General features: G+C 33.1%; 24 protein-coding genes and 4 long non-coding RNA genes across 38 annotated transcripts in view; 16 read left to right on the top strand and 12 right to left on the bottom strand.

Annotated features, from left to right (window-relative positions):
- The window catches only part of LOC107366851 (uncharacterized), a 928-nt gene extending 338 nt beyond the window's left edge, over positions 1-590 (bottom strand). Inside the window, exons 1-2 of one of the 2 annotated variants that reach the window (XR_001569770.3) lie at positions 323-590; positions 1-206 (exon numbers count right to left, since the gene is read on the bottom strand). The exon at positions 1-206 is cut by the window's left edge and continues 338 nt beyond it. This is a non-coding gene — a long non-coding RNA (uncharacterized LOC107366851). The remainder of the gene's footprint in view (positions 207-322) is intronic. The other variant, XR_016199131.1, reaches the window with a different exon arrangement.
- A 384-nt stretch (positions 591-974) lies between these two features.
- Positions 975-2,395, top strand: Miox (Myo-inositol oxygenase). Its single transcript, XM_015934493.3, has 2 exons — positions 975-1,301; positions 1,415-2,395. The coding sequence occupies exons 1-2, from the start codon at positions 1,188-1,190 to the stop codon at positions 2,177-2,179; spliced, it is 879 nt and encodes a 292-aa protein (XP_015789979.2). The 5' UTR covers positions 975-1,187; the 3' UTR covers positions 2,180-2,395.
- Positions 2,396-2,478: 83 nt separating this feature from the next.
- LOC107366631 (transcription factor HLF) lies at positions 2,479-4,452 on the bottom strand. Its single transcript, XM_015934252.3, has 3 exons — positions 3,836-4,452; positions 3,374-3,501; positions 2,479-3,145 (listed from the first exon to the last, which is right to left on the bottom strand). The coding sequence occupies exons 1-3, from the start codon at positions 3,863-3,865 to the stop codon at positions 2,809-2,811; spliced, it is 495 nt and encodes a 164-aa protein (XP_015789738.1). The 5' UTR covers positions 3,866-4,452; the 3' UTR covers positions 2,479-2,808.
- A 2,221-nt stretch (positions 4,453-6,673) lies between these two features.
- Positions 6,674-10,894, top strand: LOC107366650 (uncharacterized). The gene is made up of 5 exons (XM_015934271.3): positions 6,674-6,753; positions 6,933-7,094; positions 9,497-9,739; positions 9,811-9,892; positions 10,010-10,894. Exons 1-5 carry the CDS (start codon positions 6,742-6,744, stop codon positions 10,591-10,593), a joined length of 1,083 nt encoding a protein of 360 aa, XP_015789757.1. The 5' UTR covers positions 6,674-6,741; the 3' UTR covers positions 10,594-10,894.
- Positions 10,895-10,989: 95 nt separating this feature from the next.
- Positions 10,990-12,351, bottom strand: Phb1 (prohibitin 1). The gene is made up of 5 exons (XM_015934276.2): positions 12,188-12,351; positions 11,935-12,096; positions 11,692-11,834; positions 11,495-11,611; positions 10,990-11,431 (listed from the first exon to the last, which is right to left on the bottom strand). The coding sequence occupies exons 1-5, from the start codon at positions 12,270-12,272 to the stop codon at positions 11,123-11,125; spliced, it is 816 nt and encodes a 271-aa protein (XP_015789762.1). The 5' UTR covers positions 12,273-12,351; the 3' UTR covers positions 10,990-11,122.
- Positions 12,352-13,130: 779 nt separating this feature from the next.
- On the top strand, positions 13,131-14,365 carry LOC107366653 (trypsin-1). The gene is made up of 2 exons (XM_015934275.3): positions 13,131-13,474; positions 13,704-14,365. The coding sequence occupies exons 1-2, from the start codon at positions 13,176-13,178 to the stop codon at positions 14,302-14,304; spliced, it is 900 nt and encodes a 299-aa protein (XP_015789761.3). The 5' UTR covers positions 13,131-13,175; the 3' UTR covers positions 14,305-14,365.
- Positions 14,362-15,865, bottom strand: LOC107366649 (U3 small nucleolar ribonucleoprotein MPP10). The gene is made up of 2 exons (XM_015934270.3): positions 15,694-15,865; positions 14,362-15,581 (listed from the first exon to the last, which is right to left on the bottom strand). Exons 1-2 carry the CDS (start codon positions 15,774-15,776, stop codon positions 14,405-14,407), a joined length of 1,260 nt encoding a protein of 419 aa, XP_015789756.1. The 5' UTR covers positions 15,777-15,865; the 3' UTR covers positions 14,362-14,404.
- A 36-nt stretch (positions 15,866-15,901) lies between these two features.
- Positions 15,902-16,894, top strand: LOC149094017 (18S rRNA aminocarboxypropyltransferase). Its single transcript, XM_089268246.1, has one exon. It carries the CDS (start codon positions 16,164-16,166, stop codon positions 16,836-16,838), a length of 675 nt encoding a protein of 224 aa, XP_089124372.1. The 5' UTR covers positions 15,902-16,163; the 3' UTR covers positions 16,839-16,894.
- Positions 16,881-18,400, bottom strand: LOC107366652 (uncharacterized). The gene is made up of 5 exons (XM_015934273.3): positions 17,798-18,400; positions 17,644-17,715; positions 17,461-17,581; positions 17,275-17,401; positions 16,881-17,044 (listed from the first exon to the last, which is right to left on the bottom strand). Exons 1-5 carry the CDS (start codon positions 18,362-18,364, stop codon positions 16,939-16,941), a joined length of 993 nt encoding a protein of 330 aa, XP_015789759.1. The 5' UTR covers positions 18,365-18,400; the 3' UTR covers positions 16,881-16,938.
- Positions 18,401-18,790: 390 nt separating this feature from the next.
- LOC107366651 (FAS-associated factor 2) lies at positions 18,791-20,134 on the top strand. Its single transcript, XM_015934272.3, has 3 exons — positions 18,791-18,896; positions 19,009-19,113; positions 19,180-20,134. Exons 1-3 carry the CDS (start codon positions 18,797-18,799, stop codon positions 20,040-20,042), a joined length of 1,068 nt encoding a protein of 355 aa, XP_015789758.1. The 5' UTR covers positions 18,791-18,796; the 3' UTR covers positions 20,043-20,134.
- A 197-nt stretch (positions 20,135-20,331) lies between these two features.
- Positions 20,332-22,275, bottom strand: LOC107366648 (transcriptional adapter 2-beta). The gene is made up of 3 exons (XM_015934269.2): positions 22,082-22,275; positions 20,992-21,943; positions 20,332-20,902 (listed from the first exon to the last, which is right to left on the bottom strand). The coding sequence occupies exons 1-3, from the start codon at positions 22,096-22,098 to the stop codon at positions 20,390-20,392; spliced, it is 1,482 nt and encodes a 493-aa protein (XP_015789755.1). The 5' UTR covers positions 22,099-22,275; the 3' UTR covers positions 20,332-20,389.
- A 137-nt stretch (positions 22,276-22,412) lies between these two features.
- Positions 22,413-27,249, top strand: LOC107366644 (uncharacterized). The gene is made up of 3 exons (XM_015934264.2): positions 22,413-22,561; positions 22,649-22,953; positions 23,019-27,249. The coding sequence occupies exons 2-3, from the start codon at positions 22,656-22,658 to the stop codon at positions 27,143-27,145; spliced, it is 4,425 nt and encodes a 1,474-aa protein (XP_015789750.1). The 5' UTR covers positions 22,413-22,561; positions 22,649-22,655; the 3' UTR covers positions 27,146-27,249.
- A 5,277-nt stretch (positions 27,250-32,526) lies between these two features.
- LOC107366646 (ecdysone-inducible protein E75) lies at positions 32,527-45,910 on the bottom strand. Of its 2 annotated transcripts, none has more exons than XM_015934266.3 (4): positions 44,242-45,910; positions 37,078-37,313; positions 35,878-36,280; positions 32,527-34,608 (listed from the first exon to the last, which is right to left on the bottom strand). In XM_015934266.3, exons 1-4 carry the CDS (start codon positions 44,255-44,257, stop codon positions 32,981-32,983), a joined length of 2,283 nt encoding a protein of 760 aa, XP_015789752.1. In that variant the 5' UTR covers positions 44,258-45,910; the 3' UTR covers positions 32,527-32,980. The 2 variants fall into 2 exon arrangements, with proteins under 2 accessions (XP_015789752.1, XP_015789753.1); XM_015934267.3 differs by lacking the exon at positions 44,242-45,910 and adding an exon at positions 37,436-37,733.
- A 375-nt stretch (positions 45,911-46,285) lies between these two features.
- On the bottom strand, positions 46,286-49,732 carry LOC107366645 (ecdysone-inducible protein E75). Its single transcript, XM_015934265.3, has 2 exons — positions 48,660-49,732; positions 46,286-48,530 (listed from the first exon to the last, which is right to left on the bottom strand). Exons 1-2 carry the CDS (start codon positions 49,633-49,635, stop codon positions 46,918-46,920), a joined length of 2,589 nt encoding a protein of 862 aa, XP_015789751.1. The 5' UTR covers positions 49,636-49,732; the 3' UTR covers positions 46,286-46,917.
- A 27,013-nt stretch (positions 49,733-76,745) lies between these two features.
- LOC107366844 (hydroxymethylglutaryl-CoA lyase, mitochondrial) lies at positions 76,746-80,384 on the top strand. 5 transcript variants are annotated; one of them, XM_089268305.1, is made up of 7 exons: positions 76,746-76,808; positions 76,878-76,908; positions 77,065-77,415; positions 77,925-78,274; positions 78,390-78,479; positions 79,362-79,618; positions 79,691-80,384. In XM_089268305.1, exons 3-7 carry the CDS (start codon positions 77,410-77,412, stop codon positions 79,936-79,938), a joined length of 951 nt encoding a protein of 316 aa, XP_089124431.1. In that variant the 5' UTR covers positions 76,746-76,808; positions 76,878-76,908; positions 77,065-77,409; the 3' UTR covers positions 79,939-80,384. The 5 variants fall into 5 exon arrangements, with proteins under 5 accessions (XP_089124431.1, XP_089124432.1, XP_015789972.1 ...); XM_089268306.1 differs by having other exon boundaries at positions 76,878-76,923; XM_015934486.3 differs by lacking the exon at positions 76,878-76,908.
- Positions 80,385-88,503: 8,119 nt separating this feature from the next.
- LOC149094016 (uncharacterized) lies at positions 88,504-89,096 on the top strand. The gene is made up of 2 exons (XR_016199130.1): positions 88,504-88,700; positions 88,808-89,096. It is a non-coding gene; the product is annotated as an uncharacterized LOC149094016 (long non-coding RNA).
- Positions 89,097-90,099: 1,003 nt separating this feature from the next.
- On the top strand, positions 90,100-92,666 carry LOC107366880 (uncharacterized). Its single transcript, XR_001569775.3, has 4 exons — positions 90,100-90,352; positions 90,425-90,687; positions 90,755-91,008; positions 91,719-92,666. It is a non-coding gene; the product is annotated as an uncharacterized LOC107366880 (long non-coding RNA).
- Positions 92,667-97,586: 4,920 nt separating this feature from the next.
- Positions 97,587-98,862, top strand: Rpn11 (regulatory particle non-ATPase 11). The gene is made up of 3 exons (XM_015934455.2): positions 97,587-97,741; positions 97,855-98,098; positions 98,158-98,862. The coding sequence occupies exons 1-3, from the start codon at positions 97,694-97,696 to the stop codon at positions 98,799-98,801; spliced, it is 936 nt and encodes a 311-aa protein (XP_015789941.1). The 5' UTR covers positions 97,587-97,693; the 3' UTR covers positions 98,802-98,862.
- A 280-nt stretch (positions 98,863-99,142) lies between these two features.
- Positions 99,143-100,760, bottom strand: Miga (mitoguardin). Its single transcript, XM_015934454.3, has 2 exons — positions 100,327-100,760; positions 99,143-100,262 (listed from the first exon to the last, which is right to left on the bottom strand). Exons 1-2 carry the CDS (start codon positions 100,510-100,512, stop codon positions 99,345-99,347), a joined length of 1,104 nt encoding a protein of 367 aa, XP_015789940.1. The 5' UTR covers positions 100,513-100,760; the 3' UTR covers positions 99,143-99,344.
- A 723-nt stretch (positions 100,761-101,483) lies between these two features.
- On the top strand, positions 101,484-103,174 carry LOC107366870 (putative divalent cation/proton antiporter TMEM165). The gene is made up of 2 exons (XM_015934514.3): positions 101,484-101,683; positions 102,249-103,174. Exon 2 carries the CDS (start codon positions 102,255-102,257, stop codon positions 103,053-103,055), a length of 801 nt encoding a protein of 266 aa, XP_015790000.1. The 5' UTR covers positions 101,484-101,683; positions 102,249-102,254; the 3' UTR covers positions 103,056-103,174.
- Positions 103,175-104,196: 1,022 nt separating this feature from the next.
- Positions 104,197-105,947, top strand: LOC107366805 (syntaxin-12). Its single transcript, XM_015934443.3, has 5 exons — positions 104,197-104,377; positions 104,597-104,666; positions 104,733-104,832; positions 104,903-105,349; positions 105,415-105,947. Exons 1-5 carry the CDS (start codon positions 104,260-104,262, stop codon positions 105,505-105,507), a joined length of 828 nt encoding a protein of 275 aa, XP_015789929.1. The 5' UTR covers positions 104,197-104,259; the 3' UTR covers positions 105,508-105,947.
- A 167-nt stretch (positions 105,948-106,114) lies between these two features.
- LOC107366804 (immunomodulatory peroxidase) lies at positions 106,115-111,039 on the top strand. 3 transcript variants are annotated; one of them, XM_089268243.1, is made up of 18 exons: positions 106,115-106,209; positions 106,295-106,401; positions 106,494-106,578; positions 106,661-107,194; positions 107,597-107,848; positions 107,929-108,069; positions 108,135-108,264; positions 108,327-108,706; positions 108,774-108,959; positions 109,094-109,195; positions 109,254-109,367; positions 109,461-109,658; positions 109,731-109,864; positions 109,927-110,094; positions 110,173-110,375; positions 110,447-110,616; positions 110,680-110,785; positions 110,864-111,039. In XM_089268243.1, the coding sequence occupies exons 1-18, from the start codon at positions 106,158-106,160 to the stop codon at positions 110,940-110,942; spliced, it is 3,141 nt and encodes a 1,046-aa protein (XP_089124369.1). In that variant the 5' UTR covers positions 106,115-106,157; the 3' UTR covers positions 110,943-111,039. The 3 variants fall into 3 exon arrangements, with proteins under 3 accessions (XP_089124369.1, XP_089124368.1, XP_015789927.2); XM_089268242.1 differs by having other exon boundaries at positions 106,295-106,394; positions 106,493-106,578; positions 106,661-107,848; XM_015934441.3 differs by having other exon boundaries at positions 106,661-107,848.
- A 344-nt stretch (positions 111,040-111,383) lies between these two features.
- On the bottom strand, positions 111,384-115,489 carry Ssdp (Sequence-specific single-stranded DNA-binding protein). The gene is made up of 3 exons (XM_015934422.3): positions 114,103-115,489; positions 113,052-113,249; positions 111,384-112,821 (listed from the first exon to the last, which is right to left on the bottom strand). Exons 1-3 carry the CDS (start codon positions 115,261-115,263, stop codon positions 112,708-112,710), a joined length of 1,473 nt encoding a protein of 490 aa, XP_015789908.1. The 5' UTR covers positions 115,264-115,489; the 3' UTR covers positions 111,384-112,707.
- A 655-nt stretch (positions 115,490-116,144) lies between these two features.
- LOC112539340 (uncharacterized) lies at positions 116,145-117,386 on the top strand. Its single transcript, XR_003083127.2, has 2 exons — positions 116,145-116,379; positions 116,503-117,386. It is a non-coding gene; the product is annotated as an uncharacterized LOC112539340 (long non-coding RNA).
- Positions 117,387-118,659: 1,273 nt separating this feature from the next.
- Positions 118,660-122,639, bottom strand: LOC107366717 (beta-arrestin-2). Of its 2 annotated transcripts, none has more exons than XM_015934338.3 (7): positions 122,398-122,639; positions 121,719-121,963; positions 121,070-121,333; positions 120,638-120,795; positions 120,329-120,472; positions 119,971-120,225; positions 118,660-119,566 (listed from the first exon to the last, which is right to left on the bottom strand). In XM_015934338.3, exons 1-7 carry the CDS (start codon positions 122,525-122,527, stop codon positions 119,485-119,487), a joined length of 1,278 nt encoding a protein of 425 aa, XP_015789824.1. In that variant the 5' UTR covers positions 122,528-122,639; the 3' UTR covers positions 118,660-119,484. The 2 variants fall into 2 exon arrangements, with proteins under 2 accessions (XP_015789824.1, XP_015789825.1); XM_015934339.3 differs by having other exon boundaries at positions 120,329-120,404; positions 120,642-120,795.
- Positions 122,640-124,178: 1,539 nt separating this feature from the next.
- Positions 124,179-130,169, bottom strand: Dcr-1 (Endoribonuclease Dcr-1). Its single transcript, XM_015934337.3, has one exon. The coding sequence runs from the start codon at positions 130,089-130,091 to the stop codon at positions 124,386-124,388; it is 5,706 nt and encodes a 1,901-aa protein (XP_015789823.2). The 5' UTR covers positions 130,092-130,169; the 3' UTR covers positions 124,179-124,385.
- A 1,075-nt stretch (positions 130,170-131,244) lies between these two features.
- On the top strand, positions 131,245-132,891 carry Rpn9 (regulatory particle non-ATPase 9). Of its 2 annotated transcripts, none has more exons than XM_015934340.3 (3): positions 131,245-131,358; positions 131,536-131,945; positions 132,040-132,891. In XM_015934340.3, exons 2-3 carry the CDS (start codon positions 131,564-131,566, stop codon positions 132,771-132,773), a joined length of 1,116 nt encoding a protein of 371 aa, XP_015789826.2. In that variant the 5' UTR covers positions 131,245-131,358; positions 131,536-131,563; the 3' UTR covers positions 132,774-132,891. The 2 variants fall into 2 exon arrangements, with proteins under 2 accessions (XP_015789826.2, XP_089124370.1); XM_089268244.1 differs by having other exon boundaries at positions 131,245-131,419.
- Positions 132,892-133,305: 414 nt separating this feature from the next.
- On the top strand, positions 133,306-135,142 carry LOC107366719 (uncharacterized). Its single transcript, XM_015934341.3, has 2 exons — positions 133,306-133,486; positions 133,789-135,142. Exons 1-2 carry the CDS (start codon positions 133,457-133,459, stop codon positions 134,578-134,580), a joined length of 822 nt encoding a protein of 273 aa, XP_015789827.1. The 5' UTR covers positions 133,306-133,456; the 3' UTR covers positions 134,581-135,142.
- The last annotated feature ends 214 nt before the right edge of the window (positions 135,143-135,356 follow it).

The raw sequence follows: 135,356 nt of genomic DNA, 5'->3' as shown, positions 1-135,356 counted from the left end.
AGCAATTTCCTCAAATTGGTGGCAATTTTGATAATATTGAAAATGAATGTGAGAAAAAATATCATCCAACACCACCAATCAACAGCTAATGGCTATTTGTGATTCAGCTAATAAATGTCATTGAGATTGCAACTCTCTTCCTATTCAATAAATCACAAAGCATTAGATTGTAATGGCAACCAAGTGATTAATCTTTTTCCGTTTACCTGCAATTATGAGAGAAAACAATTAAACTTAAAATGTATTATATGATAGACCAATGAATTAATTGCTATTTCAAGTAGTTCAACTACGATCTGCTGATGAAATTGACAATGCTTACAATAAAAATACAAAAAGGTTTTACCAAATAAAACGTGTTGAGTCTTGATTATTGCTTGAAAAATGATCGTTATAATGAAAATGACACAATCGCAAATTCACTTGACAATAAACCAAAATAACCGGAGAGAACCAGCTTCGCTTTTCAAGTATATGAAATCAGGTCTTGTTAATGTCTTGTCTCTTGGAGAAAAAAAACTTTGATCAACTTCGAGATTGTACATTATCTGGTTTAGATCCTGATTACCAAATGAAATCCATGAAGAGAGCTAGCAAAGAGAGGAGAGAGACAGAAAGATAAAGATAGCGATGAGACCAACGGAAAAACGTAAAAAGATGATAATTAAAAATGGAGACGAGAATTAGAAACGATATCATGATAAGTCTAATGATCAAGAGATCTCTTGAGTTAACTTGTGAGCAGCATTGAAAATCAGGAAAATGGATGATTGTTGATGATTAAGAAATCGAGGGAAGGAGGAGGAAGGAGTTGAGGAGGAACCATTTCACCATTATCTATGTAAAAAAACAGTAAACAATGAAGTAAAATTTAGCCCCATTAATTAGGGCTCTTTCCCCCCTCATCTTACCACCACAACAGCCAAAGTTGGTATAAAAGTTTAAGACATTCAATCAGAACTCATCATAAAAGTTTAACAAAATTTGAGCAACAAAAAAAAATCTAAACTGCTTACTGTAAAAACAGCAAAGTCAACTCTGACTAACATAGTCAACAAAGCTTGCAGTGTCAACCAAGCTCTAAACGCTCATTTCAACACTTACTTCTTCTAGTTGCCATCCAAATTTACTGTATTTTTTTGTAGTTTTAATAAGGTCCAATTGTTGATCAAGTTAATTATCCAAGTATGATTGTAACACCGATGTCTTCACAAAAAGCCTCCATCATTGACCCATCCGAGCTGTATCGACCAGAGTCTAACAAAGAAAAAAGTGAATTCAGACAATATACTACTAACCAGGTAAGCTTGAAATTAATTAATCAACTGAAATTATTACAATTAGCAACAAAAGCTACTTACCTTACAATTGACAATCTAATTAAATTGCTTTTTTCATCTTATCGTCTGACTAGGATGACCCAATCCAGAAGAGAGTTCAAGAAACCTATTTAAAAATGCACACTCATCAAACTGTTGATTTTGTGGACCGCAAGATGGCTCAATGGACAAAATTTGACAAGATGGAGTTGACAATTATGGAAGCGTTGGAAAAGTTGAACGATGTTATCGATGAATCCGATCCTGACGTTGATATGCCCAATATTGTTCATGCTTTCCAAACAGCTGAAGAGATCAGGCGAAAACATCCAGACCTTGATTGGTTCCATTTGACTGGATTAATTCACGATCTGGGTAAAGTAATTGCCTTTTACGGTGAACCTCAATGGTCCGTTGTTGGTGATACTTTCCCTGTTGGCTGTGGTTATGCTGATTCAATTGTTTACCGGGAAACAAGTTTCAATATGAACCCTGATTTGTATGATTCAAGGTACAATACCAAATTTGGAATCTATTCACCCAACTGTGGACTTGACAATGTTAAAATGTCTTGGGGACATGATGAGTTTATGTACCAGGTTTTAATTAACCATCCAAACATGAGTTTACCAGAAGAGGCTCTTTACTGTATTAGATATCATTCATTTTATCCATGGCACAGTTCAGGAGATTACATGTTTCTTTGCGATGAAAAGGACAAGAAAATGTTAACATGGATCAGAGAGTTCAACAAGTTTGATTTATACACTAAAAGTGAAAATGTACCTGATATTGATCAACTTCGTCCTTATTATCAATCACTCATTGACAAATACATTCCTGGTAAAGTTAAATTTTAACTTAATTTGGCATTTTCAATGATACTTATCAATTATTGTTTTAACTATAACATTACCTTTACCTTCCTAATTGTTTTAAACACTTGTATCAAATTTGTTTTTCATATTTAACCGTTCATTTATCTTATGAACAATGCTTCAATCATGTAAACATCACATTCATTCATCTATTCACTGTTAATTATTTCAAATTAAAAATTCTAATTATCTCTAAAATCGACTCTTATTTCGACCTTTAGTCTTTTTTTAAATTTAAACATCAATTGAAGCTTTTAACGCAAAAAAAGTCAACAACGATATTAAAGATATAATTTGTGTTTATTGTGATAGTTATTACAATAGTTTGGGTACAAACTATGTTATGAATTATATATAATAGTTACAAGGTATTTAACCGTATTTGATTCAGATACTGTACAACAAATCAAAGACATTAAAGAGTTATCATGAGAGGGTTATCAATAATTAATGACAGACAGTGAGACACACATTTACTGAACCAGATTTTAATCAGATTGTGTGTTGCAATGAAAGGTTTAATCTTTAGCTGTAATCCATTTCCTAGAATAATTTAAAATATAATATAATGTTTAATTCGTGAGATTCGTCAGATATTGCTGAGATTCAAATCAATCTGAGTCCAGCATCTTCTTAAGATTATCATTTTCCTGGCGCAATTTGTCCAAAGTTAGCCTTAAAGATTCATTTTCCTTCTCTAAATAACTGGCTCTCAGAACAATCTGATTCTCCTTTAACCTTCTCGCCTCACGAGATCTTTTGGCAGCCATATTGTTCTTAACCCGACGAGCCCAGTAACGAGCATCTTTCAATGTATCTGGAACATGTTGCTTCCTTGATTTCCTCATGATTGGCTGAGGTCGCAGTTCATCCTCACTGAATCGAGCACTTGATGGATCAAAATTTGCATCACTTCCAGGCCTAGTTGCTAAAGCAATATCTAATGGACTAGAGTCAAGATTGGAAGGAAATAGGAAAGATTAAGATTGATTTATTAGATTGAAACACTTAAAATGGTGAGATCGCAATTAATCAACTAATCAGCAACATTGTATCACAATTCATCGCCCACATCTTGAGTAGATTGGCTCAACTATACAACTGTTTAGCATTAATTTAGATAGATTTGGGTATTTAGCATTTTTTGGGTGAAAATTATTGAAAGCTCGTTCTTACCTGAATTCAACTTCAACTTTTGACTCCTTTTGCATGGTGTCCATGTACTTGGAATCAACTCCATTCTCGATAAGAAATTCATCCAAATTCATTAAATTGTTGTTTATGTTCAAAATTTGATTTTGAATCTGTTGATGACCATTTGTAAGTGTATGTTAAAATTGTAATAATAATGGCAATAGGAATAGTTGAAAGTGAAAGAAAACACAAGAAACAATGATTAATAACAGTTTCATCTTTTGCTTCTCAACAAATCAGTCAAATTTAAATTTAGTCAAACAATTTTAGGCTAATACACAATTAAAAGAAACAACGTTAACAGCAGCATCAATGAAATCAAAAAAGGTACCAAATTGCCTAAAAATTTGAATGGCTTGAAATTCAATTTTGTTGATCCATCAAAACAATATGAAATAGCTTTTTTTTTCAAATACAATTATCAATAAATTTACAAAATCAAACCTCAGTTTCATCCATGTAATAATTTTTCATAACGACAAGTATTATTAAATCTGGTTCACAATTAGATTGTAGGTTAGAGGTTTAAGTTGACCAGTAAAACAGATTGTTCAAGATTGTAACACAGTTCAAGAAATGTAGACATGAAAACAATTTATAAGAGGCTTGTAAAGATGTTTTATGGTCAACCAATTGATAAAAAGATGAGGCTGTTGATGTTGGTGACATTGCTGATGATGATGGTGATGGTCACGATGATAATATAATTCAGTGGACATTAAAATGAGGTTGAAATTTGGAAAACGTGATAAAGGTAAGACCAGTATTAGGTGAGTAATAAAGATCACGTTGGTTAGACTCTAGACCAGAGAGCTTGTTGCCATGGCAAGAGAAGCAACAGTCAACAACAGTAAACCTAATTTCCTATCAAATCTTAATTGTTAATCACTTGTAAATATTAAAATATCACCTAATAATGTTTATAATTGAATGAAATGATTAACCAGAGTTTAGATTGAAAAGGAAACCTGAAAAATATGTCTTCTATTGAAAAACATTTACATAGGAAATTGGGTTCAACCAGTAAACTGTAAGCTTACCAGACCAAAGAGTTTGGGTAAATTAACGTGATTATCAAATAAAATGTGATCCCAATTTAATAGCAAAATCTAATTAACTGTGAATTAAATCCACATTTTTGCCCCTAAATCGTTAAGATACTTTGCATTTAATCACATGTAAAGTGTTTTAATTTTGCATTTTGCTAATTTTTAATCAAATCAACAATTTTTGTTGTTTTTAAATATTGTTCATTTTATTTCTTGAGTCTTCATCTTCAACTCACAGTAAATCAATTGTTGAAACCAATCAATCAAAGGATCAACAATTTAAATCATTGATTTTGAATAAACATTTGAGGCTATTTATTTTTAAGCCTGAATTTGAAAGTGAAATATCAATTGCAGCCAAAAATTGAATGATTTTACAATTGACAGATGATTGATATTCATGATTGAAAATAATGAAATGAGCTATTTTTTATGCTTTGTAAATCAGTCTAACAATTAGTTTTGATGGTTTTAATGGTTCTCAAAGACACAACCTTGATGGACAACAATTAATCTCGAGTTTCATCAAAGCACAATTATTTTAACACTTTTAATTGTGAGATTATCTCTTCAGCTTATTTGTCTAATTTATTAAGAAAATTAGTAAATCAGGATAACAATCAACAGTCAAGGTTTTTCACAATTGAAATAATGAAAGATTCAAATTTTAATTCCAATTGACCAAAAGAACCCAAATGCTCCATTAACCAGGATTTGGTCAATATCAATGGTTTAGTGAAACATTTCAACTTATTCTGATTTCATCTTGTTAATTGTGACTTTCAAGGTTGATAAACTGGACAATCAACTGGGAGAATCGATTGATTAACTTATTGGATCAACTGAGATTATTGATTTAGACACTTTTAAACTTGAATTTCCAGTTTGCAACGATTTAAGCTTATTTATGTGAACATTTATGGGAACATTTATGAGACCATTTAGCTGACCATTGAGACAACACCTTTATTAATTGTGACCATTTAAGATGTTTAGTTAACATTGTAAATGAATTTTCATGCAGTGAGATGATGAAGGAAGAAACCTTGATAAATGAAGGTAGAAATTAATTGTTGACAATTGTTGCCTTTGTATTATTTTTTATCATAATTTTGATCGCTTTTAAAAAAGTCAGGAAATTGTTAGTCGCAACAATTTACCATCATAATGGTTACTATTATTATTAATGTAAATCATTACCAACGTTTTACCAACATTTACAAACATTTCTAGGCCAACTTGACCATGCTTTTAACTCTTTACTTTCAATTATTTTGGGTTTACTTATTGTTATTTTTACTGTTAACTAATTGTTGCAGTTGACAATTTAATGGCCACAAAAAGGTCCATCACTTCATTACTATTAATGATCAAATTCAAGGTGAATTGTGGTTTAAAAAGGAAAGGTCAGTTGTTAAATTAACTATTCAGATAACCTTACAAAGATTTTGCACAAATTATTCCAAGATTCACAAATTAGGAATTGTTTCAACTGCTTCAATACTAACAATCGTTTATGAATGAACAATCAATCAAGTTATCAACGGCTGATCGATGGTTAATCAGTGTAAACAGGTGGAAGAATCGGTCAAGAGTTAAGTTTGAAATGCGTAACGATTACATCAAAATATTGGTTTTTTATTTAAATTATCACATTAAATCTGAAGGTGAAAATTGTTTGATTAAAAATGACTAGAAAATGGATTTTCTTGAAAGCTGAAATTGTTGGTCTTTTAAGGCTAAAGGTCTTGAGGTTGCTTTAAAGTCAATGTTGCTTTGTTTTTGCAGAGTTGTTTGGTTGCTATCTGACCCAGTGAATTTTGTATCTGTTGTTCAGGTGAAAGAGGATAATTTGGATGAAATGTTGGTTCAGGTAAGGGAGCTGAACGGCTGTAAGTAGGAAGGAAAGATGAAAGTATCGATGAACCACACCTTTAGTTGAAAGTGAAGCTGATTATGATGATGATGATGATGGTGAAAATTAGGTTAAGGAAAAGTTACCAAAAACATGTAAGACACAATTAAGATGTTGATGATGATGATGATGTCTGGGCTGGTCAAGACGGAGGAAGATGATAAAGATTGAATGGGAGAGAGTGAAAAAAGGAGAGAGAAGGAAGAGAAGGAGACATTGGAATAGGAAGATTCCGATGTTGGATTGATTGGGATTGTTTCGTGGGTCAAACTATAAAAACTCACCCAACATCAAACAAAACTCTCATTTTATATCTGTTTTTTTTGTGCACATTTACTAAGGTTTTGTATCTTCATCGGCCATTTGGATATCATTAACAAGTCACCATGATACGAATTGTGAGTTTTATTGTCCAATCTAAGTTCATTTGAATTTACCTCTTTGTTTTTTGGCTCGCGTTGCTAACGTTACTGGTTACACTTTTGCAGCTCATTGTTTTAACTTTTATTGTTACAGCTTAATTTGTGTCAATTTATCTTAATTTTATTGCTAATAAACTTTTTCTTTCAATGTTCAGGCTACTTTCGCCGTTATATTTGTCACCGTTACCGGTCAATTTCAAGGCCAAAACTTTCAAGCTGGTCAATCTTTCCAACCCTCAACTACTCCAGCTCCAGTTCACCCTCCAGCCCAAGTACATTATGTAAATATTGGCCAAGATCTCGCTGGTGATTATAAGGTGAGTAACATGAGATTATAAATCATTTAAACTCAATTATTTCTCAATTATTGTGTTTTATCAATGCGAATCGTCAGTTAAACTCATACTTAAATACGGTGGAATTCATGATATTAAGAACGATTTCTTTCATCTCAAATGCTTAAAATTTAAATGTTATATAAAATTCATTTGATGAGTCTCTTCCATACCACAAGTAATTTTTCAATTTTACATCTCAAATTGGTTGAATTTAGCATTCAATATCCAATGTTCAACCAATCATCTTGACAAATCTTTTAGCTTTTACTTCTAATGTTCAGTAATTTTGCTTGTTTCGTTTGTTTATCAGATAAAATGAGTACTTCATTATATGTTAAGAGAGTATTTAGCTGAATTATAAGAATTAGAAGATGATTTGAGTTTGAGATAACATTAATTAAACTTGAATTGTGTCGTGAAAAATTTATTTCAAGGTGAAAAACGTTCACACATTAATTTAGTTAATTAGAAATGGTAGGACAGTAATAAGCATTGAGAGGTCATTAATTAAGACGATAAAAGTTCATATCGCCCGTAATCATTACTGAATGCTTTACAGTATTACTTGAAGTAAACATTACAGCAAAATGATTAGTTTGCTGATAGTTACAATAGTTACAATTTGCTTTCATTCCCGAGAGCGAATCAGTAAAACATTAAATGAATGAGATACCTAGAAGCTCATTTGGAGCTTGTTCCTTACTGCATTCATATCTTCATATTTTCTGTTTCTTATTTGCTCAACAGTCTTATTCTCTCTGAGAGTCTCATGAATTATCTCAGTAAACAGAGTTTTAGGATTTTACAAACAAAGAAGTATTTCACTCAATCGCTCTGATGCTTCAACCATTCACTCTCACTGTCTAAAACAGCTTTACTGTAGCAATTAAACTGAACCCAAAGAAGGTAGGAAATTTGTTTTAGCAGATTTTAATGATTAACTGACAATTAATTGTTTTGATTGGCTCACCCACCGAATCAATTAATTGACCTGGTAACCTTTAATAATTCATTTTCATTTCTCGTGATTAGCCATTGATTTAATTGGAACACACAATCGACTGTTTCACTTTACAAGACAAAAACAAAACGTAAAACAAAAGCCAATACAATAGCATTACAAAGCAACCCAAACATATTAATGAATAACTTAATGTCGATTCAAATTATTAACATGATAATATGATTGAACGTGATTCGTGATATAATGTTAATCACAATCAACATTTACAGAATTTATCAAAATCAAACTTTAATTGACATTATTCTCGATTAGATCTTAGATTTTAAATTTTGTTTTGTTGCTGCCATTCAATTGAATATAACTTGCGGCATTTTGATTAACAGTGATAGACTCACGTTCAATTGAATCTATTGAAAATAAAGGTACAATTAAGTTTAAAGGCGAAACAAAAGACAACAATTTAACATAACAATTTACAAACTAACCTAATATATTGAAAAGTGAAAAGCCTTGACATTGTATTGTAATGTAAAAGGGAAACTTGTATTACCTCTAAATGGTATATTAATATAATTAAGATATCAATTTTGATTCACCTCCGATCATTTGGTTAATTAACTCAAATTATTTGACCTTTCACTGATTGACCAAATCATTGAGGCTGCAAATCGGTGTCTCTATTGCCATGATAAGGTTAATCAAACCAGAAAATCAGGAAGATTGTGAGAAGACAAGATTTCTCAGCTTTTTTGGTCAATCAATTTAAATCTCAATAAAGGTTGATTGAAATAATGTTAATAATAATGATGATTGAAGTAGCCTTAGGTATGTAAAAGTGAAATTGTTGATGATTATCGTTGTTATCCCGGAAACAACATCACTTATTATCATTATTTACTGATTACCATTCCCAATGAATGATGAAGCCAAGCGTAGGCTTCACTGGCCATAATACTGTTAATCATAATAATAATTTTAATAAATATATATTAGCCGAACCTGTAATTTAACATTTTTCACTGTTAAAATTTACAATAATATAATAGTTGATAAAAATCAAAGTTAACCTTTTTCTTTGTCTTATTGTATTCACCTCATTATCAACAACTGATCAACAATTAGCATAAATCATTGATATTGCTGTTGATTAGTTGTTACCAAACTCTATTATGATATTTAACACAATTAACTTGCAATCATCAACTTCTCATTCATATTTTATTATTGTTATATTTGCATTTAACAAAACATTTTCACTTTTATCATCAAGCTTATTATTTCACCAAAATATAATATATTGTATACATCATTATGTGTATTAATAATGGGTAGCACTTATCAGATATAATAATTGAGATTGTTGATTTTGTTTCATTGTTCAATTTGATTTACATTTTTTTTCTTAATTGTATTTTAGTTCGGTTACGATACTGGTAAAGGTCCTCTCGGTCAATCATTCAGAGAGGAATCTCGTTTACCTGATGGAACCGTAAAAGGTGCTTATGGTTACGTTGATGCCTCTGGTCAACAAAGGATCGTACGTTACACCGCCGGTAAAGATGGTTTTAATATAGATGAGGATACTCCAGCTGCCGCTGCTGCTGCTAAAGCCACTCCAGCACCCGTTCAACCTCAACGAGCTCCAGCTCCACAATTCCAGGTAAATTTGAATTGAAAAGTTTAAATTGCTATTTTATTTATTGATTAATTGAATGTCTTATTTCTTAACAGAGTTTCCCACAAGCTCAACCAGTCAGATTCCAACACCCATCAGCCCCAGCTCAAGCTCCAACTGCTGCCCCAGCTTCCCAAGGTGATTATAAATCCAATTGAAGATAACACCGAGTTACTTCATTAGCCTGCATCAATTTCATTGATTGTCTTAATTGAAAATTTTAATCTTTTTTATTTTTATCCTTTTATTTCACAGATTTCAATCCTGCCTTAATCCGTCAACCCGCTCAACTTCAAAATCTTCCTCAAAACAACGCTGCTCTTCAATACAGACAATATCAACAACAAGCTCAAGCTCAAGCCCAAGCCCAGGCTCAAGCTCAAGCTCAAGCACAAGCACAGGCTCAAGCCCAAGCTCAAGCACAAGCTCAACAACAAGCCCAAGCTCAACAACAAGCCCAAGCTCAATTACAAGCACAAGCACAGGCTCAACAACAAGCACAATTACGTCAAGCACAAGCTCCAACTTACCAATCTCGTCCCATTACCCCAGCCCAAGCTCAAATCGCTAACCAATTATCTGCATCTAACCCACTTTCCGCCTTCCCACAACTTCCAGGAGTTCGTCTTATCCAGATAAATCCTCGTCAAAATGCTCAACAATTACCTGCATCAGACTCTGTTGCTTCAAATAGTTTTGGCTCAAACAATTTAGCCGCTACTAGTTTTGGTGCTTCTGGTTCATTGACTTCAACACCAGCACCTGAGGAATACACTGGTCCAGTTGTTATCAACGCTGCTCTCCTCAACTACGATATTGGCAGCTCCAGACGAAACTAATTTAAATCTTTTTTAGAAACTTTCTTTTCCCTCTAATGCTCACCATTAATCTCATGAAAACATTAGTTCATTAGGTATTTTGAATTTTCGATGTTCTTATTTCAAAAACAATAAATAAGGATAATAAATGATAAGAGAGTTTCAAAATCATATTTTGTGACTGTTAATGAAATAAGATAAATATGCCGAAAGTGCCAATATCAATGTTAGCATTTTTGAGCCAACATTGTACTTAAACTGTATTTTTCTGTAACATTATAATAAGATGTGCCGGCATTAAATTTGTCATTTAAATTTCTAATTGATATTTAAGATTAATTTCACCTAAAAACATTTTTTTCATTCATTTACACATTTAAAGTTCAATAAATGCAAAGTTTCAGATAAGTAATAACATATTGATTGTAATTAAAGTTTATTATTTTGAAATATTAATCGATAATAGTAATTGATAATAGCTCATCAAAATTAGCACGAACAAAAAATTACAAAAGGTAGATCTATTACACTATGAAATGCTTCAAGCATATTAAGATGGGATTTGAAGTAGGGCGTTTTGGTTTGGAGGCAGATAAATAACATTTCGAGACCTAGAAAGTACAGCGGCGATTTCTTCAGCAGCTTCTAATCTACGAAGTTCAACTAATGCCTCTCCGGCTTTTCCGAAAGCTGAAGCCAACATAGCAGCAGCTTGAGAGTCTCCTTCTGCTGTAATGATTGCAGCCTTTTTCAACTGCTCGGCTTTCTCGACTAAGAAACGAGCTTTTTCGGCATCTTGCTGAGCTACCTGTTTCATCTCAACAGCAGCAGTGAATTCTCGACCAAAAGTAAGATGTGTCTAGAATGGTAAGTGAAACATTAGCAATTGGACAAAGTTAGTTGCAAGAAATTTATAACTTACCAATGAAATATCATCCAGTAGCAAACCAAATTGCGCAGCTCTTTCTGTAAGATCTTCACTGACTCTTTGTGAAACGATCTCTCTTTGTGTAATTAATTCACCAGCATCGAATTGAGCCTGTGTAACATAATTGAGAAATGAATTAAAATCTATACTTAACTAATCGATTTGCTAATAAAGAGAAAAAATTCACTTACTACAACGGCTTTAAGAACTTCATTTGTAATAGAAGGTAAAACTCTTTCATCGTAGTCAACACCTAGGCTAGAATACATCTTTGGTAAATTTTCAGGAACCGGTCTAAATAATATACGCAGGGTAATGTTAACATTTTGTAAATCTAAATTCAAAAAGACAACAGATTAAAGGTCACATGAAATGAAAATATAACATATAATAATCAAAATTGAAATGTCTCAGTCATAAACTTGAAGATTTACCTTTACTTCCAGTAACAACCGGTACATTCCTGGGTCTTGATCGTACATCAAAAATGATAGGCTTTTGAACCCATGGTATCAAAAAGTGAGTTCCTTCACCAACAACGTTAGGTTTAACTCCTGAAAACCTATCGAAAATTACAGCTCTATGGCCACCATCGACTAAAAAATAAAAGTGAAATAGAAAGTCATTATTGCTATGATTGAGAAGTAACCTTAGATATGCTGATGAAACTAGACATTTTATTCATACCGTTATACAAAGCACTGTTAACAACACCACCAGCGAGGGCAATACCAAGACCGAGACGTCCGATTCCAGCTAATATTTGCGCCATTATAATCAATTAAATTCAGAACCAATTAAATTTAACTCAGAAATAAGAAAAACATGGAACAAAAAACGTGATTTAATTTTAATACTTAATGACAAGAATCACCTTCAGATGGCTCTTAACTAAGGGAAAATATCCTCATTACATGCATTTCAGTAATTTTTCTTAAATTTCCGATGGTTTCTTCTTCTTTCTTTTTCTTGTAACATTTAAATCTCTAAACTAATTTTATTGATTCAAACTTAATTGTCCAGCAAATTAGCATATTTTTTAATCTAGAAATATTTGAACCTCACACTGAAAATGAGAAAAAATTGTGAAATTCGTGAGGACACAAAACGATCTGAATAAAAAACTAACTCGATTGCAGAAGTGATTTTAGATACTCGACGGAGACTGAATATGATTTACAATTATTTGACATACAATTCCAGGTTTCGAAATAGAAAGGTAAATTGTCTGATCAAAAACGCTGCAGCTGTCCAGAATCTAAAATTTACTAATCAAATACAGTAATTGAAAACTGTTGGATACTTCAATCGTCAAGTTTGAAGAATTGGTCTGAACCTTTAATTACATTGCAATATACTGTATAATTATACTTTTGCTATTTACTGTACTATAACTATACTATTATAGTAATACAAATTGTATCATACAAGAACTTCGGGTGCAAATATTGGCTTAATCATTGTAATTTTACTTATGATGAAATTATGAATAGAAAAATGAACAAGTTTCATGGATCTGGATTGTTGGTTTCAGGTTTTAACACTTATAAATGTAGTTAAACGTCATCTGCAACTTGAATTTGATTGTTGAAAAGATATTTATTTTATTGGTTAACCGTTTAGATGAGTTAATTACTTGCTTATTATAAGTTGCTTTGGAGCACTTTTCAGCAAAATGAGTTCATTAATGTCATTTGTTTTGATTATTTTGTCAGCTTTCTTTGGAGAAGACAATATTGACCAAAAGCAACTAACTGAACCACTCCAAAAGTACAATCATTTATGTGGAGTCAGCCTAGAATGGCCAAACGGGAATGATCGTATCGTTGGTGGAAGAATCGCTCTTGATGGTGAATTCCCATGGCAAGTGTCAATTCGTCGTCAATCACCGATTCGAGGAGATTTTGTGCACATTTGTGGTGGATCAATCATTTCAGATCAATGGGTATTAACAGCAGCTCATTGTGTTAAAGGGTAAGAAATTAACCTTGATTTATTCAACAAGTAGATTGCCATTTCAGCATTTAACTATTCATTCATTTATACATAAACTGACGAGTTTATATTATAAGAGATAAATCAATGAATCAAGTGATTAAATGCTTACATCCATTGAAACTTTAGATACTTTAACTTGCTTTTGACTTATTCAGCAGAAATTTATCTTTTATAAATATAATCTTTTTTCCCTCTTCATTAACAGAGTTTACGAATCAAATTTTCTGGTTGTTGCCAATGCAAGCAAATTGTCTGATTCAATCGAACGGAATTTAAGTCACCGGATATCAAAGATCATTGTCCATCCAAATTATGATGAAGAAACAAATGCCAATGACATCAGCTTGATCAAATTGGAAACCAAACTGGACTTAGGAAAGTCTTATGGTCATATGGTACCAGTTTGTTTACCCAAACCATTCAATGGCCAAGGACAGTTTAACAATAAGGATTCAATTAATTTTGTTACCGTTTCTGGTTGGGGATCAACTGATGAAGACGGTTCAAATTCAATAAACCTTTTAGCAACTGAAGTGGCCATGGTTGAAATGGAAAGCTGTAATTCAACTTACAGGGGAAACATTCCTAAAGGTTTCATCTGTGCTGGTTTATTTGAAGGAGGAAAAGATTCATGCCAAGGTGATTCGGGAGGACCTATGATTTATCGTGATTCAAACAACCGTGCCCATCAAATTGGTATTGTTTCTTGGGGCGAAGGATGTGGACGCAAAGGAATACCCGGTGTTTATGTTGATGTCAACTATTATGTGGATTGGATCAACACGGTAGTCAAAAGTAAAGCTTAAACAGTTTTGGCATACGAATAAAAAAAACAAAATTAACAATAAATTGAAAGCATCAAATTAATAGTATAAACGCTATTTTAATTTAAATAGTTTACTGTATTCAAGTTTTCAACTGTGAAGGTTTCATTTGTCTTTGCTTTTGAGTCCTTTCTAATTTTTCAGCTTGCTTAGCTTTTTGCTTAGCTGATTGACTTAACTTTTCAACATTAGAGATTTTCTTGGCATTTTTCCTAGCAGCAATTATTTTTTGTTTCTTCTTTTTCAATCTTCTGTCATGTTTACGATCAGTCGTGTCTCTTTCGGTAGCACCTTTGACCGGTCTTTTAGGCTTTTCAAGAACCTCTTCGGGTGCCAGGAGATTCGCTTCACTAACGGCTACTGGAATAGTGTCTTCTGCTGAAACTGCAGGTAAGTTATTTACAATTTTCACTTCTGGTTCAGGAGGTTTAGGTGTGAAGTGGAAACTGGATAGTGAATCCAATTGTAGGAAGATCGCGCTCATCATTTTACGAATTTCTTTGTGCGTTTCATTTTCTTCTTCGACCTTATCTTGTTGTGTCCTTTGAAGATAATCTTTCTCGTAAACTTCTGCAAGGCCAACTTTACTTTTCTCCTGATCAAGAATCAATCGTCTTTTATATTCAAACGGCTGTTCTGCGGGTTTAATTTTACGTTCCACATCATCCCATATACCATCTTTAATCCTTTGCTTGATTAAATCTTCCAATTTAAGAGCAACCTGTTCGTCAATTATCGGAGCTGGACGAGCTATAAAGTCGTATTGAAGATGATCTTCCAATAAACTGTTTGCAGGCCTCTTGTCAGCAGTAACTTCACCAATTAATTTCCATGGCTTTGACTTTAGATTTTCTTCCTCTAATTTCGTTATTTTTTCATCCATCTGCAGCTGTTCTTGTTCAAAAGTCGATAACATTTTTCCAACAAACTTTTCCCTTGGTCCTAATAATTTTTTAAGTTCTTCCTCTTCATCTTCTCCGGAGCTTGCTGGTTCTAAAATATCGAAGTCATCATCTTGCGGAATATCAATTTTGACAGTTTTGGTCAACTTTTTAGCTAAACTTGATAAATTACTGACATCTTTATCAATAATCTTCATGAAAGTATGATTGTGTTTCTCTAACTGAGCCCAAATTTGTTCCTCATCAAATCCTTCGGTGACTAAATCTTTAATACCAGGAACACCAGAGTTAAGTTTGAACAATTCGAATAGCTTTAACGTAAGATCACGTAAATCATTTTCGATTTTCTTATTCGGCCTGAAATATAAGACAAAAATGAATAAAAAAATGGTCAAGTTAATAAACTAATGGTTACGGACACTATGTAAAAATGAGCACAAAAGGTATAGAGTGAGGAGAAAAATCTTACCTAAGGAAAGATGTCAAATCCGAAACACTTTTATTGAACAATCCAAATATTTGTTGAGAATCAAACTTGATTTGATCAGCCATAGTGAAATTTGATAATAATAGAAATTAAAACACAAAACAATTAAATTTAAACAACACGACAAAAAGTGAATTTCTCATAACCAAAACAAAACAACATGTGCTTAGTCATGTGACTACATTTGCAAGCTGGAGTAACTAGGGTAACGAGAAAATTTCTGAAAATAAGTTAATTCCCATTTGGTTGATTTTATGTTAACAATAATTTAATTTCACATCATTTAACTTTTAATTATATTGTTCAACTTAAATATTAAAGTCTCAACTCAAATTTGAAACATTTTTCATGGCCTAAAAGGGCTAAGTTTTAACTATACTCTTCGTTGGTGAGTCTGTTTACGTTTTTCAGCCTGTTACTATAGTTCAGTTTTTCTGCGAACAATCGTGACAATGAGTGATTCATCGAGCGAATCAGAAGACGAAATTGTTTCTTATAAAATTCATATGTGGGATCTGAACCAATGCGACCCAAAAAGATGTACCGGTCGTAAATTGCAACGACACAATTTGATGAAAACTCTGAGGTTAGGGCAAAAATTTGGTGGCATCATATTGAGCCCTATGGCGACCAAAAGTGTCTCACCCGAGGACAAAGAAATTATTGAGCAACATGGCATTGCAGTTGTTGATTGCTCTTGGGCTAAGCTCGAAGAGACTCCATTTCATCGGATGAAAGGACCAAATATGAGACTGTTGCCCTATCTTGTTGCAGCAAATCCAGTCAATTATGGAAAACCATGCGAACTATCTTGTGTCGAAGCTATAGCAGCCTGTTTTAAGATTGTTGGCCTGGATAAAGCCGCTTCTTATTATTTAGGGAAATTTAAGTGGGGTCATAGTTTTTTAACGTTAAACGACGAGATCTTCGACATGTACAAAGACTGTAAAAATTCGAAAGATGTTGTCGATGCGCAAAAAATTTACCTGTTGAAAATTCGTGAAGAAGCCGAGAAATCTTCTTCATCCTCCTCTTCTTCGGATGAATCAGATTCAGAATCTGAATCGGAAACCAATCCTGAGACTCAGTTGACCGAATCTACTGTCAAACTTGATTTGAATGCGTGAATTCAACACATTTTGCAATTCATAAACAAATAAATGAAAATATTTTCAACTTGAAATCTTTAATCTGCAATTTTATCTAATATATATAATTTGAACCATTTTAGGATGCGAATGGGCTAGCTTTGATGAAATGTCCCCACTTGAAATGGTTCAAACGGTTGCAAATCCATTCTCCATCGACACCTTTTGTGTACTCCCGAATAAATCTGCAATTTGAGTAGAAATTGAATTAGTTAAATTATGCAAGTGCTGTGGCTTTCACTTTTTGCAAATAAGTTTCGTATGATAACATATGCACGCTTGCTTTTTTTAGCATTTTTTAAATTTTGGGGATAATTAACCAAAGAATAAGAGACTAAAAGAGTTATTTCAAATAAGTAGCAATTGCAAAAGATAGTTGCGGACTAGAGATAGAGATAAATCAATATGGCCATACCTGTAATTGCAAAACGTCATGTCTGGGTCTGGCATGAAGAATGAACGTTTTTCTGGGTTGGCCATCTTTTCTTGATGATCCCTGATTACGTGAAAGATTACAGTAAATTCTATGAACTTTCTGTCCGCTGAAACATAAAAAATTTCGTTAATTTAGCACTTTTAAGATCAAGCATAAAAACACTACCTTCTTCTATAGTTTTGATTTCTTTAGCGAGCCAGAAAACGACATCCTGCTCTTCGACTTTCAGGTCAGCCAATTGTGTAGGATTAAATTTAACAAGATTTTCTTTAACAACCTCTAATGCCTGGAGAGCATAGAAAAGGGAAATTGTTAAATGCATTCAACAGAGAACATAGACAAAAATACCTTAGGAGCGATTAACCCTTCAAGCGTATTGGTATCTGCTCGTGACAAGTTATCAGAAATCACAAAAAGAGCCTGAAAAGCAAACGAGAGATAAATTTAAAATAAATATAAAATACTTTTCTTGTTAAAATTCAAGATTATTGTAGACATTAACCTGTTTTGCACCATCCAAAACAACTTGATGTGAAAATGAAGGATCATAAAAAGGCCTTATGACGAAAAGTACAGAAAAAATGTTGCGGAGCGCTAGAAAAGGACCTGGAGTAGTGATTGGGTCCACAAAATCCATCAATAATGGGGGAAGATTTTGAGTCAACTTTTCAAATTCATCACCCAAAGGATTCTCCGAACCGCCATCTCCAGATTTAGATTGTCCAGAGAAATGCAACACATTTGTTTGCCAGGTTTGATTAGCAGGTGAAATACATTTGAGATACAGGGACAACAATTTTATCCTTGTCAGATCAGCATAAAAACGAAAAAATGATTTAGATAACTGATGAAAATGATTGACTAGATTATCGGTCAAACAGAAAGTAACACTTTTGCGAGGCGCTTGATAAGATGATGCGAATCCAAGTCTGGAAGGATCATTTCCATTTTTCAGTGTTGCATTCTTACACAGAAAGGTGTGAGTGAATCTCTGATAGCTAGGTGATAGGGGGTTTTCGATGAATAGGATATTTCGGAACAATTTCGGGTGGAATAATAAAGCTCTCATGATTAAACGTTTCTTGTAAAATGTAAACAACTTAAAACAGTGTTTTGAAAACACTTTTTGGTTAGTTCTCAATATCAATAATAGAGGAAACTACTAGCCAAAAAATTCCTCTTACACAGCAAGCTATTAACAGAAAACTTGAGTTTCTTTTAATCCGTAAAAGCTAAGTCTGGGTCAGTTTGCTAAGCAAACCTTGCTTGCTTTTTAATCTCGAATGATAAGCTTAAGTCCAGAGATTAACTTTCTAAAATGGTCAAAATCTGTTGATTTCGTATTGAAATCGTTAACAATTTTCAAAAACTGTGACATCTGCGCAGCCTTTAGTTATTTCATTAGATGGCGCTCCAAAGTTGTTATTTGAGTCAAATGATTTGACCAAAATTCAATGTAAATGTAAACAATCCAATAAACAAATCATTGATGTTTTAAACCATGGATGGATTGGTTCGACTGATTACATTTCCTTTTCAATTTATTTATGAAACATTACTCAGTGCTCTCCGCTTAGCCTGGAATTTGGTCCGTAGAAGGAGTAAGTATCCCCTACGCCAACTACAATAATCCTTCTATTCTTGTGAATCAATTTTTTGCGTATCCCAATTCTCCTATTTTTGTTCTCATTTTTTTTCTCTTTTTTCTTTCAGTTGATATCGTTGATCCATTAGGCGATACTTTGAAGTTTATATCTGATTTTGAGTCGGTATATGGTACAGAACATCCTGTTTTTTATAGAGGAACTTATGAGCAAGGTAGGCTGTTGAATTGTTGCTAGTTTTTGATTGTGGATAGATTTACTAATTTTTTATTCTTTTCAGCTCTGAGTGATGCGAAGAAGGAATTGAAATTTCTACTGATTTATCTTCATAGCGAACATCACCGAGATACTCACGATTTTTGCACTAACGTTCTATCTCATCAATTGGTAATAAACTATATCAACCGTAATAAACTTCTATTTTGGGGCTGTTCTGTCGATTCAAGAGAAGGATATCGGGTTTCTGTCTTGTTGCGAGCCTCGACTACGCCTTTCCTCGCTCTTTTTGCTTTAAAAGACAATCGAATGAACGTTGTGCGAACTTTTTTTGGACCAACATCAGTTGAAAGACTCTTAAGTAATATTCAGCAAGCAATCGAAGAAAACGAAGGTTCCCTAATTGCTGCTAGATTGGAACGCCAAGAAAGAACCATGAATCAACGTTTGAGAGAAGAACAAGATGTGGCCTATATGGAATCACTTCGTGCTGATCAGGAGAAAGATCGCAAAAAACAAGAAGAAAAAGTTAAAAAAGAGAACGAGGAACGGGAACGTAAGCAGAAAGAGTTGGAAGAAGTCCAACAAAGAGAGCTCTTATTGAACTTAAAAGTTAGCCTAGCTACTGAGATCCCCAATGAACCGCCTGCAGATGACCCCGAATCCATCAGGATTGTTATAAAATTACCAAATGGAACTCGTTTAGAACGGCGATTTAGAAAATCGGACCCCTTAAAATATTTATACTATTTCGTGTTTTGTAATGAACAAAGCCCACTGAAATTTCAAATCACTACGAATTTCCCTAGAAAAGAACTGCCTGGAAGTCACCCCACTCTTGATAATAAAGAAAACTGTTCTTTAACTTTTGATAGCGCAGGACTTGGAAAGTCACAAGTTTTTTTTGTACATGACTTAGAAGCTTAAATTTCCGATATCTTTGTTATTAACAAAATTACCATTTACTCTGGAAATAAATTTTTTGCAAAATTACCAATAAATGCTTATTAACATGTAAAGTCCGTCTAAACAATTTATTATAAAAACCAAGAAGTATATTTTTCAATATAAAAAGCGATTGTAAGATAATAATGAAGAAAAGTTGCAATGATAAGTTTTTGACCTCTTTTACTTAATAATAAATTGTTATAAGTGAGTGTACAAGTCGCTGGCTTGAATCAAACGGATGAACAAAAATGGTTTCAAATTAAAAAAGTTCAAAAAAGATTATATTTTATTTAAAAATACATATTATACTGTTTTGTGGTTGATAATTACGGGCCATATCGTAGCCATCCATTCTTGTAGAAAAAAGAAGTTAATTTTCGTAGAACATTTTCATCAATATTCTCCAATGTTGAACGATATTTACCTTTCTCTCGTTCCCTAAGGTGCTCTTTTATAATAAGGGTTTTGAGATTGATGTATTGATGGGGTGAGAGGCGTAGGACTGTACAAAGTTTTCTTTCTTTTTCTGAAAGTAACTCACAACCTGATCGAAGTGTAATACTTGTTTTTTCTAATAGAGCTTTGTCACTTTCAGGTGATGACGAGTTTAGGGTATTTTTCATCTTTACATGATTATGACGGTGACTTTCTTTTCTTTCTTTTCGACCTGAATGGTCCAAGATGTAAACTTGCAAGCCTTTTGATGTGATTGCTTGTTGCTTTGACATTTTTGGTTCCGATCTTATAATTAAACTTTTCGCTTCGCCTCCGGTAATTTCGTTTAATTTTTGTCCTAGGGATGCTGCCTTGCGAGCGAAGCCAGTATTTTTTCCGGTAACCTGAAAACTAAAGAACATTAAATTTTCTCGATTCATAAAAGTGGGAAAAGAATTGGAAAGAAAAGTGATTCATTTTTTGAATAACTTACCTCGTAATTTTTACTATCTTTTCTTTCTTCTTTGTTCATTTTACTTGAAATAGCTGGCAGTGCTTTTGTGTAGCTGATCCGTCGAGTACGACGAAGGCGATTCAGATCTTTCACCCGTAAGATGAGTTCTCGCTCTTTAATCAGATTTGTAACTAATTCATCTAATTGTTCACGATTTAAAAATTGATAAAATGATTTTAAGCCTTCACGGAGTTTTTTCTCTTTCATGGTAGCTCCTGAAGATTGCACTTTTTTATTGTTCCGGTGCAGTAATGTTTTAGCATTCTGTGGGCTTGAGGGTGGCTCTTCTTTCACTATAGTTTTGACTTCTCGAGGTTTTGCTTCATCGTTGATGGTTTCCCGGCCTAGTTTTTCGTTTTCTTCCTCCAAATGTTTGAAAAAAACATTAACTAATTCATATTGACGAACAATATATTTTCTCCTTAATCTTTCTGCTAAACGACGATTGTAGATGTCAATGTACGCTAGATTCATATCTCTATCCAAATCATCTTCATCTTTGATGTTCATGGTAAGAGCAGCAACCAGCGATTCAACTTCATTATCATATTCTCTTTCGAAGTCATCTCGATTTGCCATATATCCCAGTTGTTGCTGTTGAGCCGGAGTTAAATGATTGATGGGTGGTAAAGATTGGATTAAAATGTTGGACAAAGGTCCCTCAATATTTCCATTGGACGTATGATCTACCACAGTATTCACTTTAGATTTAATAGAGTCCCATGTCAATTTACCAAGATTACCTTTAATGTAACATTCTACGAAGTGTCTCTTAATCTCTTCCGTTGTTTTATCAGGTATATAAAGTGAGATGTCCCCCCAATTTCCAAAGCTGTACAACTCAACAGCTTCCAATAATGCAACCTCTTCACTGGCTTTCCATTCAGGATGAAGTAAAGGAAACGATAAGTTTTCTAGATCACGAGAATCACTGAATGATAAAATAAAATAAAAATTAATATTATCGATAAAAGCAAAAAAACAAGTCAAGAGAAGTAAGATAAAGATGGAAAATGAAGACAATGAGTATTCATTTGGAGAATAGCAAAAACAAAAGAAAACAACTCACCAATAACTTGAATCCATGTTTCACTAAATAATTTAATTGAACAAAATAAATGTACCACCCTAGAATCATTGAAAACTCATACTGACAGTTAAAAATTGAATTATGTTTCATGAAATAAATTAATTTGAATGAATTACAAATAAATACAAATGTGTAAACAGAAAATAATTACAATTTGTCAACTGTGAGTCAGTTAGTTGACACTAGAAGCTTAGCTATAGATGAGATTCAAGGGTAGTACGACGAATCAAGCTATAGATGGCAGCTCTAACAGAATGGATCGTGGCGTCTGATTGGTTGATGCTTGAGAGATAACTCAGGAAATAGTAACTGCTCTTCGTTTAACTTCATGCGGTGCTAGGCTTTTTGAATTTTTATTTTAATATCGGAGTTTTATGATTAAATTTACATTGTAATTTATTAGTATAAAGTCTGTACAGCTCTAAACTACTATTGACTGGAAGTGAAAGTTTAATATTGGTGAGAATTTTGTTTTTCTTGTGATCTGGGATTGCACAGGTTCATTTCGGTTAAATAATTTGAATTTTTATTTCCTTCTTTTACCAGCCAAAGCATGACTTCTGTGGATCCTTTGGTCAGCCTTATTCCTCAGAATGATCTTGACTTGATACCGGTGCACCTTCGAGAAAATCTTGCTGGAATAATTCGCATGAAAGATTATCAGATTCATTCTTCAAATGAGAAATGTGAACAGCTGCAAGCCGACTTGCGGGATAGACAAAGGGAACTCAATGGATATCGAGTTAAACATCAAATGGCCGAAGAATTTTCACTCAAAATGAGGGAACAATTGAGAAATGTCGAGGAGACTTTGCAAAAAGCTCGACGAGACTATTATGACATTGTTATCGGTAAGTTTACTTTTCCTCTCCTGCGTCACCACACATGACTAATATTTATTCTGTTTCTTTTGCAGAGAAAGAAAGTTTACTCCATGAATTAGAAATATCCAAACAGAATACTAGGAGGTTTCTAGATGAGCAGAAGAATAGTGAATTCTTGGTTAAAAGTAAATCTATGGCCATTGTTGCATTACAGAAAGAAGTTGAAGAGCTTGGTAAAAAACTAGAATCTGTTGCAGAAGACAAAAAAGAATCATCTCTACAAGCAGAAAAGGTTGAAATCCAAGAAATGTCGTTGAAACATCAAATGAACAGGATCGCCAATGAAAGAGAATTTTATCAAAAGCAGGTCGATACTTTAAATCAGGAAATTAGCAATCTAACTGTTGAGTTAGCAACTTTCCGTAAAGAAAAAACGATGCAGATTTTAGAAATGCAATCACGAATTGACGAAGACACTGATATGATAAATAAGCTACAAGAAGAACTGAATAGCTTGAAAGAGCTGTCAGATAAAAAAGATGAACACATCGATTCATTGGCGCGTAGAATAAAAGAGATCAACGATGCTAGTGTCCAGTTTGAAATGCAATATCAGACTGAAATTGAAGAAATTAAAAGTTTAGCTCTTCACCATTCCGAAGCTTATGAGAAAGAAAAGAAAACCAATCAACAGTTGTTGGATACGATCGAGGAAATGCAAAAGCTCTTATTAGATGGTCAACAAGCTCAGCAAGACCTAGAGGAAACATTCACCAGAGCTACTATGGATTTCCAAAAAATTGTTAAATCCAAGGATGAAGTGATTAAGAATTTAGATGATGAAATAACCAAGTTAAAAGCACAGGCAGTTGCCAAGATCCAGGAGGATTTGGAAGAAGAGGTCGATCATTATTTCCCGACTGCATCTGCTACTCATAAAGTTTTTAAAAGTAACATGTCGCTATCACAAATTTATAACGAATATATCGTTTTACAAGACAAATTTGAAGAACAACAAATAGAAAACAATCGTCTTAAAGAACAACTTAACCGGTTAGTTGAAGAAGCTGAGCAAAAAACACCATTCATCCACCAAAAAGTTCAAGAAAATAGAAAAAGTTTACAAACCATCAAGGATCTCCAAATTCAATTAACCAAAGAAGCTAACGAAAAGGATGCGCTGATCGAAGAGAAAGAGAATCTCATCCAGATGAATAATTATCTAAATAGAGAGATTGCCAGACTTGAACAAACTTCTCAAGATCTAGCGCTTCAAGTGAGATCTCTTATCAAATCAGTTCATGAAGCCAAAGGTTATGAATTTGTTAACCATGATGATATTCCTGAAAGCGTTACCGAAGACAGTGCTGCAAACCGCATTATCACCAAGTATCTTATTACCTTCGAAGATATTGAGTCTCTTCAAGTCAATAATCAAAGACTCATTTCCTCTGTCCGTGATCTTGCTAATGATAATGAAAAATTAGCTAAACAATTAGAAGAAAAAGAAACCATCTCCCAAAAAGAATTGAATCAAGCATTCGAAGAGATTCAAAAACTCACTGAGGAAAGGCGGAAGCAAGCAGAAATGCTGGAAGAATTGATGCAAGCCAAGAGTGCATTAAAATCAATGGTAAACTCTGATGAATCCAATAGAAGATCTCCTGGTTTCACCTCTAAAGATTCTGCCCGAATGACTATGAATGACACACTTATCGAATTGAAAGACTCGTTAAGAAGAATTCAAGCGGAAGCCGAAGCAAGCAAAGCTGATTATCAGCAAAAGATGAAAGAACTCAATGATGATGTTAATCATTATCGACAAGAATTAGCCCTTATGCAAGCCGAGAAAGCTAAAATAGAAAGTGAAAGTGAATATCTTCAAGAGAAAATGAAACTTCTACAAGCCAACTTCGAACTTATTAAAAAGGAAAACACCAAATTAACAGAAAAGAATGTCAAACTTGCTCGGAAACTGTCGAAAAGTGAAGGTAACCTCAACATGGTCAAAAAAGAAATTTCTGATCTTAAACTGGATCGTGGTAAACTTGAAGCCAACATTCTTACGCTCCAGTCTGAACGGGATCTGTTGAGAAATAACGAAAAGCTTCTTACTCAAGAACGAGATGCATTGAATAAAGACTATCAAGAAAAAAGTAAACTGATCTCGACCTTGCAGAAAATTCAAGACAACTTCCAAAGACTCGAAAGTGAATCATCCAAAGGATTACACCTTCAGCTTGAAAAGCTTGAAAATGAAGCGAGTTTCTTCAAGAATAGACTTTTCGAAGAGGAGCAGAAGAATAAAATTTTAGTCCAATCACATTCTAAACAAATTAGCGATCTTAATCAGAAAATAGATGAAGAGCTGAAGAAAAATGCCGAATTAAGAGATACTATCGTGCTAAATCAAACTCGATTACATGTAGTGGAAAGTGAATTGAAAGTTTTGAAAAACCATGAAGAGCAAGCGAAGGCTAGATCAAAGGAAGAACTCCGAGATAACCCTGAACAAACAAAGAAGATACGAGATATAGAAGAAAAGCTTGCTAATTCAGAGACAAAGATAAAAGAACTTACGGATGAAAATGAACAGCTGAAGAATAAAGTCAACGAGAAAGAAGATAAGGTCAAGAAACTCGCTATGCAAGCCCGCCAAAGGATAGCTGCTTTAACAACACAAAAGAAAACATTAGAAGCTGAAAAGGAAGCACTTTCGAGGAGAATCAGTGAATTGGAAACCCAAGTTGCTCAGTCAGAATCACAGATCGCTCAAAATAAAAAGCGATTAGAAGAAGCAGAAAAATTAGCCAGAAGTGCCAGTAACCAAGCAAAAACCTTCAAAACCGAAAATGATAATCTTTCCAAAACTATTCAAGATCTCAGAGAGAAAAACGACCAATTAGAACAAAATTTAAAAAAGAATAATTTGAGATTCAAGAATCTTACTTCAGGAACTGCTATTAAATTGAATAGACAGTTGAAAGCAGGTGAAGAGATTGCATCTTCGGTTCATCAAGGGCAACAAGGGCTTAATTCCCAGTTGTCATCGACTTATCAACAAAGTACCTCAGTTGTTCCTTCAAGCGTTGGAACTTCATCTTATGTGCCAACTCCTTCATCATCATCATCGTCCTCAACATCATCAAGTTCTGCAGCTCTTATCAGACATCCCGTTTTACCTCAAAAACAAGAGCCTCCAACTCCTAAATCTACACCAAGAGCAAGCATTAGGCCACTGCCAGTTTCCAGGTTGCCTACCATTTCTAGATCGACTTCATCAACGACTGGTCCTGTAGCAGTTGTTGCTGTTCAACCTAACACCGAGGATTCCGCTCAACTTGTACCACAAGCTACAGTTGCTCCAACAGTAGTCGCTCCAACAGCAGCTGCATCATCTACCGAACCAATCATGTCTTCATCAACATCAACTACATTGTCATCAACCACTTTGTCTTCAGCTAACTCTTCAACAATGCCTTCTGGTAACCATCCAATCACCTCTAGTGAAGCAACACCACAAACCCGTCCTACAGAAGTTACTCCATCAACAAGAGACAATCAAAGCTCAGAACTCAGAATAACTTCTAGCAATGCTAATCAAGAACCATCAGTGACGACCAGTGATGAATCGGGTGAAACTTCACGTCAAGGTTTAAAAAGGCAACGAGAATCACCATCAACATCAAGACCGCAATTGCAAGAAGATGATAATCCTAAAAAAGTGCGATTAGATGAAGCTCCTGATCAAGCTCCTGATCAAGAAATCATGTTTGATACTGAACAAGACGTTTCAACTCACGAACATGACGATGAATCAAAGGAAAGTGAAGTAAATGAATCAAGTCCAGATCAACAACCTGCTTCAGGTTCACAAGAGATCCAGAATCACGAACATGATCAGAATCCGATTTCTGGTGATTCCTGTGAAAGCGAAGAAGAAAACGAAGAAGAAGAAGATGATGAGGAAGAATATGGAAAAGAAAACGAGGAAGAAGAAAACGAAGAAGAAGTCGAAGAAGAGACCGAAGAAGTAGCCGAGGAGGAAGAAGCTGAGGAAGAAGCCGAAGAAGAATTGGCTGAAGAAGAAGAGGAAGAAGAAGAAGAAGAGGAGGAAGAAGAAGAGGAAGAAGAGGAGGAAGAAGAAGAAGAAGAGCAAGAGGATGAAGATGTTGAAGAAGATGGCGATGAAGACGATGTTACCATTATTCAACCATAATTAAAGATAACCATAGGAATGTAAATGTTATATCCAAATCACTTGGCTGGAATCAAATTTTGAAGTTACTTGATTGAAATAAAGTTGCTTCATTTTCCATTTCATTGATTGTTTGTTCAAATAATCAATCTATTTTTGTAACCAGTGATCATATTTTTGATCCACTCATAATCGTAACCTTGTCGGTCAGTTTGTTATTATTTATGTGATGTTGATTGATGTTAATCAAGTTTAATTGTTTGAACGGTATCAATGTCTCAAGGACAAAACCATATGATAACAGTATATTTTGCTATTATCAAGGATATAATTACAAAGGTAGTTACACTCAGTGTAATTTGTACAAGCTTAACAAATTTTGGTTACACATAATTACAAGAAAGGTTATCAATTCATCCTTTGAGTTCACTCTTGGCCCACATAAATGCCTAAAACCATTTAAAGTGAAATAAATTCAAATTACTCTCATTTTTCATTGTCAGATTCAAATTTTCAATTTCCAGTACTCAATGAAACTTATCCTTTTATAAACAATTAAGCTGTTAAACGACATCAATCATCAAACAACAATCATATTTACAAAATTAACTGCTTAACTGTAACTGTCTATTTCGCCTTTTAATTGTCAATTTTTCCCTTCTACTTCCCAAATAGTTGATTTTTCAAATTGTGTCACTCAATAGTTTGCGACATTGATTCCTTACCACCAATGTTTACCTTGGTCATTTGATAGTCAGTTTTAGACCCAAAAACAAAATTATAGTATTCAGTTACAATTCAAACTATTGGGATAGAATCAAATTAGTTCAATGTTTTAGATCTCACCTGAATCCAAACAAAAAATTGAGGGTCAATCAATTGTATTAATTGATATTTAGTTTCCACAATTTTTTTGCTCTTTTTGTTACATGTTAACCAAATTAAGGTTAAACCATTTTTAAATCTTAATTGTGATGAAAAGTAATGTTGAAACAATCAAGTGATATAAAAATAGTACAATAAAGATGTAAAAAGCATCTTAATCTGTAAATTGGTCAAGGATAAATTGATGTAAAATATTGAAATAGGATAAGGTTGAAAAATTGTCTTTTGATTGTTTCTATTTTGTTAGCCATTATATTTACAAAGATGGTGATAATTAATATTCAATCATAAAACAATTGCTATTGCTAATTAAGCCTTACAAGTGTTTCTCAATAATTGTTATTGTAACCATTGAAGATGTTGATGAAGCGCGCAATTAACAAGCTTGTTCTCAGCCAATGTGATTAATAATTAGTCCAAGGATGATCATTGTTGATATCAATGGTAATACAACAAGCACAAAAACAGGGTTAAAACAATACAAGCAATCAAATGTCACTATCAAAGAAATAGATTAGTTTAACTAAATAAATTAGTTGATGATTTGTTAACTTGTCAAGATGAGAATCATGAAAAACTTAAATTGTACTCAAAATTGGATTACCAGATGAACAATTTAATGAACAAAAAGACCACCAAAATCAGTGAAATTGAAATTGAACGTGAAAACAAAAGACAAAGGTAAAGTTAATCAAATAAAATTACCTTTTCTTTAAACCATTTTATATATAAATATATATTTTCCCCTCTTTTTGTTTCTTGGCGTAAATGTTTCAATTCAAGGTTTAGCTATTAACAGTTAACAATTGATGGTTAATTATCAATTAATTGCTAGCTCAAGCGAAATATACATAAAACTAAAAACATGTAAAAAACATATGAAAACATACATTAGCTGTGAAGGTAATCAAGATGATGATTAATCTGCCGCTTATTGCCTTCTCATTCTGGTATTGGGTTGATGGGAAGAATCATAATTTAACTGGTTAAATCTAATAGCTATTGGTGGGTAATCAAGTTAACCATGATTAAGCTCAGTAACAGGGAAAGGAAAGGTTAAGATAAAAAAAAGCTAAAATTGTAAAGACAATGTTAACCTTTTGAAATAGCAACATTATTAAACAATTACCTTCATAGTTTTGTTTAAATTAACAGTAAATTAGGTCATTCGCACTCAACTGATCAATGAACAAATTTAATGAACAACAATAAATGCTGAAGATAATCAAATAAAGTGAAAAACCGGAAGATAATTCAAATCACAAGGCAATACATAAACCAATGGTAAAACAAATGTCTTAACCATGTCTTGATCCGACAACCTGTTTAAGGCAAAATACATATTAAAACAATTCAATAATGGATCGGCAAGGAATACAACAATTAGAATTGACATTTGCTTCATTACAATTTGAAGGATAAATGACAATAATTTCTGGTCAAATTGAACAATCTAATGGTTTAACCATGTTTAAATGTTAAATACTGATCTTCAGGTTTGTATGGACTTGAAACAATAAAAAGCCCAATGACTATTTTAGTGATATTTGAATGTATTAATGTAATACAATAATGTTTATTAACCTTGATCTTTAAACTATCCAATTAAATATCAATCAATTGGTAAATATCAAATAAGATTATTGATTTGGCCCAGCAAAGTGTCAACCTTGAGATTGAATTTGAAGAGGTTAATTATGATCGAAATGATTATAATGAAATCAACTTGAAAAGCGGCTGGAAAAAGCCCAGTAAATTGTGATTTTTGGTAGATTAAATTGTCTACAATCTAAAGGGCAATTATGAATATATTTGGTTTTACAGCAAAAAAAAAGTAAGGAAACTTTTGCATATAAAATAAAAGGTAAACCTTGAATTGATAATTGAATTAAGTAAAGCCAAACTAAAGTAAAGCTTGCATTTGATTGCTATTTAACTTGTTCATCATTATTTGATTGTGAATGTTTTGTTTGATTCATTGAAAAGTGTCAAGATCATTTGATTATCATTTTAATACAAGGTTTTAATGGATTTAATGATTTCCGGATTGCTTTTACCTTGATTTTCAAGTGAAACAAACTGAACACAAAAAAAAACGGATAAAATCTATTAAATGTACAATAAAAGTAGTGAAATGAGTTGAACGAGAAGTAGCCTTTTCTTACCCATTTAATATCATTTTATTTGCCATTTTTTTGTTGTTTTTTATTGATTTCAATTAAAGATGAAGATTATGAGATGATGGAAATTGAAAAGTTGAAATAAAAATCTGAAAGATTAATCTAAATGATGGTAGAATGACCAATTTGCTCGTTGATTGAGTCGTTAATGTTTTCACTTTCAATTGATTTGTATGGCGTTAATGTTTCATGTTTGATTAACTGTTTAAAGTTGGAACAATTTGTAAATTAAATTCAAATGTGTTCTTGATCTAGATGGATCAACCTTTCTTAGTTATCCACTTTTTTTGTATCCATCCATCCATGTATCCATTTTATGAACACCATTTACATTATTGAGATTGTAATTATCATCATTGACCTAAAAATTTATTTAGATAAAAAAAGTAAAAGAAAAGGCAAACTGTTGTGTGTTTAGTCCTTTGTAAGTTGATGATGGTGATGATGATTAGATTGGCAATGATTTGTCCTCCATGGGCTCGGGTTGATTAAACCTTGTTAATGTGTTTCAGTGTACAATTTGCTTCTTTGGTTAGTCTCATTCAATAGCATTCAAAAAAGAGTTTAGAAAAGAACCAAATTTTAAGTTCAATTGGCGTTGAAAGGGAATTGGAAATTAGTCTCAACAGGATTGAACTTAAAGGCAGATATTTGAATAGATACCAGGAGACAACCCAAATTTGAAATTCAATTGCAACCAGAAAGTGAAGAGACAATATCAGTGGCTTTTTATTGGGAAATAAAGAGTAATCTAAATGGCGAAACTGAGACTTGTTTCTCTCTTCTGGTTTCAACATATTACTGGTTGTTTCAGATGTTTATCATGGTAAATCACGTGATATTATCTGAGACATGATTTAGTTGTTAATTATGTTCAAGTAAAAACAAGAAACTGGCAATGAACTGTAATCTTGGTTGGAAGAAAGTTCATTGACTTGAATCCCTTTCTAATTTAGATGTTTCTCTTGCTTTCATTTCTCATCACATCTAAACACAATTATAACCAATTGGAAGAGGATTGTAAAAGTAAAATTGGAACATTGATTGTCCTAGATCAACAGATTGTACCATTAAAATTTAAGCCAGCAATAGGAAGACAGACAGACAGAGAGAGAAAGAGATGGCGAGAGATAGAGCAAGATACTCTGACAAATGTTCATCTTGATGATGAGAAGCATTTTTGTTTACATTGAATGACAATAATCAGGTAAGATATCATTTTGTTTTTTGTATCAAATTTGTTGAAGGCAAAAAACGAGGATTTACATGACCTCAAATGAATTTCAGCTTCCGCATTTAATTTGTAAGAGGAGAGAAAGATGAAGTTGATTCACATTAAATGAGATTTAGGACGAGTGAGAGTGATGATGATGATGAAGGAGGGACTGATGATCATGTATTTACATGTGATTTTGTTTCCTAGATTTCCAATTTAATTAGACCAAGGAATGAAAGTTCAATTCTCAATCAGCTCAATCATTTGTTTCCTTGATTCTCTACTTTTTATGTTTCTCTCTCTTCTCTCTCATTAAGAGCACTTTTCATAATCATCATTACAAATGATCAACAATCAACACCAACAATTATTAACATGTTTTCAGTTCATCATCAACAACAACACCAGAAACATCAAGATTATCATCATTGAATAGATTAATCATTGAGAGTGAAATTGTGTTACAGGGTCAGTGAATAAAAAAAAAGTTAAGGTAAAATAAGTGTCAATCTTAATCCTTCAACAGTTGTGGTGTTATCCTGATTACAGCTGTGAGCTTTTGTCCACAATCAATCAACATTTCACCTTTTCTTAACTTTTTTCATGTTCTTCTCCTTAACAATTGTAATTGGTAACACGTTTAGTAAATACTTGGATAATTAGATTAATTTAGGGCAACAATTAACAGAGTTTAATTTTGGTTTTCTAGTTTCTATTGCTTTTTTCTGGTTGGGTTTAACTGATATCTCTCTGGTTTGCAAATTCAGGCTCAACAGACATAATAAGAGTCATTAAAAGTTTAATTATTAATAGTTTGCCTGATTATGTGTGTTGGTTAATTATTGGTATATTGCTGTTGTTTGTGTTTATTTTTACTCAACGCAATTGGATTCATTGACCCACAATCTGGTACCAAAATGATTGATAATTAACGCTGATAAACGCAAGATGATACTTTGTTTACATTTGGATTATTTTCAATTATGGGAATGGCACCATTCAAGATTTGCTTCCATGTGTGTCTGTAATCATTATTTATTTACAGCAAATTGATTGTTGACAATCTTTAAATCAACAGCAATTTAAAGAGTGAGAGGGAATAAACAAAATTACGAGCTCAATTTCACGAGGAAATAAATATTATTACCGCAAAAAAAATTGGTTCAACATATACACAGAGTTATTTAACAAAAAGAAAACCTTTCAGAGGTAGAATATGAGATAGATATGGAGAAAGATGATGTTGGCAAGGTGAAAGGTTATGGGATAAGAGTAAAGATCTTTACAACAAATTAATTTGTTTTGATTTCAATTTGATTGATTAAAGATCCTTTACAAGTTTATTTTTTTTCTTTCTTTTTGTGGTGGTTCCAGGGTTTTAATTGTGTATGTGTGTGTGTGCATGATGAGTGAGCATAGTGTGTTGATTTGTGATCATTTTTTCAGTAAATATCTTTGTATCATGACAATAATGATGATGATGATGAACACGATGATAAGAAATGTTGACAATTTCTTCTCTAAATCAGCCATCCATTCAAATCATGATATTGACCATTTTTACATTTGTATTAATTACAAATAAAGAAGATCCCGTTTACGACTTAAATCCAATGGAGGTGGCATCGATGTGAAATTATTATGGGGTGGCGATGAAGAGGATGATGATGATGACGATGACAGGGATGAAGACAACGACGATGTTGATGAGCTTAAATTGTGATGTCTACCGTGTTGCTGTAAATAATGATGACTTAAATCACCAACATATCGAGGTGCTTGCTCCAAGACTTTAACCAATGTTGAATGTGTTGATGCCAATGAATCGCAATTACTTGTTGGTGAAGTAAGACAAGATGAAGAAGCTGACGATAAAGATGATGATGTTGATGTCGGTGATACTAGACTATTACATAAACTATTACTAGAACTATTAACATTACCATTATTATTATTGTTATTATTGTTAATATTATTACTATTTAAAGGTGATGGAGCAAGGGAATTAATACAGATTGATGTACTGCTTGAAGGTGGTTCACAATCTCGAGATGCTTTTGTCGCTCTAAACTTTTTATGGTGTCGATATGCTTCATCCATAAGCATATTTGTATTAATTAATGGTGGAGCCTGCAATGCACGTTTTAACATTGGCATATCATCAATTGATTCTTGTTTTTCTGAAACAGACTCAGAATCTGATACAATATCTTTAACCTTGTCATCGCAAGCAGATCGGGGACTAGAACAGACGGATGTCGTTGGTGTACTTCCATTACATTGTTCTTTACCACTTTCAATACCAGAATCAGTTGGTGAATCGACTCGACGAATCTTTGAATATAATTCATTATTATTATTGTTGTTGTTATTTCCATTATTACCATTTGAATAATCCTTTGTTTTTGAAATATAATAATTGTCCTGCAAATGGTAATTTTGGTGCGAATGATGAGAATCATCATAACGATTATGTGGATATTCGTGATTTTTATTGTTAGTGTTATTGTTTCGAGATGTTGAACTGTTCGCGGTTTGAAGTAATCTTTGACTTAGAATGAAATTATTTTGATGATGGTGATAATCAGTATTTAACTTATTTAATCCATTGGCACTTGATACTGATCTGGTATTTATCAAATTATCATTGGTAGATGAAACATTTTGAACTCCGTTGACTGATGATAAACTTTCTTCTTCAGTGTGCCTAAATGAACGAGCATAAGGTGTATTATTCGATGATAGAGTTGAGGAAGAAAGCGAAGAGGAAATCGAAGATGGAGGTCCAGAAGAATCGTTATCATTAATTGTAAAGTTCTGCCATTTAACTGGACAAACTGATGGATATGAACATGAAATGTTTATCATGTTACCTTCAGGTGAATTACTATTCCTATCGGAACATATTGAGCTGCTATTAGAGTTGCCATTCAATGGAGATCCAACAATAGATGATGCGGTTGATGATGGAGTCGATGAGTTACCATTAGCACAGCTTTGTCCATTTTTAGGACCCATTTTAAAGGCTAACAATTTCTCTGAATGAAGAGTGTTGAGAGTTCGCAAGTCAGAAATTTTGCTAATAAGAAAGTTAAATAATCCTGGGTTATTGGAATGATTTGAAGCAACGAGTTTATCCAGAAGTTTCACCAAGTTACTATTAATCCTGCTTATCAGGTCAATGTTCAGAAGACCAGGTCGATCTGTTTTGAGAAATGAAAATGATGAAGATGAATTAATTTAAATTGTACTTGGTTATTTGTAGTTGAGATTGAATACAAAGTTGAAAAAAGCGAAAGTAACTTTATACAAGAAAAAAAATCACAAGAGATCAAAATGAATGGATTTGTTGTTAGTTAAGGTTGGTAAATGAATTGTAAATGATTGTAAGCATTTAAATTTAAGATGGCAAACTGTAGAGGAGATGATGATTGTGATGATGATGATGATGTTCAAAGAAAATTGGGAAAGAAGAGAAAAGGAGAGAGAAATTAAAATGAAATGAAAATGAAGATAAACAATCCTCAAACTTAATTCACAATTTGAACTAACATGTAAAGGAAGCAGAATGAGGTGAGGGAGAAAGGGAGTGGGAAGAAGGAAGATAGAATGGAGAGAAAGAGAAAAGGAGAGAAAGAAGAAAAAGTAAGTGAGAGTGAGCATCGAAGAGCATATGGAAAGTATCCAAGGTAATAGAGTGAGGTTGAGGGAGTGAAAGAGAGAGAGAGGAAGAGAGGATGAAGGAGAAGTAGAAACTCGAGGTTACTTGAAAGAGGGAGATGAAAGAGACGGAGAAAGAAAGGGCAAGAGAAAGGAAGGAAGGAAAAGAAAGAAGGCCATGGCAATAGGAGAAAGTAAATGAAGATAATTATGAGAGTTATGGACATTGATGATGATGAGAAGACTATTGAACAAGGCTTTATAATCATCATCATCATCATCATCTTCAATCTTTCTTTATCTTTCACTTTTGCCTCGTAAGTTTTCCTCTGTTTCAATCAAACTTGGCCAACATTCAAATCATGTTAACAATTATCAACATTTGATTAACAATTTAGCTATAATAATAAAATTCAATTGTAATATTTAACCAATAAATGGATATTAAATGGTGTTGTTATCAACAATCAAGGTTGCATAAATTTTAGTTTTCTTGTCTTAGGTCTTGAGTTGGATACTCAAATGAAACGGAAAGGGAAATGAAACAAATCAAGTGAGTTCAAGGTATGTTTACTGTCTAAAGGACGGCTAATCGAGAAGCAAGACTAAGGTTAATAATTGAACAGTTTCCCTTAATCGAAATCAATAAGAGATGAAATGGTTAACAAAACTTGAGTGTCGACACTTGGGATTCGAAAACAGATTCTTCAATATATTATTCAGATTTCCATTGATTCAGTGATATGTTTGGATAGACTAATTGAAACCATCGGATAAAACAGGATTTAAAGCAGATGTTGATAGTTCCTTACCTGGCGAGATAATAACAAGCGCACAGAAAAGACCAATTTCATGATCAGTTAAATTGAGAGCATTGAACACCTCAGCAAAACCAAACATTGAATCTAATAAGAAACGAGCGCTTGATTGTGAATGAAGTGACTCTCTTTTAAGGACCATTCCGTTAAGACAGATCATTGAGTTGCTTGTTTTGTCAAACATACAAGCCAAACGAACTAGTAGAACCTCAAAAACACCAGCCTTTAATAGTGTTACTTGATCGTCTTGTGATAAGACAGCAAAACCGGGAATTCGTTTGGCAAATTCAACAACACCACGAATAGCGGGAGAAAAACGTTCGCTGAAATTTTCCAAAATACCTTCACCAGGACCATTTTCAATACCGTTGGGTGGAAGAGGATTCAATGGGCAAGCCTAGGAGAGAAAAGAAAGTTTCTAGTTAAATATTGAACATTTACTTTTCTGAGGGTAATATTATTGCATAGAGATGCTGTTTCACTCATTACATCTGTAAAATGTTTACTTTCTACAGCCATGGCTGTTGCTTAAGCAAGAGAAAGAGGTCAAAACCTTGTCCTATTTTTTTGACCATGGTGAGGTTAAGAGCCTTGCAAGCCTTAAGACTGTTGCAAGGAAAGGAAGAGAAAAAAAACTTTCACATTCAACATTAACAAAAATGTTTGTTGGTTATTCTTCAAGTTTCTTACTACAAAGTGTACAAGTTTTAGCTAAAGTATAACAAAACAAATCTCAAAATCTTGGACATTTTTTAGGCCAAAAGGGACAAAAAGAAAGTTTGGACTTCGCATTTCTTTAACTCTGATAAGAGGAAAGAAACAGGTCAGTTAAATGGGAAAAAAATTTCTTTTTCCTTTTCGAGGTCATTCTTTTCATATAACTTTCAAGTAAACCCGTGGCATTGGCATAAACACGCATAATGGCCATAATAATAATGATGATGAAAGTAATAACACAAAGCAACTGAAAAAATTAGGCCACTAGACAGTGACAGAGACGATAACAAACGGCCAAGAAAAAAAAACGATTATCATATTAGGAAATTGAGTCTCTATTTTGTACATTTTGCTCTCAGTTTTTTTTCCTTTCCTTGGCTTTTATATGATATAAAAAAGAGCACTTTAGATTTGGGAAAGTTGAGGTCAGTCAGAGTGAAACGCATATATACAATATTGGTCTGACCATTTGCTTACCATTAATGTTGAACATCGAGCGTAAATTGGATTAAGTCGAGCTTTCTCAATTAAAGGAGCAACTTTTTCCTTTGTATAATCACAGGTTTCCATATGAGCTTTGATTATGTTGAATAGAAAGTATTTCTCATCATCTAATTGTTCAATTAAGTGTCTGGTATCCGATGGATTGTGAATCGGAGGCTTCGGCATTGTCAGAGGTTTAGCTTTATCACGTTTAGGTACAAATGGATTGGCTTAAGTGTTGTCATCAACAAGAGAATGGATTAAAGATGAAAGAAGCATGGAAGATAAACATAAACGCAATTATAAGATTTGATGAATTAACAAAGAAATTCCAAGTCAAAATGAACATTACCAATTGTCAGAAGATACAATAAAATTCTATTAACGAATTCTATTAAAGAATCTTGAAATTATAAAGTAAAAAAAGGGTTAAACAGGGCAAAAACAAGACTCTAAAGATGTTATATTTTGAGCTAGATATATTTTTGTAATATCTTTTGTAATATCTTTAGGATGGTGAGAGAGAGGAGAGTTATGATGATGGGATGAAGAAAAGATGATGAGAGGCGTCATTACGTAACAGAAGTTTTCAAGGTTATATAAAAAAATCAAAGAGTTAAAATGCGACAACAGAAAAGCAGAGGGAAAATAACAGAAGAAAAAGACAGAGCCGGGTAAAGACAGAGAAAGACACAGATTTGGTAAGCAGGAGAGCGCGAGATTTGATTTTTGTTTAGCCAAATAAATAATGAAAATGGTTTAATTTGTAAATTTATTCACTTCTAAAAATGGATCTAGAATGACCATAAAAAGGTCAAATATTGTTAGCTAACAATTTGATGGACTAACCCAATAATGTCACATTTAATGCGACGTAAGACTTGAACCGATAACATTATACCCACGCAGAGTTACTCATTAGATGAGATGGAAGATAGCGATTAAATAACACAGATAGTATCTCATGCTCATCATCATTGCAACCACTTTAACGAGTAAATGGACCAAATTGTAAAACCTGAAGGAAACATTTTAACAGGCAAAGTCTTTGGGTCATTGAGGTTAACTCTATGTGAATTGAGCAAAACACACATTAATTATTTTGACTGAAAACAGAGAGAGAGGAAGAGATGGAGAGAGTTAGTTTGTGAGAAAGGAAGAGTGAGCCTGAGAGTGAAAGGAGGAGGAAGATAATGATGATGATGAGAATGTGAAAGGCCATGAAGGCGAAAAACGAGAAGAAAAGTGACCTTGATGTTATTCATTACAACGGTCAAAATGTACAAGGATATTGTGCTTTGGAGGTTGTTTGCTGTTAACAAAGAGAGAAAGTAAAAAAGGTCAAAATAAAGTCAAATTTACTAGGTAAGGTTCAAATTTGATGGTTGAAAAGTTTACACCAAGGTCAGTGAGGGCTAAATGAGGTTATATCTGTGGGTAAATCAACAAAATTAAGGTCACAAGGCAACAATCCAAGGTAACGAAAGCAACAAAGTAAACCAAAAAGATAGCAAAGTCAACCATATAAACTACGCTCATAAAGCCTGAAAAAACTAACCGATTTACTTGAAACTAAACTCTGTACTAATCATCAATTAAACCCAAAACAACAATTAATTGTTGATAAAATAAACTGGATAATAGAATCAAATTAAAATTGTTTATAAAACCCAACAATTAATACAATGTAAATCAAGTTAAACCCATTTTTTGGGTTCCAAAATTGGGCTCATTTTGGTTTGTTTAATAATGAAAATGATAATGAAAATAATGGTGATTGAGATCAAGGGAAAGACCATTGATAAACATGGTCAAGAAACACACATGGACAATTGTAATTATAATTGAATGATTACAATTCCTGATGAGATTAACAATGAAAAAACCTTCTTCTCATTGCACTTTAGCTGTATGTTTTGGTTATGTTTAATACACAATCAACACTCATTCATACCAGTTATTAATGAACCTTTTTTGTTCATTATCATATTTATTATTAGCATTATCATTATTGAATGAAACGTCAAAGACCTTATTTTAATTTATTTTTCATTAATATTATAAGCCGCAAATCAGCGTTCAGCTTTACACCTAAAACTTCAGGATCAAGGTTTGTTTAAGGAAACGTTGAGCGAATCAACAAAAAGCAGCAAAAAAAAAACAAGAAGTGATAATAAAACGATTGAAAACTCTGTTGATAGTGAGATGAAAGAGAGTGAGAAGATGAAGAAAGGTCATCATGATAAGAAGAAAGGGAAAGAAAAAGAAAAAAGAAAGACTTTTTTTTATTTCCGCCATTTCCCAATTCAATTTCAAGTTCAACTCAAACTTCATACATTCAAGGTTAACACCACTTTTCAGGTAAGTTACAGGTAAAAAACAGATATTCAAGAATCGATAAAATTGCAAATAGCATTTAATAGACTAACAGCCAGAATCATGAGGAATCTTCAGTGGAACAAAAAGAAACCTTCAGAATTTTTCCAATCTTTCCGTTCAAGCTTCAACTTTTCCTTTCTTCATCACAAGATGAGCTCAATAAACTAGTCTAATCTGGATTAAAATTATCACAGTAAATCCATGAATGATTCATGAATGATTCATAAACATATTCGTAAACAGATTCATGAGCAGACAGGAATTCAGCAAGTTTAAGATAAATTGTTTCCTTACTTTGTAAACACATTTTGAAAGTTAATTTTGAAAACAAATTTGTTCATTTTACTCTGAAAGGGCGCATCATTGGCCATGAACCGCACAATGAACAGTTCAAGGTAGAGATAAATTTAAATGATGAAGGTCAATTGTAATGATGATCAAGATGAAACAGAAGAAGGTGAAAATGAATATTTCCTTTCATTTTTACTTTCTTTTTTTGCCTTCTTCTTTCATCTCTTTCCTCACAATTTCAAGGTAAACTTGTGACAACTCTATCCATGTCATTCAATCATTTCAACGTTAAAACCTTGAGTCAACTCTCGTCACTTCATGAGGCCCATGGTAAGTCCAACGAGAGACTAATTCTGGGAAAATTTGTGATATTCAAGGTATGAAAAGACATCCATATAAATGAACAAAAAATATATACATTTCAACATTGGAATAAACTTGGAAAAGTTTACCATGTAAATGTAGTTAATTTGAAGGTTTTTGTCTTTCCTTTTTGTCGTTTTCAAGCAGCAAGACTAAAAAAAGCAAATTGTGATAAAATAATGTTCATGACAATTGAAAGTCCAAATGAAATTTCAATCGATTATATTGATTGTCTCATGAGAACACACAATAATCATAATTTAAAGCTATAAATATTTCAATCAACAATTACAAATGAAATAAATATCGATGAAACAAAGGAAAAAAAGTTGAACAGCAAAAAAAATGATCCATTAAATGGTTGGTTTATTGATTTTAATAGTCAGAAAAGGGTTGACATTTTGTGTGATTCCCTGTAAAATGAATTAACCATGAGCATGATCAGAATGAAAGAACGAAAAGAAAGAGAAGATTCAATCTATTTATTGTATAGCAATTGAGGTAATTATCCAATTGAACTTGACCTTGCACACAATTTTTCCCTTTCTTTTTCTCTTAGTCTATTCTTTGACTCACTTTTTTCATGATGATTCTGAGAAAGCGCTCATCAGCTAACCTTGACCTTTCTGGTTACAATTTGCACAAACTCAGTCAATACAAGGTAAAATGTAAACCAAGAGACAATCAGAATCTCTTTATATATTTCAAGGGCAACAGTTATCATCTCTTCATCATCATCATCTCTATCCTTTATCAGTGTAAAAGCTTCGATACACAAAATGTCAGATTGACGAGATTGTTGTTACTACTGTTTAAAATAACCCATTGATTGATGTTGGAGGAAAATGAATTTCTTGTTAATGTTCAACTTAACTGATAACTTATTGTTATTACATGCTAATTGCTTACCAATTAATAAATTTGATTAATCAAAATAAACATTATTTGGTTAGCAACAAATCAAACCAATTGAAACAAATGAACAAACAGTGAAATTTTTTTCACTCCTTTGCATAATCAATGAAAAATGATTAACCCGCAAAATAACATCATCAGCTAATCATACATCATCTGAGTGATACAATCAATTATGGTAATTGCTAATTATACAATTGATCTTTAATCAACAATTGAGAAAATTTTCAACTTTTAAAATTAGACTCAAATTACAAAACTTAACCCAAAACTGGCCAATGTTTCAGGTTAATAGAACTCAATTTTTCCGATGAAATGAAACTCAATCATGAGAACCATTAACATGGTTTAAAGTACCATTTAAGGGGGATTAACGTTGAATAAGTTATCAAATGCTATTGATTAACTAAATCACTTTGTGTTCAAATAATGGAACATGAAAATTGAAAGGAATCGCATTTCAAAATCAAACGCTAATCACGGGTTTAATGAGTGCTTTTGTACTAATAGTTAACAACGAAAAATGCCATTTTCCCTCCTTCTTCATCATCATCATCATCATCTTCATTACCATCTTTAGTATCATAATCATCATTATCTTCACATAAAAATTTTCCCCCTTTTTTCTGTTCATCTTTTTTCTCCAAGTCTAACTTCTCATCATGAAAATGCGGAAGTAAAAACCCAGTGAAATCGACCAAACTCCACCTAATCTCTTCTTTTTTTTTCATTTTCATCCCAATCATCAGAATGTTCATTATCATCTTCTTCATCGTCCTTATCATCATGGTTACAAAGGTTTAATTGCAAAATTGATTTTTTGTTGTTTCTTCACAACTTATCTTGATCATCATAACCATTGATGAAGACACAATTATCCTTTACACTTAATCATGATGTTGAAAGATGATAACATGATGATCAATTTAACATGGTAACTGATTTGGCACTGAACTTGACTTTTCCTCGATTCAATTTCGATTTTCTATTTTCTGCTTCTGATTCAATTTTCTTTGTTATTTTTCATAATTACCTTTTCATAAAACAAATCAAAGTGTTGTTTGTTTCCAGAATACAATGAAAATGCTGACGATGAGCAGCTTGAAACTGATGATGAAGATCATCTTGAAACAATATGACAAGGACAATTTCCTCATCGTCGCCAGAATTTCGAGTGTTGGAAAAGTCAATTTTTAAAAGTTTTGCTTTTCGGTTACCTTCAATTGAAAATATCAAATCAGATTCAATGATTATATCACAGAGGAGGATATATTAGATTTCATGGTTAACTCAAATCAACATCTAAACACGAGTTTAACCTAATATTGCTGATCATGTTGTTAATAGCTAATTTATTAACAACTAATTAACCTTGATGAGGCAAAAATAATATGCTAACTTTAAAGCATTATTGGTTTCAATAAGCACAATATCAGTTTACAATCAAATAATAACAAAGGAAACTTATCCAATCATTCATTATTATCAATGATCATCGCAATCATTAAACACATGAAAAAGTATCCTTAGCAACTGCAACAATCAATCGAGTCTTAAATTAGCTGAAAAGGGCAACAATTAACTAATTTGTCAACAACAAATGTATCAATTTTTTACCCTTCATTTAAATGTAAACTTGTTATTAAAAAATTCTGGTTAATTTGGTTGAAATGATTTGAATCAAACCTTCAACCAACCAATCATTAAATGTGTGTTGAATAAATCAGCAAATGTGTGTGTTCAATTGAATCTGTGTGCGTTTCGAAAAAGAAAACAAATGAAAAAGAAAAGTCTGAAAGTTCTGAAAAAAAAGAGACTCAGATTCATGAGTTTGTTTAGTAAAGAAGCAGAAATCATTATCGATTACCTTGAGACAATCTGAAAATTCAAGGCCAATGGCGCAAAATTCATTCCTCTTTCTTCATCATTTATCTTCTCTGTCGCCAATTCTATTTTCTCTTTCTCTCTTTTCTTTCTCTTTACTCATGAAATTTAACTCTTCTCATCTTTATCATCATGATGCTGTTAAAGCTAATTAACATCACATTGCAACTACTCTTTTAGGCCTGATTCTGACCTTGATTGAACATTATGAGAAAAATATGATTACCGGGAAAAAAATATCTAACCATTCGAATACATTTCAGGTTCTGATCCAATTTCATGAGTAGATACCGGAAAAATATTGCTAAAATTGTACGTCAGAATCAACGTCAAACGCCCATGGAATTTTTGTTTTTTAATTCTTTCTCATATTCCATGAATTTACTTGTAATTTCACGACTTTCTATCCCTGTATCTTTATGGTGTTATTGTTCAAAACCAGACAGATAAAACGTTTTGAATAAATGAAACTTCAATGACAATCAGGATGGCTAATTAAAGAGTTAAATTGTTGGTTGATAATTACAAGGAAAATACACAAAAGGGCGAATTTGAATCTTGTTCAAGATTCGTCCAAAGGTTTTTTTTCAATTGGATGCTAATAATGGGAATGATGAAAAAAAAAGGGAGGGAGAATGATGATTAAAGAGTGAATCTATGAGTAAATATGTGGTGATGATGACAGAGTGAGCCTGAGATAAATGTTAAGGGCAAATTAATTCAGATTTTCAAGGCAAAACTGATATTTCAAGGTTATCCGATGCTTCAGTGACCTTGATGATTAAATAAGCTACAATTGCCCATGAAATTTGAGTTATCACTAACAGAAATAGATGATAATGCGATGCAAGAGCTAGATTGGATGACAAGAGTATCATCAGTTTTATTTCATCAGAATTTTATGAAGACAAAAAGTTAAATAAATACACATGTATCTGATAGATCTAAGGATAATGAGTCTCTTTTCATGATTATAACAATTGTAAATAATCAACATCAGATTAACATTAGTTAGACACATTAACGGATCTTTTTCAAACTGTTAATCATTAACCTAAAGATTAGCTAAGAATTGGTTTAAAATAATTTCAAGTGTAAGTGTTTAAGAAAACCAGAGTTGACTAATTGATCATCTAAACCTTTCATTTTTAGGTTTTGGGTTTGCTTTTGTTTGCACCTTAGTCATTTATTTAACCCATTATTTTACTTACAATTTAATTGATTCCTTTTTGCTCAATTATGAGCCAATTTTTAAGTCCACGTTAAGGTTAAAAACAATTGGTTTAAATTAATGGTCATTTTGAGAATAAAAATTGTTTAAATTACCGGTTGCTGGAAACATCTCTTTTCATCCAATGGTAAAGTGTCATAGACAAGGTATTGAGTCACAAAGGGTGATCTTGTTGATTTAGATGATTGTTACTTTATACAAAAATGGTGACCGTTGAGGTTAATGTTGTTGTTGGTTAATCACGCACAAGATGACAAAGGGGTTGATCAAAGGTTGATATGAAGGTTGACAAAAAAGGTTAACAAAAAAAGGTTGACTAAAAAGGTTGAAAATGTTGTTGAATGATCAAAAGTCTGGGAAAGAAACCAGAAAAAGGGAAAACAAAGTTGAAGAAAATGGTAAAAACAGAAGAGACTTTAGATGTTAACAGACGAGAGAAAATGAAAACTCCAAAAATTATTTGATGATATTAGATGATGATGTTGTTGATGGCGGTGATGGTGATGAGTGAGTGAGTTAAAAGTTCAGTCGATCGGGTAACAGATATTTCAAGGTTTCAACACGGAAAACAGATTATCATGTATAATAATTTTTATTCTGTAACTTTGCTGTTCACCGGTAATATGAGTAAGAAAGAGAGTGAGAGAGAGAGAGAGAGAAAAGCAAAAATTTCAGAAAAGAAAGAAAAGAAAGGAGAACATAGTGAGTATGAGAGAGAAAGGGAAAGGGAGACTAGGAAGAGAATGAGAAAGTGGATGATTATAAGGGAAATAAATGTTGAGATGAACTGAAAAATGTATTCAATACTTGATAAAATATGGTAAAATGAGGTGAAAAGAGTTGGATTTAAGATTGAAAATGAGTTTGGGCTTAGAGAGATTAATAGAGTGACAAGGAGAGAGAAGGACAATTATCCTGGAGAGGGGAAAATTTTAAATTACAAAAATATTAACACTAATTGTGTTGTTAGTGAAGATTCAATTAGCTCCAAATTTTTAACAAAGTATTTCTGGTCTCTTCAGGTAAGATGATATTTTTAATGGTGAAATGGGTCCAGTTTTGATGAAGCTAATCTCTTTCTTCACCTTTTCCTCTCTTTTAGTCTTTCGTCTTCACTGAAATCTACGCAGTAAAAATTCGATTGCATTCTCTTCTTTTCATCTTTGTTAGGCTAACATTTGTAAGTCAATAACGAAAGTTGAATCAGAATGATAATATCAATCGATACAAAGATCATGTAGTTATTTATAAAAGTGAGAGATGATAAGAGAGAGCAAGAGACAGAGGATGGAAAAAGGAAGAAAAATTATGTTGATTATTGTGTTGATGAAAATACTTTTACAATATCATTAGTATTGTTAACCAAAAGGATTCAATGGATATTGTAAACACATGCATTAAAAACAAAAAGTCAGACAAGTTACAAGGTAAAGATGAAAGAAGATTGAAAAGATGGTCCAAATTATGATGATATTACAGACCAACACCGAAGATAGGTACGACTCATTGAATCTCCTGAGATATCGTTTTACATGTGATGAAAATTATGATGATGAAATTGTATAAACAAGTTAAAAGAAGAAGAAAAAACAAATTCATTCTTTCCAGTTTTCTGTCTTCTTATCATTCTTTCCCTTTCACTCCCCTCCATGAAACCAGTCAAGGTTAAGGCCAAGAGGGGTATCAAATTGGGTGGTAAAAAAAGGAAAACAGTGAAACAGAAAGATGTTGCAAAATAGACAGAGAAGATAAAGGAAGATATTTCAAGGTAAAGTCTCAAATTCGTGGATTGAGCGCGATTTATCCAGACTTGTGGCGACATCTAACGTTTAGGTTTTAAACAAAATGGAGTTATTTTTACACTTTTGGTTCAATTTACTAACAAACGTGACTCACTTATCTCAAAAAATAACCTTTAATCTGATAATAACTGATTTTAAATCATGGAATCAACTTTTCTTTTTTGATTTTCTTAATTTAAACCAGCTGATAAACTTTTACTTGAAATCGATTCATGGTAATTGACAATCTAATAAGCTAATTTTAGATTTGCAGCACGAGGTTTGATTCTGCAAATTTCAAGTTGTACTGTTTTGATTTGTTTTTTTGATATTGAAATGAAGTTAAGACAATTTAAGGTTTAATTTATCAATTGTTTATTTTTCAACAGACATTTATTCATTATTATTAATAATAATATTCTTTAAGAAAATCAATTGAGAAGGAAGAGAAAGATTGATAGAGATGGTAAAGAGTGAGAAAGAAAAGTTTGCTTGATTTCACAAGGAAATAAATATTATTACCGAAATAATGATGAACATATACATAAGATTATTTAATAAAAAACCCTTTCAGAGGTAGCATATGAGAGAGAGAAAGAGGGAAAAGTGAACAAGATGAAAAGTTGAAAGGTTAAGGGATAAGAGTAAAGATCTTTACAGCAAATTAATTTGTTTCATTGGGTTTTTTTGATTTCAATTTGATTAGGTAAAGATCTTTTACAAGTTAATTTTTTTTCTTTCTTTTTGTGGTGGTTCCAGGGTTTTTATTTGTGTATGTTATGCATGTGATGTATGTGTGTTTGTATGTGATGTGTGCATGATGAGTGAGCATAGTGTGTTGATTTGTGATCATTTTTTCAGTAAATATCTTTGTATCATGACAATAATGATGATGATGATGAACACGATGATAAGAAATGTTGACAATTTCTTCTCTCAATCAACCATCCATTCAAATCATGATATTGACCATTTTTACATTTGTATTAATTACAAATAAAGAAGATCCCGTTTACGACTTAAATCCAATGGAGGTGGCATCGATGTGAAATTATTATGGGGTGGCGATGAAGAGGATGATGATGATGACGATGACAGGGATGAAGACAACGACGATGTTGATGAGCTTAAATTGTGATGTCTACCGTGTTGCTGTAAATAATGATGACTTAAATCACCAACATATCGAGGTGCTTGCTCCAAGACTTTAACCAATGTTGAATGTGTTGATGCCAATGAATCGCAATTACTTGTTGGTGAAGTAAGACAAGATGAAGAAGCTGACGATAAAGATGATGATGTTGATGTCGGTGATACTAGACTATTACATAAACTATTACTAGAACTATTAACATTACCATTATTATTATTGTTATTATTGTTAATATTATTACTATTTAAAGGTGATGGAGCAAGGGAATTAATACAGATTGATGTACTGCTTGAAGGTGGTTCACAATCTCGAGATGCTTTTGTCGCTCTAAACTTTTTATGGTGTCGATATGCTTCATCCATAAGCATATTTGTATTAATTAATGGTGGAGCCTGCAATGCACGTTTTAACATTGGCATATCATCAATTGATTCTTGTTTTTCTGAAACAGACTCAGAATCTGATACAATATCTTTAACCTTGTCATCGCAAGCAGATCGGGGACTAGAACAGACGGATGTCGTTGGTGTACTTCCATTACATTGTTCTTTACCACTTTCAATACCAGAATCAGTTGGTGAATCGACTCGACGAATCTTTGAATATAATTCATTATTATTGTTGTTGTTGTTATTTCCATTATTACCATTTGAATAGTCCTTTGATTTTGAAATAAAATAATTGTCCTGTAAATGATAATTGTGGTGCGAATGATGGGAATCATCATAACGATTATGTGGACATTCATGGTTCTTATTATTATTGTCTCTAGTTGTTGAACTGTTCGCTGTTTGCAGTAATCTTTGACTTAGAATAAAATTGTTTTGTTGGTTTTGATGATGGTGATGATGTTGATGGTGATAATCAGTATTTAATTTATTTAATCCATCGGCACTTGACATTGATTTGGCATTTATCAAATTATCATTGGTAGATGAAACACTGTGATTTCCTTGTGAAGATGATAAACGTTCATTGTCAGATAACCCTGATGAACGAGAAGATGTGGATGAAGACGAGGATGATGGCAAAGGTCCAGTACAATCGTTATCGTTGATTGTAAAGTTTTGCCATTTAACAGGTAATAGAGATACATATGAACAAGTATTATTAATCATATTACTCTCTGGTGAATTACTAGTCCTGTCCGAACAGATTGAACTATTGGAGTTACCATTTAACGGTGAGCCAGCAATAGATGAAGTGGAGGATGCTGAAGATGATGAGGTACCATTAGCACAATTTTGTCCACCCTTTGGACCCATTTTGTAGGCTAACAATTTCTCTGAATGAAGTGTGTTGAGGGTTCGCAGGTCAGGAATTTTATTGACCAGTGAACTAAATAATCCGGGGTTATCGGAATGGTTGGAAGTAACAAGTTTATCAAGGAGATCAACCAATTTACGATTAATTTTTCCAATTAAATCAATGTTACGTAGGCCAGGTCGATCTGTTGTCAACAAAAAATGATAAAAGAATAGACATTAGAAATTAGTTGACTTTGACTCAAAATGCAAAATATTGATAAGAAAAAAAGATTAATCTAAAAATAACTTCTATTGTATGAAATAATTCTTACCTGGTGAGATAATGACAAGCGCACAGAAAAGAGCAATTTCATGATCAGTTAAATTAAGAGCGTTAAGCATCTCAGCAAAACCAAACATTGAATCTAATAAGAAACGAGCACTTGATTGTGAATGAAGTGACTCTCTTTTAAGGACCATTCCGTTAAGACAGATCATTGAGTTGCTTGTTTTGTCAAACATACAAGCCAAACGAACTAGTAGAACCTCAAAAACACCAGCTTTTAATAGTGTTACTTGATCATCTTGTGATAAGACAGCAAAACCGGGAATTCGTTTGGCAAATTCAACAACACCACGAATAGCGGGAGAAAAACGTTCACTAAAGTTTTCCAAAATACCTTCACCAGGACCATTTTCAATACCGTTGGGTGGAAGAGGATTCAATGGACAAGCCATTGTTGAGGGACACCGAGCGTAAACTGGATTAGCTCGAGCCTTTTCAATTAAAGGAGCAACTTTCTCCTTAGTATAATCACATGTTTCCTCATGGGCTTGCAAAATATTAACGAGAAGACGATTCTCATCTTCCAATTGTTCAGTTAACTGTTTCTCCTGACAATTGGCATTTACCTTCTGCATTGCGGCAAGTATTTTGGCTTTCTCACGTTTGGGTACACGTCCAAAACGAACAGCGTCACGAGACATTCCGACGGCAATGCACTTCTTCAAACGGCAATATTGACATCTATTACGATTTATTCTGAGGATGGAACATTGTTGATTTTTAGTACAGGGTCGATATTGAATTTTTTGTTGAATAGATCGACGAAAGAAACCCTTGCAACCCTCACAACTGTGAACCCCATAGTGAAACCCTGAGGCTCGATCACCGCACACTCGGCATAAAACTGTAGTTCCATCAAATTCAATCTTAAGTTCACTGTCTTTAAAACTTGAGTCAGCTTCCGAAGTTATATTTGACATGGATGACAATAATTGTAGATCTTTTTCACTCAAAATCATCATAATGTTATAAAAACACACATAGATAGAGATATATATTTATATATTGGTTATATGTATATAAACAGTCTAAAAACTCTTGTGAATTGAATCGCTGTTGATTCCTTTATGGCAGGAGAAAGTTGATCAACAGAGAGCTAAAAGAAGGAGAAGAGAGCCAGAAAGATGAGAGGAGAGTTAAAGCAAAAGAAGCATAGAAGTTAGAAGAGAGAGACATAGAGAGAGAGGTCTAAAAGAGTACTGAAGAGAGAGAGAGAGAAAGACAGTGAAGAGAAAAAAAGAAAGAGGGAAAAAGAAAGAGAATCAACTGTGTATTCTGTTCCCCTTTAACATTCCCTCTTCACTCTTTCATAGACATATACTAGGCAAGGAGGAGTCTTAAAAGAAAGAGAAGATAAGAGAGAAAAAGAAAGAGGAAAAGCCTTAAATCTCCGCCTATGAATAGCTCATAGAGCTTGATGATGAAGATGATGATCCTCTCTTTCGCTCTCTCTTTCTCTCAAATCTCTCCCCTCTCTGGTGTATTGACCCAGCTCTTGAAATAATGTAACCTGTGATGCTCAAGCGAATCACTTTTTTATATAATATTTTTATCTGTTTGGATTCTGGTAGCACCAAGAAGCTTGCCTAAGCATCAACGTCACACACCATGAAGAGAGTAAGAGAGACAGAGAAATAGAGAGACAATGAGAGAGAGAGAGTAAAAAAAAAGAGTTTAATTCTGGTTATTTTAAGAAGAGCATAAGTCAAGACATTCACTTTTCCAGAAGATGATATGAAAGGGGTTGAAGGAGGAGAGTATTTTAAGGTGGACTGACAACATTTTACAGAACCATTCCAAGGTCGATGAAATTAAGTCTCTTCACAATCAAATTAAGGGAAACAAGAGAGTTCAAGGTTATGTGAGATCATTGATCGCAAGGATGATGATGATGATGATGATGGGAGTGGGAAATCAGGAGTAAAGGAAGGGAAAACAAAGTGGGGCTGAAACAGGGGATAGAGAGGGAGGATGATAATGATAACAATGTGAAAGTGAAAGTTTAAGTTAATCAAAGTGAATTTCAAGTCTCATGTAATAAAATTGATAAATTTCAACGTAAATTGACATTCACAACTCTTTACAGCGACAAAAAAACGCCAAGGTAAACTCGGTGTTTTTACCTTCCATTGCCAGTGTTGCCTCGCAGTTTTACACTTGCTAAATCGTTGAGCAACAATCAAGGTAAAATTGCAACAATTCATTGAGCTTGATTAAGGATATTTCCAGAATGTAATATTGTTTCAAATGGTGAAACAATTTGATTAACAGATTTGTCAATTTTTTTGCAAAATGATTTTACTCTTGCAGTTGATTTTGGAAACCATTTTCAATTGCAAAAAATACAAAAGTAAAAAATTGAAGACAATTTTTAACCCAATTAATTGCACTCTCAAGTACAAGATATGATTGTGCTTAATCTAGTGTTAACCCAAAACAACAATTGAATTAATCTAAAGATTAGCTTTAAAGATAACGTTTTTTTAGACAAAAAACTTGACCAGACAAGTTGTTGATGTTTTGATATCATTTGCATTTGATTAAATGATTTTCTGGTTAAAAGTAAACTCTGGTTTTAATTGGGTTGATTAGCTGTGAATGAGGTTTGAATAAAGATGACAATGAATAGGGAACCTTGAAAATGATGGATGAAGAAGAAGAAAAATCTTCTCATAGAATCTCATAGAAGGTCAAAGTGAAACCTCTCTCCTAGTGACCCAGGAATGAGTCCTTGGGAACGCACTTGAGACTTGCCTCTGAGAAACTCTTACATGGTCATGTCGGGAAGATGAAGAATCGACATTAGAAAGCAACTCTGATTAGTACGAAGATGGAGAGGAAAAGGTAAAAGAAAAGACGAAATAAAATTGACTAAAGACTTGCTTCTTAAGCCTCTTTACTTGCACTTTTTCACCCCCACTCATCATCTCTTATCATCATCTTTCTCCTTCTTTTACCACTTCTTTATCATTCAAGGCCATGGCCAATGGCCTCCGTTAAATACGTTAGGCCCTTATGTCGTCCTTAAGTTAATATCAACTAACGGAGTTTTTTTTCTTCTTCTTCTTGTTCACTTCAAGAAACGGAAGCCAATCTCTCACCCAACTCTCTCTCTATTATACTTTCATCTTTGCCACCTTTTCTTATCCTTCTTCTCATCCCTTAACAAGGATTCAATCTTTTTCGTCCAAAAAAAGTGATCTTAAAATCGATAAAAAAAAGCCTCAAAATTTTTATTTCTCCCTTAACCTTGCATGATTTAGACACATAAGGAGTAAAAAAAGATGAGAGAGAAACTTAGATCGACAAGTTACTTTCATCTTCTTCCTCTTTCACTTTCGTCCTTTCACTCTTTTATCATCATTTCCTCTCTCATCTCTTTCTCCTTTTCTTATTTAACATTTTCCCTTCAATAAAAACGCCAAAATGAAAGTGCGAAAAGGCCAAAATGTCAACCATCTTCCAATGGGTAAACAGGCTCTATGGTAAATCAAAGGTTAACCTGAAGAAAGCAACAAAAATTTGCATTTATGGGACTTTTACGGCTCACTCTTGATTCACCGTTTTTTTTTGTATTATTATAACCACTTTCATGATCACCATCCAAACACACACTCAACCCATGTAAACACATAAAATCACCTCGTAAAGGCCTTTAAGCGACGAACTCGCGTTTTCCCTCTTTACTCTTCCAATCCCAATTTCCGTACAAGATTAAGAAAGGTATCTCAAGGTTAGTGGTTAAACCTGGAAACCTTGATTCTTAACCTTTTTTTTCACGTTAACAGTGACAGTTTTTGCCTCATAAATTAGTTTAAATAAATTATTATCATCATCATATTATATTATTATTATGGCCTACTATTGAAAACTGGTGAATGAACGAGAGTAAAAAGAGTGTAAGAAGATACAATCATTTGAATGGCAGTGAAAACGTTATTAGTAACTCTTTCACTGTGCTATATAACCTTTAACCTTGTAACCTTGGTGTTACCTTTAACCTTTTTTTTCAAGAAAAGGCCTTTTATTTATTGCCAAAAACCTTTACTTTCTCTTTTCAAATATAATAATATTAAACATTTTCCATGAAAAATGTTATTCCATTCATTTTTTCCTAACTTCATTCAATTCATTTAGCATCCATTATTTTCCTAAAGGATCAAAAACGTTTAAATTTATAGCCCATCAAGATAACTTTAAACTCTTCCTGCGCTTTATCCACTCTTGGTCAACTTATGTTGTCCATTGGACATTCAACATGTTTACTTATAAGAGGTTACAAGGGAAAGGGAAGTGTTCATCACACTATCTTAGAGGTCATTAATCAGTTAACCTTATGGCTACAATAATCACTTCACTAATAGCGTCTTAAAGATGAGACAAAACCTTTACCTTTAAATAACAGTTTTGGCAACGTTTAGACCACAAAAGACCAACAAATTGAACATAAACAAATAAAATACATAAATAATAACGCTAATAAGAGGTTAAGTAGTCAAGGTTCACTTTGAACGTACAGATGAATGTTGACCTTTTCCCAATGAAAGGGTTAAATCAGTGTAAAGCAAAAACTAGAAAAATGACTTTTTCGTCTCTTGCTTAAGGTTATTCAACTGGACTTGACAAAAACACGTTTTGTTTGTTTTGCAATTCTTTGGTCTGGTCTATTTGAATAGTATAATTGGTCGATTGGTGATTGAGAATGGTCAAGGTGGAGGTGGCTGATTCTGCCAAGATAACCAAAAAAAAGGAAAAGTAAGATGTTAAGGTTCTTATGTAAACGCGATTAACCCTGAAAATCGGATAAAGGTAACAGATTTGAAAAGAAACTGCTTTTGCAGGTAAAAAAAAAGATAAACTGTCTTAGAAAGTTATATCTTGATAAGGTTTGATTTGTAACTTGACTGAGTATTTGTTTGCTTGAGAAAGAAGAGAAATGTTTAATCTTATAATACTTTTACAGTCTGTGGTGACCAGTTTATTGACCAAGGCAAGGATTTTGAACCTTTTTCAAAATTGTATTACCATTTTGAATTGCCATTGGGAAGGCTTATTGAGATTGATTGAAATATAACAATTGGAAAACTGTAAAACTGGAAAATTGTATCTTTTTTTCATTTGATTATGTATTTAAGTCTACCAGTGATTAACAAATTGTGTATCACAGAGTTTAAGGTTGACAGAGCATTGAAATTGAAATCAACATTGAACTTGATCTGTTTGAACTCTCGGGTTAAACTGAATGTTGATAATTTTTGTGTTAATGTTAACAACACTTTTAGATTGATTGGAAAGCAATTTTTTGTACTCAATATGTTAACATGTTTTAAAATGTCAACAAACAGAATCCAAATCTTGCAAGATCAAAGAACGAGTAAGAAGAAAAAGAAAGAGAAGATAATTTTGATGATGAAAAAGAAAGGTAAAGAGACTAGAAATGGTTAGATGATGGTGAAAATGATGATAATGATGAAAATAACAAAAAACTTAAAGAATAGTGTTAGAAGGTTATTGACCAATGTTAATGTTATGGATCAATATATTGATATGAAGCTCACTTTTCTCATCCATGGAAGAGAGAGAGAGAAAGACTGAGTAAAATGATGATAATGATGATGATATGGATGATATAAAACGTAGGATCATTCACCTAAACTCAGGGAAGCAGAAATGTTGTGTTCAAGAAACTTTTATATGTCAAATGATTTCCCCTTTTAACTGATTTACTAATTTTTTTTTGTTGCTCACTTTTTGCTCTTCTCTTTATCTTCCTTCAGTCTCTTTCACCTTTTTTGTTGTTGTTGTTGCCAGTATCATGAGTCTGTGTGAGTAAGTGAGTGTGATTATCTGATAGTATATTTTAAAGCTTCTGACTGTTGTTGTTGTTTGTGTGTTCAACTTTGTAGGACAATGCTCTGAACTGATGGATTGATGGATGATGACTTTTGAAGGTTTCAACGTTTCTCCTTTTTTTCATGCTTTTACTTCAACTTGACCTGACAACAGAAGAGCCTTTTCATGCTTATCATCATCAAGGTCTATGATCTGAAATTATCTGGTCATGTTTCACTGTTTACCTCGTTACAGTTTATCACCAGGACAACAGAGAGACAAATCATGTTAATCATAACAATCAGTGAATGAAATACAAAACAGTGTTTTACAAGCACACTTGGACACTTTCCTAGCCAATGTCAATACATTTAGTCAATGAAAGTGAAATTGATTTTATAATTAAGATTAATCTTTTTTCTGGTTTTCTGACTCAAGTCTGGTAACAATTTTGGTAACATTTTGGTTTCAATTCTGGTTACAATTTACAATGTTAAGGTAACTCAAGTTTATTGCTTGATCAGGTCAACGAATGATTATGATTATCATTCTGGTTAGTATCTGTTGAGTCTTTCATCGGTTCACATTTGCGCTGCTTTTTTCAAGGTTAGTGACACTTTTGGTGTTCATTTTGCTTTTTTTCAAGGTAAAAGTCAATACAGGTTAACATTACCATTGTGAGTTGAATAGCTAATCCAATCATAATTATCATCTCTTTATTTACTAAATGTTTACTGAATATGTTTTTCTTGTTCACTTTCTTCTTAACCAGATTCCATGAAATCAGGCAACCTAAAATAATAAGGCTCGACAATGGTTATGAACACGAGAAGATGATAAAGATGATGAAGATGAAGATTGGGAAAAGGTAAAAACAAGTTGAAGAAATGAGTGAGCAAAATTGAATCACTTTTTTTCCGGGTTAAAAGGCAATAACCTGAATGTTAACATTGACTTGAAATGATAAGTGAAAGATAATTACAACTTGTTGTGAAGTACCTTGAGTTGAATATATTTTGTTGGTGCATTTGCGTTGGACTGGCTTTCACTGAAGCTCTCCTCAGGGCTCATCATCCTCATCATGTATTATCATTGATCATTGATTTAATCATTGAACCAATGCTACTTGTAATCACCCTGATACTTGCTGATAGTCACTCATGGGGAGTTGAATGTGTGTTTTTTGTACTAACAATAATCAGTGAATCTGAGCGAGTCTTTAACCTGGTCCCTGAGTTTTGCTTTTCATCCTTTTTTTTATATTCATTTATCACAAAGTAAAAGGTAGAAAAATTGGTTCAATGAATTATCATGTTCATTATGAGTGTAACTCATTGTAACAAAGTTTCAGTGATGTTGTTCAATGATAAACATTTGTTTTTGTTTTTTTGTCCAATTTTCATCATCTTTTAACTATTTTTACCTTTTCATTTCAACATTTCAATTTGTTGCTCAACTTTCATATCTATCCATTTCAAGGTTAATTTCATGGTAAAATTGATGTTTACCCAAAATTGATTTAATTAATCATTCTGATCATGAAAAGAATGGGAAAAGTAAATCATTTTACTGTTGAACGTTTTCACTGTTTAATGCAAAAGCCAATTTTCAATGTCTAATCAAAATTGATTGTCTAATGAAAAGTGTAAACATTATGATTAACATTATTAAGCTGTTGAACTTGAGTTCAGTAAACTTTATCTTGGCAAAGACAATAATGAAAAGTCACAATTTAACTGATTACTTATGAAATGTGATTAGCAATTAGAGTACAATTAGATGACAATTAGCTGGATGTTTAGGAAGGGAAAGGTTAGTCGAGAAAAGAAAGGTTTTTAAAGTGGATTTTAAAAGGCAATCTGTTGTTAATAGACAGTAAATTTGTGTCCAATTGAAGTGGACAAAAGACTGGATGGAATGATGAATACAGAAGAAAGAAGAAGATAAAGAAGAAGATGAAGAAAAGGTAACATGACAATGTTCAAAGGAATGAGATACTTGTTATTGTTGTTGGTGTTGTTGTTGTTATCCGATATTAAGCCAATTTGGAAACTCTTTTTTTTGTCTCCTTCTTCATGCTCTTTATCATCTCAATAATGATCTGTAATTGCTGTGTCACCCTAATTTTGGTTTCACCCTGTCAGTCCAATGTCCATGTCAAGAGTTGCGACCCTTAAACCCTTTTCATTCCAGTGTCACAAGGACCACACCAATTGGGTTGACAATTATGAGGACAAAAGGTTAACATGAACATTGTCAATGGCAAAGGTTTTTCAATGTAAGAAAGGAAAACAAGAAACTAGGAAGAACAAGAAAATGTCCGATCCTTAGGTGGTCAAGAATAGCACTCTGGTTACTCTTATTCACCATCTTGCCCATCGTCTCGATTCAACATCGAAACATTTCCTTGTTCAAGTCAGAGTTGCTCTTGTTTTCAAGACTGAAATGTCCATAGAATCATCAATCTTTTTGCTTCATCTTTTCGCCGTCTTTTTTATCATCAATTTAAGTCTATTTTTCAATTGACAAATCTTGTTAACTGTTTAGCCTAACCAATTGCCGTTAAATTCAATCCGATTTGTCAATGATTGACCAAAATTATTTCGTATGTTGGTCTCCTTTTCCTGACTCACCTTTAATCGGACCTCTCAACACTATTAATATCAATTTTGGGTTAAAAAAAATGTATTCAAATGAAGACTTTTTTTTCTTCTCAATTTTACAAATGACAACATTTTAGGATTGGTTTTCAATCCTTTTTCTTGTCAACTGTTTTTTTACAATAAAAGGTCATCAATGACATTAAGGATTGGTTTTTAAGGGTCAAGGTAAATGCTGCTTGTAAATGAGTAAACACGACAGAGAGGTTAAGGTCAAGGATTAACTGGCATGTGATGTTGTGTTTGATCAAGAATTGAATGTTTACTGAAACAAAAATCAATTGTTTGTAACCAGATTTACAGTGTTAAACAGAAGCAAATAAACGTTAATTTGATCAGCAACACACTGGTTTTAATTGCAAACAAATAAGTAATCAAGTTGCACAGCTGATGCAAGTTGAGCTAAAAGGTGATTCGGTTTACAAATTGGGACATAAAGGGTTGGACCTGATGATTGACGTGCAATGATCAATGGTTTTGAATCGGTTTAACTTGATCATGATTAGTAAGAAAAAAAAGATGATATTTGACAATAAACTTTTTTATCATTGGACAATGGCGAAGGAAGAAGAAGAAGAAGACGAAAAATCTGATTGATTGATTCACCAAAGAAACGAGGAAAGAGGAAAGGGAAGGGTTTTGGGTTGTAAAGGGTATCAAAGTGGGAGAGAGGAAAGGGTGAGGATGAGGCGGAGGTGGCGATGGAGAGAAAAGGATGTTTAAAGAATCGCGAAAATGTTTCTTTTCTCCTTTATCCTGACGTCTTATTATTTAAGGGGTTGAAGATGGTCAGAAGATGGACATTTGTGGTGGTCCTTGTAAGAGGAGGGACAAAGGTCCAGGGTTTGGTCTACTGTCTACAAGGTGAAAGGTGAGATTGAAGGATGGCGAAACTAGGAGCGGGTTAAAAGTCTCTTGTGGTCAAAACACTTTGTTCAAGAGTTTAGAAAATTTTTTGAGAGAAAATCATTTTTTTGCTTCTCAAAAAAACCAGAGAAAGGGTCAGTTAATGGTTAGAGAGGGTTTAAAAAAAGAGGTCAACTGGGAAAGAACCGGTGAAAGGGATTGTCTTTTTTTTCGTTTCGCCATCTCTTAACCATCTTTTTTCACCATCAAAGGTCAATGTAAGATGCAAAATGGTTTGTAAAAGGCAAAGTAAAAACTCGTCTCAAGGGCAACAACAAGAAAAGAGATGAAGAGTAAAAAGAGAAAGCCTTGAAAAGTACATTGACCTTTTTTTTGCTTAGCATCTTCATCTTGATCGTCCTCATCTTCATTCTCATCATCATGTGTGCATAGAGAACAAGTTTTTTTAGCTGCAACGAAATACTACTGAAGATGAAAAAAAGAAAAGTTTGTAAGAATGAAAAAAGATGAAAATGATGGCGAGAGTCAAATGAAGGTAAGAAAAAGGTCATCACCTTTTTTTTCATCTTCTCTCTCTCTCTTTCTCTTTCTAATCAAATTGTGTGCAACAAGTTTATCACATTATCTGTGAAGAGGAAAGAAAACAAAGGTAAAAAAGGAAAGGTAAAACAACTTGAAACCCTCATCTTGTGGGTCATCGTAAAGGCCATTATCATGAGGATCACTCTTGTCTTGCATTTTTCAAGGGCAAAACCTCAGTCTGTTGGCCTGGCCAGTTCTGGAGTGATTGGCCTCTTAACTCAAACTTAGAATCACAATTAACAGAAGAAAGGATTAATCAAAGGCCATCTACCTGAGGACAACACGGAAGAGAGAGTAACTTCAACGACCTCAACATTTTCCTACAACATTGTCTTTTAACCCAAAAAGTCTCATTAATGCAAAGTTGAAAAAAGAAAGTTTTTTTTCCAAATTTTCAGGTAAAAATAAAGTTCAACAAAAACAATGTTTAAAGTATTACAAATTGAAAAGTTTGACCAAATTCAATGAATAACAATTGAACAGATTTTTGGGTTTTCAAGTTTTGAAAAAAAAACATATTTTCTCATTTGCAGTTATTTATTGGTGCATTTTTGGTGTCGTTTTGGTGCACTTTTGCTTTCTCTTGCTTGATTTATAGCAATCAACACATGAAGATATGAAAATGACTTTGACCACAACAATAAAGTCTCTGTGGATGTGCAAATCAATGTAGATGTATGTATATTTATTTATTTGTATGCATATTTATCATAACCACAACACACTCATAATAATGTTACTGTTTATGTTCATCATTTTTACTTATTTTTTTGCTTCTTCTCCTTCTTCTTCCTATTTTACAACTGACCATTCATACCAATTATTGACATAATTTATTGCCCTTTCACTTTGAGCTTTACTGTTTATCACTTTTCTTTAGCTCTGCAGGTAACAACTAGTCTTGACCATGTCTGGACTCTTCTGGATAGTGTCAATAAGAAACGGCAAAACCATAAATGAACTGAATCTTTTTGATTAACACTTTCACTGTTCATAACAAATTGTGTTCAACAGGTTTAAGCAAACTGTTCAACTTTCAAATGTTAAACAAAGTCAACGTGGAAACGGGTTAACCGTTAATGAGTTTTTGCTCATTTCTGGTTTTAAACGGTTCCTAAGTTGGTGTCAAATGTGATACAATTTTTAACCCAAAGTTGAATTGAACAAAAATGGCAAATGGTTAACATTAAACTCAAGTTGTTCAACATTTGCCTTTGAAAAGATTTTTACAGTTGTTTTCATCTAAAAATGGCTTAAAATTTTGTCTCGAAATTTAATTGAAATTTGATTTTATTTTTGAATCGGCAACAAAAGGCTGAAAGCGATTCGAGAGAGTTAAGGCTGATGGAAAAGATGATTAAGATGAAAAGGATGATGAAGTCTGGCGGACAATTTCTTGTTATGTTTATATGTTTAACGGTCAGGATGATAAAGAGGAACCAGGAAGAAGATGAAAAGGACCCAAAAAAGGAAGAAAAAAAAAGAAAGGGAAAAGAAAGAAAAAGTAAAGCGGAACTTGATGAACAGAAATTACGATCTTCGATTGATTGGTTACCCATCGATTGATGGAGAAAGCAATAGGAAGAGAGAGAGAGTATGAAAAGAGAGAAAAGGTTTAGAGTGAAAGGTCACCATCGGGTGAGGTCACACGCGTACAGAAGTGTCCTGTTATTGGCACGCGCGTAAATAAAGCGGAATGAAAGGGAGCAAGTATTAACCTTCTCAATCGCTCTTCCTCTTTCAGCTCTTCTTTGTAAATATAACCTGAGTGACATTTTCACCAAGGAAGAAGAAGATGATGAAGGAAGAGAAAGAAAGAGAAAGGTCAAAGTGAGAGTTGCAGCTTGCCATAGGAAGAATGAGGAACCATATTAGGTGCAATCTGTGCGAACAGTTTTTTGTCTTCACTTAAAGTGAATGCCTTTGCCATTGGAACCTCTCCTTTAGGAAGTAATAATACCATTAAACATGAAGCAAGCCAAAACAGCAGACACACAGTTAAAGGGGAGTGGGGTGGGTTAGAGGACAGGCTGAGAGGTAGAGAGCATCTGATATGAGTATCTCTTCAATAGTCAGTTAACAGTTTTTCCCGTTTTAATAATCATATTATTATCATTAGCATTATAGGATGACCATAAAAAGAAATCACATTTTTCGACATTTTTCTTCTTCTTCTAATCAAAGATGAACTTTTCTCCAAAGTTCGAGAATTGGCCGAAAATTTCACAAATTTTTTCACTCTTCATTTTATCTTCGATACAAGATTTCATATCGGATTCAGCAACACTTTCAATCTCAACATCTTTCTGTTCAACTTGAGTTTTCAATTTTTTCAATCTTGATATTGAATTTCAGTTTTTGCATTTCAATTTTGTCCAATGATTTGAACAGATCAAACTTTGAATCTTTTTTGACCAATTTTTCACCTTTCATGGCGATATGAATTACTCTTTGAGCAACACTTTGAATACTTCAAGACGTCTTCCAAAGTGCTCAACTTTTCAGTTTTTCAATCTTGCTATTGAGTCTAAGTTTTTGCATTTCAACTTTATCTAATCATTTGTTCAAATTAAAGCTGAAATTTTTTCTTCTTCGAGGAATCTTCGATATTTTGATCATTTTTTCACCTTTCACTTGGTGATATGAATTACACTTTGAGCAACACTTTGAATACTTGAATTGTCTTTCAAACTGTTCGAGTTTGATTGGTCTTGTAAAGTTTGCTGTTAAGGTTTTTGCATTTCAATTGCTGATTATACTTTCACTGATTGACCTTTGCCATTGTTTTGCTTCTATGAAAGATGATAAAGATGATGATGGAGATGATGATAGTTAAGATGCTTCTGCTGCTTCTGAGATTATGTTTTTACCTTTTCTTCTGTTTTTAAAGAGCAAGGTGAGGTTAAAGTGAAAGTTCACCAGTTGACCAACTAGTAAAGGCAATTGGTCAAGAAAAAAAAAAGATGGAAAAAGGTAAAAATGATTGCCCTTAAGGGTCAATGTTTAGACGAATGATGATAATGATGATGATCAACATTGACCTTCTCTTGTTAAACTTGAAACATTTCCATGTGTTCATCTTTTGACTACCTTTAACTGAATTGTGAACGCTCTTGATTTTGGCCTTTACCTCGAGTCTCTTGCACAGGAAAACGAAGCAAAAACAAAACCAGACAACATGAAAACTATCAACCACAATAACATGATAATAATGATAACATAATTATAATGATAATGTAATATAATTAGGGATGAAATGAGCAGACAGTTTTTCACTGGTTTTTGCGTGTAAATATTAACATGACTTTTATCATTGAATGGACCAATTGAGATGAAAATAAACAGCAAACGCGCTTTGTTTTATTATTAAAACAGAAAAGGAAAAAATTTCGTTTTCCTTTTTTTCTTCTTCTTTTTGTTTTGTTCACATTTTAAAGGTAAAAATACTTTCTACTGGCCAATTCTTGACCCTTGGTGAGAGTCAAGGAGAGTTGCCCTTTGCCTAATTGCATTGTCCCTTCCCAAGACTAAAATCTTTGCACACATGACCCTGTAATTAAGATGAACCCTGATTGACCTTTCTGTTTGTATGTAAGTCTCATCATGATAACCAATTGCAAGGTTATTTATATTATTACAATTATAATAAACAAGTAACAAGCAAAAACATATAAGAGTCAAAAGAAGATGAGTTTGAGTGAATGAGAGGGAGAAGTGATGGGTCAAGTTAAAAGTTAACATCATCTTGATCAACATGCTGACCAAGCAGCAAAAGTTAACAAATTGACCTTTCCTCTCTACGTTAACAAATTAACCCAAAAAACAAAATGAAACTTAAAAATTGGAGTAAAAATAGAGATTCGGAAATAAGCAAAATGCACGAAAAAAAAACTCGAGAAAAACTAATTTGCAAAATTCGATTCAAATCAATTCTCGATTAAACATTTTTTATTAAATCAACTCTTTTCACCATCAAGTCGAAGTAACATTTCAATAACAAATTCAAGTTTCAGTTTCAATCAAAGAAAGTTGAATTCAAACTTAAAGATTGTTTAAATTGTAGTTTCAATGATAAAAACTAAAATCAAAAATCAGAAGTTGAAGAAATTTTTATTCCAAATTTAAGAAAGTTTCAGTTTCCTTCAAATTATGAATCTGAGTAAATCGAGACTCGAAGACGAGCTAAACTGAACAAAAAACTGGACTAAAAATTCATTTGCAAATGAAGCTCAAATCAGATTAATTGTTGGCTGAAAATGATTTGAATTTCAATTGATGAGACAAGCTTTAAAAGCTTTAGAATCAAAGATCAGAAGCAAAGTTGAACTTTTTTAGTATCGATTTCAAGTTTCCGTTTCTTTTGATTTACAATTTTCAAAAGTTGTAAAGTTATTTTTGACTCTCAAACTTGACCAATTGAACTATAATTGAGTGAATCAGATGAATGTAACTTTATCATTCCCAGTTCATTTCGACTCCCAGTTTGATATGAAGCTGTTACCAGAAAAGCTGATCGCGACTGTTGTTCAATGTTCAGTTTAATATAATTTTTGGAGACAAAAATTGAAAATAAATATTAAATTTGATAACCTATAAGATGGCCTATAGTGTCCCAAAATAATAATAATATCAATAATAATATCGATAATAATATATTGGGTTATTTTTCCGCATCTTTTTGTGATTCTTTTCATTAATTTTTTCGCCTTTTTTTCCTTCTTTCCTCATCTTTCCATAATCTTTGTGCCTTAAAAAGCTTGAAACTCATCAAAAATGAAAATGACAAACCGATAGATGATGATGATGAGGATGATGAGAGGGAAAAACTCGCGATCAACTTTGGTCCGCATTTTAAGGTTATATTTATATTGATGCATTTAGATCCAACCCACAAATCGACATTTGATTTATCAAACAACAAAACAAAATATGGATGAAAAGCCATTTGACGATTTATACAGAAACGGCCTTTTATGCTATTGGTTCATTGGATCATCAATTGGTCAGGTCATGTATTGGTTGGACTCACTCGTATTGTGACCTTTTCCCTTCCCTTATAGGGTCACCTTGGAGTGCTTATGTTTTCAAATCGACCTTTGTTTTTCCCTTAAAACACGAAACGCTATTTTTGTCTGAATAACGGTTAACACTTTTGCTTATAATTGAGTCAAAAGTGTCATTCATTGAAAATTCATTTCACTATAAAACACTCAACTTAATCTTTTTGATATAAATCAACTTTAACCAAACTTGACGCTCAATTGAGAAACAATTAAACTTTTTTCTTTCGCTAATCAACTTTAATGTGTTTGCCGTTGACAACTCAAGTGTACAACTTGAGGCACAACAGTTAATCTTAATTGGCCAGTTTAATCTTGAAGATGGACAAGAGGCTTCAATGGCCTTAACATGATGGAGAAGAGAAAAAATGAAATTTTCTTGATCGGTTTACATTCGTTTTCATAACATTTGCTTAAGATTACGGATCAAGATTACTGATTGCGATTCATGAATCTGATTTAATAATGAAATGAATGACAAGTTATCCAACTAAGATGATTAGTTAAAGGCTAAATGATTGCTTATAATGGTTGGTTACAAGTTGAAATTAGCCTTTAAACCAATTGATGTTTCAATCAGTTGATCACAATTGGATTACTAATCAGCAGGAAATTGTTGAAATTCAATACTAATTTCAGTTCATTGTTGGTACAATAAACCACTTTTTATACCAAAAACGTTTGCCTGAAAAGGTGAGTAAATATGAAAATATTATGAATGAAACCAAATCTGTCAATTGGCTGTTAAATTGAATGCAAAAAAAAAACACAAAATGAATCAACAATTGCTATTTTGGGTAAATCAAGTAAAAGTGTTAAACCCTTTCTTAAGAAGCTAATCATTGCTTTGAAAAGTTGGCCAAAATTATGATAACCTTTTGAAAGCTTTTTCAATAAACTTTGTGTTCCGTCTTCACATTGGCCTTCTCACAATTGAAACAAACACTTCAACTTGATGTTCACCTTTGACCATTTTGGCCAATTTTACCTTTTCAAATGTAAAACCTTTGCTTTCACCAGTCAATGAAAACAACAACAAATTGAAGCGCAAGGTAAAAAGCAATGCAAAAAGGCCTGAAAATCTGGCCAAGTGAAGACAGAAAATATGAAATTCAAGAATCCCTTTAACCAGATTGACCATTGGAAACCTTTCGATCCTTTTTTTCTTTCTCTTGTACATTCAAATCGATTTCAATGATTAAATTGAAATTTGAAGAGTTGACTCAACTTGAATCGTTTAACATTTTGATTTATTTGCTTTTGCACGAGTTGATCATGAGTGTGTCTGTTGGTCATTTAGCCTGTCCAAAGTGATAAAGAGTGATTGCATTTGTGAAAATGAAAGGTAAAAAAGTGATTCCAGGAAAAAAATAAAATAAAATAAAATGGTCAACATTGAAATGATTACAATTTAGTCTATTATAAAAACGTAATATTTCCTTTCAGTTTGTCCATTATAGACATTTGTCCAAGAGATACTTTTAAAGGTATTTTTTATTTGCGAGTAACCACAAAAGTGACTTTTAATGTAATAATATTACCTTTTTTATGTGTATTTATGTTTTGACGATTCATATTATTACAACTTTCTTAAGATGATTTTGAAAAGGTGAACAAAGTCCATTACAAAGTGCATTGACAAAAAACGAGGCTTTTCTCTCTATTGACTTGTGATTATGTGAAAATGTTTTAACAATTTTATCAAAGTCCTTCTCTCTCTCTAGATCTTATTGACCATTGAATGGACACTTGATAATAGAGTGTAAAGGGTGCGACTCTTACAGATGGTCAACTCTTTAAGTTTATTGCGATAAAATGGCTGTAAAGGATGTAATTGTTAAAAAAAGGGGTCAATCTTTTTTGGCCTCAAATGACCATTGAAAGTAAAAAAAGGATGTAAGACGATGACGGAATGAGAATCAACTTTCACTGCGAAACATTTGCTTTTTTCAAGAAAACTCTTTTCTTTCTTTTCTCTTCTTCTTCCAATAATCGCTATTTGAAAGGGTGGTTTAGAGGGAGGTAAAGGAGGTGTTCATCATGTTTACTGTGGTGGTAATGAAAGGATGTGGGTGACAAGAGAGGAACCGGATTAAGATGGAAATGCGTTTAGACACCTTTTTGATTCACTTTGTGTGTTTGTGCTTTTGCATCTTAAAGGTTAGGAAATGAGGTTGGAAGGAAATGATCAGAGAAAGTGGATGAAAAAGATGAAAATTGATCAACATTTGAACGCTGGTTTTGTGTGTTTGTGCAACAATTATGAATTCAAAATTGTTATTTCAATTGAGTTTATGCTTTTTTTCATTGTTTGAAAGTTTATTTTTTCGCTCTTTTTGCTCTAATATTTGCTCTAAAACTATCTAAAGCTTTCTATTTTCGGCTCATTGATTGCTGAGTTTGTTGAATACTTGCTTTAGCTATATCTATTTCATCTAATCAATGCTATGATCATAATTTTGAGAAACGTCAAAAAGGTTAAACTTATTTGAGACAAAATTATTTTTCTCATTAATTGGTGTTACACGATTGGAATTTTGTTTAAATTTGAAAACTTGTTCAGTGGAACATGTAAAAGTTATTTTTCAGCTTCAGCCGTCTCTGACAGACGACAATCAGTGATATTTTCATGCCTTTATTTCAAAATGTTTGGGATAATTGGTGATTTTTGATAACCAAGAAAATGCCAGAAAATATAAGAATCCAGTTTTACTGAAAGTTTAATTTTCTGTTTCATCAAAGTTATACTTTAAATGTACTACAGATCGAACATTAAAATATGTGTTTTTTGTGCTCATTTGGTGTGCATAGTGCCTTTAATAAAGTATTGAAATGATAATATTGAGTTCAATAAAGTTTCAGTTCAAGAACAAAATTTTTCATTGAGAACAAAAATTATGAGGGAAATCGTTAAATGCGTAAAATTTACTGATTGCTTTCTGTCTTTGATGGGAAGAGGTGGACTCTATTAGGTTGATAAGTTGATGTCTTGAGACCGAGCTAAATGTTCCCAATGGTAAGAAATGAAAGGCTAAAGATGAGTGAAGGATGAAGGGAAAAGTGAAGGTGAAAAGGAAAAGGAAAGATGAAGATGAAGATGAAGATGAAAATTTGTCGCTCTAAATGGGATGAAATATTTTTTGTGTCGAGGTGAATATGAATGGGAAAAGGGTTATAAAAGGTTAGTAAGGTTAAGGTGTTTGCTTTATCAAACTGGAAAGGATATAATCCAAGGAAATCAAAACAATGTCAAGGGATCCAAGGTTAAGATTTGCTAGACTCTCACCTTAACCTTAACTCCCTCTCACCTGTAGACCTCAATAAAGGGGTGAAAAGTGACTCAAGGATTGACGAGCCATAGAAAGAGAGGGAGAGAGAGAGGAAAAGCTTTAAGAAAAAGAAGAGCAAAGAAGAGTAAAGAAGAAAATAAAAACTTTCTTTCTCATATTATTGTCTTTTCTCAATCCATGTATTATGGTCATTTCTTGTTCCCAAATCTTATTGTGATGGACAGAAGGAGTAAAGGTCAACCTCTCCCAGTTTTTTTCCCTCTTCTCACTCTTTTCTCTCCCAACTCAATTTTTCTCATCCATTGTAAAATGGTGAACAAGAAGATCGAGAGAGAAAAAAAAAGAGTTAGCCGGACAAAAAAGTGACCACCACTCTTTGGGTCCTTATTCATAAAAAGGTCTCTTTTCCGTGTTTTTTCCCTTCTACTCCTTTTACTTCTACTTTTGACTCTTAGGTCCTGTAACTTCCCGTCCGTAAATCTGTTGAAACTAACTGCGTCCGTTGTGGGTCTATCAAGACCAATGACCGATGAAAAAGGAGAAAAGAAGAAGAAGAATTAAAAATTATAAGGAGAAGAGAAGAGAAAGTCTTGGAGGTCTTGGATGAAAATAAACTTCCCTTTCTGTTCACTCAAAGATGAATGATGAACACTTTCATCTTCTTTCATCTTATCATCCTTTTTTTAGTCAAGTTAAAAAGGTCAAAATGAAATCGCAAAAAAAACTGAATATTAAAGAGAGCGTCCTGTGAACACGAAAAACGAACCTAATTTTAGAGTCAATTGAAGTACCACAGCCCTTCATTTATCTGGACATCTTGATCATCATTTCCATCATATTGATAGAGAGAGAGAGAGAAGACAAAATCTTTATTAATGGTCAAGAATTGAAAGCAACTAAATTAACAAAAAGCTTTTTTTTCTCCTCATTTTGGTACATTTACTATGAAAAGGTTGATTGAATATGCAAACAAATGAAAGTCAACTTCTGTGTTTTTTTGGCCTCATCTTCATCTTTTCCTTCATTGGTCAAACTCATTTTACTTTTTAATTCAATTGACAAACTGTATTAATACATTGTCCATCCAGTTGTGTAGACATGCTTTTTTTGTGGTCAATAAAGGGAGAAAGTAATGGTCAACAGTGGTAACACTCCAGGGAAGGAAAAAAAGGCTTTATTATCACCCAACTGATCAGCACAACTCTTCACCCTACAACAGTAATCAAAAGTGCAACAATCAAGATTATTGTTTGGGTAATTAAAAAAGAAACCAAGAGCAAAAAAAAAGGATTCAATGATCACTTGTATGATTGATGAAGAGAGAAAGATTAAATTGTGTGTTTTTTGTTGCAATGGTTATTTGTCCGAAACTGACCCCGGAAGGATCATCCAGTCATCATTTCCATCCATAATCCATACTGATAATGGTTACCTTTCATATCATCATCAACCCCATCTCTTTGTCTGCTCTTCCCGCATCTTCTTCTTCTTTTTTTATATAAATATATCTTCTTCCTCATCACTCTCCCTGTGAGACCAATCTGTTTTGCTTGACCAGATCGATTCCATGGATAAAAAGAAGAGTAAAAAAACTTCATCTTTCTAATGCTTATTGACGTAGGCACGTTTCACGCACCTAATCCATTGTTTACTCCATTTGTTTATCATCTCATTGAATCATATTTTACTTTATTATCATCAATTTAGATCATTTTCATCGGCTATTTTCATTCCTTTTTTTTCCTTCATTTACCTTTTGTGTTGAGTTAAACTGTAAACAGAATAACAAATTATAACAATTTGTTTACAGTTCATCACCAAATTAAACAGACTCTTGATCATTTTCATTGGTATCTTCATCTGTAATCCTTTTTTGTCATCTTGTCATGAGAATCAGTAAAAACCCTTTTAAGCTTTTACTTAAGCTCTTTGATACAAAGATGTAATAGTCCACATTTGGTCGCAACATAGCGTCTTCATTGACGGACGGATGCGAAGAGAAAGTATCACTTTGATTGTCATTGATATCATTGAGTCAATCAAAGTGACCTTTCCAGTGACAACGGTCGCCAGTTGATTATCAAATTTCATGTAAGAATGTGTTTCAATCTGTACAAGGGTGGCCTTGAAAAGTGCAACAATCAACCCGGAATGAAGATGGACAATCAACAGAAGAATATTATTGACCAATGTTGCCCATTGAAGAGGAAGTTGTACGAAAAGGTCATCTCTCTTTTTTTCCCTTCTTTCTCTTACTTTCTCATTAATGTTGATGAGCACGGAAATGGTCAAAACAAAGAGTCCATTTGATGGTGAGTGGCGAGAAGATGAAGTGAAATTATTAAAAATGAAAATGGCGTGAGAGAAAGTGAAATAAAGAGAGTAACTGTACAACATGATGATGATATGTTTACATCTTACTTCTCATCATTTTCATCTTCATCAAACTTCCTTCGTTTTTTTTTACCTTCTATTTGTTTTTTCGTGAGTTTAAACCACGGCAAAGACCTTAGATGACCCTAACAGAGGAACACCTTCAAAATGATAATCGTCTTGGAATGCATTTCTCGCCATTCAATATCATCTGTCATCACGTTCAACATATCGGATAATTATTAATAGATTAACATGTTATTGCAATATGTTTATCAGCATAAAGTTCAGATTAATCAACAGTTAATACCTCATTTCGCAAGTTAAACCTTTAGTCAGTTAGTTGAACTTGACTGTTGAGGTGACAAAACCTTCAACATGATACAAATGTTCAATGAAAGCTGAATCATGACTATTTAATGCAAAACAAGCCAATGATTCAACTTGAATCCAACCTGAGACATGACTCAGTAAATGTTCAGTTTTCTGTCACAATAATCATGCAAAACATGATCGACCAACTTTGACTATTAATAAATACAGAAAATCAATTTTTAAATCAATTTTCGAATCAATTTTTTGGATAAATTTGAGTTTGCTAAATGAAAGTAAATCTTGAATCTGATATTTTAGCTGTCAATTTGGTTGAGACTAAACGAGCCAAAAGGTTACCTAAAAAGGATCAAAAAATGAAAGATGAGGAAGATGAGGATGATGATAATGATGGCGATGATATTGAAAAATATTGGCTCAACAATTGGCTCTCAAAGTAGAAACAGATTGGAAGGAAAAACTTTTCCTTTTTTGATAACTTTTTAAAGGTCAAACTCAAGGTTCCTATTTTTAATGTTTATTATGCTGTAAACTAAACAGAAGGGGATGAAGATGGTAAAGAAGGAGATGAATCTTACCTTTTCTTTCTTCTTCTTCTTTTTTTTTCATCACCTTCTTCCTCCCAACAGTACAACAGGTAACCAAAACGTTATTATAACTGTGTATTAAGCGGAAGAAGATGATCAAGATGAAAGAGAAGAAAAAATGTTCTTCTTCTCCTTCACCATTTAATATCGTCTTACAGGGAATCCATCCATTTTAACCTCTCTCATCCTTCATCTTCCCTCCTCCTTACCTTGCTGGGGATCAGACAGAGAAAGTTTTTCTCTCTTTACTTTTTTCATCTTCTTTCACTTTCTTATTATTTCTTCTTCTTCTTGTTCCTTCTTGGCCCTTCCTTAAGGCCAATGTAACGGTAAATATTCATACTCGTACTTTACCTTTACATTGAACCTTAAAGTTCAACCTTTGGCTTTACCTTTCACTTTAAACATTGAATAGCGAGAAAAGCGTTTCTCTTGGTTTAGCTTTATTCTGATTATTATTTATTATCATCTTTCCATTTTTCAGGTTATTTATTTAACCATCAGACATAATGCTTTGATTACCATTGATCCGTGATTAAAAAGTGTTGATCAAGTTGATTGACCTTTAATGTGTGTTTCCATCGGTTAAACTTCAACTCAATCCTTAATTACAATTATGGCAATCAACCTTGTTTTTGTTAACCTTTTCATAAGTGAAAGTAAATCTCTGCTGAAAAAAAGGTTAACACTTTCCTAATTTGTTGTTGTATTCAACAGTTTTTTGACCTGTAAATGGGCAACAAGTTTACTGGTCACAGGTAAGAGCGCTTTGTAAAGGCTCCAAAGACATTGGGAAAAACATGAGAAATGAAATGATCCAGTTTAGCCAATTGTTGCGGTCAGTTGATGAACTCAGTTTCATTCACAAGGCTATTAACATTAACATTTACAGTTCGTTGATCTTGCAATTCAACTTTTAATAAAGCCAACCAACAAACATAAACAAATAAGTTATAAAGCTAAAAAAAGTCAATGTAACAAACAGAGTTCCCTTACCTTTACTCATCCTCTTCATCCTCATCATGGCATATCTTTTACTCACCATGAATACAGTCAACTTAATTGAAGATAATTATGGCTTTTGCTATCTTTCAAAGTCTCTTTTTTTTGATGAACAAGAAGTTTCCAAGAAGAGAGAAGAAAATGGAAATTCTGATAATTCTGTTTATTCTGTGATGATGATGAATAGTCCATTAGCCAAAGTCAACATTTTCAAAAGTTGATTAGTTTATTCAATTTAATCTAAGGTCAATTAGTAAAAATGTAAACCAAAGTGAACCCAAACAGTTGAAGGAAAAGGTTGATTCGTTTACTGCTAACTCAGACTAACGGACTAATGTGGTCTAAAGGATAGCCTGAGTCAACTTTTCCTGGTGCCCTGTAATCACTGGAAAATGTTGATCAAGATCAATGAACTTTTATAAACCCGCACTTGACCTTTTCAACAACAACAAAAAAGGTTCCTTTTACTTTTTATAACAAAACTCATGAACTAAACCTTGAACTTAGAGTATCATTAACATTGATTATACAAAGAAAACCAGTTTTTGGTTCCTTTTCATTTGAATTGATATTAAATGCTTTCTCTTTTCTGGTTCTTTCTTGTTCATCTTTCATGACTTTCATTGTCACCATAAATATCATCACAATATCAGTTTTCCCATGGAAAAGGCCAATTACCTGATTAACTGGTTGAACAATTGATTACTCTTTTGTCAAATGTTCAATCATCATTGTTTATAACATTGTTTCAACTCGCGTTAATCAACACTTTTTTTTATTAATCATTAATTACTCATTGGAAGAGTAAATTGTTTCAAGGATTTTGTCATCATGTTTACTGGATTAAATGGAACTGAAAAGGAAATAAACTTGAAAAATCTGGTGAAAAGCATTTTCAACTGAACACCCAAAAAAAGGATGTTATTTGAGTTTACTGATAATTTATTGCACTTTTGGTTTCAGTTTTTGGGCTGAAAATCATTTAAAAATCATTGTTTACAGTTTAAATTGATCATTTAGATAAATTGTGTGAAAATTGTCGTTTAATTGAAGAGAAGAGAAGAGAAATAAATCATTAAATTAACATCGTGATTAACTGATTGTTTTGAAGGTTTTAAGATGCATTTAATGATATTGAGATGAACATTGAACATTTAGTAAGCATTGGGTTACAACATGTCAAGATGCTGATGATAAGATGACCATTTCCTTTGGCCAGATGGACCTTTACCCGGAAACCCTTTCCTCAACATCAATCATTAGTAAAAGTTAACTCTTTAAGTAATTTTGATGAATCGATTCAAGTTGACCAGTAAATTAATTTTCTGCTTTAAAACATTTTATATTCACATAACAATGAACAAAGAGTTGATCAGTGAAAGCGCATTTTATTCACTTCCAATGTGACCTGAGGTCAGGATAAAAGGATTCATTGTTGTCCATAGTCAATGGATCAACTGAAGAGACTCAACATTTGAAACAATTTAAATGTAAATCATTAATTGGTCAAGAATGGTGGCGAATGGCCATTAAAGTTTCATTTTTAGTGCATTTTTCCTTGCAACTATTTATCTTCACTTTCTTCTCTTTCCTTTTTTTGGGGTTCCTTTTTATTCTTGCCTCAACTAACCTTGAAATAACATTCAGGCCATTGACTTGAAACTTTTGTGTTTACCAGCATTTCAACAGTTTTTGTTTCTCATCCAACTGAAAGTTAATTTGGTTTTGTCAATGATTTACATTGAAATTAATCTCTATGTCAATGGGGTTTGGGTGAGAGATGAGTTTTGAAAGGTAAATCAAAATGGTAAGAAATGCAAAGAAATGAAAGTGATGATAATAATGGTTGTAAGATGATTATGGTTATGGTGATGGTCATGATGATCATGGAGAGAAAGAGGGAAAAGAAAGAGAAAAGGGAATGAAGGTCATCGACATATTCCAAGGTCAGGGGAGGATGAAAGAAGACAGAGAAAAAGAGAAAGATGGCGAAAGAGGGAAACATTTTTATCGATAGGAAAAAGTCTATTTAATGGATTCCTTTCCTTTAAATTGCTCATGTTAACCAGTATTTTTGGTGTTACCATGGTGAAGGTCATTGATTTCAGGTTAATTTTAGACAATTGCCTGTTTCCCTGGAATCAACTTGGAATCATTCACCAGAATCAAATAGATATGTTACTTTATATCAAATAATGTTTTTCCCATTTTTTCACTCTTCTTCTAGCTTTTTTGTACTCTAACATGCTTTCAAATCATTCAACCAATTTATCTAAATGTAATCAAATTGATATTAAATGAGCAAAATTTAGATAAAGTTTAATGGCACCAACAATCAACCTTTTAATGATGAAAATGGCGATAATTTAAGCTCTAATTTAGTGGTGAAAAAAAGTGATACATTTGCCTGTGATTTGATTGAAACTCAATTTTTTGCTTGCTATCAATCAATATCATTTACATGTCTAATCAACTGATTGCGTATTTACCAGGATTATAAGAGGAACCACAAAAGCTTGGCTTATTGATTATTAATCAAATGAGACCTTATATAACGTTGGAGACTGAAAGTGAAAGAAAAATGTTCAACCCAGAAAAAAACTAAGGTTCATCATTTTACTCTGAGTTGAGCATATTTTTGGGTTCAATTTTTTTGCACACTTCATAAAGATACATTATGGTGAGAAAGAAAGAAAGAGAAGATAAATATCGACAGAGGAAAATGGCGAAACAGGGAAAATGAGTAAAATAGTCTTTCTGTGTGTTGTGTCTTCAAATTTTCAAGGCTTCAAGTCTTATTGACCCACCTACACTGAATTGAGTTCAACAACCATTTTCCTATTTTCACATGCATTTATCCCCTGTTTCCGCTCCTCCAACTCCTCCACCACCTATTCCATCCCCTCTCTTCATCAACCTCATCATCATCCTCAGTTCCTTCAACCTGAGCCTCTTAAACTTGATTAGACTGAACAAAGAAACAACTTTTCTTTTTTTCTTCTTCTCTCAATCTACTTTTCCATGTTACGCATGTAAAAATCAAAGTGACATCTAGCGAGTTATCAAGGGAAATGATGATGATGATGAAAAAGATGAGAGTTTATTGACCATGTTGCATGGCCATGAACTTGAAAATCAGTCATCCATTAGGTTCACAATGTCACCGTGTTTTTTATGCTCATCGTTTGCTTCACAACTCGTTTCTCTGGTTACATTTGATAACTTTTATATTGTTCAACACTGGCAGACACTTTTAGGTTTAACCTTAAAAGAGATGCAACTTGGTTACAATTATCACCATATTTACAATTGATATTGTTAATGATACTGTTTACCATTCAAATTGTTATGCACTTTACTCATCCATTTAATGCATGATAATCAGAGACAATTGTGTTTGCGTGTTTTATTGCGCGTTTGGACTTTTGCATCTCCATTTCAAGGCATTCATGATCATCTCTGTTGATAACTTTAATTGAATTTTATCATTTGCTCATTAATTTTGCTTCAAGCGAAAAATACTTTTCCCAGCACTTCAGAACATTCTGAGATGAAATTCAGAGAAAAGAGAAAAGTCAAGTTTTTTTTGCTGCTGCTGCTGCTTCCAAGCTTCAATGATATTTATAAGGTCAACATGGTAAGATGTTCAGTGTGATAATGATAAGAGTGAAAAGAGTGAGGTAAAGTTGTACAGTGATTGACCTGATCTGGTAAAGGTTTTTCAAGCTTTTTTCTTGATTCTCTTCAAAATTGTGGTTCACTTGAAGAAATGGCATTGAGCCAATGAGTTACTCTATTTGGACCCAGTTTCATGGATAATTTAAATTTGTAAGATTAGTCTTGAGACGTGGAATTTTTCAAGAGACTGGAGAAGAGATGAAAAATGTTTCACCATGTTGGGTGAGAAAAGGAATAAAAGAGAGAAAAGAAGAGAAATTTATTGACAGAAAAACAAATTATCCGAAAGTTTATTAACCTCATTCCCTGGTCCTGTGAGTTATAATTGGTGAGCTGACACTGGAAACTTTCATGATAATCAATGATTTCTCATCATCTTAAATCTAAATTTATTAATAAGATTCTGCGTTTCTTCAGATTGATCATGCTTTTTACTTGGAAACTACTTTTTGCTTCTTCTTCTCCGAGTCATTTGCCTTGAATTTTTTTTCTACTTTTTGCAAAACTCTTTTAAATGCAACAAAAATGCTGACATTTTATACAATTAATAGTAATCAATTGACAGGTCAACGTTCACTCAAATTAATTGATTATCATGGTTACATTGTAGCAAATTTGATTAATTGCAAGTGTTTAAAGTTCAATTTGATTAAATTTTACTTTTCAATTTTTGCTTGCCACAAGATATGGATAATGTTTAATCAGTTAATGGTTAACAATAAAGCATAGTTAATGGCTCTTTTCAATATCTTTGGGCATTTAAAGCAACTTTGCTTGAAAAATACAGTCAATCATTAAAGATTATGAAAGTAACTCAAGACAGAGTCTTAGATTGTTGATAATCTTGGTCAATTTGATTGTGACGCCTTTCATGATCTTAAATGATTGACTGTATTTTTAACTTGAAGTTGCTTTGAATACGCAAAGATAACAAAAAAGAGGTAAATCAACTTGAAATTGGGTCAATTGGGAATAATTAAGAAAAGGGAAAAAGTGAAATCATAAACAATAATCGAAACTCTTGCATGTGTTTCAATTCAGATCACTGGCTTCATAAATTATCACAATTAGATGTGGATAAAAAGTAAAAGCTTGATTATCGCTTGTGTGGACTGGCCAGCCACGACAGTTTTAAGGCCCAAGGTGTTTCACCTACCCATAGGTCCTAGACTTTACCCATCAGGAAGGGAGGATGGGATAGTCCAGGGACTAAACCCTAGTAAGCTTTTTACTGCAAGTCGCCTGCTTTCAGGACTTGGCGAGATTCAAAGCCTAACTCCAAGAAGCTCAAACATCGGTTCTGTCCCAGTTCACGATTTTTGAAAATCGAAAGAATTAGGCTTGAATAGAAAATAAACAAGAATTTAACTAACCAAACCACACGAGATGATCTTAATCAAATGACTTAAATCAAACTCATCGACTGAAATATGGAGGCTCATTGATTCTGGTCTATCAAATATTATTGTTATCAAAGTGGTAAATACAAATGCTGATGAATAAACAAACTGAAACTGAAAATAGTCTGATTTGTTAACTGATCATGTTGGATTTGCACCATTAAATCCTTTAAAACATCGACTTAAGCGTCTTTCGACATTGGTGCTAAAATATTTGGGTTTTCTGGTTGAAGCATAAATTGGTTAAGGCATAAAAAAGCTCCATCTACTGTTAATTAGTCATTATTAGTCTAATTTTCAGTGTAAATTTAATAAAAAACAACGCCACCTTGCTGATTTTTGCTGGAAACTTAACCCACATTTTTATGCTTAAAGCAAGGTTTTTACAGTAAACAATCAAATCTTTCCTTTTTTTTAATTTAACATGTCGATTATTTTATAACCACAGATTGATTTAACTAATTTTATTATGTGAGTATAATTTCATGGACGATTTGTGTGGCTTTTCCTTTCATTTCATTGTCTCTTCATTGCCATTAGCCTTTTCACTGATTCTTCAAGAGTAAACAAAGTAATCACTTTATTGGTGTGTCGAACGTTTGATTTCACTTATTCAACGGGTTTTACCATTTATCGATTTCTTCAGACGTTCGATGCGAAATGTGAAAAACCAGTTATATAAGTTTAATGGTTAACTTTTTCTTTCTCTCTTTCTTTTGCTGATCAGGTGGAAACCTTCATTCAACAGTCCGACGCAAGAGAGATTATTGGAAAACAGGAGGAAATTTTGACAATAATATCTCATGCATTATCCTTCATTTCTTATCTACATGTTTTTGTTTTAATTACTGTTGTTCACATTTAAATAACCACTAGTTTTTAACAAGTGTTTACCCTGAAATCTATCTGAGTATCTATTGCTGACTATGTGATTACCCTTTACATCTTCAATCATTTTCATCCTACCTCTGTTTCCTCCAACTTGTCTTAGACTCTCGTCTACTACTAACATAATAACCAAAATTATCTTCACTCTATTCGTCAACATCAAATCTCTGTTTTTTTGGTAACCATGAAGGTGAGTTATATGTCATTTAAACAACTCAGTGCATGATGGCCACTAGGTCAGTGGAACTGTTGATTGTTACACATTTATTTATCATACGATCGACAAGATAATGTTGCTCCACTCATCCAAACAGCAAAAGTAACAAAAATTGAAACAAAATTGTAATGACCTGTAATTGATATGAAGAAAAGGTTCAATTTTTTCATCAAATCAAGTCTTTAAATTACACTAATATCGCTCATGGTTGGTACAATTTTGTCTCAACTTTTTTACTTTGCTATTCAGTTGAACAACATTATCTCGTTGATATGAGATGATACTCTCGAGCTTCAGCCTCGTGCTTTAAATCTCATATCAATGTAGCTGTTACACTAACTCTTATTTTTTGTTGTCATTGCATATTTTTATCTGTTTTTCCTTGCTAACATTTTCCCCATTCTGTGCTATCTTGAAATCTTGTTTTTTTCAATTCATTCACACCGACTAAGTTGCCTTTCTTCTTTTGTCCATTCCCATAGTTTGTTAACAATGACGTTGTCCGAAGGTATCCATCTTTTGTGAAAATCGTTGAAGTTTCCCCACGAGATGGACTGCAAAATGAGAAGCAACCCATTCCAACTCATGTTAAAGTGGAATTCATAAATAAACTCAGTGAAACTGGAGTTAAAGTGGTCGAAGCTACTTCCTTTGTCTCGCCTAAATGGGTTCCTCAGATGGCTGATCATATGCAAGTTTATTCCGACATCCGTAAATGTGAAGGTGTTAGTTATCCAGTTCTGGTGCCAAACATGCATGGACTTGAAAATGCATTGAAAGTTGGTGTTAAAGAAATCGCGGTTTTTGGCGCTGCGTCAGATGTTTTCAGCAAGTAATAAACACTCTTACACCATTAGCATCACACAGACAATCTTATCTAATCATGTTTCCTTTCATACTTTTTTTCATGCTTTCCTTCAATTCATTGGACTTTCCCAATAATCTAGAAAAAATACAAACTGCTCTTTGGTTCAAAATTTAACGAGGATGGAACAGGTTGCTAAATACGCTCTGAAAAAAGGTCTAAAAGTACGAGGGTAAGTATTACAGTAAATTATCATTTATCTGCTTTTTCAATTTTTTCCTCCATCAAACTAACCTCGAGTTTTCCCCAAACCAAGCATACGAATCAATCATCTCACGGACATGAATTAACTGTCATTATCTTTCGTCACTCGAAATGTAGTTTCAATGAAACAACGAAGCAAAAAATGGACGATATTACTCTACTCTAATTTGTTCAACTAATGCTCTACCAAGCTGAGGTCACAATTACAAACAGTTGATTGAATAAATTTTGTTTACAGATTGAAAACATTATCAACAGCAAGAGAAGTGAAAATGAAATAAAACAGGACAAAAAAGTAAATTAAGATTCGACAATCACACGTCAAAGTTTAGGGAAGTAAATTGCTAATTAATAGAGAGCGAAAACTGGGAAACCTTGACCCAACAATTAACCTAAAGGCGATGATGAACTTGATTGTTACTGATCTTATTTTTTCCATTTTATTGAAATTTTCATTTCTATCCATTAAGCTAAAAGATCCATAGACTAGAAGAGGAAAAATTTTTACCAATATTTACAACTTTGAATGTCCAATTCTGTAAGCGCTATTAATACTTTCTCTGTTGTCTTCAAAAGCCAGCTTAGCTCATGTTTCCAATACTTATAGTTACGTCGATTACGTAGATTGCCATTAGGGTTGTTAATCTGTGATGAATTTTACCATGTATTTCATGCTATTTTGTCATATATTTGATTTATTACAAAACTCTCTCTGAAAACTTGATTGCTTGTTTGATGGTTATAAAGTTTACTAGCAAATTAATATTAACATTTCCTTCGACTTAAGTATTTGTTTTTTGAACACAGTTTAATCATTTTTTTCCTTGTTTTTCTTTCACAATTTCATTAGATACATTTCTTGCTGTTTAAGTTGTCCTTATGAAGGACTTATTCCACCGGAACGAGTTGCTGAAATGGCATATCGCTTGTATTCAGTTGGTTGTCATGAGATATCATTAGGAGATACAATCGGTGTTGGAAATCCTGCTTCTATGAGAGCACTAATTGAAGCAGTTTCAGCACTGGTTCCTATCGAGGTGATTGCTGTTCATTGTCATGACACCTATGGTCAAGCTTTAGCTAACATCCTCTCAGCAATTGAATGTGGTATGTTAAACAATTTTTGTTTAAATTTTCGCAACATTTCTAATTGAAACATTTCCTTGTTTTTTCATTCAGGAGTGACGATTGTAGATGCATCAGTTGCTGGCTTGGGAGGTTGTCCATTTGCTAAAGGTGCCACTGGTAATGTTGCCACTGAGGATGTTGTTTACATGCTTACAGGAATGGGCATTGAAACAGGAGTTGACATGGAGGGATTACTTCGAGCCTCGGAATACATTTGCTCGGCATTGGGTCGAGAAACATCGTCAAAAGTAGGAAAAGCACTTTTAGCCAAAAGAAAGGAAACTCAAGACTATGATTGAAAGTTGTACGAACATTACAATAGATTGAGACAAAAAGACTTCGGACCTTTCGTCCGTCTGATCAAGCAATGATTACATATCTTTGATGTGTTCACATCATGTCGTTATTTTTTGTTAGAAACGCCACTTGTTTATCGTCCTCTTCAAGAGATATTTTTTCTGCTTTGCCTCTTTTATGGTTTTGATTGTATCCAAATTGAAAGCAAATTAATCTCTGTTCTTGCTTTTGGATGTCACTTTTTCATCTCTTCCCATGTCATCAAACATATCTATTTTGGCAAGCAAATGTAATTAAGACCAATTTTTTTATCAAACAAGGTGTTCTTTCCTCACCTAACGATACTCAATTTTTACACATAAAAATCTCATCTTCATCATTTTTCCCGACTAAATGTTGATTCCTAATTGCACTTGCAACTGTTAAAATAAATTGTTTTTTAATACAATCATCAAGAGAAATGACAATTATTTTAAAATGTATCTTACTTGAACAAAAGGAACGTTGTGATTTCAAGTTTGCAAATTTGAAAAATTAAATCAAATTATACATTATTGTATGATGAGTTTGATAATTAAAGGATAATTATGTTGGATGATTCAATTATCTTGTTTACAAGAATAAAGAATTTTGTTAAATATGTAAAATATGATTGGCAAAATGATGATAGTTATTAACTACTGAATGATTGGTTAGACTGATGATTGGAGCTGACCACTGAATGAGAAGAAACAGTAATTCATTAACTTGTTATTAAATTGTATTGATTGCTTAACAAGGTTATCTTGTTTGCCCTTTGGCAATGGTTAACCTGGTCATGCTTATTTGTCTTACAGGTTGAAAAAGGTCAGTTTGTTGGTCAGTTGCATAGCAAGTTGCAAGTTAAATAATAATAATTATTAACAAGATCAATGAACTTGCACAAATTTTTCTTCTTGATGCTTTTTAAAAGGTTAGTGAAATCATGACCTTAAAGGACCTTTGCGCCTTTGCACTTTACATTGAACTTTCCTTTAGGTCACCTGATTACCAGAAAATTCAATGAACAAAAAATGTTTACCAATTCTCTTCTTCTCTCTTCTCTCATCATCCACTTTTGTTTTGATTTTTTTGCGTTTCTCTTCTAGACATTGACCTTGGTTGGTGATGAAGATGATTTGGGATGATCAGGGATGACGATCAAGATCATTGACTTACTGAAAGCAGCAAGACTGGCAAAACAAAAGCGGTTAGTCAAGTGAAACAGTCTACTGGAACAGATAATTTATTGTGTTCACTTGATTTTTGTTTGCTCATTTATCGTTTACAATCAATGATCCAAAGTGAGGAAAATTTTTAATCACAATTTATATTGTTAACCTGGATTGTCAGTGTAAACAATTTAATGTAATAATCATTTGATTATCAATTTAAGCATTTGCTAGTAACACACATTTACACTTGTTGATAAAAGGATCCAAGATATAAAGAGATTTACCAGTTTCATGAGTCAAAGTAGTGCAAAAGGTTAAGGGAAAGTAAAGGTGAATTATGAGATCGATGGGAAGAGTAATGATAATGGTTATGAAAGCAACGGAAAAAGTGTGGTTTGCCATTGAAATGGAAAGAGGAAAGTGCCAATAACAAGTACTTTAAATATCTTTACACCGTTCACTTTCTTCATCTTGTTGGTCTTCCTGCTAATATCGGTTGAAATAATCTTCATTGAGTGTTTGCAAAGAAACGGTTGGGAAAAGGAAGATGAACAAGATGCAACAGAATGCGTTTTTCTTGGGCTTTTTTTTTGTCGGCTCCAAAGGAATCCATGTTGATTGGTGAAAGAAGCAAGATGAGGATAAGAGAGAGAGAAGGAGAAGATGAGAGAAGAAAAAATACGATAAAGATGATAGAGTGAATTGAGTGAGTTTCTTCTCTTCTTCATTGATGCTAAAAATAACGCGAGAAAAGGCAAGTCTTGGGAGGTTTATTTTTGTTGGCTTTTCTTAAGACCTAACTGTAAGGTAAACCGATGAGAGACAGGAAGAAGATGAAGATGAAGATGGAAGAGGGGCAAAAAGGAGAAGAAAGTCAACAAAAGAATGTAAAAATGAAAAGCTAACTGAGAAACTGCGAAAAGCAAAAGTAGTTGCGAAAAATGAAGTTCAATGTCAATGACATTTCTTACTTTCTCTTCTCCTTTCCTCACTTACCTTCTTCTCTTTCTTTTTTTCTTCCCAACTTTTCTTCTTCATCTTCTTCATCTTCTTCATCTTAACCTTCACTAGGTTTCTAAGATGTTACCTTTTAAGGTTATTTTATGGTAAAGGGCAACATCAGTTATGCAATGAAATCGCGTTTGCTTTTTCTCATCACTAATAGTAGGGTTCACCTAAGGGTCTATTCATTGATTATTCAAAGGAGGATAAAGATGAAGATATGATTGAGTGAGAAAGTGAAAGTTTTACATTAAATTTGCAAATTTCAACCTTTTTGCCTCTTCAAGATGAAGATGAGTCCACTGGATCAGACAAAATGACCCAACACGAGAAAACCTTTACTCGGACACTTTTTGCTACTCTTGACAACCTTTTATCATTTATGCTTATTACTATTATTAGTCTGATTATAACAAAAGTTTTTCTTCTTTTCTATTTTTTTTTTGCTTCTTCTTCTTCTTTAGGTTTTGTACACTTTTAATGACAGGTTAACGTTGGTTACTTATTCAATGGTCAAACAGTGATGTAAATGTTTTTCAGGTTTACATTGAATGGAGAAACAAAGAAAGGTAAAGATGAAAAGTTTTTCCTTTTCTTGGGTAATAATCAGCATGAAGTCGATGGTCAGATGATGACAGGAAAGATGCAAAGGATGACAATGACAAGATGAGTTACAAAGTTTCATCTTCAAACAAGTGTCATTCATCGTGCAAGAAAAAAAGCGAAACACACAAAAAAAGTAAAGAAAAAGATAAAAGTAAAATGCAAATGGAAATGAGAAAAAAAGTCGCAAATTTGACGGTAAATTTAGATTCATTTGGATTGCAAAAATTGGGTTTAAAGGAAGATGAGCAAAAGATGAAAAGTGAACCTCAAGATTTCCTGCAATTTGATGATGATACTTATTAGCTTTACCTGGCACTTTCCTGTTCATCTTATCGTTCATTAAATATTTATCTTCTTATTCAACCCAAAAAGTAAAAGTAAAAGTAAAAGTTGAATGAAAAAAATATTCAATTGGATAAATGATTAAATATGCATTTTCATTGTAAAGTATAAAGTTACAGTTACAGAAAGTGTAACATTTTTTAAACGATATTTTTGTCGGTTAACATTGACCGTTGACCTGATCTTGAATGACTTTAACTGTAATCGGTAAAAGTGAATATTGATTAGAATGATTATGTTCCCATCAATTTAGTTATTACCATTATTATGATTAGCTAATAGTTATTCATGTTAAAAGGTTGACAAGCCAAAAATTGCCAACCACATGATTGGAGGTTTGCAGTTGTCCATTTAACTTTGGGAAAAGACTGACTTTTTTTATGAAAAGTTAAACATTTTAAATAAATTATATTTTGGCTTCACTTGAAATCATTTAAAAATGATAAATCATATTTTGCTTCCTATCAAACATTGTATATGATATAACAATAATGAGCAATAGCTTTCAATGAACACACAAAAAGGTACAAACGCTGGACGAGACCGCCCGGTCAACTATATTTTGGGACATTTTTCTTACTTTCTTTTTCCTTCAACAATGTAATTTGGTAAAATATTGATATATTTCATCTTTTACATTATGAAAGGTGAAAATATGATAATCATTGGAATGATTATGAAGAGAGAAAAATTGTTACAGGTAAGTGTAAATTATTATTGTTGTTATTGTTTGCCCATTATGGTGTGTGATCGATCAATTTGTCCTCATAATCGATGGTCATTTGGCCGTGTTACCTTATTCAGCCAAATTGACTAACGATTATCATTTGTTATCATTGATTGGACAAGTATTTCAATCGTTTACAATGTCAACAGTCATTATTACCTGTCACTATTTTGTATCATCATTAATAAAGAGTGAGAAAAAAAACGGACAGAAGAACAGGTAAAAATTATAAATTGAAAATTGATGAATAGAAAGAAATTGATTGAGAAAATTGAAAGTCGCCTGAAAAGATGGTAATGATGTTCAGGTTAACCTTCAATTTTTTTGCTAAATTTGGGTGAGTTTTCATTTCTCTTTTTATTCCAAGTTTTGGGTTTCATGGAAAGTTGTTGTTGATGTCAAGTGGGAGGTAAAGTGCAATAAAAAGCGCTCTTTCCACCTCATCTTATTACCTTTGTTAAATTAATTGGCATTAAGACCAAGGCCAATGGTAAATTTGGCTTGACTCAGTTTTTTTGCTGCTTCACTTTCATTCTTGCTTCTGCGGGAACTGTTTTTACCTGTTTTTTACCTTCTTTACCTGTTTTAGCTTTCTCATTACTGGTTTACCTGTTCGATGACCTTGAACTTGCAACAAGATGAACATAAAAAATAGAACCATTAAAACGTTTCTAACCCTTTGCTCTGTTTTTTTCACTATTTTTACAACAAAAACAAGAAAAGTCTAGTTCAATGTTCACCATTTATTGTTTTCCAGTTTAGACTTGGAAAGGGACAAAAGGACATTTTTTTCAACCTTTTAGGAGATTCGATGTTCGACATTTTTAAAGATGTTCTGATCTTCGATGCTTGATAATCATTGGAGTTATAAAAAAGGTAAATTTTTCTTCTTCTCTTGTTGTTCACTTTTAGGTTTGAACATGAAGCTGAAGATTGATTGAAACCGGACTCAAAGAGGGTCCAAGAAGGAAAAGGAAGATTATATTAGTGTAAATTTGGACAGAGAAAAATGTGGACATTTACCTTTATCTTCATCTTGTTGATCATCTTGAAGATGCATTTTCTTCTTCTTCTTCTTCTTCTATTTTTTACTGTTGAATCAAAAGCGATTTGTCTTAAGAGACGTTAACGGCTATTTTTTAAGATTATTCAATCTAAGGTAAACTCCGTTTTGTCCGACTTTCTTTTCATCTCTTCTTTACTGGCTTTACACACATTGGCCTAACATCTAGTATTGTCCGTGAATTATAATATGTCCAACAACATGGTACTATTTTCACAAACCATTCAACGATTGACCTCAGTTTCGTCTTCACGATGGGAAGATTCACAAAGAAGGAAAAGTCATTTTTCTTAAACTTTTCTTCTTCTTCTTCTTCTTCTTTGGTTAAAAGGTTGGCTGGAATCTTAAATTACCTGAATACAAAGTTATATAATTTCCTCTTTTCATTGATCTTGAATCTTCAATTTAAACATTGGCCTTGTCCGTGAAAAAAAAGCCTAACCGTAATAATGATTTACACCAATTGTGATTGTAATGATGAATTTGCAGGAAAAGCGTCTTCTCCTCATTTCAAGTAAATCTAGTTATTCATGGAAATGTTGACTTGCTATTTTTAAACGCCAGAATTATCAGATTATTTCATGGAATCAAAGATGAACCCTTTTCAAGTTCATGGTTATCTCATGGTTGGAGTGGCCAGTGTTGCCAGTGGTTGAGTTTACTGTCAAAGTGTCCATTTAGTTGTAGGCTCTACTAGCCTAATAAATGGCCTGAGAAAAAGGCCTGAGAAGAAGAAGACATTTTTCGTGGATTTAAACTTTTTGAGGTCAATATTCTCATAAAAAACGGGCCTCATATTATGTACTATTTTTTAAAGGCACGTTCAACTAGTAAAGCCATCTTCAACATTAATCTTTGTAAAATGAGAGAAGATGATGATGAAGATAAAGATGGTGAAAGTAAAAGCAATGATAAAGATCAAAGATGAAGATGCCTTTTTATTCAAGTTTAATGTACATTTTGTGGCGTTTAGTTGCTTTTTTGTATTTATATATTTTTTTGTATGTTTGTGTCTGTGTTGTCGCTCAGTGTTGACCTGTCTTTGGTGGACATTTAATGGCAGGTTTTTTTAGGTGACAATCAACATATCATAACTAAATCAAACTTGTCTTTTCCTTTTCAATTGTTGATGGTCAATTTAATCTATGTAATCACATTTACGCTCACAGATTAACGAGATCATTAAAGTCAACTTTTACTTTAAGTGGCTCATAATTGAGTTAACGCAATACATTTGCTTTAATGGCAAGGTTTTGCTAATGTTAATGCGTTTATTGTTTCAATTTAGATTAAATTGTTGTTAATTTTTTGGTTAAATTAAATGTTACTTTACAATCAATTTAAAGCATTTTTATTGCCCATTTTCAAGTGCAACCTTTTTCTGGTTAATAAACTTTTCCTTCTCGCACATTTTTCTGGTTACATTGTAATACGATTCCAGTTGAAACCTGAAAATTTTGGGTTCATTGGACGATTGTTGAAACAATGTGTGAGACTGATTCAAATGATAATTACCAATCATCATTAAGATTATTAAAAGTTTCCTTTAAATATCAAGGCAACTTGACTGACTGACTGACTTATTAATATGTCGATGGTGATCAACTTGCTGTTGCTACGATGCTTTTAATCTAGTTTGGCTTTTAATCAACATGATAATGATGATGATGAGGCCGAGACAAAAAATGCCAACAAGGTTGATGTCTGAAGAAGAAGTCAGAAAATTGATAATCATTTGATAACAATTGAGAAAGTGGATAAAGTACGATGACATTGATTTGACTATCACTGTATCCTCAATCATCATCAGCGTGAATGATCATTGATCAACGATCAATTGCGACTCGGATTCAAGTTCATCTTTTTTTGGGTTAACTTTTTAATATTTTTTTCTGGTTCTCGGAGTTACTCTTTAGACTTTCAAATCCTTGGGTTGTTGGTGTTTGATTTTACCTTGAATTAAAGGGTGTTGCGTTTAATAAGGTGCAATTATCAGTTAGCCAAATGTAGATAAGAAGATGGACAAAGGTAAAGACAAAGACATCTTACATTTTTAATCTTTTTATCTTCATTTGGGTAACTGATAATTGCACCTTATTAAACGCAACACCCTTTAGATTGTTGACTTTGTTGAACATGTAATTATGGCTTATTTTAATAGCACTTGAAATGTTTACCGTATTTCCGCGCATATAAGCATTGTGCTTATCAACAGAAATTCCTCACTGCTAAGTCCATGTTTATTTTCATAAATAAGAACACTGATAAGCAATTACATAGAAGTACATACAAAAAACCTGTTTTTTAACGAGTGTGGAAGCACATAGTGCTAATCTAAAGTGAGGAAAAATGCGCTTTTAAGTGAACGTTTCATTAATAAGCCTCGGCTTATATGCGCGGAAATACGGTAATCAAGTTGATTGTAAATTTGTTTTTATCAAAATTAATTGTCTACTTTGATTGAGTTGAGATAATTAATCAAAAACATAAAGTTATGAAAAATTTTGCCTCGCGTTGAGTTAATGAAACATTGAATAATCACATTATCAACCTTTGTAAATACATTAGGAAAGGTTATAAATCAATGATTAGTGTTGTCGGATTTGTTGAGGTTAATTAGGGATAAATCATTGTGTAATTGAATAGTTTGATATCATTTGAACCAATTGAAATTGTAGGTTAAATGATGAGAAAAACTGATTGTATGTTCAATCTTGGATTTACCATGTTCAAGTTTTTTTACCTTGCGATTGTTGAAAGTTTAAACTTGCAAGGTAAATTGTATTAATTATATCAACATTATCATTACTATCATTGCCATTAATGTTGTGCTTAAAGGAGGATATTTTCATTTTGACAATCAACGTGAAAATAAAATAAATGGCGAGACAATTAATTTGAGCTGGTGGCTGAATAAATGAAACTATTCAAAGGCAATGTTTGATAGAAGGTAAAGTAAATTAAATAAATTATGATTGCACATGTAATTGTACAATGAAAGAGACTTTGAATGGAAGCGAATAAAAAGGAGAAAAAAAATTTGATTCTTTTTTTTCCACTGAACACTTTTTAACACTCAAATTGAGCGCTTATAAGATTATAACAACGTCTATGGATTTGTGATATGAACTGGGCTACTAGACACATTATAATTATCATCATGGCCATGATACACAATGATGATTGCTTGGTGTTGCAAAACATTGCCAAGACGATGAATATGAAGGAGACGATGAAGGAGAAATGGAAGAAGAAAGAGAAAAAGAAAGTGAAAAAAGAAGGAGAAGAAAAAAATGTTTGTTTTATGCTCCTGTGTTGACCCTGCAATCCGAGCAATAACCCCTTTCCTGAGTTAACCTTGAAACTGAAGCCTTAAACGATTTTGTTTTAAAAAAGATAAGCACAAGAGATGATGATGATGGTGGTGAAGTTGAGGCGGGGAATGTAAAAGATGAGAACGTGATTAATAAACAAGAAAATGATTCCTAAATTCAACTAAACAATATAACCATGTAATGATTCACTTAATCACAAAGACTCTTCTTGTTGCCGCGTTGGTTTGATACATAGGGTGTGCTGCCATCTTTGTGACCTTGTCTGATACTAAAATAGCTTTTTTTGATAATTTTTTTGTTGCGTTTGTTTACCTGTGAGTTTGTAAGGGTTGAAAAGATGGATGAAGATGCTTCATGATCATCTTCATGATGATCCTGATTGTAAAGGAGACAATGGAGAGATTTGTATCGTTTGGAAAATTCAACTTTGGATCGATATTTTGTCAATTAAAACTGTCTCACGTAGGAACGTAACCTTAACCAAGCATCATTTTGCGTATGAACATTTTTATCTGCATCATTTTTTTTTCTTTTGTCGCCTCTTGGAAAATTAATCTTTATTTTCTTCTTCTCTCTCTCTTTCTTTTTCCCTTTCTCCTTCAGGTTTCTTACTTCTCCTGGTAATGTCAGAATCTATCGAGAGATGAATAACCAAAAGGAATGGAGAGGAACATCAAGTGAAAATAAAGAGAGTGTTGCCATGCTGTTTTAAACCCTGAACTCTCCAAGGACAAAAAGAGACACAAATAGACTATGGTTATACAGAAAGAAAGACAAAAAGAAAGAGCAAATTTAGGAGAATGATGGGTGATGATGATGATGATGATGACGATACTGGACTAATCGATTGATGTGTGAGCCATTGACCTTGAAATCGATAAAAGAGGAAAAGCAAGAGAAGAGCAAGAAGATGTTGAAGCCTGTATCATTAGACTTGCGCTTGGATTTTACCTCATTCTACTTTCATCATTTTTTTCACCACTGGAAGACAGAAAGAGAAATGATGATGACGAAAAGTGGAGTTGAGAGAGAAGGAGAGAGATGAAGATAAATGGAGAGATGGAAAAATATAAGTAACAGTCTTCTCTTTTTTTGTTTCGAGGTTTCAATCTGACCTTGAATATTTTTATAGAGAATAGTAGTTCACCTTATTTCTGTTTCTCTTCATCATCCTCTTTCTCTTCTTCAGACATCACAAAGAAGAAAATTTTTTTCAAGGCAAGTGATGCAAAAATAATCACAAAATGGCGAAAATAGGCTAACACATACTCAGTTAGAATTTTATCATCAGATTAATTCTCCTTTTCTGCCTAAATCTAATATCGGTTCATTAGTTTAATACATTTTGGATAAATGTCATAGTTTAGGTTCATCTACCATGACACTAACAATAGTGTAAAGTTGAATTAATCAGAAAATTTTCACTCTGCTAACTGATATAAGATGAATCAACTAATACCATAGTAATCAAGATTATTAAAGTATCACTAGGAGTTAGACAATTTTTGATTCCATTGATCTGAATATGTTATAATTGGTCAATAACTTGGTTAAAATGGATGAATAAAAGCTTTTGGACAGCTTGGAAGCTTTAAAATTCACTAATTGTGACTTTACAATCAACTAATTGAGCAAAAAGGTTCAAATTTTTGTTTAATGAATGATAGAATCATTGTCAGCTGTCTTTTTATATTAATTTAAAGCATTAAAGCTCAAATTGTGTTGAATAAACTCAAAAAATAAAGGTGAAACATTAAATTCATTGATAATAGTTTTGATTAAAAACTGAATTTTCAAAATTTTCATTCGTTTCCAATAGTAACCAAACCGGTGCAATTACTATAAGATCCCTTTTGTTGACATCAATTTTTCTGAACACTGTAGAGACATCTAACGATGAAAATGTGACTCAAGGTGTAAAACTAATTTTTGTCATTATTGTGATTAATTTAATTTGACTATGTTTCCAATTATTTAGATAATTTATTTTAAGTTTCTCATAAACAAGATACCAACAAGATTTATAATTGTGTAAACTTTCAATGATTGTGCTTGATATCAACGATTAAAGTGATTTACTGTTAACTCTTTGATTGATATTGGGTCTGATTCACGATATTAATAGCAAGATGCTGCTAACTTTTATTGGTAAGCAATAGTAAAGTGTAGCCTGTTCTTGTTTTCCTCATCAATTTTCTCATTTAAATTCATCATTTTCAGATTGATAAATAGTGAAGAGAAAATCTTGCAACTTTGGTGCACCACGTATTCAACATTGGTTTTATCCAAACATCGTTCTTTGTTTACAGCTGCCAACTTGTTGGATTTTAGAGTTTTTTCATAAGATAACTTCAGTTTACTATCAATAAGATACTTTCCTGATTCTCGCTAATGAATTTACAATTTAATCTTGCTATTCCCATTCAACTTAATGCTGTTACACTAGACTGGTTTTTGAACACTTAAACAGATGATCTTGAAAGGTAAGCTTATCAACCTTGTACAATTTTTTCAATTCAATAATTATACAATTTTATGGTTTATTTTTAGCTTAAAACCTCTGGACACTTGTTTCTAGCCTTTGGTATTGGCAACTTATTGAGGATATTGAGGACTTATTATCATCATTATGGAATAGGATTAATGCAATCTCAGCTGTTTCAACTCATCGTCACATGTAATTTTGGTAATAATGAATTCTATGGTCAAGTTTGCCTGAAAGATCATTGGTTCGACCTACTGACATCAAGATGACCTTTAAAATAAAACAAAAAACATGGAAGAACGAAAAAAGAGCGAGTAAAGTGAGATTAATTCCTTTCATTTAACTCTCAAATAATCATGTAAAAGTTGAATGATCTCAAATCAGCTTCAAATCAAGGATAGATTGGGATGAAATGATCATGTTGTTTTTTTCTTCTACTTGTCTGTTGTCTTTTGTTGCTTGTTTGACTTTTTTAATGATTGATCAAGATAGCAATTTGATTACAATTAGTAGCTTAATTATTGGCTCATTCAGGTAAATAGGTAACAGACAGAGAAAGAAAGACTGAACAAGTGCTAAACAAGAGAAGAAGAAAGAGAATAAGAGTCTCATTATGAGACTAGATCAAACCCGGAAGAAGTGTGTGCATACGAGATTGAACCCACTTTTACTTTTTCCAATTTACTTTCTTCTTTACTTTCTTTCCAACTCTCTTTCTCTCTCTCTCTCTCTTCAGCCTTTTAATTTAATTTAACCTTAACAACCCCCTTTCTGTATCATTTTTTCACGTAACAAACAAACAACACAAAAATTCAATATATTTTCGTCCTTACCTTTACTTTCAACTGATAGCAAAATTCATCTTTTCAAGTTGCTTCTCGCAATTGTATTAACACTTTTCATTGCTGCGAAATGCTTACTTTTCATCTCGATTTCTTGAATATTTTAGAGAAAAGCTGAAATATTTGAAATACTTCGAACAAAAGTTTATTTAAATTTCAAGCTAATATTTTTTATCTTTTTTTACAGATCTTGGAAGATTCGAAAATGTGGAATGAAAATATCAAACTAAAGAAAATCTTTTTGTTTCCTTGTAAAGTCAAAATGAATGAGACGAAAGCCACTTCTGATCAAAGTCGAGGTCAGATAAGTTGAATGACCGTTGGCTCGATGCCTTATAGCAGGTTAAATGGGGGATTAAAGCTGATTCCGAGGTGTTTCTATCTCACCATTAACCTTTCCAAAATACACTGATTCCAACTATTTGACACTTTATGCTGGTTGAGGTCACAAACCTAGGGATGGCTAACCTCTTTTAAACTTGGTTATAAGTTTTACTTTTATATCGATTCTTTAACCATCAACATCGAACTGGCTTTAATGACCAACTGACAGAAGAGAAGCAAGAAACTCGATTTATTATTTTTCCTTTTCGATAATGAAAGCAAACTGTCAGACCAATTGATTAGCTACTTTTTAATGAAAAACAACATTAAAAATCTAGCCTTAGGTATAATGTTAAGCTGTGAACACATTTTTATGTGTACAATAATGAAGAAGTAAAAAATGGTCTCAAAGTTCAACCGAACCTTCATTTACCTATTCAATGGTATTCAACGATGAATTTGAAATGACTTGGAACGATCGACTGAAAAAGAGTTAACAACAAAAAGCAAATGGAAACAAATTGATTTTTTCGCAACTCTTCCCAATTAGTAAACATTTCCAACTAGATATCTGGCTGGGACAGCAATCAACTAAACAAAGCAAGCTCAAGGAATCAACTGTAAGACAAGAGTTCACCTTTATCTCATCGAATCTTGATATTCAAAAAGAGAGGTAAAAATGACCGAAAAATAACCTTTAAAGTCACAATCAAAACACAATAATCAGTAAAGCTGTAATGAATACAATCAATCGCTGTAAAGTCAAATTTGATCAAAAAAAGGTAAGTAAATAAACTTGAATAAGATGAAAAATGTGCTCATGATTAGTGTTAAATCGATAGAATGAAAAAAATATAATGGAATACTAATGGTACAAACGATAAACGGGTTAAAATGAATCACGGCCAAGATGTTGAGCACTTTTGCTCTCATTATTATTTTGTTGGATCATTGAAACGTCACATTAACATTAAATTCGGACTTTAACTTCCGAGTTTTTGCATTTTCACCGTTAATTGTTGTTAACAATTTCATCTTTTAACCAGTCACCCGTTGAGTGATCCGGATTCAATACTGTCAGTTGAAGATGACTTTAATGAATCAATCTAAATTAAATTGAAGGGTTAACATGGTAAAAAAAAGGAAAGTTTGTCCTCTAAAATAAAGTCCCAAAATAAATGAGCAACAATTGATTGTTTACCAGGTTGTGATTTGTGGGTGAGTTTAACAATTTGATTTGTTTTCTTGTTGTGCCTTCACTTTCAATATACTGTTGTATCTAATTGTGACAATTGGTGTTGATTGTCATGATGATTCCAAAGATGGGTGAACCTTTTTTGCTTCTTTATGGCCTGATTAACTAAATATCAGTTTAAATCATAATAATAATAATAGCAATAAATGTAATTGTAATAATGTTAATCTTAAAATGTTGACTTGTTCCCTTTATTCAGGTCAAATTGTATCAACTATTATTATCATTATTGTACTGATACACAAAAACAGTGAACATCAACCAACTTGTGAAACGATTTTGTTGCTTTTTTTCGCATTTTTATATTTCACTTTCACCCTTTTGCCAACCCTTTACCTTTCATTTATATTTTTGCATAAATGATGATCGTGATTAAAGATAATTGTTTCAACAACAAGACATTCAATGATACACTACGTTAAGTGTTAACTGATTGTCGCATGAAAAATACTAGTTTAAGGGTAAAAATGAACAACCTTGATTGTTGAATTGAATTGCTCAAAATTGAACCTTTCAAGTCTATTGACTTTACATTTTTAATATCATCTATTGACTCATTGTCCATTGAAATTGGGTTATAATTAATAGATCACCGATAATCATTGATTAAGATCAAATATTGATGAATAAACTCAACAATTGACTTCAGTTGAAAATTAATTATAACCTTTTCTCATTGATTGTTTTGATGAAACATTGAGCTTCCGCAATAGACTTTCAATGTTGATTTTTGATGTAAAAGGTTGATATTGGGTTTGATAACCTTTTGTGATTTACTTAATTGTTTCATTAAGGTTTAATTTGAAATCGGACAAGATGAAAATGAAGATGAAAATGATGATAATGGGGATGAAGAGGAGGATGAAGTAGAGCAAAGGGGAAAATTAAGCATGAATTGAAAAGATGCTTCCTTAAGTTGTATTAAATTGTTGTTGTTTCATCGCTCTCATTGAGATGAAGATGATGATGTTGGTAGTGAGAGTGAGGTACATTCGGAGGTCAAAAAATCGTCGTTGAACACAAAAAGTAATGCTAACAAGTTAATTGAAAGGAGTTCAAAGTGAGAGTGAGAGTTAAATTAGGCTATTGGCACGACGAGTTCATTCACTTTTCAGCACAATTAAGGCCTCACTCTTTTAATGCCACTTTTACCTTTCAACTTGCCTTTAACACTTTCAATCCTCCAACCTTGACCAGATCAACAAATTAACAACTGTAAACTGTAATCAAAATGCAACAACATGAATAGCGAGTGAAAAACAAAACCTTTTTCACTGTTTATTTCATTGAGCTTTCATCTTTAAAACCTTTACCCAACCAAACATCACCATTAACCTTAAAGTTTGAAAATCCTTTACTCAGTTTATTTAATCATTATTTTGATTATTTGTTCAATAAATTGCTTTCCAATATCATTGTGACAAATTTTCAATAGATGATCATTTTAATGTCAATGAGGACAATTTTAGGTCAATAATCTTGCTCTGGTTTTTTTGGGTTCGCTTATAAATCTTATTTTAATTCAATAACTATCATGATGATGACCTGGGAATGATTGTTATGAAGGAAATGAATGAACAAAAAAGTGTAGGAGTTGAAGGCTCTTAATCTTTCTCTTTCTCTGTAAATTTATCTGAATCTGAATGAACCTTCAATTGGGTTCCTCAGTTATCTGTTTATCCATAAAGTTCATAGACCTTTATTCAGGTCAGACCTAGTTTTATTTCCCTTAAAACTCGAGCTTCTCTCATTCCCTTGGTGAACTCACATCATCAATCTCTCTCTTCTCTTTCTTTTTCACTTAAAATACTCCCTCACTTTCATGTACCTTATCTTCCTCTCTCTTTCTTTCTCTCTTTCTCTTCTTCTCTCTTCGGATGGAAAAAGAAAGAGGAAAAGAAAGAGAAAAAGAAAGGGAAAGTGGGTTACTTGCGTAATGACTTTGATATGAAAGATTCGTAACTATCAGGTCGATGACCTGATAGTCATGAGAGGATGTGAAGAGAGGGAAAAAGTAAGAGAAAAAGAAAGAAAGACTGTAGAGAGAGAAGAAAGATTATCTCAACACTTTCTCTTTGTTATTATTTCGATGGTTCATGTTATTTGAAATCATGTTTCACTTGGCAATAAAATGTAAGATCTGGCTCAAATGGATACCTTTGATTAGCAAGGTTGATTTGGCTGGTTTGATTGTTGATTGCCAGATTAAAATGACTAAAATTATACCTAAAATTGACAGCTGAAACTGGTAACTAATCTGATAAATAAACTGGTAATTGGAAATTGTTTCAACAGTTTTGGGTTTGATTGAAGATTTGGTGATTACGAAGGTCAAATTGGTAAATTAAACATTAGATGTAACCTGAAACATTACCTAAAATGTTACATGAATCATTACATAAAATTTTAACCAAAACATCTAGAAATTTCCTAAATATTGGTTGAAATGTTATTTAAACAGGCGAATAATCTGGTGAAGATTATTTCTTGAGTTAAACGATTTCAAGTTTTCTCTTTATTCTCGGTTATTCAATCAAAATGGTTACAATTACCCAAAAGTATAAATTGGTTTGTCATTGAAATATTGATTGAAATGGTTAACATTGTCTCGAAGGGCGATTGGGTTTGGGTTTGATTGTTTATTGGGTTGAAACAAAATGGCGATGATTAGTCCTATTTTTTGATCAAGACTTTTCATGTGACATTTTTGCAGGTGAAAAGAGAGGGTAGAAAGAAAGAGGAAAAGTAAGAGGAAAAGTAAGGAAGACATAATATGTCAATGTATTTACGAGGGAGGTAAAGAAAGAGAAAACCAGAGAAAGGAAAGAAAGGAAAGAAAGAGGTTGAGGTGTGACCGAGAGAAAGCGGAGAAAGAACCTTCTCTCATAGGTTATTGAACTCAGCAGTTCAGCATCAATATTTCTCTCTGCCTTTGGTTAGTTCCTAGTTTTTTTATGCTCTTCTTTTAGTTCCTAGTTTGTATTGAATCTAGCACTCTTGACACCATCTTCATCAATATTATTACAATTATCTTCATCATTCTTAGGAGGCTTTAAATTCAATCACAATTAGGAGGGTTGCAAGAGAAGCTTTGATATTAACAAGCAATTACTTGTCATAAGTCACTTTTAAGCTTGACTTTGTATCTTCACTGGGTCTCTATTGATTGGGTCTAACAAGGGTTCATAGGCTTGTAATGAAATGACATTTACCTGATTGTTTGAGGTTGATTTGGCCGAGGTAAATCCTTGGTCTGGCTTGATTTGATAGTTAGATTTGAGCAATAATCCGAAAAACACTGAAGTCTTGTAAGGCTCTTGATGAATGTTGATTTGATTTGAGAAGATGATGATTATTGGTTATCACAAGTGGCACAATCCTTTGATTTTTTAAGAGTATAATCCAGATTAGAAATTAATTTTGCGTTAAACGCGTTGAAATATAAAACAAAAACATTAGTTTTGATCGGAGAGAAGATTCAAAGGCACGATGATTTTGGAGGATAGTTGATCAACAACAACCTTTGATTTCATCAATATTTGTATAGATATTTGTCGATACAATGTTGGACTTAAAGATGGGTAAAATTACAATTTAATTTGGTCCGCATTTAATCACTTGTAACGCTGTTGAGTTAAGGTTGATGTTTAGGTTTAGGTTGGGTTTAGATTGATGTTGCTAATGTTTACAAAATAACATGGCTAACTGTAATTGTGAGTAGAGAAGATCAATCCAATTAATTAATTGTTGGTTAATTGTGAATAGGGCACAAAGTGGTTTATCAATGTTACAGTTTGTTGATGGTTAAGTATCATTCAGTTGTTTTCATGCTTCTCTGAATTAGACTAAACTTGCAATAAACTCGATTCCAACTTCAATTCATGCTAAAGCGACATCTATTAACATCCTTATAATCAGAAAATTTTACTTTTTTTACTTTTTATTTTCATTTGATCTCGATAACTTAATCAAGATGACAACAATTGCTGATTTAACGGTTGTTACCAACTTAAACGTAATTAAATAGTTTGCTACTGACAACTCTTTCAATCTATTGTTTTAAATCTAACCCAATTTAACTGCGAAACTCTATGATTGTGATTGAACATATGATCAATGACTTTAGTGACAAGGAATTAGTTAATCAATTCTGGATGATTTTGGTTTACTTCAGATTCTAGTTTTTTGTTGAATTTAATCTTGATGTTTATGAGACTAATTTAGATTGATATTATTCTTATTATTGTTAGATGTTCGATGTTTTGATATTTTGGAATTTTTTTGTCATTGAGATTTTGTTTAAAATTGATATGAATTGAGACAATTGATTTGCATTAATTTTGAGCTTTAATTGATTTATTTAATCGTATGAAAAGTTAATTGTTTTAGTTTATTTGAATTTCGTGTCGAAAGATGCCGCTCATTGACTAACGTCATGCTCAGTTGGGGGATTTAAACTGCTGACTAATTCTTATTTTTGGTTTTGAGTTAAATTTTCTTGCTATTTTATTGATTCAATTCTGTGGTTTAATTCTGTGGATTTACTTTTTCGATCAAAACTAATTATTATCCTTTAATTCAAAATGGAACGTTTATTAAGTCTCGGTGGTGGTCTCGGTAATTTAAGACAGGTAAGTTGACTTTTACTTTTCCTTTTCTTTGTATCCCATAGTTGATGTAAATAAATGTGTTTTTTAATTTTTTATTCATCTATTTATTTTGACATAATTATCAATGACTTTAGGGTGGTGGTGCTTCTGATGGACCTGTGGTTGACACTGCTGAACAAGTTTATATTTCATCTTTAGCTTTGCTAAAAATGTTAAAACATGGCAGAGCCGGTGTTCCAATGGAAGTTATGGGTTTGATGTTAGGAGAATTTGTCGATGATTATACTGTACGAGTCATTGATTGTTTTGCCATGCCTCAGAGTGGTACTGGTGTGAGTGTTGAAGCTGTTGATCCTGTCTTTCAAGCTAAAATGTTAGGTAAGTCGGTATCAAAATTATGTATTTTACTTCATCTAATGAACCTTTTTGGCTTTCAGATATGCTTAAGCAAACAGGCCGTCCAGAAATGGTTGTTGGCTGGTATCACTCTCACCCGGGATTCGGGTGTTGGCTTTCTGGTGTCGATATTAATACACAGCAAAGTTTTGAGGCCCTTTCCGAACGAGCTGTTGCCGTTGTAGTTGATCCTATTCAAAGTGTCAAAGGCAAAGTTGTTATTGATGCTTTCCGCCTTATCAATGCAAACATGATGGTCTTGGGACAGGAACCTAGACAGACAACTTCCAACTTAGGTCATCTTAACAAACCATCAATTCAAGCTCTTATCCATGGACTTAATCGTCATTATTACTCCATTTCTATAAACTATCGTAAAAATGAGTTGGAACAAAAGATGCTCTCAAACCTTCATAAGAAAAGCTGGATCGATGGCTTGTCTTTACGAGATTACAATGAACATTGTTCTTTAAATGAGAAAACTGCTAAAGATATGGTCAACCTCGCCAAAGCATATAACAAAGCAGTAGAGGAAGAAGATAAATTAACTCCTGAGCAATTAGTGATTAAAAATGTGGGTAAACAGGATCCTAAACGTCATCTCGAAGAGAATGTTGATGGCCTTATGAATAGCAACATTGTACAATGTTTGGGAGCTATGATTTCCAATTCGGTTTTCAAATAATTTCAATAAAAACAATCTTATCCAATCTTAACAAAAGAATATGGGTTAAATTTAGACATGATTCTCGTGCCTAACAATGCTTCTTGTTTAGTAATTTCATCTTCAAACTTTGGTTTCTCAGCATTTGACATGATTCCGCTCTTGAAGCTACACTCGAGTGACAAAAAGATATCAAATAATTGTTCAAGTCACGCAACAAGTATCAAGCTCATTTTCCCGGAAACAACTGATTTATTAGAAGCCTCTTCAAATCAAATGATCTTGTTCATGCTTTTCATAAGACCAATCGACACCCATTGAATAGTGCATACAGATGTAAGAAATAAGTCAGAAAAACATGGTTTAAAAAATCAAAAATTTAATGAGAACTACTTTAATATCTTATGTGCATCTTTATTGATTAAACGACAACCAATGTCAAAACAGTTTGAATAAACTTTCTATGAAAAAAAGCTATAAATTTATGAAAACCAGGAAAACAAAGGATTTCTTTGTGACAATCAAACTTCTGCTTGGAACATGAATTACAACAATAATTTAAATCTAATCGATCAATTGATCTTTGAGTTGCTCATAATATTCATTTGTAATTCTCAAAATATCACAACTGAGATCTTTCAAATTTGTATATCGAACACAATCAAAGTTGAAATAGTCCTTAACTGCGTTTAACAGTGTCGTCTTGATGAGAGTACACTTGAAATTCAAATTTTGATCACTACCAAGAAATCCCCAAATCAGAACGGGAAGAATGTAATCTAGAATGTTGTAGAAATTGGCAAAAAAGCCCTTCTCATACATCAATTTGGCTCTTTTCATTTTAAGTAAAGTCATCACAGCAGTTCTTAACGCAGTTTCTCGGAAGCTGCAGGACATCCAAGAATTTTGAGCCACACTGATAATTGTAGATGGTGGATCTTCCAAGTCATCAAACGAATCCAAAATGATGTAGTCCAAAACAATATCATAAAAAGAAAGACAAGGTATACCTCGAGCTTCCAATTCATGGCGAATGTCTTCATGGTTATTGACGTCTGACACATAATCTATTAAACTATCGTACGCTTTCATACAGTCAGAAATATCGTAAGAACGTCCAATCGATAACATTTCTAAAATATCTCTACCAATGTTAACAAAATGATTTCTATTTGTGTCATTATCTAGAATAGCAGCAAAAGCCAATCGAAGGCAGTGTACTTTTGCAATAAACTCGGCATTGCTTGAGCACCCCAATTGCGTGCATCGGATCACTCGGGGAGGTTGAATTGATTTGAGATTATCCTGTGCTTCAGTGAACAGACGATAAAATGAGACAGAATCATCAGCATCAAAATAGGCCGATGGATAAGTTGCTGATGAACAAAAAGTGTTTGTCGGTGAAGGGGATCTAAGGGTTGCAGCATCGTTCTCATCATCCCCATTAGCTTCAGGAAAACCATTTAGTAAATCAAGTGAAAGCTAGAAATCAAAATATAGGTTTAATTAGTAATAATGTAATAAAATGCGTATTATAAACACTAACCTTTGGTTCATTGGCTGGAATAGTCTGAGTTTCTTTACTCTCTCTGGTAGTGATGGTTAATGGTTCGACTAAATGAGCGACCTCCTCTTCAGTTTCTTTACTTAAAATGTAAAGTGTTATCGATGAAGCTGCGATACCAAAGGCTAAACCAAGGGCAAATGTTAATGGGCGATCAAGTTGATCCATAATCAGTATTTAGGTAAATTATAAAGGTGAGATAGGCGTCATGTCGAGAAGCAATCCATTCGAGAAAAATATACACTCACTTTCTTAATGTTTACATTCAAAGGGTTCACTGATGATAATAATAAACTATGAACGAAATGACCTCCGTAAAATATTTACATAATTATTAAAATAGATAAGAGTCAGTCCTTAATCACGGAGAGAAAATAAAGATAAAAAGGAAATTAAATATCAGCAATTCAAATCAAACTAGACACTGAAATAACAACGTGCGGTTAACATTAGGTAACATCAAACAAATAGACTGGCAACAAAAGAAGCGCCAAATTTTATCTTTCAAATTGACTCGAGGTTTAAATATTTATGATCTATTTAAAGTAAAGACTCAAATCCAAATTAAATTTAATTGGTTTGGAAAAATCTAGTTGTTCAATTAATTAGAATTGTTGCTCAAGCAGCCAAAGATTGAAGGATATATCGAATTGAACTAAACATTACCATTTCAAATGCCTTAACCTTCTGATGCATATAATTTTCATAAATTGTTATTTCATCTTAATTAGTCGTTAATTCAATAACTTGAACGTATTTGAAAGATTAGCAAATATCAATTGAACAAACGAGAAAACAATTTCTCTATTAATTACCTTTGAAATGTTTATTATCAATATTTTAAACCAATTTCGCCTAATTACGACCAATACTCAACTCGATAACTTACTTGCCGTTTAAAACAAAGAAACAATTAACCAGCTTTCTTATCAATCAAATATTAACTGCAAGTATTGGTTGACATATTGACACGGTTCAATTACCCTTTCTTGATCAATTTAAGTTATTATTTGATTCCCACTTCTCAGGTGATGATATTTTAAAAATTAAAAACATTTTGACAACTTGGTGGCAGCAGAATCGACACTCGTTAATCAGCTGCTGATTTTCCTTACAACACTCGAGTTGTCATAATCCGCAAACTGCTTTAGCTGTGATTTACTCAATTCATTTGTGTGTCAAATATAAATATCTATTCAACATTCAACAGAACATGTTTAATTCATATTTACAATTGTTACGTACTCTGTGATCTTTAATTGTAACATATTTTTCCTAGTTCCACTCATCACATAGTCAACGTTGAAGAAATCAACTGAATGTTATTCACCGGTTACAGGTAAAAGATGCAACAAGATACACTTTCATACACCTTTAAATTAATATTCTTTCGCTCTCATTTTTAGTTAGCTTTTCCATTTGTTAAATATTTAGATTTGCTTCGTTCTCTTCGAAATATTGTACTGTTCCACATGTTTATTCCATTAAATTACTTATTCAGTGATTAATATATTCAAGAAGTATTATCTGGTAAAAAAACCTTGAAAAGTATATTGCCAACTGGAATCTTTCTTTTTTGTTCTGACAATCAAAATCTATCCGCTTCTTTTGTCAATTTTAATAATTGAGTGACAAAAAGAGCTTTTCATTCATTTTCATTTACTGAGTTTGATATCCAGAGATAAAATCAACTGAATATTTGATAGCCTCTATGCAGGACTTTGTATGTAATCTTTATTGTTTGTCCATAATCAATATCATTGAATACTTTTACTAATCTTCTTTATCCTTTTTGCTTTTTTCTCTAATTTTTCTAATCAGTTACTACTCCTGGTAACGTTCTTAATTTGATTGATATTTTTTGGCCCTTTTTAATGTGTTGTCTTTATTTTAATTTTTATTAGGTAACAATGAGTGAGGATGTTACGGCCCCTGAGGGCCTGTCAGCTATCTATGAGCATAAATTCATCCATGGCTTTATCGCCTCCTTTTCGGTTATCATTGTCTCAGAATTGGGAGACAAGACGTTCTTCATTGCTGCAATCATGGCTATGAGACATAACCGTTGGACTGTATTTATGTCTGCTTTAAGTGCATTAATCTTGATGACTGTTTTATCTGTTTTTGTTGGAGTTGCCACTGCAATATTTAGCCAAGATTTGGTCCATTATGTTTCAATTTTTTTATTTCTTGTCTTTGGTATTAAAATGTTAAAAGATGGATACACAATGACTGATGAAGAGGCCAAAGAAGAATACGAAGAGGTCCAAAAATCGTTACAAGAAAAAGAAACTGGTGTAACTAGTGCCAATGGGACAATATTAACTGGTTCTAATAAAATTGATCAGAAAATTATAAATACTACGGAAGATCCAGAGACGGGTGTACTGCGAACAATAAGTTCAGTTCCATTAACAACACGTTTGAAACGTAAATTAATGCACATAGTGTCTCTAGTTTTCATCGAAACCTTCACCATGACCCTTGTTGCCGAATTAGGAGATAGATCACAGATTACAACAATTATTCTGGCTGCCAAAGAGTCTACAACTGGAGTAACACTTGGGGCCATTTTAGGTCATGCTATTTGTACAGGAATTGCAGTTGTGGGTGGTCGACTTGTAGCTACCTGGATATCTGTTCGCACTGTAACTTTAATCGGTGGCTTTATTTTCATTGTATTTGCTTTTACCTCGTTATATCTTGGGTGATTAATGTTATAAATTATTTATTAACTAGTTTTACAAAAAATACAGTATTCTGTTTTCAACTACCGTTTACAATTTCACTCAATAAAAATCACTAATAAGGTGATCCTAATCAATTTTAACCTACTCGAAACTATTTTATTTCTGATTTTTCAGCATTCACTTTTGCTGTTCTCGTCTGCATTAATTATCCACTTAATTAATATTACATGTTATTATTCAAATTATGCTTTTTCTTTCCCTTTTCACATTCAATTACCAACTTTGGTGAATTAATTCCGTTCAAGCTAATGAACAAGAGCAAACCAATCTCATGATATTAAGTGATGAGCTCAGTAAACTACTATCTAATCAATAAGCACTGATTATTGAAAAATAAATCATCTTGAGAAAAGATGAGTTTTTATAATTACATGAAGTGTTGAAAACTGAGATAACTCAGAATTAAAGTGGTGATTGACCGGAAAATTTTGCACCAAAGCTGTACAAATACATGTGTATACAGCCAATTTACATCGAAAAGATACAATTAACTAGCTCTTCAATATGGTTTAACTATAATTTTTGCTATTAACTTTTGTAATCCTAAGTACAATTAAAAACAATCTCTTATTAAAAGGTAAAAGACAAGAAATCTAAATTAACTTCAGTTTTAGGCGAAATAAATAATCCAGACTTTGATAGTCTTTCAAGAATCGTTTCTTCGTCGTTATGTCATTTGAATTTATTTTCAGAATAAATTTTAGGTTTTTAAATGTAAATTAATTTTAAATCATATTTTAAACTATTGCTTTATTTCCAGTGATCAAAATTGGCTCCTTCCTGTCTTTCCTGATAATACTATTGAACAATATGATATTTTGCGTATCATTCATAAAATGTTCATTCATAAAATTTTAAAACATTTTATCAATAAAATACCAAAATTGTTTTGATTGATACCGGTTTTGATCAAAATTTAGAATTGGAACTTATTTGAGCAATAAATTTTAAATTGAATGAAAAAAATTCAAGAAAAATTAGCCTCGAAATCGTTGAAATAAATATTTTATTGAAGGAATTGAGATTTTGAAAATCCCGCGATACATTTAAAAGACGATGACAGCAAACTCTAATATTTTTTTTTGTAGCATCAAGTCATTTCTCAAACTGTTTGGTTGGTGTTAATTTTTATCTCCTATCCTTATTAATTAATTGTTATTCAATCATGAGTTTCTCTAATCCTTATGCTGGCTATCAAAATGCCCCCGGAGGTGATACAGCTCATGAATATAATCGTCTTTCCAATACTGTTAGTTCTAACGTCCAGAAGATCTCTCAAAATGGTAAATCAATGATTTTGTTATCATTCCTCTTTCCTTTCTCTCTCTTTCTCTTTCTTCCTTCTCTTTCTTTTTCTGTTGGTAATGTCGGAAGGGCGTTTTATGGGACACTTAAGAAAACTTAGGCCCTTGCTTTTTCACTTCTATGTTTAACCCATATTACGGGTACTTTAACTTAAAATGATTATACCCACCTAACATATACTATTTCATCTTTTTCAGTCAATTCAATGCAAAGAATGGTCAATCAACTGGGAACACCATCAGATTCAGAAAATTTGCGTGATCAATTGTGAGTCTTAGCTAATCGGTTGATTGGGTGTACAATATACTAATTTTGGCACTTTCTTTTTCTCAGGCAACAGATCCAACACTATACAAATCAACTTGCACGTGAAACAAATAATAGCATCAAAGAACTTTCAGCCATTCCACAACCGCAAAGTATTTCTGAGCAGGTATAATCTAAAATAAGTCGGCACATTCCATGCTACATTGCTCACTTTTCTTACTTTTTTGCATTTTCAGAGGCAAAGGCGAATGCTCAAAGAACGTTTAACCAATGATTTTTCTGATGTGCTGAAAAATTTCCAAGTTATTCAACGAACAGCAGTTCAAAAACAAAAGGAAAGTGTACACCGAGCTCGAGCAAACTCTGGCCTTAAAACTGGACCTTTTGAAGAAGCTAGTCAAAATCAGAATCTAATCGACCTTGCGAGCCCTGGATCCGTTGGTCAAATTCAGAGTGTTATCCAAATGGAGGAAGAAGTTGATTTGGAGACTATGCGAGAAAGAGAACAAGCAATCAGAAAATTAGAAAGTGACATTCTCGGTGTCAACCAAATATTTAAGGACCTGGCAACTCTTGTTCATGAGCAGGGTGAAGTGTTGGACAGTATTGAGGCAAACGTTGAAAATGCTACCTCTCATATTGAAGAGGGTGTACAACAAATTGTAAAGGCAAGGGAGTATCAGGTATGTGATAATATTGTCAAATTATTGAAAATGATTTAACTCTTGTTTTTTATATTTTTCTATAGACTAAAGCTCGCCGGAAAAAGTTGCTGATAATCTTAATCCTAGCGATAGTTCTTGTGATTTTCATAACCATCATTTGGACATCATTGAAGTGAACCCACGGACACAGATTTGTTTCAGCTTCACTTTATTGTTTCACTTATTATTGCTATTATTATATATTATTATTTGTTTCTTTCTTTTTTCATCTGGATAAAGAAAAAGAAGATATCTCATTGGTGCTCAGAGAGAGAAAGAAAAGATAATGAATATTCCCCATTCGAAGTTATCTGTAAAATTTGTATGAGATTCCATGAGATTTTAAATTTTATAAATTAACTTTAAAAATGAGTGAGTGAGATAGAGAGACCGATAGAGTTTCGACAAGTCAAAAAGACTTCAAAAGCTCATCAACGTCTAATTCATCTCTTTGAGCAAAATTTGCTCTTTTAAATCACAATATCATTATGTATTGAATCCTCCTTTTCCCGAGCTGCTAAATTGTTCAATAAAAAAGCAAGAATTACACAAATCAATAAAAATGGTATAAACAATAGGCTTCGTTTCCTTTCTTCTGTGAGCTTATCACGACAATTTTATGGCAAATCAGCTAAAAGTTCATCCGTTCAGTTGTAATTCATGTTCCGGTTGTGACATCCTTTTATCTTAATTGTAAACTGAATTAACTAGTTATTTAATCTTAGTTGATATTCATAGTTAGCTGATAGCTTCGTGTCAGATCGCAATTCAATTGCTTTGAAAAAGTATGATTATCTTTATTATTTTCCTTGGACTTTATGGTTCAAGTTTATCTTATGGTAAGCTCTTGACGATAGATCTTTAATAAATATAAACTTACATTTGTGACAGTCAAATTGAATCGCCTTTCAAATTGTCTTTTAGATCCAATTGACGCTTTTGGATTCATAGGACCGGATATATCAGCTCAGGGCCAAAGTTGTCAGTTTTTCAAAAATGGCCAGTTCTATCGTGGACCGTGTCAAACTCAGGTTAGTTTCAAGTTGTCACATGTTTGATTGTGATTAGTTAATAAAAAATAGTCGAGCTGACTTTAGTTTATTGATTCATTGTAAATTGCCAGAATAAACCCGATTTTAGTTATGGACAAGTTGGGCCCTTTGGAAATGGATATCAACCTGGACCTGTTCGAAAACCTCCCGTTAAAAGTAATTTTTAAATTTACATTGAACTTTTCTATGTTTAATATTTGTGTTCTATTCTTTTATTCGCGTAACTGGAATCTCTCAGGAGGAGGTGGATCGATTTCTTATCCCAGTGAACACGGTGGATATGAGAAAGTAGATCCAGAGTATGGAAGTGACATTAAACCAAGTTATGGTGAAGAGCCAAACTTTGGAAACAAACCAGGTTACGGTGGAGTGAGACCTGGAGGATTAAGACCAAGTGGAGGGTTTGGTTTTCCACAACCAGGTAATCGTCCACACCAAATTAAACCTGGTTCAAATTCAGGTTATGGAGGAGGAAATTATGGTAAACCCGGTGGATTTGGACAAGGCGAAGGTAATGGTTATGGAGGAATTAAGCCTGAACATGGCTTCGGTCACAACAAAAAGCCTCAACCTAAACCAGAAACTTTACCCGGTGGATTTGAGAAGCCTTTTGGTGGAGGTGAAGGTGGTTACGGTCGACCCGATGGATTTTCTAAACCTGGTAATGGTGAATATGGCCAACCTGATTTTGGTCAAAATAAAAAACCTCATCCAGGTTTTGGTAAACCAGGCATATTGCCGGGTGGTTTTAATAAACCAAATGGCGGTGAAGGTGGATATGGTCAACCTGATTCCGGTTACAACAAGAAACCGCAACCAGACTTCGGTAAACCAGAAATTTTACCTGGTGGATTTGAGAAGCCCGATGGAAATGGTTATGGCCAACCTGGCGAATTTGGTCTAAAGCCACAGCCAGGGTTTAAACCCGGTGGAAATGGTTACGGACAATCTGGTTTCGGTCACAACAAAAAGCCTCAACCTAAACCAGGAATATCACCAGGTGAATTTGAGAAGCCTTTCGGTGGAGGTGATGGTGGCTACGGTCGACCCGATGGATTTTCCAAACCTGGTAATGGTGGATATGGTCAACCTGATTTCGGACATAACAAAAAACCAGGTTTTGGTAAACCAGGCATATTGCCGGGTGGATTTAATAAACCAAATGGTGGTGAAGGTGGCTATGGTCAGCCTGGTTTTGAAAAACCTGGCTTTGGAAAGCCTAATCGAGGTGATGGTTACAATCAAATCCCATCGAAACCTTGTTCAACTAATGATGGACTACAGGGATTTTGTGCACCTTTAGCTACATGTTTCTATCAATTCGATGATTTAAATGATTTACAAGAAAATCTCTGTGAAAAAGTTTCAAAGTTACCCACTGTGTGTTGTCCAGTTGAAGGACACCGAGAAAGCAAAATAAGAAAAAGTAAGTTGAAAGTGTACCAAATGTTTATACAGTTATACTTAATTTCACCAATGATATACTATCATGTAATCTCCCAATAGTTCCCATAAAAATACCAAAAGAACATCATTACAAAGCTGAAATACCACCAATAAGTATAGATGATATTGAAAATGCAGCTCGTGAAAGCAAAAAGATTGTGCAAAATAATTTAGAACTAGAAGTTCAACTCGTTCGAAAAGGTAATTACTATCAATAGTAAAAAAGAACCATCGAAGTTACTATCTACTCTGATTAATATACACAGGATTCATTCAAACACCCAACTCTATGGAGTCTTACCATCAAGCCTTTTTTGGCGGACCTGATCCATTGACTCGAAAAACAACTAAAGATGGTTTAATTGCATTGGAAACGACAATTCAACTCGCTAAGAAGTAAATTGTAATTTTTAATACAAAATTCACTCTAACTCGATTTTTTCCTTAATTTTGTACAGATTCGGTTTGAACAAATATGAAGCTCGAGATGGTTTACAACAATACTCTTTGTATGATACTTCAATTCGAGATAATTGTCCCAAAGAACCTCACTGTGTACGTGATAAATATCGAACAATAGATGGATCTTGTAATAATTTGGAGCATCCACTTTGGGGGAAATCTCACACCTCGTTTATTAGAATAGCTCCACCTGATTATTCTGATGGATTGAATGAATTACGAAAAGCTTCTGATGGTTCCAATTTACCAGGCGCCCGTATTGTATCATCTACTTTGGCTACCGATGTTGATATTCCTGATGTTAAATTTTCTTTGCTTGTCATGCAATGGGGACAATTTATTGACCATGATTTGACATTGACTGCCTCAACCAGAAGTAAATATACTCCATTAATTAAATCACTTTCATTTAATAACTAATTTACTCTATTTTCATAATTTAGTTGATTCTGACCGAGGAGAAGGAATTATATGTTGTCGTGAAGAGTTCGCTCGTAATCCCAGCATTCGACACCCAGCATGTAGACCAATTTCGCTACCTCATGATGACCCATTCTTCTCAAAATTTGACCACCACTGTACAAATTTCGTGAGAAATTCCCCTTCGCCAAGACCTGGATGTTTCCTGGGTAAAGACAGTTCCAATCAATTCTGTAAAACAATTTTGTTGAAATTTTTTCCTTCAAATATCAGCATAATTGTTATTTTCAATGTAACCATGATTTGATTGTTCTAATAAGTGATTTATATTTTCAAATTTAAGGTCCTCGTGAACAAAGCAACACTTTAACTCATTATATTGATGGATCAATGGTTTATGGATCAACTGTAGATCGAGCTGCTCATTTAAGAGCATTTGTTAAAGGTAAATCAACTCATATTGTTGTTTAAATATTTTTAACACAAAATTTACTTTTTCTTAGGTAAATTGAAAAATACAATCATAAACGGAGTCGAATACCTTCCATTTGACGCACAAAATCGATCAGATGAATGTGCTATTCCAGCTCATCGACAGTTACAATGTTTTGTCGGAGGTATGTATACTAATTGATTGAACATCCAATGAAACCTTGAATATTAGGGTAAATTCATGCATACTAATTAGTCATTTCAAATTTAATCATAAGGTGATGTACGAGTTAACGAACAAACCGGTTTAACCACTCTGCACATGTTATTTTTACGTGAGCATAATCGACTTGCTGACAAATTATCTTACCTCAATCCATCCTGGAATGATGAAACCATTTATCAAGAAGCTAGACGAATCCTTGCCGCTGTAATTCAACATATAACTTACAATGAATGGATGCCGTTGATAATTGGTAATCAAAAGTCAACACTTAAAATTGCACATTTCTGTATCATTTGACTAATACTTAGTTCACTCAATTTAGGAAGACGAGTCATGAAGGAGTTTAATTTAATGCTTAAACCATCTGGTTATAGTTTTGATTACGATCCTCATCTCAATGGTGGCATATTGAACTCCTTTGCAACAGCAGCTTATCGTTTCCACACTTTGATTCAAGTAGATATTCAAATACAACAAACTGATTGTCTTTTAATTGTTATTTTTATTTCCTTTTCTAGGGTGTCTTCAAACTAATGAACAATCATGGTAAAATTACGAATAAACTGTTGCTCCGTAATTTATTCAACAATCCAGAATCGATTTATCAGAAAGGAGCTTTCGATGAATATTTAAATTGTTTGACTGGTCAACCAACGCAAACATTTGACCAATTTTTCTCTCAAGAAGTAAATTAAGAAAAGCAATTTTAAACATTTTTTCCTTTTCTAATCAATTTTGTTTATTTCTTTAACAATCAAAATTAGCTGACCAATCATCTATTTCAAGAACATGATCGAGAATTTGGAATGGATTTGATTTCCTTGAATATTCAACGAGGTCGTGATCATGGTTTACCTGGTTACAATGAATTCCGCAAAGCCTGTGGATTACCTCCAATCCGTTCATTCCAAGAACTGTCTGTTGTAATGAGACAAGGATCAGCCGAAAGAATGTCCAAAATTTACAAGTACGATTCATTGATATTCATTTCGATGCAAAATAACCAAACTTTAATTTCAATTTCATTGAAATATACAGATCAGTGGACGATATTGATTTGTTCATTGCTGGTAATCATGAAAAGGCTTTACCAGGAGCCGTGGTTGGACCAACATTTTCCTGTATTTTGGCTGAGCAAGCTAGACGATCCAAACTTGGTGACAGATTTTGGTATGAAAATGGAGATATGATTCACTCATTTAACAAAGGTACAATCAAGTTGACCAAGTTTTTAGATTGATTCAAATAATGACATTTTTTCCATGTTTCAGAGCAATTGGATGAAATACGAAAATCAAGTTTAGCTGCAATCATTTGTGCCAATGCCGATAATATTGAAGCTATGCAGCCATTGGCTTTATTACAACCATTTGCGAAGTAAGTATCAAATCAATTAAATTATTGAATTAACCAAGTCATTCTAATAATAATAAATGATAATTTTTCTTGCTGTAGTAATCCAAAGGTTCCATGTAATGTAATACCGCAAATCAACTTGGAGTATTGGACAAATGAGAAGCTTTACCGAGGTTAATCACAATACTGGACTTGATCATCCACCGCAATCTATTATTATTTTGTCGATGTGATTGAATTAAAGATACGAATAAATTATACTCTTTATTTGACAATCTCTTCAAATTACTTAGCAACATTTCCAAACATGGCAGCTGATGAATTTAAATTCATGATTGAGTTCAAGTCTCAATGTTTGTTTTGACAATTGCCTGGGATTAATAGAGGAAACCGAGATAATTGTTTAACGTGAATGCACTTGAACTAAACAAATTATGTCTATATTTGTCGATTGTTCATTGATTAGACTTTTATAAATTCAATGGTTTTTTAAAAATAGACGTTCATTGATATTCAATTTACGACAGTCAATTGAATAAATTAACATCTTAAGGTTAATTTTTTGAGCGAGAGTTGGGCGAATCGCGATAATTGTATTCGAATCGATTTGAGATGCAAATTTGTTGTGAAAAATGAGAAAAGCAAGAGATCAATTAATGAATTTGGAGACTTTTTAATTGATCATAGCTAAACAGATAAATTCTGAATAGTTATTAAACGTGAAATGCTTTTCATCTGTTTATTTGAAGGATAAATTTGAGTCAGTTGATCACTTGAAAAGGATAGAAGGTATTTGATTAGAAGATAGTAATTGAACATAATTGGGTTGTTTGTTTTGTTTGTTTGAATGTTAATTTTGTTTTCATCGTTCTTCTTATGATAACATGTTTGGTTTTTAAAAAAAATTGACCGGAAATTGTTGGAATTTTCAGATGACCACAAATTTAACGTGAATTAATGAATTTTTTTTTGTAAATTGTTACGAAATTGATTTTTTTATCTTTGCTTGAATTTATCAGATAATATAAATTCAAAAATTAATTTAAAAGAGGAAAAGTGGTTCATTCTGATGGACAAGAGACAATTTTGAATTGTTTCTTGTAAATAACCGATCAATCCATATCTTCGGTAATTAAATTATCGTGTACATTGTAAGTTTCAAAGGTGTTTTATAAATATTAATACTTAAATTGAACAATTAGCAGACTCATTATATGAAGAAATTAAATACCGAAGTTACTGGTCAAGTTTGCTTTCTCCTTCTCCATTAATTGCCTGAGGAAATTAAATCGGGATTTGGTTCTCAGGGTTTCATTTTGACGTAGTCAGAGTCATCTGGTGATGTAATCGCCAACTCTGGATGTGATGGGATTTAAAAATGATGATGAATGAAAATATTAACATCAGAGAGGACAAGATGGCGCTGCTGAGTCAAAATATAAGAGGGGGAAAGTAAGTATAAGAAGGGAAAAGAGTGACTGTACAATAGGTTAAGAAGAGGAAAGTGCGAAAGACAGGAAAAAAGTAAAAAAGGGTGAGAAAAAAACAGAAAAATAAAGCAAAAGATGAGGAGAAAGATGGCGAAGAAAGACAGAGATGTAGAAAGAGATGGAGACTTTCAACAAAAAATGGAACCAGAACGAGAAAGAGAATGCGAAAGAGGAGGAAGAGAGGATGAAATGACAGAAAGGAGAGAGAGAGAGAGATGAATGGATGATGATGCGCGTTGTTGTTGTTGCTGGTGGTGCTGGTGTCGGTTGGTTTGATTCAACACTGTTGAATGTAAGTTTTTTTCAAAAAATGGTTGTGAATTGATAATTCTCTTTCATTTGATATAAATAGTAGTTTCTATCATTGTGTTGTTGTTGATGATGATGTTGTCTTAATGCTGTCACTTTTCATTCATTTCGAGTTAATCCTTTAGCTTTTTCCCTTTGGTGCCTTCAGAATGACATGAAATTTTCAGAATGATCATTTGGAGTGTCCTTCTCGAATTTTTTTGCTTCTTCCTGCATACTTTCTTTAATTTTCAATATTGCCTCACTTTCATTTTGATCCTATCAGTATGAGAGAAAAGAAAAGGTATGAAAATCAAAATAAATATTAAAATGTTCAAGTAATTAAGAGTAAATAAATTGATTGGAAAAATGAGAAAATACTTTTATAGATCAATTATAACCATTATGAGCATAAAATGATATGAAAAAATAAAACTAACAGATAACTATTATAAAAAAACAGAGCACTAAATCATCTACGAAAAGGTACGTCAAATAGCGCGACTTACATTTTCTTGCCCATAACTAGAGATACCATAATCTGACATGGGTCCTCCAACACCGTCTTCCCTTGGTGTCCCTGGACCATTGGCAGGCGAATTTTTCATACCATCTAGACCGTTACCCCCAGAGGACATGGGTGGACCGAGATCAGGCCCCAATTGGCTCATCGGCCCCTCAGGTCCTTGACCAGGTCCCATTGGAAACTGCAGAATCAAGATGATACATTACAGCAACAGAATTAGAATTCAAATTTTTATCAATTATCTGTCGCTTCTAAGTTTTCATAAAAACTAATACGTTCTGCCTGTTTCAGTCTGACGGTTTTGCTTATCTAAGCGTATATGCGTCTGAAATTGAGCATCTCTCAGAGCGATTATTAATTCATTGATTCCAACAATTAAGTTTTGTGAATAAACGTGTTGGCAATTGGTGGTTACAATCAAGGAAAAGCGATGGAAAAGAGGTATTGAGTGCGAAAAAGCGAAAGAAAAAGCAAAAAGCATTTATGTATAAGTGAAACTGCATGCATGTTTGTGCGTATGAGTGATTGTCTAATTAATAGAAAAATAAAAAAACAAGCATCGACAGCAGTAGCAAAATCAAAATTGAGAAAGAGCGAGAACGAAGTAGCAAGAAATAATCATAGTGAAAAGCGTTAGCAGAGACAGTTAATTTAAAAGATGATAATGGCGTGTATGGGAAATTTCATGGCAGTAAAAGGATCGTTTGATGAAAAAAAAGAGTAATCAGAAAATTACAAATAAAATAAAGAGCAGATCGAAGATTTAAAGTGGTTCAGAATTAAGCAAATCGAGAGGCATAAAATGAGAGGAAATAAAACGAGAGAAATAATAGAAAAAAAGGAGAGAAAGCTTGGCCAAGACGGTGACGATCCGCGGGGAGCTTGGAGAGCTTGGGTAGGTTTTTTGTGCGTGTGCAGTTGATTGGTTGGATGCGTTTTGCTCAGTAGAGAGGTTCAGGCGTCTCCTCATGACCCAGGAATGATTCCGAGGTGCAATGGGCATTATTTATGTTTGTTTGTTGAGTATTACATACCCCAGGCATGTTTCCGCCAGGTTTCATCATAGGATACATTCCATCTCCTCCAGAGCCAGATGAATCTCTTCCCGTGTTAGGAGTTCCCATCCGATGACTTGCTGGTGAATAAGGACCTGCTGAACCTTGTGGACTTGGCATAATAGGAGTACCAGGTCCAGGTGGGCCTGAGCCACTCGATACAGGTGGACCTCCATAATGACTACCAGGGGACGCTGAGGAATAATTCATATTAGAAGTATTTGGCTGCCATGGTCTGCCAACGGGGCCAGGTCCAGGTCCGGGTCCAGGTCCAGGTCCAGGTCCAGGTCCAGGGCCAGGTCCTGGTCCTGGTCCTCCCATAGACATTCCAGGAGGCATTCCACCAGGAACACCAGGACCCATAGATGCATTTGGTGGTCTCATTCCATAACTTCCAGGATTCATTGGACCCATTGGTTGACCCCTGGGTGGGTTCATTCTGTGATTCATTTGTCCTAAGCCGGGTGGAGCTTGCCAACCGACATATTCACCTCCATCACCTTGATTCGGCATGATAGGTGTACCAGGGCCAGAACCACTAGAAACTGGTGGACCGTTAAAGTCAACTTGTTGAGGCATTCTTCCACTAGGCCGCGGCCCGCCGGGAAACCTGGGTGACATGTATGGCTGATTTTGCATCATTTGGCCATGTGGAGGAGGGGGAGGTTGTTGATGAGGTGCCGGTTGGGATGGCTGTTGGGGTGGTGAAGGTCTCATATGGGAATTTTGGTGAGGGAAGAAACCGCCGGGTGGCATTGGACCTCCTGACAAACCATCATTTGGAGGCATTTGACCTAATGGACTGGCTGCATTCGGATTATGGGCGATTCCATTGACAGGGTAAGATGCAGAATTTACACATCCATATTCATAAAAAGCTTTTGCTTCTGGAGAATGTTCACAGTTATCTCGTCTCTCCGGTGCTGCACAATACAGATCCCAAAAAACACACCACCAGCTATGAAGGAATCCTGGCGGGTCACCGACAGATACATGTTTATCCCATCTTATCTCATGAAGGAATGACTTTGCTGCATTTTGGGCACCCATGTGATGTAAATATTCATAAACATACAAAGCCAATTTTTCACGAGCTTGAGTATCCGAAGGTGGTGTTGAACTTTTACCTTTATTGTACATTGTTTTCCTTCAAAGGCTTTCTTTTAGTCTCTAATTAAGCACATTAGATATATCATATTCTCTTGAGAAGCACATCACAATAAGTCATCATATCATTTTTAACACGTTTAAGTCAATTGAAGCAAAAACATCATGTCAAAATTAAAATTAACAACAGTAATTAGTAAGACATTAAATCCAATTCAAAATGAGCCAATGAAGTCTATTCCAGTTAGTTGATACTTTTTGCGGATTGACTGACTCTTCTTTCTCTTTCTCTCTTAAAATCTCTCTTTTCTTGAATCTTGAACGCCATCTATAGACTGCAAATGTCACTTCCTAAACCCTGTCAACCTGACAATTGCTTTCAGAGTTTATCATTGCGAGAAAATACAAAATTCAAAAAAGACATAACAGTCAACATAATATTCGGAAACACCATGTAAAACTCATTATTCTTGAGTAAAAATTACGTTTAAACCCTAACTTTTTTCTTGCCTAGAAAAAGGACCAATAATCCAACATTTCTATGGTAATGCTAATCACACTGAATATACATTTTTAATCATACAATTTATCAAAAAGTCAACGTTTCTCGCTTTCAACTCTTCTGGTTTCATTGATGGTATGGTTTATGTAGATATTTTAGTCAATATATCCAAGTGTATATCCATAAGATGATAAACCTTTACCTTTTTGATTACCTTGCCTTGTTTATTGGGTTTTCAGGAAAATTAGATTTTAGCTTGTAAAGGCAAGTCTGTCTTCTTTTACTTCTCTCCTCTTTTTCTACTCTTTTTTCTTCATTTTCTCCTATCTTCTAGTTTTTTTTCACTGTTCATTTGTCTTCCTTTCCCTGTCTGTTTCTTTCTCGCTCTCCTTTTTCTCTCTTCTTTTTCTCTTTTTCTATCTTTCTCCCCTCTTTAGCTTTCTTCATCATCTTCATCATCTTCATCACCATCGTCATCATCATCATCATCATCATGATCATCATCTATCTTCCTATATCTTCTCCTCTTTTTTTATTGTTTTAAATTACTGTGCTATAGTCAAAGAGTAACCTGCGCAACAGTAAATATCAACATTCAACACGCGCCATTTTTATTGACATCAATATATGTATGGGTATAGTGTGAGGTAAGTCAAAGAAAGATTTCAAATGAAGATTACACGAGACTCAGTTGTTTTTTCTGAATCGTAACAATTAACCACACTAGTCCATATTCATGGTCCATTCTGTATTTATATTTATGTCAATAGGTATACCACCGATCAATCCATTTCAATGAGACCAGTCAATATTTGATGATGACGTTAAACTATGGCTATGTTGATAATGGCAAGAGTTATGGTGATAATGAAGCCGAGTATCATTATCAATTTTGCAAGATGCTAAATGATGATGTTGGTTATATTAACCAAAAAAAGGAAGCAAATCAGCAGATAGACAGGCGCAAAGTACATTCTCTGAAATTGCAAGATGCTTGTTAATCAGGATACACTTTTTTGCACAACCTGGTTTTCATTCAATTAAACGATCAATGTTGTCGATATTTTCATCATTTATGGTGATTTATCTTTTAAAGTATGGGTTTACACGACTTGATCATCCTTTTGTTCCAACTGTTGGCAGAACAAAACCTGATACAAATGATTCAAACGATAAACTGGTTATGTCAAATCAATAAAGCAATCAGATTAAAAAAAAGCAACCCACAAAGACAACTCTGACATTAAGGTAGACTCAGTTATCAAGGGTTGTCTCTATATCTGATATTTCCTCCATCAAACATGGTTTTACTTTTGGACTTATCAATATTTTCTTGGTTATTACCATTTTTATATCACCGCAATGTTATTATTGTACTATTTTCACTGAACAAACAACCCGATAACTCTTTAGTATTTTTTAATGAAAGAGCAAGATAATAAAGGCATGGAGTCTTTATTTTCAGAATCACCCAACTTTTATGAACCAGAAAGACTAAGACCCGATCCATCCAAGGAAATCAATCCTGATCTAATAATTAAAACAACAGGTGTTAGCTTTGAATTTAAATTGACTCACTTCAGTGTAACAATGGACATTATAACAGGAATTGGTAATTAGATCGAATGAATTAAAAGGATATTAATTTTTCAAATATGCATGCAATGAATAAAATTTAGCAGTTGATGAACAATCAGTTGCTAGAAATTATAGTTTACAAATTGCTAAGAAACCATTCAAGGATTTCAATGGTTAACCATTTAAACAAAAATGTAATGTGTAAATATTCAAGTTTGGCATCTTTGATTTACTCTCCTCTCAAAGGTTATAACAACTGTAAAATTGCAAATTATCGATATTTCTGGAGTTCCTCCATCTCTTGAAATAATCACCGTATCGGTGCGTATCACGGCACTGTGCTTATATAAAAGCACGCCATTAGTGTTATCGAGCCAGAAAAAAATCATTTTTTGTTTGAAATTTGCAGCAACATTCGTTTATAAGAGATTTTCAAAATTTTTTTGATTTGTAATGCTTCAAATCACTGCATAAGACCTGGCAATACGAACCAAGTTTCATTTTTTATTCAGTCTTATATTTGAATTGTTACTTGGCCAATATTTCATTATTAAAAGCAGTGATGTAACAATCAAGAATTCAGGATGAAAATTTAATTCACAATCAAAGGCTGAATTGCTTGAAAATTGCCTTATAACCGAACCAAAATGCTAAATTCAGTTTATCACTCATAGGAACGTCGGTATTGTCACAAAGTTGTGTCTTTAAGAGTGAAGTTGTCTTTCGCGTTTGTGATTTTGCTTTTTTGATTTGATTTGAAATTTATAAAAAAGACAGTTCACAAAGAAAGAGAACGGATTTTAGACAGAGAAAGAGAAAGAAAAATTATAAATTATTCGATGAGATAAAAATACCGAAAATGTGTAATTTTGCAGCAACCAAAATGGCAACCATCTTATGATGAATCTGTTGAATAAGTGAAGATTGAAGATGATGAAAATAGTTAGATGTTGGTTTGTTTGCCTTCTTATTTATAAGTTAATTGATAAGCCGTAATGATGATGATTTGGTTGTGAGTTAAATCAAAAAGAATACATGTATCCATTGGCATGAATGCTGTTAAATTGTTTGCAGTTAATATAAATTAAATTATTTCATTTTTCTTGGCTTACTGCCGATAAAACAGTCTTTTTAAATCTAATCTGTCTACAGAATTAAACAAAAATTGTACTTCTTTATACATAATCCAACTTCATCTATCATCGATTGATACTCTAAAACTTTGGATTGTAAAAACAAGTTAAAATATTCATCAGTTAGTTAATTAAGCAAATGTATATTATTGAAATAATCATGAATTGACCAAGAAATCAGTCTCTGAAGTTGAATAAAATGGATTCAATAAAAAATTGTTGTCTTTGATTTGTTTCTCTTTTTTTGCTTGCAAGGATTGCAATTTAGTTGAATTTTTATGATAATTTGCTTATTTAGAGTAAGCAGACTTTTTTTACAATCAATAACACAAAGTGACTATGTTTGAACTCGAGAAAGCAAAGGTTCAGAAAAGGTAAAATTAGGAAGGAAAGAAAGGGTAATGAGAATGAGAAAGGAGTAAATAAAGTCGATGAAAATAAAAATGGAAGTTGTTGATTTTGAGGAGAAATGATTTAGACATTGAAGTCTCGATGTGCATTCAGTTTTGATTAAGTTGGCAAAAAAGTCAACTGGTACAATTATTTTTAAAAAAAGCGACTATGATTTTAAAGATGAGCCCACATTGGGAAGAGTAAATTTGGAAGCGATAAACGAAACAACCTTTTTTTTTGGTGATTTGATTTTGTTCAAGTTGACCATGATAATACAAGCTGAGAAGGAGGCAGATATTGAAGGCAAATGAAGAAATGAGGTTCATTCTTGGTTGGCATGTTTTGTAAGTCAGTTGAGTTGCAAAGTGATTTTCTTTACATAAAATTGATGTGTTTATGTTTCGAGTTTCGTTTGTCATATGTGCATCACACCAAATATACTGGTGAATACGAAGCAAAAGGATAGGATGAAAATGGTGTCATTGTGGCTGATGAATTGTATGGTCTCCAGATTGTTGAATCATTTCCATGGATGTGGATAAAATTGAGAATAGGAAATCAGAATGAAGAAAAAAAATGAGGAGCAAAAAATAAAAGCTCAAGATGATGATGTGAGATGCGCAGAGGGAAAAAAGACAGAACAATAAGTTAATTCAATCGTCCTTCATTTTCGCCTTTTAATCTGATCCGAGCAAAGTCTTCAAAGATTATGTCATCTTCTGTCGGTTCTCTGTTAATGAGAGAAAGAAAATAGAATGTAAAAGGAGAGAAAGAAAAATAGAATACAAATTGAGTTAATATATGAATGATACAATGGTGTGGGAGAGTGAAAAGTAAATATAAGGTGATGCGAAGGACGGAAACCTCAATGAAGGGTAAGGCAGAAGAAGGCAAATGAAAACTGTAAATAGCATCTATAGACAGTATCTTAAATAAACATTATTGGGATTAAAATCAAAAATCGATAACATCCCAGGTTATGTCAATCATTTGAGATTTTTTGGTTAACATAATAAACTGATGGAAGCTAAATTTGAAGCATGAAAAAAAACTGAGAATGAGTGAACGAGAGGAAGAGAGGGGAGGAGAGAGAGGGAAATGTACGCCTTCAGCTAGATTTGAATCATAACTCACGTATCAAGTTGGATTAAATTAAAATCATTAGTAGAGTCTTCTTTGGCTCCATCGTTATTGACATGATTGGTAAGTGCATCACCATCAGTTGGTGTTGCCCCAGAAGGCTCAATGTCATCTTCAGGCTTAGGGTGCATCAAAACAAATGGCAGCTCGGCGACAACATCACCTCCTAATGGACCCAAGCAAAGTTTGACTTTAACCTTGTACTGAACGATTATGCCGAGGTTTTCTTTATGATTTGGATCGGTTATACTGATGGTATAAAAGATGAAACAAACAATAATTAGTAAAGGTAAATTTTGTGATATGGACTGCAAATTAATGCAGCTAAATATTTTCAATTTGGTCAACTTACATAGTTGATGAAGCAAGGTTTGTATCCTCATGTTTAAGCTGACCATCCAGGGCTAAACCTCTTTTTGATTTATTATCTGATAGATTGGGTCGAAGATAATAGACTTTAGATAAAGTAAATCCAGGACTAACAGGACAACCATCTCTGAATTTGAACGTGTTGTTGGTGGTTCAAGATTGAATAAACAGAGGGAACAAGGCGATGACAGTTAAGTTGGCAGGTAGACGATGTAAAAACGAAAAGAAATAACATAAAACAATTAAAACTATCAACAGTTAGATGAAAATAATGGAAGTTTCAATCACGTACTCACTCTCGATCTCGGCTACTGAGCATTTATATTGTGCTGTTGAAAATAGACATATGTCAGCAAATTGTCGAACTGATATCTTGAGTTTTCTAACTGTGCGATTTGAGTTGTTTGCAATATGTACATTAACTGCAATATCCTCTCCATGATGATAAAGCTAGAAGGATAAAAAAGAAGACAAAAAAATATTAAGAGAAGTACACAAACATAAGAATCGTTTCATTAGATGATCGATAAAGATGAATTTGGCTGGAATTAGATGTGAAAATAAATAAAAAGGATAATCAACTCGGATATAATTGATTTTAAAGATAGTAGGAGACAGTTAGTTGTTAATGAACAGCAAATTGTTATAAATGTTGCTGTTCTCACCTAATCAAAAGAGAGTAGGAAAAACGAAATACAATAAGCTTAATGGTTAAAAGACCAACCTCTTTGTCGAGTGAAGCTTCCAAGTGCAATTTATTTGGAGACATCACAAATTGTTTGCTTATTTCAACACTTGGTTGTTCACCCTGTTCACTTGGCGCATAAGTTATTTTCCTGATTGCCAATCTGACAGAATTACGTTTGTGTGGTTTTTCATCGAGACTCTCGGCAACGTAAGCTTTTAACTCGTAATCAACACCACAAGGTTTACCGGTATCTCCTGGTGCTGGTTGAAGGGTAACGGATGCTGGACAATGAGGAGGAAGCTAAATTGAAATAGTATGGATGATTCAGAGAAATAGAATGATACAGATAAAATATGATATATTGAAAAGAGTCAAATATGGGAAGATGAATAAAATAGATATAAAAATACTCAAAAAGGAGAAAAACATTAAAATATTACATTTTTAATGTTGCATTATGATATGAAAGTTATGATGAAACAAGATTAGCAAAAATAGACGAGATTCAGTGGGAAAAAAACTGGTATAAGTATTCATCATGTTCAAAATTGAAATTGAAATATCCAGAATTTAGATTGGAAAGTGAAAAATAAAAAAATTAAACTTCTAAAAAAACTATGATAAGCTATGAGCATCATAAACAAAAAAAAGTGAGGAAATTGTTGAAAATTTTGAAATTATTTACCTCAAAATAGAATGGGAATGCATTTGAACCTAGCTTTTTTATTAATCTTTCTTGTAATCGAGTTCGAGGTCTTTTGCTAGTTTCTTCCAAAACTGGATAAATTTGCTCAGAAGCTAAGTAAAGATCTTTACGAAAAGTCAATCCCAACACATCCAAGTCCTCTCGCCCATAACGAAAAGCAGCCAGAATATGACCAAATACTCGACGGTCCTTGACATAATCTAAATCAACCAGGACTACACCATCTGAAATGTATGAAATGGAAAGCAAAAAGTTAGGAATAAAAAAAGCGAAAGATGAGGAAGAATTTAAGGAAAACAAAAAAAAATGCATGGAGACAACAATTAGTAGCCGTAAAAGGAAAAAAGATAACAAAATACGAGAGAAATTATCATGTAAAATAAATGAGTAATTGCATTTACCATGATTACAGAGAGACGTCAAAACAAGCGAGGTAAATAAAAAAAAAGTTAGACGAAATAAAAGACGATAAAATAATAGAGACAATAAAATCAATTAGAGCTACCACCAGAAGGCAAAACAAGGAAAAATTGACAAGTCGGTGGCAGCAAAAAGACAAGCTCAGGACAAAACTGTAAACTTCAATATAACTGATTGAAGGGAAGAATGGGTTGGAATTCGGGAAAAAAAGTTGAATAATGTTGATCTAACATCTTACCTATTGGATCAACATGGGAAATGTGGTCAACAAAATCTCTTTTACCAAGATAAACTGTTATTTTTCCGTTGGGCGATGATTTTTTGAAAACCCGGGTCCCAGGTCTTTTGATATCATCCTGTTGGCTCATAATGATGTCAGTATGGTACAGCTGGATAAGCACAGAGTAAATACAGTTGGTTAAGCATGTAAACTTGTTAATAATGTTATGATAAAAAAAATATCAATAGACACAGATGATGCAGATCCTTCAAACTGGAGGCCTGCCTATTCAACAACGGTTGTTGAACAACCCCTGGTGGTTGGGTTATGCTGTTGTTGTTGGATGTTGATGATGATGTTGGATGAAGTTGATTTATCTTGATAGGTGCAAACTAAAACAAAAACAAATGATGATTGTGTTCCTTCAAGTTGTCAACTAACAAAATAATAATAATTGTTAGTATATTTATCTTCTTAATCAGTTCCAATTGATGGTGTTCAGCTACATATGTGTACTATATCAACATGTGAAGGTACATTAAATAAGCTTTAAGTGACCCTAAGATGACGTAAATCAATAAAATGTGATCTTTTCTTTCTTCTTGTTATGTGTTTTTGTAAGTGGTTGTATACATAATATTTTTCTTCATCTCAGTTTACCTGAGCAAAGAAATAGTGAGACTACTACACCAGGGAGAGAAGAGAGAGAAGGGGATGGAAATTGAGAAATTTTAGGTTCTTTCTATTGATGAAGATAGAGATGATTATAGCAATAGGGAAAAGGATGGTAAAGATGTTGAAGAAATGAACTACGCGTTTACTGAATGTTTCAATTTGGTGCTCTTATTGTGCATTTTTGATTTTTATTGCTCAGGTAATTGTTTAGATTAATGTTTGGCAGATTTAGATTATTACGGTTATATTTGTTTTAACGCCTTTTTGTGGGGTTTAACGATTAAGATTGATGGCTGATGAGTGACGATGAGTGATGAGGATGATTATTGGGTAAAGGGAATGCCTAGTAAGCAATGGTAACAAGTGAAGACAATGAAGATAAACAAGAAGATGAAGATGTTGATTAGAAGAAGAAAAACAATGGAAAAAAAGGTAAACTGAAAAGCACAAGGAAATAGACGAATGAGATTTATTATGAACAGGTAAAAGTTGAGAGATTAAAGAAATGAAAATTGGTTACGATGAATTAATGGATTGGGAGTGAGTAAAGATATTAAGTGAATGGTCGCTGGAGGATTGGAGGAAGAAGTAGATGATTATGATGATAGAGTTAAATTTTGGTTGGTAAGGTTAGCTGGTTTTGTTGAGAATCGAGTTTAGTTGAAGATTGAATTAGCTAGGAGAGAAGGAAAAAGGAGAAAATTTTTTTTTCTGCTTCAAGCAATTAGATGGAAAGTCATCGCTTATGATGATCATGGTTATGATTATCATCATAGTGCAAGATAAGTTAAAGTGAATTTACAAAAATGTCAAGGAAAAAATATGCAAAAGGATGATTATATTATACATAGGAAATGATGATTGTTTGCTTTCCTTGGAAAACTGTTAACCCGACTATTAATATTTTTCATAGGAAATTTAGAGTCAGATTTAATGACAATTGATCATGTAAATTGATGACACGAGTGGAAATTGATTGAGACCGAGGTTCAATTAACCTGGATCAGGAATAATTTGAAAGTTTGTCAGGATAGTAAACAACAAACTCTGAAACATTCATTGGACATTGCAAGGCCATATTTGTAAACTACAATTAATCTTATTTGTTTTCATTAAATACCAAATTATCCGTAAAATTGTTTAATGATAAGAGGTTAAGAACTTGCGACTTACTTAATCATACAGGAATTTGAAATATAATAATATACCATTTAATATGTATCAAATGTAGATGAAAAATTTTCATAAAATCATTCTTTTTTTGTGCAATTTAAAGGCAATATCGCCTGAAATTCAATATTATAAAATAAATTCATTTATTCCACGATTATTTAGTTGAGAGAATTGTTTGATGATTTCAAATCACGTAAAGCTCGTTTAGCGGCTGTGTACTTAGCTAATCGTCTATTACGTCCGATGCCATAATATTTACCAATGTTAAACACTTCGACACTGATTTTGACCTTGGGCACTCCATTTATATTGACTGTATCTGGTTTACTGAATGAAACTTTCTGTGGTTTCATCTCGAGAAGTTCACGAATAGGTGATTTTGGTGGATTTTTACTATAATACTCCATTTCAGGTCTCATCATTCGATAGTAAACTCTCCAAACGGTGTCCAAAGAAAATCCACTGTCTAGGAAAATTGCTCCAGCTACTGATTCGAAGACGTCACCTAAAGCTTTAGGAACTTCAATATCTTCGCGCTGTTCACAATCAGCTTCTCCTATCAGCAGCGCAAAAGCCGCTGGATCCTTGATTTTTCCATTTGAATTTCCATGAAATTCGACAAACTTAGAAATAACTTTATGCAAGTCGGCAGTTTTATACATTAAATATTTATGAAATTCATATTCGACTGCGAGGGAAGCAAAAAAGGTATTATTCGCCAATGCCGATCTTAAATCTGTTAACACGCCAGGTGAGTGTTGCCTAGGGTCATCAAACAAGTGTCTTGTGATGAGAAAATCAAGCACAGCATCACCTAAAAACTCTAGACGTTGATAACAGTCAGTAACTCGATTGTCAGAAAATGAATTATGAGTAAATGCTTGAACTAAATAGGCTTTATCTTTAAACTCGTATTGAATTATTTCTTTTTCAAAGCGATCCAATCCATGCGAAAAGTATAGATTATCAAGTTCAATTTTAGGTGCATTTGGAAAAAGAGGCGGCTTTATAGGATTCAGCCATCGCCAGAGTCCACTTTCTTCTTGTGGCTCTTCAACATTATCCATGACCATTAAACCCAACCATTTCATGAAAAGAAGAGCTCCTCTTGGACCACATGAGATGAGGAATGATCCAATTAAAGCTTCGACACAATCAGCAATACTTTTATCTGGTATTGATTGTTGAGTTAAAAGACAATTAAATGATATTAATTTTTCATCATTACTTGTGCTTGGAGATCCAATTAAACATTTTTCAGGAATTTTAAAACCAGGCGGTAACCAATTATCACTGGGTTCGAATTTTGTGGCAACCATTAGTTCGCCGAGATTTTTTTGAGATCCTAATTCGTATAATTTTAAATTACTGATTTGAGTACTTCTGAGTTGAGATAAAATCCCTTCATGTTGATCTGGACATCGACAATACATGAACACAGTAACGGCGTATTTAAGAAAAGAATCACCGACAGTTTCAAGACGTTCTAAATTGATTCCATCACTAGCATTGGACATTGTCAATGCTTGTAAGACCATAGCTGGACTTGGGCCAATTTCCGGATCAAATTCCTCATTTAATGGATCGAGATGAATACAGGTCAAAACAGAATCTCCGTTATTATCAGCATTCAAAACGAATTCATCTCTGTTTGGAAGTAATTCTCCAAAACTAGGGCTAGCTTTTCCTTCTTCAAGGTTCATGGCAATATCACTGGCTTTAACATGTGAATCTTTTTCCTCGATATTGGGGAGAACAGTCACAGGGTCGACGAGTTTGAGAGCCTCTTCAAGTCTGTCAGTGATTTTGTCGATAGTTTTATCAATGGTATCACAATTAGCATCTTTATCAGGAACGATGATTTCATCAGCTACAAAAATAGATTCAACCTTTTCTTTATCCAGTTCAACTGCAGTTATCATATCATCACTTTGAATTTCGATTTCATCGTAATAAGAAGATTCCTCTGAAACTTTTGCAGGTTCACTTTGATAAGATAAAAGAAGGCCAGAAGACAAAATGTCTCTAGATATGTTCGCCTTGACAGCACTAACCGCTCCATCGGAATCGGGAATTAATAATTGGTCCGCATCAAGATGAGAGTCCGCTTCCTCTTCATAACTACCTAATTCATCTTCATCCTCTGAATCATCAAAATCATCGAATGCATGAATATCTTCTAAATCTTTAGATAACTTATGGAGATCAACTCCAACAGCTGTAGAGATCAAATTCAATCCAGGGATATCTAGATCAATAACTGAATTAAGATCGGATTCTTTAATATCCCAATTTTTATTTTCACCGATGCGGTCAAAATTACTTGGCGATCCCATCCGCTGATTTTTCTTGCGCTTTATGGGTTTATTATCATCGGACAACTCAACAACTCTAGGTTCATCATCAAGTCCTGGCCAATTGATGATTGGACTGATGGCACTAATTTCAAATGGTTGATTAAATTCTTGACTATTCTGATCCCAATTACCAACAGGAGGAATATCTCCTAAGTCATCATCAACTTCAGCATCGACAACTTTGTAAATGTTAGGATCGAAGGTATCGATTAATAAATCATCACAACCATCTTTATTTTGTGTAGACTCTGTAGAGATATTTTTAACCTCAACAGGCGCAGGAGGTGAAGAAATTTTAGGTGGCAACGGGGCTGCTGATGAAGGACTTGGTTTATTTTTTTTCGATGGTTTGACTTCCAGAGTTTTAGGACTTGAAACATTTATATCATATTCATCATCATCTTTCTCCTCAAAAGATTGGTTCAACACTTCAGTTAAACTCCATCCAAAGTCAAGAGTAGGCCATGAAAATTCTGGATCATCTTTAGTTACTCCAATACCAATGTCTAGGGCAACTTGTCGCCTTAATTGATCAGCAATAAGAAGATGATTGACTCGATATAAAATACTAGGAAGACACACAGCTTTATTCCAATAGGAAGCTGAAAATGGATGAACAATGCACAGTTCAGGAATAAGAAGTTGTTTAGATTCAAGGTTTTCTCTTTTGGCCGCACGAGTTTTCTCAGTACTTTTAGGCAAAGGCATTCCTTTCCGATTTACAAATCTTGGTGTAAGAAAATTGAGGCGTGCAGAAGTATGATCAACATCTAAAAGAGGTTGATCTTTATCTGTAATTTGAATCTTGTACTTCTGTAAATAATAATCATAAAATGTAGGAAATGCTTCGGTGGGAAACTGACTTGTTGGTTTTAAATTTTCACAAATGTTGGCAACATAAAAATGCAATTGTTCATTTGCTGTTCTGTACCAAGGTTTGACAACAGCATCCTCGAAAACAGAGTGGTTAAACTTGAAATTGGCCTTTCTTTCACTTGTATCAGCTTGCTCATAAAAAAGGACTCTATCAATAAATCCCCAATCAATTGTAACACTATCGGAGTCGATTGTAAATGAAGCAGGGATTTCTTTGGATGAAATCGATGCGTAATTAACTGGCAAAACAAGAACTGAAGAAGGAGCTTCAGCTGGTTCGTAAACCATTGGATCTTTGACCAGATGAAGGACGTCAGTGAAAGTGAATCGATGGAACCTTTTGATTTTTTCAATTTCATCTGAATTAAACGTTACATTTTTTGCAGCCCATTTCATAGATACAATAACTTCTCCAGATCTTGTATAAACAGGAAAATCACAAATTCTAGATATTCTAGAGTGAGTAAGAAGACCGAAAAATCGTGGAGAATCCATAGGATCGATTAATTTTCTTCCACGAGTATTTTGTTCTTCAGGAATCGGACAAGTTAATGACATTAGAAATATGTACATGAAACAAGGTTCACCAGGAGCAATATCTTTTCCTCTTAACGCTTCAGCTATTTTCTTCTGATAACTTTGCCTTCGTTTTGTTGTTCCAGGTCTTTCTATCTCTTCTTCTGCGCCACGAGGGCCACGTTTGTGACGCTTGATACCTAATTCTTCAAGGCATTTATTGTTTTCTTTACCTACTGGAAATAGGTAGTCATTGAGTTCACCAGCTTGATGGAGTGCTTTACAGCATTCGATAGCAGCTGATCTTTGAGCAATTTCTTGATGTTTCGCTGGTAAGCCAGATATTGGATCTCGAACAGGAGAGTTGGTTGGGAGATAAACTGTACATTTAATTTGTCCATCCTCTAATTGCTCATACATGTAAATAGGGACCAATCGAGTGAAGGTGTCACTTGGTAATCGCGCACAATATCGATAAAGGACATTTAATGAATTGGACAAGTCGACACTGATATCTTTACTAGTAGTGTAAGCTGGATAAAGATCAGCCAGAGAATCATATGGCGGGGGTCCCTGAACTTCTAATTCTTTGTCTTTAATGATGTTTTCCATAGATAACAATTCACGTAACTTTTGTTCAAATTGTGACTTAGAGGGCTCATTTTTTGGAATGAAAAGGACATATTTACCGTAATCAGTTCGCAGTTTTGCTTTGCTGTGAAGATACTGGGAAAATGTTTCTGGAAAATCATACCTAATTACCAAGTTACATTTAGATACATCGAGTTCCTCCTCGAAACAGCTTGAGACTATGAGCAAATTTATTTCATGCTTGCGATACTTATACATCGTACTTTCAAACCGAGAAGTAGACGGAATATTATCCTTTGGATCGGAGCTATATAAGAGCTTATTATCACGAACCAAATAATCCACTTTGAGAAAATTGAAACAATCAATAATTAAAGAAACTGAGCGCAGCCATGCAGCTAAAAGTCGAATCGTTGTTCGATCTTCTACAAAAATAATACCATTAAGACCAGAATGATGTTTTACCGACTCTGATTGTGTAGCTTCCGGATCTGGGACAAAGTCTAAGAGAACTTTGAGAATGGATAGCATTTTCTCAGGTACATTGGTTTGAAGTTGTTGGTTTGGATGAAGTAGAGATAATTGGTGTCGTAATGTGACTTGAACATACTGAAAAAAGGTGATTAAGGTTGAAGTTACAGCAGCACATCGAAAATCTCGTGAATTAACAACAAGCTCTGCAACTTCTTTGGCGTAAATTTCAGCTAATTCCATAGCACAAAAAGGTCCCATTGTCTTAATAGTGGAGAAAAATTGTCTAAGAGTCTTTAATAGAGTTTGTCCATTTATTCCAGGCTCAGAAACAAAAACTTCTTGACAGCCAACAATTAAGGTATTCAAGTCTGTCAAAAGTTGACTAATTTGATCAGCGTTGTAAAGGTCGAAAGAGATAGGATAATCATCGTAATAAATTACTTTTCCTTTTGGTTTGACTGGAAAACGAAAGGAAATTCTTACATCAGCGACAGTATTTCTAGTTGCCCGTAATAATCTCTCCATTTTAGTAATTATTGCTTCTATTACAGCTGGCTTTTGGTGATGTTTCATAAGACTAGGAGCAAACGCCAACACACGAGTTATCGAAGGGTCCACGGACTGTAGAAATGAAGAAACCTTCTTATAGCTTTCATCTCGCAAAACTAAGTGGCAATCATTCAGTATGATCAAATTAATCGAGGAAAGTGAAATCAGAGGTGGAGAAAGAAGAGTTGAAAAAAGAGAGCAACTCATTACAAAGACATGATTAGCTATAAATTGTTCAGTCCATGATTCTTTATCAAACTGAATATCATCACTTGAGAATTCGGCAACGCCCAAATCAGTGTGATTCCTGATAGTTTGTGCTTCCAGGTGCACTTGATTAACATCAGAGACAAGAATAAAGCTCCGTCTAACTTGGCCATTTTTCTTACGAATCTGATAACCAAAGCGATTGATGACACAAAGAGAAATGAAGCGTCGGTAAACGTCATTTCCAAAGAACGCCACCGTATTTTTCTTTTTAACCTCTTCATAGAGATCCATGGTGGAAAACTTGAATAACTTTTACAACTCAATTTAATTGAAAAAACATAAGAACATAAAACACGTTAGAATAGATATGATGCAAAAAGATAAACCCTCAAGATTTTTATATCAGAAAAACATCTGATTATCACAACAAACTAAAGGTGGCTGTTGGATCGGATCATTTCCAATGCACTTAAAAGTTGGTAGAGTATTATATTGTTAAAAGAAGATTACTAAACCCAGTAAAATTAATTTTAATTCAAAATAATTGTGTAATAAATTAAAGATGAGCTGGTTTTGAAGGCAAGAAAAAACAAAGATAGATGAAGATAAGTCGGTTTAAAAACGGTTCATCAATCGAACCAAGTATATCGATAGTATTGGGATAAAATATCGAAATATCACAGGATCACATAATCATTTTTTAATTTACTATTATTAGTAATAATAACTGTTAATCGTGTTCGGATTAAATTACACATTGGATTAAAATATTGTCTGAATTCAACTTGAATTATTTTTTAGCAGGTGCTTTCTCAACAGGACTCATCATATAAGATAATTGAGTGGTTCTAGAAGGAGATCGGCTTAGCTCTTTTTTCCCAAACATTTGATTCATGCTGATTATACTCTCAGTTGATTTCTTTTTCCCAGCTAATTTAAATTGATTCTTAGCAGAACCAGACTTTTCATTTCTGACAGACCCATATTTAACACTTTTGTCAGCCCCAATAGTTGTTGCAGTTGTTTCAGCTGTTGACATTGATGTTTCACTATTTTTAAAGGCCAAACTTGGCGGAACTAGGCCTGCATCATAAATTTGGCTTGGTGAAAGATCTGCATTTTCAATCATTGACCTAGTAATTGGAATCGGTCGACGCCAACGACCGCAAAGACTGTAGATACACCAAATTATAAGACCCAAAACAATGACGAGTGCAGCAGCTATCAAGAAGGCAAATAATGCTAAGTCCAAGAAAGTATTACCTTCTGTAAGAATAAAAGGATAAAATAAATTAAATAAATAGTAAAATCATGAAAAATTAGAATCAGAATTAGTTCGATGAATATGATATCATGGTAATTGTTTGAAAGAAGCGCTAATCCTAACATGGCTTTAGTCTGGGTTAGGTGTCACTAGGTTAGCAAATGATCGGCAAAATTGAGTTTTGTCAGCTCATATGATTAAATTGCCCTCATATTGATTATTATATTGTTGTTTCTTTGTCAATTGATTAATTAATTGTGTGTTTCTGCTAAATTAACACTTTTGGATTACCTGGTAAGCCTGGTCCAAATATGTTAAACACATCATACACCATTTGTCACTTGTAGATTTTCTGGTGAATTCATTGATAACTTTGTTTTGTTTTACATTTATGTTGCATATAAGTTGATCACTTTAACCAATGTCGAGAAACACTTAATTTTAAAAACACTACTTTTATTTTTTCTTTAGATTCGGTGATAATTATTTGAAAGAAAACATGGGTGTCAACGAATATTTAAAGTCAATGGAATCTCGGTATCCAGAGTTTACTGAGTATTGGACCGCATTCGAGGGATACTATAATAAGAAGCTTTGGCATCAGTTAACTATGAAAACAGAAGCTTTTGTCAAACTACCGGAATCCAATCGTGTTGACCTTGTTGCATTTTACACTAATTTCATCGCTGAATTTGAAACAAAATTGAATCCTCTCTCATTGGTTGAAATAATTGCGTTCATCATTAAAGAGATGAAGGATTATCAAGAATGTTTACTTTTTCTTGAGAAAATTAAAGAAAAAGTTAAAGGCAACCAAACTGCCTCTCTCCTTTGTAGTATCTTAATGGCTCAATTGAAGTTGGCTAACAAAGAGTTAGATGGTAATTATAAAAGAAAGATATTACATTAATTTAATAGTATTTAATTGTGTTCAACATTTGCATAAGTTTATAATCAAATTTTATACTTTTATAGATGTTAAAAAAATCCTTGGTGAGATTGGTCCAATAATAGATGAACAAACTGGAATAACTCCGATTCATGGCAGATATTTTCAACTCTCTTCTGACTATAATCAGATTATTGGTAACCATGTTGAATATTATCGTAATGCATTGAGATTTTTAGGATGTTCAAGTATCGACAATGAATCAGATGAGCACCTAGAGAATCGCGCTTTCGCATTGGCTCTTGCAGCTCTTTTGGGTGAATCCATTTTCAACTTTGGAGAACTTCTTCAACATCCTATTGTTGAATATTTGAAGCGTAAACATAATTGGTTGCTTGATTTACTTTATGCTTTCAATGCTGGAGATCTGGAGAGATTTGAAAAACTAAAGCCACAATGGTCTGAACAAGCTGATCTACGAGCTCATGAGCTTCAATTGAGGCAAAAAATTTCACTTCTTTGCCTCATGAATATGACTTTCAATAGCCACGATGGCATATTAACTTTCAATGAAATAGCTAAGAAAACATACCTTCCGGAGGGAGAAGTTGAATTATTAGTGATGAAAGCTTTATCACTTGAGTTGGTCAAGGGAACAATTGACGAAGTCGAGAAGAAAGTTTACCTATCGTGGGTGCAACCTCGAGTTTTGGACAAGACTCAAATAAATTCATTGAAAAGTAAACTGGAACATTGGTCTAAAGATGTCAGAAAAATGGAAATACTATTGGAGCAAAAAGTACAGGAAATTATTGGATAAAAGACTCAAGCTTTTTAGTAAATTTTCATACCCATATAAGTTTAAAATTACTTATTAAAAAGAAATGCAATTGAAGTTTGTTTCTTATAGTCCGAAATAAACTTGTTACATTGATTAACGATTCATCGAATTTATATTGTCTTCAAGTTTAAAGGATTATTATTTTATAAAATAGATGAAATTTATGAAGTTAAACCCATCTTTGGCGATAAAAATATCGTGTTCCAGGACAATATGCATTATGGTAAACCGATCGCCGATTCTGCCTCTTCTAACTCTGTTTTTTGGATGAGTATATTTACTTAGAACTACTGAGAACGATTGTGATCAGGTGAAACTGTAAAATATATCAATGATATACACGAGATTCAAAAATTTCTCTTCACCCGAAGCTGCAATATGAAAAGGCTCAGAACTTAGATACCTACGGATACTTACGCTTGATTTAGTTTCTAATTTTCACCGAAAAATTTATATTCTTGCCGGCGACTCTATGCCTTAATGGAACAATAAAAGTAAAACTAGATTAAATGTTGTATGATGATAAAATATGACAATATCTTTCCAATCCATCGATTTGTTATTTGAATAGGTTGACGTTGATAACTTACAGAGATATTAAAGAATATCCATTTTACTTATCTTAGTGAATTTTGGTTCTGGTTGCGTTAACCACGGGTACAATGTCAACGGGCGAGCTTGATCGTTACATTGTAAGTTCAATTTGTCCTTACTTTCGTCTTGTTCAATGTATTATGTTAACTTGCCATATCATATGTTGAGTTCACTGTTTCCTTTAAAACCTGTCCCCTCTGTTGTAAGCCTGAGCAATGTTATTTTCCTAGACTTTCATGTGTTTATCTTTATACCATGTTTGAATAATTTTGTAAATACATGTATCGGCCTGGGACAGCGTGAATCTTTTTTCTTGTCTTAAATGATTAAATAACAATTTTCAACGGCCAGTTTGACTCTTAATTATTCAACAGTTATTTAATGTTTATCATGCCTTTAGTTTTCTCTTGAAGGTTATCTGCGTAAAGTTGATTCTCTAAAACAATTACCAAGGAGTACATTGTGTAACTCATTATTGCCTAATTTTGGTAACTTTGGATCCATCTTTTTGGCCAACTATACCTGTCCACAAGCTTCAAGAGGACTCGAAATTATTATAAAGCTCATTTTTTATGCCAAAGAAAGCAAAGCCGTTGAGGAAGCTGACTGTCCATCATTGAATGATTTTATCAGCCAGCTGCAAGATCAGATTATTTGTGGAAAAATATTACCATTAAGTGATTTTGAGACTCAAAAATTAACCTACTTACTGCCTAAATATCGCAACACCCAAGTGCTGAAATTAATCAAGGACTGTCTAAAGAATCCTGTATCTGTAAATATTGATGACTGCATTCAACGGAGCAGTTTAGTTGAAGACTGTGGTAAACTTAACCTGCTGTTTTTTCCCATCATCTTGACATTTTGTGACATTCTTTCACAAACTAATGGACACTGGTTTATTGGTAAAATTATTGGCAGTTTTAAAAGGATTGTAATCACTCGTGTCAATGGTAATATCATCAAACTGTTTCCATCTCATCTACACCCATTTCTATCTCATCTAGAGATTTTGGATCAACAATTATCCCCACACACTATTTGCTCATCGGTAGTTCCATATCAAGCTGCTGAAAAACTCTGTCGCAACTTTAACAAATCACAATCTCTTGGAATTTGCAAATGGTATGAAATAGTCGCCTTATTGATTTTATACCCGATGGTTGCAGATTTTTTGGTATCACATAGATGAGAATGGATCAAACAACCACAAAATTGAAGTCAAAATCTGGGGTTTTCAAGTGGACTTCTTCAATCTACAATCGATTATTTCCAGCTAGCAATAGGCCCTTGTTTGTGTTGTCATTAACCGCAACCGGTTTGATTATGGTGGCTAGCTATAAGATAGTTGAGAATTACTTTATCACTACTAACCCATTGTACGTTACAGGAGTAAAATATTTACACAATAATGAAATCGTAAGAGACGTCATTGGCCATCCAATCAAACTGAAAACAGTGAAAAATCTATTAAAAATAAAAGAAAACATCAGATCGCAGGATAAAATTGTTATGACTGTTGATTTTAAAGGAAAGTTAAATAGTGGTATATTGACAATTTATGGACGCAAAAATGACAGTAATGAATGGGAATTGAAAAAAGTGGAAGTTAAATTAAAGCAAGAATACTATTATAAAAATTTCATACTTTTTAGAAATGAATCTTCTGAGGAAGCCAATACTTTTGTAGAAGTTCTATGATAAACATGTATTTATATTAATAAAATTAATAAATGTTCATTTCAGTTGTAAAAGGTTTTCTATTTCTTGAATTCAGTATCTTTCAGTTCATTGAAAATTTTCGCTCATTTTCATTTTGGATCAGCCTCTGTTTTCTTTGTTTCTTCCTATTAGGACAAAATTCCATCGGTTTTAAAACCTGGCTAGAAGAGATTAACCTTTGACATTTATCTGTTTGCCGATGCTTCCTTAAGTTATCAATAAAATCAGTTAAAAGGCAAAGAGAAG

The sequence above is a fragment of the Tetranychus urticae genome, chromosome 2 (genome assembly GCF_039701765.1).
Source record: "Tetranychus urticae isolate SD_2017Ah chromosome 2, NJAU_TeUrti_SD_1.0, whole genome shotgun sequence".
In the NCBI taxonomy this organism is placed as follows: Eukaryota; Metazoa; Arthropoda; class Arachnida; order Trombidiformes; family Tetranychidae; genus Tetranychus; species Tetranychus urticae.
Note: the sequence above shows the minus strand (reverse complement) of the source record. Positions and strands in the feature narration are given on the sequence as shown.

Excerpts from the sequence above, each read along its gene's own strand:
- LOC107366650 (XM_015934271.3), top strand. Across the intron at positions 7,095-9,496 it reads ATCTCGCTGGTGATTATAAG|TTCGGTTACGATACTGGTAA; the intron begins GTGAGTAACATG and ends ATTGTATTTTAG. Across the intron at positions 9,740-9,810 it reads CTCCAGCTCCACAATTCCAG|AGTTTCCCACAAGCTCAACC; the intron begins GTAAATTTGAAT and ends ATTTCTTAACAG.
- LOC107366649 (XM_015934270.3), bottom strand. The coding sequence starts at position 15,776 with ATGGCTGATCAAATCAAGTTTGATTCTCAACAAATATTTGGATTGTTC. Across the intron at positions 15,582-15,693 it reads GATTTGACATCTTTCCTTAG|GCCGAATAAGAAAATCGAAA; the intron begins GTAAGATTTTTC and ends CTTATATTTCAG.
- LOC107366805 (XM_015934443.3), top strand. The coding sequence starts at position 104,260 with ATGAGTTTCTCTAATCCTTATGCTGGCTATCAAAATGCCCCCGGAGGT. Across the intron at positions 104,667-104,732 it reads GAAAATTTGCGTGATCAATT|GCAACAGATCCAACACTATA; the intron begins GTGAGTCTTAGC and ends TCTTTTTCTCAG. Across the intron at positions 105,350-105,414 it reads TAAAGGCAAGGGAGTATCAG|ACTAAAGCTCGCCGGAAAAA; the intron begins GTATGTGATAAT and ends ATTTTTCTATAG.
- LOC107366719 (XM_015934341.3), top strand. The coding sequence starts at position 133,457 with ATGTCAACGGGCGAGCTTGATCGTTACATT. Across the intron at positions 133,487-133,788 it reads GCGAGCTTGATCGTTACATT|TTTTCTCTTGAAGGTTATCT; the intron begins GTAAGTTCAATT and ends TCATGCCTTTAG.
- LOC107366804 (XM_015934441.3), top strand. The coding sequence starts at position 106,158 with ATGATTATCTTTATTATTTTCCTTGGACTTTATGGTTCAAGTTTATCT. Across the intron at positions 106,402-106,493 it reads GTGGACCGTGTCAAACTCAG|AATAAACCCGATTTTAGTTA; the intron begins GTTAGTTTCAAG and ends GTAAATTGCCAG. Across the intron at positions 109,196-109,253 it reads TTTAAGAGCATTTGTTAAAG|GTAAATTGAAAAATACAATC; the intron begins GTAAATCAACTC and ends ACTTTTTCTTAG.
- Rpn11 (XM_015934455.2), top strand. The coding sequence starts at position 97,694 with ATGGAACGTTTATTAAGTCTCGGTGGTGGTCTCGGTAATTTAAGACAG. Across the intron at positions 97,742-97,854 it reads GTCTCGGTAATTTAAGACAG|GGTGGTGGTGCTTCTGATGG; the intron begins GTAAGTTGACTT and ends CAATGACTTTAG. Across the intron at positions 98,099-98,157 it reads CTTTCAAGCTAAAATGTTAG|ATATGCTTAAGCAAACAGGC; the intron begins GTAAGTCGGTAT and ends TTTGGCTTTCAG.
- LOC107366844 (XM_015934486.3), top strand. Across the intron at positions 78,480-79,361 it reads AAAGGTCTAAAAGTACGAGG|ATACATTTCTTGCTGTTTAA; the intron begins GTAAGTATTACA and ends CAATTTCATTAG. Across the intron at positions 79,619-79,690 it reads CCTCTCAGCAATTGAATGTG|GAGTGACGATTGTAGATGCA; the intron begins GTATGTTAAACA and ends TTTTTCATTCAG.
- LOC107366646 (XM_015934266.3), bottom strand. Across the intron at positions 36,281-37,077 it reads CTCGATGTTCAACATTAATG|GCTTGCCCATTGAATCCTCT; the intron begins GTAAGCAAATGG and ends TTTCTCTCCTAG. Across the intron at positions 34,609-35,877 it reads GCTTGTTATTATCTCGCCAG|ATCGACCTGGTCTTCTGAAC; the intron begins GTAAGGAACTAT and ends TTCTCAAAACAG.
- LOC107366631 (XM_015934252.3), bottom strand. The coding sequence starts at position 3,865 with ATGAAAAATTATTACATGGATGAAACTGAG. Across the intron at positions 3,502-3,835 it reads ATTACATGGATGAAACTGAG|ATTCAAAATCAAATTTTGAA; the intron begins GTTTGATTTTGT and ends GGTCATCAACAG. Across the intron at positions 3,146-3,373 it reads AAAGTTGAAGTTGAATTCAG|TCCATTAGATATTGCTTTAG; the intron begins GTAAGAACGAGC and ends TCTTGACTCTAG.
- Dcr-1 (XM_015934337.3), bottom strand. The coding sequence starts at position 130,091 with ATGGATCTCTATGAAGAGGTTAAAAAGAAAAATACGGTGGCGTTCTTT.
- LOC149094017 (XM_089268246.1), top strand. The coding sequence starts at position 16,164 with ATGAGTGATTCATCGAGCGAATCAGAAGACGAAATTGTTTCTTATAAA.
- Rpn9 (XM_015934340.3), top strand. The coding sequence starts at position 131,564 with ATGGGTGTCAACGAATATTTAAAGTCAATGGAATCTCGGTATCCAGAG. Across the intron at positions 131,946-132,039 it reads GGCTAACAAAGAGTTAGATG|ATGTTAAAAAAATCCTTGGT; the intron begins GTAATTATAAAA and ends ATACTTTTATAG.
- Ssdp (XM_015934422.3), bottom strand. The coding sequence starts at position 115,263 with ATGTACAATAAAGGTAAAAGTTCAACACCACCTTCGGATACTCAAGCT. Across the intron at positions 113,250-114,102 it reads CTGGCGGAAACATGCCTGGG|TTTCCAATGGGACCTGGTCA; the intron begins GTATGTAATACT and ends TTGATTCTGCAG. Across the intron at positions 112,822-113,051 it reads CTAGTTATGGGCAAGAAAAT|GATCAAAATGAAAGTGAGGC; the intron begins GTAAGTCGCGCT and ends TCATACTGATAG.
- Miga (XM_015934454.3), bottom strand. The coding sequence starts at position 100,512 with ATGGATCAACTTGATCGCCCATTAACATTTGCCCTTGGTTTAGCCTTT. Across the intron at positions 100,263-100,326 it reads TTCCAGCCAATGAACCAAAG|CTTTCACTTGATTTACTAAA; the intron begins GTTAGTGTTTAT and ends TTTGATTTCTAG.
- LOC107366644 (XM_015934264.2), top strand. The coding sequence starts at position 22,656 with ATGACTTCTGTGGATCCTTTGGTCAGCCTTATTCCTCAGAATGATCTT. Across the intron at positions 22,954-23,018 it reads CTATTATGACATTGTTATCG|AGAAAGAAAGTTTACTCCAT; the intron begins GTAAGTTTACTT and ends TTTCTTTTGCAG.
- LOC107366652 (XM_015934273.3), bottom strand. The coding sequence starts at position 18,364 with ATGAGAGCTTTATTATTCCACCCGAAATTGTTCCGAAATATCCTATTC. Across the intron at positions 17,716-17,797 it reads TTTTGGATGGTGCAAAACAG|GCTCTTTTTGTGATTTCTGA; the intron begins GTTAATGTCTAC and ends TTTGCTTTTCAG. Across the intron at positions 17,582-17,643 it reads AAGGGTTAATCGCTCCTAAG|GCATTAGAGGTTGTTAAAGA; the intron begins GTATTTTTGTCT and ends TATGCTCTCCAG.
- LOC107366717 (XM_015934338.3), bottom strand. The coding sequence starts at position 122,527 with ATGAGCCAACAGGATGATATCAAAAGACCTGGGACCCGGGTTTTCAAA. Across the intron at positions 121,964-122,397 it reads TTCCCATGTTGATCCAATAG|ATGGTGTAGTCCTGGTTGAT; the intron begins GTAAGATGTTAG and ends CATACATTTCAG. Across the intron at positions 120,473-120,637 it reads GTAGCCGAGATCGAGAGTGA|AGATGGTTGTCCTGTTAGTC; the intron begins GTACGTGATTGA and ends GTTCAAATTCAG.
- LOC107366870 (XM_015934514.3), top strand. The coding sequence starts at position 102,255 with ATGAGTGAGGATGTTACGGCCCCTGAGGGCCTGTCAGCTATCTATGAG.
- Phb1 (XM_015934276.2), bottom strand. The coding sequence starts at position 12,272 with ATGGCGCAAATATTAGCTGGAATCGGACGTCTCGGTCTTGGTATTGCC. Across the intron at positions 12,097-12,187 it reads TAACAGTGCTTTGTATAACG|TCGATGGTGGCCATAGAGCT; the intron begins GTATGAATAAAA and ends TTTATTTTTTAG. Across the intron at positions 11,835-11,934 it reads GGTTGTTACTGGAAGTAAAG|ATTTACAAAATGTTAACATT; the intron begins GTAAATCTTCAA and ends TTTTGAATTTAG.
- LOC107366653 (XM_015934275.3), top strand. The coding sequence starts at position 13,176 with ATGAGTTCATTAATGTCATTTGTTTTGATTATTTTGTCAGCTTTCTTT. Across the intron at positions 13,475-13,703 it reads GCAGCTCATTGTGTTAAAGG|AGTTTACGAATCAAATTTTC; the intron begins GTAAGAAATTAA and ends CTTCATTAACAG.
- LOC107366645 (XM_015934265.3), bottom strand. The coding sequence starts at position 49,635 with ATGATGATTTTGAGTGAAAAAGATCTACAATTATTGTCATCCATGTCA. Across the intron at positions 48,531-48,659 it reads GCTTGTCATTATCTCACCAG|ATCGACCTGGCCTACGTAAC; the intron begins GTAAGAATTATT and ends TGTTGACAACAG.
- LOC107366651 (XM_015934272.3), top strand. The coding sequence starts at position 18,797 with ATGGATGGATTGGTTCGACTGATTACATTTCCTTTTCAATTTATTTAT. Across the intron at positions 18,897-19,008 it reads GAATTTGGTCCGTAGAAGGA|TTGATATCGTTGATCCATTA; the intron begins GTAAGTATCCCC and ends TTTTTCTTTCAG. Across the intron at positions 19,114-19,179 it reads TAGAGGAACTTATGAGCAAG|CTCTGAGTGATGCGAAGAAG; the intron begins GTAGGCTGTTGA and ends TATTCTTTTCAG.
- Miox (XM_015934493.3), top strand. The coding sequence starts at position 1,188 with ATGATTGTAACACCGATGTCTTCACAAAAAGCCTCCATCATTGACCCA. Across the intron at positions 1,302-1,414 it reads GACAATATACTACTAACCAG|GATGACCCAATCCAGAAGAG; the intron begins GTAAGCTTGAAA and ends TCGTCTGACTAG.
- LOC107366648 (XM_015934269.2), bottom strand. Across the intron at positions 20,903-20,991 it reads AAGATAGTAAAAATTACGAG|GTTACCGGAAAAAATACTGG; the intron begins GTAAGTTATTCA and ends TTTAGTTTTCAG.